The sequence below is a fragment of the Ursus maritimus genome, unplaced genomic scaffold (genome assembly GCF_017311325.1).
Source record: "Ursus maritimus isolate PB19 unplaced genomic scaffold, ASM1731132v1 scaffold_2, whole genome shotgun sequence".
In the NCBI taxonomy this organism is placed as follows: Eukaryota; Metazoa; Chordata; class Mammalia; order Carnivora; family Ursidae; genus Ursus; species Ursus maritimus.
The window spans coordinates 17,199,077-17,308,935 of NW_024424452.1; the positions used below are offsets into that span (position 1 = coordinate 17,199,077).

Sequence of the window (109,859 nt, forward strand, 5' to 3'; positions counted from 1 at the left end):
GGCTTCAAAGATTTTCAGGAGGTTCACTTCATACACAGGCTCCCGGCAGCTCCAGACCTACATCTTAGCAGCAATCTCAACAGCGAGTATGCCAGAGGCCTGAGGTACTCGGATTGGTCAGGTCTACGCCCTGCACCCACCCCTTTAAGGCGAAAAGAATTGGCCCAGGGACTAAGTGGCTGTTTCCAGAAGGGGAGAAGGAAGACGTAAACACCAGCTGTCCCCAAGTCATTTCATTATGTTTCTCACATTTTTCTTAAGGCCAGTTATTCAGACGCTCCTCCCAGCTAGGCATGAAACACAGCTTAAAACAGGATGATGAGGGCCTTGCTGGTCAGGCTGGAGGAGGGGGGGTAGGAGCCACACTCTTTTCTGATAGAGTCTGGTGGCAGACTGGATGGCAGGGTCTGGAAGTGGGGACTTCATTTGGAGAAGCTGGGGGAAATAAAAGGGAACCAGACTGGGTGGGGACAGGGGCCACTCCTCACCTTCCTGGCTCAAAGGACAGGGAGGGAGGGTGGGGCCAGTTTTTTTTTTTTTAATTTTTTTTATTTAAGTAATCTCTACACCCCAAACTCAGGAACCCCAAGATCAAGAGTCACATGCTTCTCCATCTGAGCCAGCCAGGCACCCCAAGTGGGGACCAGTTTTGATGAGGTGATTCAAACTCCTTTATTGAGTCTTAAAAAATAAACCCCTGTAAACGCCTTAAACTGAGAACGTGAGAAATAGGATCCCAACAACTTGTGTCCCTGGGGGGTGCAAAGTCTTCTTGGAAGAAAGCTGCTTCTGCTCTGCAGGCACAGATTGGAATGGGGGCTGTGGGTGCTGTATCTGCTTTCTGCATGTGGAAAGCCGCCTGGGGAAGGGCAGGAGCTCAGTTACTCTCTCCATCACTGCTAATGATGCCACGCATATGTGACCAGTCTGGGGGTGGGGCACGGGGCTGCTCATCCTCTGAGCCCAAAGTCCGGCGGTATAGCTCCCCTGGGGGGTCTGCTTCACCTGAAGGGTTCCAAGCCGTGCGTCTTCGTGGCCGGCCTGGGTTGGGGGGCAGAAAAAGCAGGAGATCAGTTGTCTGAGAAAAATCCAGAGATTTTTGTATCTTGGAGAGTGGGAGGAAACCCCTCACCTGAACCACTGATGATGTTGGTAACGTCCAGGGAGGCCACCTCGGCTGCCTCCTCCCGCTGCTCCTTCAGGGCCCGGCACTTCTCTAAGGAAGGGTTACCTGGGGCAGAAAAGGCTGGTGATCCTCTCTTCCCCAGCAGCCCAGGCCCTCTCCTGCAGCCCCCAGGGCACACCCAGCCTCACCCTTCATGCCCAGGGCTTCCAGTTCTGCCCGGAGGACACTGAGGCGCTCCTTGTGTGAGCGGCAGGGGCCCAGCAGCTTCTTGTAGTTGCGATGGGCACCACAGGCCCGAATGTAACGCTTTAGCCTCATCACAGCTGGGTGGTCCTCACCGCGGCGACCAGAGCCAGCCTGTCCAGGAAAGACAGCAGCTGAAGGCCAAACCTTCTGGACTTGAGTCAGGGTCTCCCTCTTCCCTAAAGGTGGCCTCCCACCCCATTGTCACCCTCACCTTCCTGCCTTTGGGTTCCGGACTGCCATCTGTGGAAGAGGAGGAGGAGCTTCGTGTCCTGCCTTTCCTGGAGCTCTTCTTGAAAGAGTGGTTCTCCCTCTCCCTCTTAGGACTTCCCCCTGCTTCACTGTCGCTCACCTCCCTCTCCGAGTCGCTTGCCTTACCACTGATACTGCCCACTTTGGCGGTCTTTCCAGTGCCTTCAGTAGTTGGTTTCACCTTTTTCCAGCTGTCTTCCTCATCCTCGCTGCTTCCACTCTGCCTTTTCCCACCCTTCTGTGGGGTCCTGTCCTTTCTCTTCCTCTGCACCAGGGGCTCTTCGTCTTCCCCGCTGTTATTCCCACTGCCTGCTCTTGCTTTTTCCTTTTCTTCCTCTCTGTCCCCTGAGTCTCCCAGCAGTCTTGCTGCCCTGCTTTTCTGCTTACAGCGCCTCTCCTCCCAAGCTGACTTTTTCCCTCCATTGCCCCAGGCTCCAGCTTTCCAATTCTCCTCCTCTTCCTCTCTGTTATCTTTCTTTTTGGCTAGGATGTCCTCCTCCTCACTGTCCTTTTCACTTTCCTGGTGGCTTTTAGCTCCTTTCTTTCCCTCCGCCTTCTTTCTTGTCCTCTGGATAGGTTCCTCCTCACTGTCCTCACTCTCCTCACTGGCCTGCTTCCTACTGGCTGAGGTTTTCCCTGGCGCCTCCTTATTCCTTGTCAGAGGTTCCTTCCTAATCCTGCCTTTAGACTCCTCCTCCTCTTCCTCATCTTCCTCACTGCTTTCTTCCTTTGAGACCTTACTTGTTCTGGCAGAGCCCTCTTCCTCTTCCTCACTGCTCTCCTTGGCCTCCACCTTCTCTAATCCAGTCTTTGCAGCCAGGTCCCTCTGCTGTTCTTCCTCATCACTGCTCTCCTCAACTGCTTTCTTTGAGGCTCGCTTTGGACTCTCCTCCTCAGCTGGACTGACTTCCGCTGCCGCCATCCCATTCTTTGCTGGGGGGCCAAAGCAGTCTGGACTGGAGGCTGCAGAGCCGGGCTCTGGAATGTGGAGAGAAAAGAAGGTTGGGATGGGTTCCTTCTGTCCCTTCTTCCAGTTGGGGTTGGTTGCCTCTGACAGATGGAGGGAAGGGCAACAGAAAACAGCTATCAATCAGTCCTCCCATCCCACCCCACCCCCCCGTTCCTGGTTCCCGACTCACTGGCCTTGGGCCCTCATCCAATGCCTTGGGATATAATACACGCACAGTAAATACCTTTTAAATGAACCAACTATGCAGAAGGCACTAACCTGACTCCGAATTGAAACGGAACCTTTTCCTCCCGAGGCCACTGCTGGGGGTGGGAGGCCTCTTTGCCTTCTTGGCAAGATCTAGCGTCTCTTCCCTGGCTTCTGCTTCATCCACCTGCGTGGGTGAGAGGGCAAAACGTGCACAAAGTTTGCGTTCCCTACCCCCTCCCAGGCCCCTCCTCCTCAGCAACAAACCCCGCCTCTGGTGGCCCAGGCTCGCGCCCACACCTGCACCTTCAGCAGCTCCTTCTCCACCAGCCGCTTCAGCGCCTGCTTCTCGTCAGGTTCCAGGTGGTCGCGGCCCGCGTGAGCCAAGAACCTCCGCCGCACGATGGAGTGCGTGAGCGTGCTGCGGAGACATGTGTCAAGACGGAGTCATGTGTCAAGACGGAGTCCCCGCCCCGCCCCTGCCCTTTCCAACCCCAACGACAGCCTCTAGTGCACCTGAGGTCCGGACGGCCTCGGAAGAAGCCACGGATGAACTCCTGCATCTCGTTCTCCCGCGCCATTTTGCTCCACCCAGGATTGGTGGCTCCCGCCTTTTTTTCTCTTCGGCCTCCGTCACTGCGTTTGACAGGAGCTTGCGCACTCGCAGGGTCGTGGCGCCGAGAGGGGAGGGACCGTTGGGGGTCGGTCGCGGGTCGCTTGGACCGAGAGCTTTTCCAGACAAAACTTGCTTGCCGCAGGCAGTTGGAGGGGTTCGCGGCTCCTCCCTTAGGATCAGTCGTTTTTTTTTAAGTTCTCGTTAGAAACCGGCTCGGCGCCGGCAGCTTTCGGGTGTAACGTAATCAACCCGCGACACTGCCTCCGTCCGTGGTCACGGGCACTAGCTAGGCCGCTGTGATTTCGACAGACATATGAAAAAGGATATTCTCGCCTGAAGACTAGGAATCCCTGGGGGAAAGCCTTGTGGCTTGCGATTGCTAAGTACGTCCAGAATCCGTAAAGGTACCTCCGGCGTCCGCCATCTTTATGACATCATTGCGACGCCATCTTCAGCGTAGCCCCTGGAGGCTACGTTCTTTTCCTGGTGTTCATAAGAGGGCAGCCCTTGTGGTTAAGAGTCTTGGGCGCGGGGTACGCTGGGAGTTGTAGTCCCGGCGGACACAGCCTTACGGAGTCTCCGGAAGCGGAGGCGTGAGAGGCCGGGCTGTGCAGGCTCTGGGTAGCGGGACGCCCGAGTACTGCTGGGCACTGCTCCCGGGGCAGGTCATGAACGGGCCGGCGGACGGCGAAGTGGACTACAAGAAGAAATACCGGAACCTGAAGCGGAAGCTCAAGTTCCTCATCTACGTGAGTGCTGGGGTGAGAGGTTGTGGGGGTTGAGGCCTGGCGCTGGTAGGACCTCAGTTTACCCACGTGTAAAGGGAGCGGAGTCAGCTGTCGCCGGGTTCCGGGCCCCTTTACGGATGGCCGTTGGCTCAGCGTCCACCTTGCCTGTGATATAGGAACACGAGTGCTTCCAGGAGGAGCTGAGGAAGGCGCAGAGGAAGTTGCTGAAGGTGTCCCGGGATAAGAGGTGGGACACGGTGGGGGGAAGGGGGAATGTCTGCGGGTGATGTGGCTCTTGTGGATCTACATTCGGACCCCATCCTTGGAATTGGGCCACAAATGCATGGCGCCTGGCTTGGGGCTGTTGCGAGGATCCAGCGGGCCAGCCAGAAGAGACAGGGTCCAGGAGAACATTGCTGAGATGGGAATAAACACTTGTTCTCCCCGCCTCTTCTCTTAGTTTCCTCCTAGACCGACTTCTGCAGTACGAGAACGTGGATGAAGATTCTTCTGGTGAGCAAGGACATGAAAAATTGGCAGAGGATGTGGCTCCTGGCACTTCAGCAATCTTCCTGGGCCCCTCCTTATAGGCTGCGGAGGCTGATAAAACCTCCGGTGGTTCTTAAATCTATTGCTCGCCCTCCGCCTCTATCATTCTTTCACCCAAGCATTTATTGCTTTGCACAGGGGATACAGTGGAATTTGCGTCTAGCTGGAGGTGACAGGAAAGCAAAGAAACTAGGATCTTAGATTTGAAAGGAATAAAATGAGGGTTTTATGGTAGTGATCAGAATAGAGCAGGGGTTGATAAGCTTTTTTTGTAAAGGGCCAGATAAAAAATATTTCAGGCTTTGCAGAATTGTTGCAGCTACCCAGTTGTGCTGTTGTAGTGCAAAAGTAGCCATAGGTGATATGTAAGTAAATGAGCATGGATGTGTTTCAATAAAACTTTATTTATGCATGCTGAAATTTGAATTTCATGTGATTTTCACATGTCATAAGTAGTATTTTTCCTTTGAGCCCACCCCCGCCCCACATTTAAAAACGTAAAAGCCGTTCTTAGTTTGCAGACAACGCAAAAGCAGATGACAGCGTCAATAGCTCCAGAAAAGCCTTTCTTGAGAAGGAATGTTTGAGCTGGGACCTAGGTAAGAAGCGGAAACCAGTCTTGTGAAGATACAAGTGAGAGATTTCCAGGCAGAGGGAATGGCCAGTGCAGATGCCCTGACATGAGATGGGACCAGGTTGTCTGCAGAGCAAAAGGGCTGAAGCATGCAAAGCAATGTTTCCAAACTCCACTCTGAGCACTTCTTATCGTGTCAGCCCAAGGTCCCACGGACATACTTGCTTATGAGACAACAGAATGAGACAACCTGAAGGTCATCGTATGTAATTTGTTCTGATGGTTTTTAGACTGCTTTTTTCTTTACCTTTTTTTTTTTAAAACTTAATTCTGGTTGCAAACCAATAAGTTGACTTCATGACCAATTAATGGGTTGAGACCCACAGTTTGAAAAAGTGCTAAGGTGGGCATTTGTGGTCCTATTCCAGCGTGGGGTCCTCATAACCTATGACATATACGATCACCTGTCCCCATGGTGCCTTTAACACTGGTCTGGAGCCGGGTCAGCAGACAATGGGCAGCCAGGCTACTTGGTTTTGTAAATAACGTTTTATTGGAACACACAATGGCTTAGCTTATGTATGATGGGATGGTAGGTGATGGATGAGGTCAGAGAAATAGGCAGGAGCCAGCTCACGCAGGCCTAGGCAAACCTAGACTAAAAAAAGTTTGGCTTTTAGTCTTGCTTCTCATTGCCTGCCTGTTCTTTCCCTGAGGTCTTCCAAGTAACTTCCTGTTTGAGGGAGACTTCAGGACAGGAGCCATGAGAAAAACAGCATGTTCATGGTCAGAGTGGGAAAAATCTTGAGGAGTGAGAGCCAGAGACGTAAGCCGCCACTCGTATCCTGGAAAAGCCCACCGTCTGGTCAGGGAGACACCCACATATGACACATCTTAGCACAGTGTGAGGAGCGCCCTGACAAGTGAGAGTGGAGAGTTTTGGGGAGAGCCAGCAATTAACTGAGCCTGAGGGATTCTGGAAGACTTCTCAGAGAGGCGGTGTTTAATTTTACTTCTTAAAGGATCTGAGCGGAGAAACTGGGAACAGCCTATATCCCATGTATCGGTTATTTGTTAAGTGAACGATGGGCCTTCTAGGTAGAAGTGCAGAACTGGGAGATAAATTTCTTTTTAGAGGAAATGATGTGAAGGAAGAGCACAGTTCCGTCAGGAGACCAGAAAGGTAGCTTGAGACCAGATTTAAGAAGCACTCCGAATGCTTGCAGGCAGTAGGGGACATCACCAGGGAGGCTGGGATCAGCTTTCCCTATAGATCATTCTGGAGTTGGCATGGACGGTGGGTGGCAGGAGAGGTGAGATTGCTAAGCTGGCGATTTTGATGTTTTGGCCTGAGCTGGTTGTCGTTGGGATGTGGAGCACTGGATAAAGATAGGAGAGATGTGAAGGGTAGCTCTGCAGGACCCTGGACACGGGGTGGAGCAGAGGCAGGAGCTGAAGGCAGCTTAGGAGGCTCATAAAGGAGAGTGGGAGAAGACGGTCAATGAGTCAGAGATGGGGGTTCAAGCCTCGATGACCTCATCTGGAAAGAGGACATGATGCCCTCATCTTCCTTGGATGGTTATGAACATGGAGTGGTGGTGAGCCTTTCAGAGTCTAGCACCCAGTTAAGTGCTTGACAGACATGTTACGAGGTAGAGTCCAGGCAGAAAGTCAGTTGTAAAAGGTTGTTTTAGGAAGCTGTGGGCTTCCCCAGAAGAGCACGTATGTGCCAGCTGGGGGGTCAGATTCCCCGGGGCCCATCCACAGAATTGACATTGCACCTCTGGGGAGTAGGCCGGAGCCCCCCACCCTCCCTCTGACCAGCCCTCCCCACTCACAGACTCAGACGCCACTGCATCTTCAGATAACAGCGAGACAGAGGGAACACCCAAGCTGTCGGACACGCCAGCCCCCAAGAGGTGAGAAGAAGCCATCCTTCTCTGGAAGTGGAGGTGGGCAGGGGCGCCTGGGCCTTGGAGCTGCCTCTGATCCTCTCCTCCCCTGTCCTTTATCCAGGAAGAGAAGCCCTCCGCTGGGGGGTGCCCCCTCCCCCTCCAGCCTCTCCCTGCCTCCTTCAACGGGGTTTCCCCTTCAGGCCTCCACGGCCCCCTCCCCATACCTGAGCTCGGTGAGTTGCAGTCAAGGGTGGGAAGTGGTAACTGAACCGCCTGGGAGTAAGGTGGGCATTGTTGGGCAGACAGGCCTCAGGGGGAGGCCGGCCCAACTCTTGGGACATCTGTCTGGGTGTGGCCAGCAAGCATCCATTGGAGGGGTGTGAGTCGGGGCTGCCCACTTCTCTCTGGTTTAGGAATGGGGGACAGGCACAACTGAGGAGAGCAGAACTCAGGACACAGTCCTGCTGCTGTCCCCTCCCCTTCTGTTCTCAGGAGCCACACTCATCACCACCTCTTGTTTTTCCATTCCTTCTCCTGTTTGCGTTTCTTCCCTCCCCCCCACCCCATCCACTCCATTTCCCATCTCCATCCCCCCACTCCTGCCTGCAGCTGGCTTCCCCCCCCTACCCCCCATTCCCTTCTGACTACCTGGCCCTGCAGCTGCCCGAGCCCAGCCCCCTGAGGCCCAAGCGGGAGAAACGGCCCCGCCTGCCCCGGAAACTCAAGGTACCCTGATGGGGGTTGTTAGGGAGGGGCCAGAACGGCAGGAGGACCGCCATCTGAGGGAGGCTCGAGACAGGGGCTGGGGCCTGTCCAAGAACTTCCAAGGATCAATTTGGGGCTGCCGGGGGCCCAACCTAGGGCTAGGCACCGAGGGGTGGATCAGAGACATCCTGGCCCACAGGCTTGATGTGGAGAAAAAGGAGGGCAGGACCAGGCTTGGGGCACTCAGAACGAAGACTCATGGGGGCCAGGCTCATTGTTTGTGGTCTGTGATGTCAGGCAGCCCCCGAGGACAGGCAGAGTTGTGGGATCGGGAGTCAGGTGAAGACTGCACCCGTTAAAAAACAGCATCACCTTGAGCAGTCCTCTCTGACCCTCTAGGGCTCCTCTTCTGTGTCTGTAAATGAGTGATCAAACCACGTGTACCCAGCAAGTGTTTCCAGAGAACCTGCTGTGTCGCAGGCCCTGTTCTAGGTGCTGCAGACGCACTAGCGCACTAGAGAACAAAACAGACACAAATCCCCGCCCCCATGGAGCTCCCATTCTAGCGAGAGAGGTGGGAGACAGACAAGATAAGCAGGTGCTTGTACCGAGAAACGGGGCCAGGTCCAGCGGGGGCGGGGGGGGGGGCTCCAGAGCAGATAGGGGCCGGTGTCCGTGGGTGGGCGGTCTGGGACGGTGTTCGGTCAGAGGCTTAAGAAATGAGAAGCGGCAGTGTGGCTCTCTGAAAAGGTGTCTCCGGGAGGATGAGCTGTGCAGGGGCCCCCGAGGAGGGCGTGTCCCCCACCTATTTGCGGACCAGGAAGGAGACCATTGCGGTTGGAGGCAGGGGAGGGGATGGAGGGTAGGGTGAGCAGGTTTGAGAAACAACCAAGGGCAAGATGGTGGCACGCCTTCCCGGTGTTGTAGAGACTTTGCTTGTACCGTGAATGCAGTGGGGAGCAATGGGGAGCCGCTGCAGAAGGTCGGGCAGAGGGCAGTCTTCTCTGATTGACGGGACTCACTGCTGTGTGGAGAATGGACCCGGGAGGTGCTGGGTCAGGCTGGAAGGGGGGAGACCTCCGAGCAGGCTCTTGCCGTGAAGCAGGTAGAGTGGCTGGAAAGTGGCTGATGCCTCAATTTCAAGGACGGAGCCACGGGAAGACCGCGTGGGCTATGGGAGAAAGTGAAGCCCAGGGGCGGCTCCAGGGTGTGGGGCCCAGCGACTGAAGAAGTGGGCTGGCCTCCCTCTGAGATGGGGAGGCCTGGGAGGAGCAGCCTTGGGAGGGAAGACGAGGAGTTCGGTTGGACCTGCTGAGATGCTGTCTGGAATGCCGGCGAGACAACAGGAGAACTCGAGCCTGGGGCTTGTGGGGTGCATGTTTTGAAGGCCTCAGCGTGCAGGCGGGTGTGATTGTCGGGGCAGAATGTGGTGGAGAAGGGAAGAGGCCCGCGTGCTGAGCCTCGGGAGAGATGCGGGCACAGAAGGCCCCTTGGCCTTCCAGCTCCGAGTCAAAGTGGAATTGGGACTAGACAGGACAGCTTTCACGTTGGGTTGACTGGAGCCGGAGGCAAAATGGGAGGTCACGTTTGTGGTGGTTAGGAGTGCGGGTTCTGGAGTTCAGATCCCAGCTCTGCCTCTTACCCTCTATATGACCTTGGCCCTTGAGCGTGAAAAGTGGGTAGGTAATGGGTGATGATGCTCTCCGTGCACTCTGCTCAGCAGGGTTTGGCCTCTGGCCTGTAGGGTAGGATGGTGCAGAAGGCCGGAGGCGGCAAAGCCTGGAGCGGCTGGGTAGAGGTGTGGCACAGGTGTGGTGTGACGCTGTGAGGCTTTCTGAGGTGCTGGGTCCTGACGTAGAGGTGATGGGGGGCTGAGTTGTGGCATCGAGGAGAGAAACGGTTGGTTGAGAGAGGCCCGGATCAATTGCTGTGATGGAGGAGGGGGTAAATCAGGGAAGGCCTCAAAGAAGAGGTAACATTTGAGCCCAGGGGAGGTGAGATTTGGAAATTGCAGGCTCAGCAAGAGTGGAAGGAAGACAAGGATGTGGCAGAAGTATTGTTTGGGCTGCGCAGGCATGAGGAGGGGGAAGGACGGCGGAAAGAAACATAGGGTGAGGGGGGATCACAGAGGCCTGGGTGCCCAGAGCCAGGAGGTCCTTGTAAAGTGGTGGGGCGTCACTGAAGTTTCTGGGTGGCTTGGTCTGAGGAGACAAGGGACAGCCGTGAAGACAGGAGCAGGTCAATGAAGGGCCTGGGTCTCAGTCAGGCGGAGAGGGTTTGAGCTTTCCACGCACTCCCCGTGTGACCTTGGGCAAGTCATTTCACCTTTTGAGCTTCAGCTTGCTTCTCTGTTCAGTAGGGTCAGTGTAGAATAGAGTGAGTTAAGGGAGAGAAAACACATAGCCCAGTGCCTGGTCTCTAGTAAGCTGCGGATAAGCAGGAGCTGCTCTGGCTCACACAGAGGCCATTGAGGAAGGCCAGGCCGGGGTGGGACTTAGGGATTAGGGTGAGGGTCCAAAGGTGGCAGCCAGAGGAGGGGGACTGTCCTCATGGAGCTGGGCCTCCTGTCTGTCATCCGTCCTGGCCGAGTCCTGTACCCTGAGGCACTGACCAGGAGGTAAAAGCCCGCTCGGGCCGATCACCCCCCCCCAGGACAGCAGCGGGGCTGGGGGCTCCTGAAGAGGCAGGCGGAAGGCTGTGAGGGCGGAAGGTGTGCAAGCAGTCCCTGTAAAGACACACTTAAGCGCTTCCTGCCACTGCCACCTGGGGCCAGACGGAACCCTGCCCAGTGGGGACCAGCAGGCCTGTGCCTCAAAGTCTCCATTTGCAAGTCTCTGATTCCTCCTCTGGCCCGTGACTTCCCTTCCCTTCCCTCCCCTCCCCTCCCCTTCCAGGGTGGTTGGAACGGACCGTTAATGGCAGCCACTTGGGACGTAGCAGGTGCTCAGTTTGGGCCCACAGGCAAAGCATGAGGCCCACGGAGCTCTCTGTGGAGGGGACTCCTGGTAGGGGCTGGGGGCTGGAGGGTTGGGCAGGAAGAGGCCACTTCCCAGCCTCAGAGGACAAAGCAAGACTTTTGATAAGTAGAAGAGGACACTCCAGGTGGAGGGACTCCTGTTCTCAGGCATACTTTCCCGCCTGTCCCAAGGGCAGTGAGGAGCCTGTCCCTTGAGGGGAGGAATGACACGCTCAGGTTTGTGTTTTAGAGAGCTCACTCTGGCTGCAGTGTGGAGGAGGAACTGGCTCTGGGAGAGGCTGAAGGCAGGGAGTCCAGTTAGGAGGCTGGTACCGTAGCCCAGGTGAGCAGAGAGGAGGGCCTGGCTTCGGCCGTTGGCTGCGGGGATCCCAAGGAGGGGCCCATCCAAGATATAAGAGAAGCCTCACACGGCGGGGGGTGAAGACCTAGGACACCCTCCACCTAACCAGTGAGTCCCGAAGTAGGGAGAGGAGGCCAGTGCTGGCAAGTGGGGTGTGAGGTGTCCAGAGGCGGGCAGGCAGGCACTGCGGGCTGTGACCGGCTCTAAGTGCTTTCACAGGCGCAGCCAAGGTGCCTTCCCGGAGAGGGCGGGGCCTGGCCTTCCCCTCCTGGTTTCCTGTAAGACCCCCCACCACCACCACCACCCTCATCACCGCCTCCATCACCACCCCTCACCTGCAGGCACTCGCTGGGTTGAGACTCAAGGGGCTGAGGTGGGGCAGGCCCCCCACCCCGATTCCAGCATTGGCTGGCCCGGCTGTGTCCACTAGCCCTGGCGTGAGCCTTCACCCCCTTCCCTGTCCCCCAGAACTGCCTCAAGAGGCCCTGGCAGCCTTCTGGAGGTCCAGTACCTCTCTGACCAGCCCTCCCTGTGTTTCTTCCCCTTGCTGCAGATGGCGGTGGGACCCCCTGACTGCCCTGTGGGAGGGCCGCTGACCTTCCCGGGCCGGGGTTCTGGGGCCGGGGTGGGGGCAGCCCTGGCCCCACTGCCCCCACCCAAGATGCCTCCCCCCACGATCCTGAGCGCCGTCCCTCGGCAGATGTTCAGCGACGCAGGCAGCGGGGACGATGCCCTGGACGGGGACGATGACCTGGTGATCGACATCCCGGAGTGACCCCCTCTGTGGCCGAGCCCCTGCCCCGTGCCCGATGCCAGCACACACGAGCCCCCAGCTTCCGCAGAGACGTTTATTGACGCCCAGTTGCCATGCGGCGGCCACTGACACAATCAGAAGAGGCGTAAACATGCACGAATGTCCCCTGGGAGGTGGGTCCCCAGGGGGAGGGCAGAGGCCCTGCCCTCCCATCCCGGCCCCATCCAGGGGACAGTTCTTTAAATGAGTGGCCGGGAGCATCTGCCACCTCTGGGAGAGGCAGAGAGCCTGCGGGGGCCCCCCATTTAAAAGGGCAGCTGTACAGGGCTAGGTTGGTTGGTTGGTTTTTAACGAAGATTCTGTATTAAAGGAGTGGCTCTTTTTTTGTTTTTTTTTTTTTTTTGTCCTTCTCTTGTTTGGAGACATTCTCCTCCTCCGAACCCCCCCGAATCCGACCTCCTCCCTGTGGGCCGAGGGGGACGGGGCAGCCTGGAGAGGCAGGAGAGAGGAGCAGCAGCCCCCTGCGGGCCTGCCCAGGACGGGTGTTTGCATATTTGCGTGGTAGCGAGTCAGGCAGGAGGAAGTTTGCATATGTGAATATAGATCTCCACAGTCCCTCACGAGAAGACAGACCCACAGTCACGCGGACTCTCACAAAACAGGTAGTGGGGGGCGGGGCATCCACCCCGTGTAAACGTGCAACACGCTCGTGCGAAGGTTGGGTACTGGCCCCGGCCCCGCGGGGCCCGCGCTGGGCAGGTGCCGTCCCGCTCAGGCTGAGGGCAGGGCGCTGGCCGCGGGGGGCAGCTCACTGGTCAGGGTGTGCCAGCGTTCCAGGGCTGCGTCCGGCTGCTGCAGACAGTCGCTCCAGTGCTTCCGGGCTTCGCCCCGGGCCCCAGGCCCCAGGGACACACCACCTGGGAGGCAGCGAGAGGCAGGCACAGTCAGGGCCCATCTCTCTGCCAGCCTGCCCCCCCATCAGCCCCAGCCGTTAGGTCCTCCCTCACCGATGAAGTCGTTGGATTTGCCTATGTCATAGTCCCAGACTGTGACTTCCAGAGTCTTGGTGGCCAGAGCAGAGAGCTCCATCTCGTAGAAGAAGTCCTGGGGCAGAGCAAGGCCACATCCTCCGTGAGGCCCTGCCCCAGCCTGACATCCCCCCCCCAGCCCCCTGGTTTCTGGGCCCTGCCCCGCTCACCTCATTGAACTCCGGATTGAGAGTCTTCTTCTTCACACATGTTTTATGCTTGGATTTCTTGTCCACGTCAGGCCTCAGGTACCTGCAGAGGAGGGCGGGGTGGAGGAGCGGGGCGGTCAGGGACAGGGCAGGCCCCAGAGGAAGGCCGCGCAGAGGTCGGGCTCCCTGGGGAAGGGAGGGCAGCCTCACGTCTTGACGTAGGGGTCGGAGTAGCCGTTGACGTCCATGGCAGCCAGGTGGGCGCAGCGCACGATGCCCACCAGCAGCCCCCGGCGCCGAGAGCTGTAGCTGAGGCTCAGCAGGATACGCCCGCGCTCTTCCAGCAGCCCAGGCCCCTGCTCGGCCTGCTCCAGCTGTGGGGCAGACACGGGGGTCAGCCTGCGTCCTCACCACCACCACCCCCGCCCCCGACGTGGTCCCTGTGAGGTACCTCACCTCCTTCAGGTAACAGGAGATGCCCCTCAGTGCCGCCGACATGGAGGAGGGTGAAGCCAGCTGAGGGGACAGAGAGAAGGTTCTGGAAACCTGGCCTCGCTAGGGCCGCCCCCTGCCCAGCACCCCACCAGCCCCACACAGACCGGGACCTGGCGCTCAAGGCAGATGTTAAAATGTTTCTTCTGTGAAGGCTTGAGGCGGCGGAGGGGTACTCGGATCTCCCCGATAAATTCGTTGTGGCTCAGCTTGTCCTCGTCACAGACGGAGATCCTGGCAGGGAACTGCAGGGTCAGGGCCCCCTGGCGTGCCTGAGCCTGCTCCGGTGGGGGAGAAATGTCCTCCAACCGAACCCTGAGCACCTGAAGCCAGTCCTAGCTCTGCCCTAAATTCTCTACGCCTCACCTGTCCCGCAGGCTGTGGGGTGAGCACCCAGCCTGGGGCGGGAGGAGGATACTGTGATTTGCCCCGTTCCTCCATGCCTCCCTCTCCAGCTGCCCAGGCCATCCCCGGCCTATCGGGGCCTCACAAATCCTGAGGACCACCGCCGTCCACTGCCTCCATTCAGAGCCTGGGGACGGGATCCAGCTGAACAGCATGCCCAGGGCCGGCACTGGTGGATGGTGGGTCACGGATTCAGTGTGCAAGGGGCTAGAAGCGCCTAGAGGAGCCTTGGGCTGTCGGACGAGATCCCACACCTCCCCTGGCGCTCCCGGCCTTGTCTGTATGGAGCAGAGAACCAGCCTGGGAGAGTCCCATGAGCCCAGCAATTAAGAAATGACTGTTTTTAGGGATGCCTGAGCGGCTCAGTCAGTTAAGCGTCTGCCTTCAGCTCAGGCCATGATCCCAGGGTCCTGGGGTCGAATCCATGCTCAGCGGGGAGTCTGCTCCTTCCTCTCCCCCTGCTTATGTGCTCACATTCTCTGTCTCTGACAAAATCTTATGATTGCCTTCAGTTCCGTTCGTCCCCTTCTGCAGCTCCGTGCACTTCCTTCTGTCCTGACACTCTTGGGGAGCTCCGTCATGGAGGGGTGTTCCCCACCTCTGCCACCTATTAGCTACCTGTGTGACCTTGGCTGAGTCATTTAACCTCCCTATGCCTCAATTCCCGTCTATGAAAGGGAGATAGTAGTACCCACTTCCTACAGCTGTCGGGATCAAGGGCAATAAGGGTAAAGGTGCACAGCGCAGGGCTGGGCACCAGCCAGCACTCAGCTACTGAGGCCTAGTGTGTGTGCATCTGAAAAATGGGCCAGGCTTCCTGGGGTCAGGCTCCCCCCAGGTCGGCCTCACAGCCAGCAGGGTGATCTCCAAAACCCAAGCCTGACCATGCCCCCGCCCCAATGCCAACCGTCCCCCAGCCTCCCTGTTGCCAAAAACACAGCTCAAGGCCTCACAAGCCTGGGCTGTGCTGCCCTTCAGTCCGGTGTGCTGCCCTTCAGTCCGGTCAGGGACTACAGTCCCCACAGCTCCACCTCCTGGGATGATGGAGTAAGTTTCCTGTCCCTGAAGACTGCACTCCTTAGCACTGTCAGGGGGGCACAGGCAACAGAATGGGCAGACCTCTGCTACATAGGCCTGCCTTGTCGGGGGCTTTGAGGAGGGCTCTTGGCAACCAGGGAAAGCTTCTAGGAGGAGGCACAGCGGGGAGCACTTTCCATGGAAAGGTCAGGAGTCTGGAACCTGACCCGCCCACAGTGGGCACGCATCTGTTGGAGCAGCAGCAGGAGGAGGTATTTGGAGAGCAGGAAAGCCAGGGAAACATTTTGGCCTGCTGCCAAAGGGGCTGGGGAGCCAGTGATTGTTCCTGAGCACCTGAGGGGCTTAATGGGAGGCAGATCAACCAACCAAAGAAGGTGCCAGTGACAGCCCCCAGAGGAGGTGACGAGCTGGAGTCCTCAGTAATGGGGGGGGGGGATGGGGCCCTCACCTGAGCACCTTGTGGGTGATGTCATCATCCGTGATCCCACTGTACGTCAGATCCTCATTCCACACGGGATTCAGCGTGTTCCTCTGAGTCTTAGTTTTTAGCTTATTGGCCTGAGGTGTGGGGACGGGGATTCTCAGTACATGCCCCCCCAGACCCATGGGGGCCAAAGGCAGGGGAAGGTTAGGAGGAGACCCACAAGCCGGATCAGGCTGGTGGAGGGAAGAGGCCATTACCTTGCAGGCCCCAGGCAGCAGGTGTAGCTTGACATAGGGGTCGGCCAGGCCATTGAAATCCATGGGCTTGAGGCCCTGCAAGGCAGGGGAGGGAAGGGAAGAGGGCTGCACGCTTCCAGCCTCCCTCCCTGCCTTCCTCTGCAGCGTGGATCCTCGGGGGGTGTGGAGAGTCAAGAAGAAGGGTGCTGGGGGATAGGGGTCGGGGGAGCAGGAGGGGTCCAACCTGGGGACCTGGAAACAGGCAAACAGGGCCAGGGCTTGGGAGGCAGGGAGCACCCACCTTGGCCCTGAGAATACTACAGTGCAGAGTGCAGGAGGCCTGGTCGTAGAGAAGGTCAAACTCCAACATGCCCAGGGCGGCTGGGAAAGAGGGAAGAGGGAGCCTGCGTCAGGGTGTAAGGACAGGTGTGTGTGCGCGAGACCAGTGGGCAGGCTGGCTGTTGCGGTGCTGGCCAAGGTGTGTGCGTGTCAGTGTCTGTCAGCCTGCAAGTGTGTGCGCGAGCGTCTGGGTCCCTGGCTGGGCCGCAACTGGGGCTGTGTGGGTGGTTGAGTGTCTCAGCAGAAATATTGAATATTGAGCCTTTCTGAAACTGTAATCTCCACGCTGACTGCAGCCGTGGTGGCAGAGCCCGCCTCCCCCAACACGCCCAGCAGGGCCCCAGCCCCTCTTCACGGCCCCCCCGGAAGCCCCCCTCAGCCCCCGGGCCCTCCCAGCCCCCAGACTCACTGGTATCATCCGAGTCGTAGCTGTCCACCTCAGCTCCATCCTCGGGTGTGGTAGCCCCAAGGAGGGCTGCAGGAGGGGCCAGGGCCAGGGGGGCCAGGCGAGCAGGGGCCTCCCTGAAATCCCTGCCCCCGCCTTCAGGTCCTGGTCCCCGGCGGGGGAAGTAGTCAGAGATCTGCCGGATGGGCCGGATGGGCCCGGGGCACACGTTGATGGCCATGTGCTCCTGGATGTTGATGGTCATGCGGTCGCCCCTGCGGCCCCTCATGTGGCACCCTTGGCTGCGGGAGGGAGGTCCAAGAGAGCATGAGCCCCAGGCGGACTCCTCTTACCTGCTGTCTGCTGGCTGAGGGCCAGGCGGCAACCTCCCCAGTTGGTGGGGCCCTCCCTGGCTTCCCTTCCCAGGTGTCCAGGGAGAGGGTGGCCTGGGCCACTGGCGGCCAGGCAGGAGGCCTGGGCCCTCCAGACCCCCGCTTTGCTGCACCGGGGCTGGGCTGCCAGCCCACTCCCCCAGATAGGTCCTGGCTCCACCTTGGCCGTGCCCACATACCTTTGGACAAGTCCCAATGCCATCTTCCCAGCTCTTGCCCCTCATCCTGGGATGCCATCTGCCCCTGGGTCCTGCCTCCCTCCGAAGCAGCCCCGCAGGCCCCCTCCTCTGTCTCTCTGAGGCTCTGTCCATCCCTCTGCACCAGGCGCCAGTCTGGTCCGGGTGTCACCCACCCCTCTAGGCTTTCATGGCCCACTGTCCCTTCATTCAGCCCCAGGATCTGCCTGCCTGCCTGCCTGCCTGCCTGGTCCCCCCCTACCCTGCAGCCCCACGCGGGGACCCCTGCCTCGGATGCCTCCTCCTGAGACTGGCTGTCCAAGAGGAGCCAGAAATTGCAGCCTCCAGGGAGCTAGACACCCCATCCATCGGCACACAGGCTACCACACACGCGCTCCCTCACCCTCACGCCCCCGGCGGCCCAGCCCTCTGCACCTGTGTCTGTGCCTCCAACAGGTGCCCAAGCACTGGGGGGGACGGCAGGTACAGGCTGGGCGGTGGCGGCCGGCGACTCCCGCGGCGGCCAGCGAGAAGAGCGCGGAGTCCGGCGCTGAGAGCCGAGAGGGAGGGAGGGAGAGCAGGAGAAAGTGCGGGGAGGAGGGGGTGAGCGAGGTGGAGGCGAGGAAGCAGCCGGCGCAGGCGGCGGGGGGCGGGGAGGGGCGGCCGGAGGCTGGGGAGGGGGCGGGACTCTCCCGCCCGCGCCCGCGGGGCACAGTCCGGGACGCACGCGAGTGCACACACACACACCCACCCACCCACGGGCACTCCCGCGCACACGCCTGCGCCCACGTGCGCACGCTCGCACACATGCACTAACCCACCCCGGAGAACTTCGCATGCACACACTCGCAGACACAGGGGCTGCCTGCGCCACCGGGAACCAGCGGCGAGAACTGCCCGGTGTTCCCCAACTCTCCGGAGACCTCGGGCCCCCGCCCCTGCCCCCGCGCGGAGCCCGCGGCGCCACCCTCCCCCGCGGTCTCCGTGCTTTCCTCTTGGGTCTGCGGGGCCGGACCACCCGCCTGGTTGCCATGGCGACGCCTGCTCCTCCTCCTCCCCCGCCCCCCGCGCATCCTCACGCCCCTCCCCCACGAAGCGGACGCAGGGGAGGGAGTAGGTTGTCTGGCCCTCTCCTCCCCATATCCATAGGGGCGGGGCTTAGAGATCCGCAGTGACCCAGGGGTGGGCCGGCGGAGGGGATCTGATCGGCCCGTGCTCGCTGGCCTGGGATCTGGGGGTCTCCAAGCCGGCCTGGGGAACCTCACAGTCGGAGGGAGGGGACAGGTCCGAGACCGTGGCTTCCCCCACGCCCCTTCTCTGTAGCTATTCAGGCGTCTCTCCTGTGGCCCAGCTCTGCCCGCAAAGGCCGGGGTCCCCTTCTTAGGGATGGCATCTCCCTTGGGAATCCACCCTCCCTCACCCCACCCCCTGCCATCTCCAGTTCTGTCCATCAGGTGGGGAGGGGCGTGGAGCTTCGTTCTGAATGCTGCGGAGCCTTGCAGATCAGTCCCTCACCAGTCTGCCATTTCCCACCTGAACCCTACCATCTGCCTGTCAAACTCCAGCCTTGGATCTTTGCTCTTTTTTGCCCCAAACTCGCCATCTCCCAAAGACAGAGTGCTCACAGTGGCCTTCAAGGCCCGTCGGCACAAGACCCTGACTTCTCCTATCCGTGGCTGTCCGGCAGGAACATTACTTGCGGTTCCTAGAACGCACCTGGATCCCTAAGGCCTCTGGACCTTTGCTCACGGGACCTACCCAGGCCTGGAAGAGCTTCCCTTCCTTCCAGGGTCATCCTGGGTCACCTCTTCCTAGGAGCCTTCCTGGAGCATCTCCACCCCACCCCCTAGCTTCCAAAGTGCTACCTTAGGCTCAGTTCTTGCGCCTGTTTCTGTCTCCCCCACCACCAGGGAGTGCCATGGAGGCTACCCCAAGCTGGGCCTACCACTAAACTGGTATCCTGAAGTATTGTGATTTAAAAGTAAGAGAGAAGCATAGTTGTACAGTAATGTGAATATACTTAACACTACTGAACCGTATGCTTGCAAACGGTTAAGATAGAAATATTATGTGTATTTTTTTAAAATACACGATTTTTTTTTTTTAAGATTTTATTTATTTATGTGACAGAGAGACAGCCAGCGAGAGAGGGAACACAGCAGGGGGAGTGGGAGAGGAAGAAGCAGGCTCCCAGCGGAGGAGCCCGATGTGGGACTCGATCCCGGATCGCCAGGATCACGCCCTGAGCCGAAGGCAGACGCTTTAACGACTGCGCTACCCAGGCGCCCCAAAATACACGATTTTTTTAAAAAGAGAGAGAAATGCAAAGTCAAACCACACTGAGACAGCACTTATCACCTACCAGATGACAAAACTCAGAGCATCTGTTAACACACAATGCGTGCGACGCTGTGGGAAAATGGGCACCCCCACCCCCACCCCCACCACCCGAGGCCATTCTGACGCTGGATACCAAGATGACAAATACACAGACTTTTTGACCCAGAAATTCTACTTCTGGGATCTTATCCTACAGATATGCTGGCCGATGAGCAAAAGAATCGAAGTTCAGGGTTCTTAAATACAGTATGTTTGCAATGACCAAAGACTGGAAACAACCTAAATGTCCACAAGCAGGGGATCAGTTCAATCAGTTCCGACACAATTTCATACAATGAAAGAGGATGCAGCCACAGCAAAGGAGGAGGCCCGTGGACTTGTATGCATGTACTTGTACGGAGTCATCTTCCCAATCTCGGCTTAACCTAAAAAAGTAAGGTGCGGAACAGTATGAATGGAATGGGGAGAAAAGAGTTTATATGTGTTTAGGTTTTTTGTGCATAACTCATCCCTGGAAGGCTGCCCAAGAAAGTGGTAACTACATTAGGCTCTGAGGAGATTGCTGTGGGGGCAGGGTAGGGCAGGAATAGGAAAGACTTATTTTCTATGCTTTTGTACCTTTTGAAGTTTGTACCAGTCGCCTCTGTTCCCTATTCAAACGAATACATTAAAATAATATCTGTTTAAAGGCAACCATCAGGTTTCCTGTGGGGCTATCCAGGATAAGAGAGGAGGCAGGACCAAGGGAGACCCCGTCCAGGACCGGAGCTGGTGGGTTTGGCAAGAGGCAGACCCGGGCCTGCAGGGAGTGGGGGGAGCAAGCTGGCCAAGAAGGCCTGCCCAGCAGTGCGCCTCCAGAAAGCCCTGTTGAGACAAGATGAGGAGGAAGCAAGAGCTCGAGCCAGTTGCAGGGCAAATGGCAGACAGTGCTGCACCCTCGCTGGTCCACAGGCTGGAAAGGTTTTCATCGCTCCATTCAGCCAATAAATATTTATTGGACACCTACTGTATGCTTTGGTGCAAGTGTATGACCCAGATCAGTGATCTCTAGCTTCACGGCCTTGTAGGGGAAATGGACAAAATACACAGACAACTCCGATGCAGTGAGATGGACGGGAGATAATCCCAAGGCCATGGGAGTTCCTCTCCCTCTCAAAGTGTGGTCTCAGCTGAGACCCGGAAGATAGGAGAAGTTAGCCAGTTCATGTTGGCGGGGGAGGGGGGGCTGTGTCCTAGGCACAGGTGTGTGCCAAGACTGGAGTGTGTGCTGAGCAAGGGCGGATCATGCAGGAGCTGGGCTGGGTGGGTGGATGGGGCTGGGCAGGAGTCTCGCAGGTCAGGGTAAGAAGGTCATAACTCACACAGGCACCACGGGAAGCCATTGAAGGGTTTAAAGTAGTGGATCTGAGTGTTCTAGTTTGTTCTCTCTGAGGGAAGAGTGAACAGAGAGCAGTCCACCAGTCCACGGGCTGTCGAAATACCAGGGGGGGCATGGGGTTGACTTGAAAGAGTGGAAAGCAATGGAGGATGAGGGAGGCGGATGGATTGGAGATTTGTGTTGGAAGTTGAGCCAACAGGTCTTGATGACGGCTCTGTCAGGAGAGAGGGAGGGAGAGGTTGGGATGACTCCTTGGGTGTTTGTGTCGAGCAGAGCGTCTCAAGGAACGGTGAGACCCGTTTGCGGCGATGGGAAGCAGGAGCCCAGTTTGGGATAGGAGAACCAAGAGCTCCATTTGGGATCTATTGAGTTGGAGATGGTTTTGGACATAGGGAGACACGAAGCAGGAAGTTGGGTAGAGGAGTCTGGAGCTCAGAGAGGACTCGGCTGGAAATATACATTTGTGACTCACCAGCATATAGATAGTATTTAAAGCCATGAGACTGAATGAGATCACCTAGGGAGAGAGAATATAGACAGAAAAGAGAAGGTCCAAGGCTGAGCTGGCTGGAGAAGGAGGAACCCTGAAAACGGGGGAGTGTGGCTCCCACGCCAAGAGGCAGGGGCATGCGCGCTCTGCTGGAGACAGACTGGAAGGAACAGAAGTAATCATTAGATTTGGCAAGTTAAGAGGTCATTGGTAGACTTGGCAAAAGTGGCTTCAGTGGAGTGGTGAGGACGAAGCCAGGTCGGGAGGGGTTGAAGAATACATTAAAGGTGAGGGAGCAGAGACAGCAAGTGTAGACAGCCCCATAGGGGTTGTCTGTCTATATTCTAATGATGTGCATCCAAGAGGTGTTTCCCCTGTGATCCCTGAGGGCTGAGACCGTGCCCTGGTGATTTCTATCTAACCCATAAACAGAGCCGGCTCGGAGCAGGAGCTCAATACATTTACTTAATGATCGGATGAATAAATGAATGAGAAATCACTGCCTATGTCAAAAGGGCCTTTTCTGGTGGAGAGGGCAGCTTCATTCTTTTGGGGCTAGTGAGGAAACTGCAAGATCCACGCCAATGGCTAAAGGCTCGGATCCCCTTCTCCCCACTAAAGGGGGGTGGCAGCCTCCCACAGGCCTGGGCTGTCAGGAGCCAGGTGGTTCGACCCCTCACATGCCTGATGTTGGATAAGTCACTTCCTCTTTCTTAGAAGAGAGACGTGCACGGGAAAGAGGCAGGTCCCGTAGATGTGAGTCTGTCTCCTGCTCCCCCATTTTCTCCTCCCTGGGCTTTACTGTTTAGGAAATAGAAGCTGAGCAGGGCAAGGACCTCCGTGGGGCTACTGTTGGGAGACCCAGAGGGTAGCCCCTGAGGGCAAAAAAAGAGGAAGGGTGGGGGACGGGAGGAAGGGGGGACCTCCATCATAGGACAGAGGGCCTCCCAACGCGCCACAGACACATGCCTCGTTTGGGGGAAGTCCCAGAATTGGGACTGACAGAGAACAGGCATCTGTGTAGTCAAACCAAGAAGACCCTGAAGTGTCCTTGGGTTTGGGCGGGGCGGGACACATCTGTGATGGACAGGCCCACCTGCCAATCAGAGGAGAGCTAACTCTTAGAGGCTGAGAGGGGCGCGCAGGCTTGACAGTGGCTGTTGGAAAGTGACAAATAGAGAAAAGCGGGGATTGGAAATGGGAAATGGGAAGGCCCTTGGGGGAGCCCACCCAGAGACAGGAGGCTGCGAGGGCTCCGTGGGTGACCAAGAGACCTGCCTCGAGATAGGCGGGGCCTTTTCTCCGACAACCCCAGTGCCCGCCATTCCCTCAGTAGTACCTTTTCCTGCAGCACCTGCGGGAAGAGGCGGGAGGAGGGCTTGGAGGAGCTGGAGCGGTGCCCTCGCGGGTGGGAGGGAAACGGGCAACCGTGAACACTGCTGCCACCTAGTGGGACAAGCCTGTTATTTCTCCTGGCTCCCAACCCCAGGGTCGTCCTCAGCTGAGTACTAAGTGACTCCTATGCCCTTGAATTTGGGGACCCAAGGCAGGGGGGAGCCTCAGAGAGGACAATGCACAGTTCTGGGAAGTGTGCGTCGCCCACATGATATTTGCCCCTCTATGCCTTGGTTCCCTTTTCCGTATAATGAGGGCAGGCTAGCTGTGGTGGGCAAGGGCGTCCATGGAGAGAGTGGATTCCAGGGGTAATGGGAGGTGTTTAGCCCTGCCCCCACCCCAGGAAAGACTGTGCCTGCTACACGATTGCAGTTCTCCTTAGTCCCAGCTTCCAGCAAGCTTGCCCCAAGTACCTCCTATTTCTAAATGCTGGGGCTGCCCCTGTTACTGTTTTATCATCAGCCTCACCCCAAAGGATGAAGGCCCTGGGGGCGGGGGTCCCAAAATGTCTTCTTCGGATGTGGGGACTTGGGGGGAAGAGTCCCAGCTCCCAGCACTTTCTCTCTCCCCTCACCCCATAGCTTGTGCTCAGAATGGCCCCAGGCTGTGACATCACAGAGCCCCCACCCCTGTCACAGGAGTGGAAGGGTCATGGGGCTGTGGCAGTGGGCATGGGCATGGATGTGGCTGGTTGGACTGGGGACCATAAAAACAGGTGGGAAGCTGTCCTGGGAGCAGTGGGGAGGAGGAAGTCTTGGGGGTGAAGGGTCAATCTGCCTTAGGAGCTGGGAGGCCAAGCAAGGGCCTTCTTCTCCCTCCACATGTCTCTCCCACCCTCCCCATCCAGCATGGGCCTTCGCATGGAGAGCTCAGCCGATCCTTGAGAAGTTCCTGGAACAAAACCAAGCCCCTCCCCAGCACACTAAGGCTGTGTGGCCTGACAGGGTCCTGGGTCGGCTACAGCCTCTTGGGGTGGAGGGCAGGGGCCTGCTTGATTCTTGACGTAGACTTTGCTCCCTAGCACCCAGCCGGGAGAGTGCCAACACCTTGGCCCGGGGAGCAGAGTCTCTGCTCTTCATAGACAGACCTGACTTCTTTGATTACCCAGACTCAGACCAAGCCAGGCTCCTGGCCGTGGCCCAGTTTATTGGAGAGAAACCTGTCATCTTTGTTAACTCAGGTATGAACCCGCCTGAGAAGGGGCTTCCTTCCTTGCCAGGGCCTGGAGAAGAACTGCCCTTGGCCCTTCCATTGGAAAGGAGGCCAGGGTCCCCATGTCCCCCTCCCTGTCTAACAGGATCCAACTCCGAGTTCTTCCATCACATCCTTGTGGGCGCTCTGGTGGTGGCCTTCCTCTTCCTCCTTTACCAGTTCTGCACACACATGTAAGGCCCCCCTTCCCCTGCCACTCCCATTTTTGCTGACCCCTCCCGCCTCAGCCTGCCTTGGGAGAGGCTGAAGGACCCAAAAGCCTAGTGTGGCCTCCCACTTCTGATCTCATATCCCATAGGACCTGGCAGAAAGGGGCCTGAGGAGCCGGACAAGGGCCCTGGACTCTGCCCTGAGTGCCCAAACCCGCTGAATAAAAGTCTGCTTTTCTCTTCCCTGACTGCTCGGTAACCAGGCAGGGGGTCCTGCCCCATCCTGGGGTCATCCGTGCTTTCTACCCCCAGACCCCCCACCCTTCCCTGCACCAAAGAACTGGGTGAAGAGGGCCTTGGTGGCGTTCACGCAGATCAGATCGTCTTTATTAGCGGTCTGGAAAGCACCTCCCAGGGTCCCCTGACCCCAGACTGGAGGAAGCCTTGAGAGGTCTGTAGCACCAGGGACATGCCAGGGCCCGAGGGCAAGATGTGCAGCCTAGTGGGGAAGGGACGGGGTGCCCCCTCACCCGCCCCCGGGGTTGCTCAGCACTAGGAAGGTTGGGGGTAGCAGCCACCTCCCTCCCCCCACCCCCACAGACTAGTATGGATTTGGGCAAATAAATAAAATAAATAAGACTCCTCAGGCTGGCCTCCCCAAGAGAGAGGAGCAGTGGAGGCAGCTAGCCCCAAGCAAGGCCTGCGGGGGGAGGTTAAGGTGTCCCCTCCCTCCCAGATGGTGTGGGAACTGAGAAGAGTCTGCAGCAGGGGGGCTGGCTGGGATGGCCTTGGCAGCAGGGCCTCCCCCACATTCTCTGAGTCCTGGTCCCCTTGAGTCAGTTTCCCCACGGCCCTCTAGCCCTCAGTGGATGGGAAGTGATGTCCCCTTCCTCTGTCCTTTGCTTCCCCAGGGCCCCAGGGTTGGTGATGGGAGAAGGGGTGTGCAGGAAGGGGTTTGCTATCTTCAGCTCAGGCACTGCTGGGAGAAGAGGCTCCCCCTCCCTGCCTTTCACCTGGTCCCTGACCCTCTGCCCCCGGGGGGAGATGTCCCACCCCTTTGCAGTACACCTGTCGGTCCTGGGGCTGTCAGGGCAAGAGGCCTCTGGCTCCCACCCCCAGGCCCGGCAGCCCCAGAGCCCCATCCCCAAGGTATGGGGTGGGGTGGGGTGGGGAGGGTCCCCCAGCCCCACCCTCAGTCCTGGGTCTGACAGGGAGAGGGCGGCGGGGAGCCCCGGGGCCGGAAGAGGCGGCAGGCCCCGCGGCAGATAAGGAAGAACCAGTAGAGCTGGGGGGCCAGGAGCAGCGCGGCGCCCAGGTTGACGTGCGCCGGGATGGCGAGCGGCACGGCGAGCAGCGGCAGGCCAGCGTGCCGCCCGTAGGCCCAGTACAGGTAGGGGAAGAGCAGCACCCGACAGCAGAGGAAGCTGATGAGCATCAGGGCCCCGTTCACCTTGTGCAGCAGAGTGTGCTGCTGCTTGTACTGTGGGGGGGACGGGGGGAGGTCAGAGAGCAGGGGGGAGGGGTGCAGAGCGGGTGCCCCAACGCCAGCACCCTTCCCCTCCTCAGCACCCTGGGCCCCACCGCCCCTGACCCCGGGCCTGGGGCCCCTCCCAGACCTGGCCCGTTCAAGAATCCCTGAAGGTCCCTGAAAGCGCCCTCCCTCCAGGCTCACACACCCTCAGGCACCCTCTCACCTGGATGAGGATCTTGCCAAGGCAGACGAAGGGGGTGCTGACCTCAGCCATCAGCAAGCAGCCTAGAAAGAAATCTCCCTTGCCCTGACGCCACACCTGCGAAGGAGAGGGAGGAACTAGGCGGGCCTCACCCTGGACTCCCTCCCTCTTCTCTGGGGCCACTTTGGCAGATGCTCAACTTGGAAAGTCTGAACACCTGTGTGCATCGGCAAAGCTGCGAGCATGACGTCACCGTATCCCCCCAACCATCCTGCCAGGGAGACTCTATACCTTAAGTTACAGATGAGGAAACTGAGGCGCAGAGACCGGCAACCAGGGCTCCCAGGCATCACGGCTGGGCAGATCCAGCCCGGGCCAGGCTGACCCCAGACCCTGTTGCTATTTGGGGCTGGTCTGGGGCTCAGGAAACCCTCTGTGGGGACTCTCCATCCTGGGTCTGCCCTGCTGCTGGGGGACCCGGCCACAGGGCTTCCCGGGCTCCTGCAGTGCTGGCGCGAGCAGGACAGGGGGCCCTGGCTTTCAGCACCCCAACTCACCACCGACAGCGGGAAGCATACGAGCACCATGACGGCGTGGTGGAGCACCATGAGGAACTCCTTGTGCAGGTAGCCGCGCGCCACGGCCCAGGTGCTGCCCGGGGCTCTGGCCCCCCCTTCGTCCCCTCCGTGCCCCTTGACCTGGTGCTTGTGCCAGTGACAGAGGAACATGGCGTAGATGTCATAGATGAAGTAGGGCACTGCAAATTGCGTGTAGGCAGAGGAAAGCCAGTGTCTGTTGGGCGGAGAGAGAGAGGGGCGGGGATCAGAGAGGAAAGGAGATGGCTAGAGCAGCGACCAGGTGCCCGGGTCAGCGCTGGATGGGCCACCGGGAGTCAGATCGCAAGCGATATTCACAGCAACCCTGAGATGGCGGGACTCTCGAGTTCTGTGATGGAACCCAAGGGTAGAGAGCAAGAGACTGGCCCAAGGTCGGATGGTCACAACGCTGACATGTAGGAGTGCTGTGAATCAAACCCGGGCTCTCTGACCTCAGAACCCACCCATTTTTCATGTTCCTTCATTCATCATTCGTTCATTCATATTCTCTCTCTCTCTCTCTCTGCAATATGGGGAGAGGGGAGGTAGGGAAAAGACCACAAAGGACAGCCACAGACCACAGGGCAGTGACAGAGTGAGAGAGCAAGCTCAGGCAAGATCTGAGAGACAGCTGAGGTTAGGACAAATAACAGCAGAAGAGGCAAAAGCAGTGGAGAGGGGTCGTCTTGGCTGACATCCACTGACACGCGGGCATTGTTCTAATATCCAAAACATTTTACATGCATAAACTTATTCACTCCCCACAAAAACCCGACACAAAGTGGGGATGGTTCCCACCCCCCTTTTACAGATGAGGAAACTGAGAGACTAAGTGATTTGGCCAAGGAATAACCAACCACGGGAAGTCTGGCTCCACTGTCCCTAGAAGATTCAAGACAGGTGTCACAGACAAGCCACACTGGGGACTTGGTGGTGCTGTTAGGCCTGCAAATTCTGCCCGAATGTCGCCCAACCTCTTGTTTTTTTCAGGTACAGCCAAGCGTTAATGGAGAAAATGCTGAGCAAAAGGAGCCAAGAACAGAGAAAGTTCTGTGTACTTTGAGAGTAAACAAAAATGAAAAGTGCCTGAATATGCAATATTGCATTTTTCTTCTTGACTCAGCCCGTTGAGCACTTTCTCTTAAATGCTATAGCCCCGTGGCAGGTCTAAGGTGGGAGTGCAAGGTCAGGGAACTGGCCCAGCTAGGTGGAGGGATGAAAGCAAAGTCAGCCGGAGTGACACAGAAAAGGAGCTGAGACCATATATGAGGAGCTGCCCAAGGGAGAGGAGGAATGAGGGCCCGGGGGGAGGCCAGCGAAGGATCAGGTGAGATGGAGACAGACTGCAAACCCTGGGAAGACCGGTCTGCAAGGAGACAGGCAGTCCACTCCAGCAGGGATGATTTGGGGCAAAGAGAACCCGAGACTCATACTGGAGCATGAAGAAAGGGAGAGAGGTGAGGGAGCAGCAGCCCAGGTTAGCCACACAGGGCAGGAAAGCAGGGACAGCCCTGGTGGAAAGGGGTCCAACTGGCCCAAAGGGAGTTGGAGCAAGAATAGCTGGGAGAGCCACCCCAGGAGCCATGTGGCCTGTGGGGGGACCAGTCTTGGTTTAACTTGAAGAGTTAAACCCGTCCCCACACTCTCAGCAGTTAGGTGCTCAGAAGTAGGAACAGCTGTTGTCCCTGGATTAACCCTGATCTTCCCCACCCACCTGAGGATTACAGGGGAAAGGACAAGAACAGCCCTGGGTGGGGGGAGAGGAAATATAAAAGTGGAAAGGTGACCTCTGACTGAGAAGGCGAGAGCAAGAAAGACCCAGGGGTGGAGCAGAAGGGCGGAGGGGAAGAGGAAGCCCAGTTACCAAATGGGACCTGAAGAAGAGTTAAGCACCCACTGTGCAAGAGCCAGACTGCTTTAGGCATTTGACTCACGCAGCTCAATGCCTCGTCAGGGCAGCCCTTCCAGGAAGGGATGTACCTCCCTCCACAGAAAGGGAACTCATCTGGAGAGAAAGAGGGGCACCGCCAGGTCAGGGTCCTCCAGACAATGTTCCTGCAGCCCCACAGTTGCCAGAGAAGGGGGTCAGGGCCAGAAGTGAAGCATGGGGCTTCTTCAGCACCCCAATGAGCAATCTGCAGCAGCCCGCGGGTCACCTGGAGCCGGCCCGTCAGCACCACGGACAGGGCCCCTCTCCTTCCTCCTACGGCCCCACCTCTCAGGCCTGGGCTTTGTTGGCAAGCACCAGGCACTGCAGCAGCCTACAGTGCCAAAGTCTGGCCTCTTCCCCCTTCCCCCACCCCACCCCCCACGGGCGAACCATTAGTGGCCTTGTCTCTGTCATCTCTCTCCTCTGTCTCCCTCTTGTGCACGGAGCTGGGACTGGACACCTGGATTCTGGGAGGAGCTGAGGGGTGAGCCTGGCATGAGGAGGGAGGCAGCCCAGTTGGGTGCTGGTTAGAAAAGGGGTCTGAGGGATGTAAGGGGGGGAAGAGGTGGGGAGGAAAGGGCACACAGGACCTACTACGATATGAGAGGGCAGGAAGCCTAAGAGCCGCTGACAATCCTTTTTGATCCCCACTCCTTTACCCCCTGGCTCTGACCTTTAAGGACAGGACATGGATAAATTTATCCCTAGGTGTTGAGTTGCAGCTAATGCAGTTAACTTGCTCAGTCCCAAGTGAAGGGCTTGGGGACCACTGAAAGAGTCCCCTAGAAGACCTGGGGTCCTCGGGAGTCACACACGCACATGGGCTGCAGGAACTTGGGCAAAGGTGGTCTTGAGGCACTTACTGGTCATCTATGATGTGTTTGCAGGAGGTGGAAACGATGTAGCCAGCGGTGGAGGCCATGACGGCTTGGACAGAGGACACTAGCCTAGGGAGAAAGAGGGAGCAGAGGTAGAAGAAGGGGATGCAGCCCTCGGTTTCTCCTCTTTACTGTCCAGCTACTGCGCCTCGGGCCACTCTCTGCCTGTCTCTGCCTGAGGCCAGCCTGCCCAGGGCTCACCCCCAACCTCAGGCTCCAGGACCCCCCCACCCCGCTGCTGCTACTCATTACACCCCACACCTCCCTTGGTCAGTCGTGGACACTGAGTGGCCCTCTTCTCAGGAGGACACCAGGGAGGTCATCTTGAGGTGAGACAATGCTGATAACAAGGTCTCTTCCTGGGGAGGGGCAGCACAGGGACAGCCCTGGATGGCAAGGGGGTGCCCCAGGCCTGTTCTCGCAGCACTCAGCCTTCCAGTCACCACGCCATTCCTTGGTGACCCCATATTCCCCCAGCCACTTTCCCGCTCACTCTTTGACTGTCCCCATGCTCCCCTCCCCAACTCTGGTCCTCATTCCAGCTTGTACGGAGTTCTACCTTCACTCCTCTATCTTTTGTACCCCCATACATGTGCCCTGACTAATTCACAGCTCTCTGCCCCTCGCCTTGTTCCCTAATATCTTATAGGAATGTTTTAGTCACATGCTGGTCCTGTTTTGGAGGGTGGGAGGGTGAATGGGGGAGAGGGAAGAAAAGCAGTCTGGATACTAGTAGACCAGATGGCTGGGTTTGGACGAGGTCTCCTGGGACAGGGAGTAAGGCAGTGAAGGGGGCAGGAAGCTTGGAGGTAAAGCCCACCAACCACTTCAGGAACCCCCAGTCCCTAATGGGCCAAGGGTCCAGGGAAGGACTGGGGTCCCTTCCACCCCCATAATGCCTGAGAAGGGGAGAGGGGCCGAGGGGAAGGGATGCAGTTTACCTGGCTGAGACAATGACCGCGTCAGCCTCCTCCCAGCGCAGCTGGGGCAGCCGCTGGAGCGTGTTCTTGGAGAGGAGGAAGAGTCCGGGGAACACCACCCCCCCAGCCACCATTGGGGTCAGCATGGTGGCTCAGGCCTCGGGCAGGGAGGCTGGCGGCCGTGAGGGGACAGGGAGGCCGAGCTGAAGGGAGTTAGAGGTGGAGAAGGGACACCAAGCCAGGGAAGGAGAGAGAAAAAGAAAAAGGGGCACAAAGGGGACAGGGCGGGGATGGGATGGGGCAGGCGAGTCAGCCCAGAGGAAGGGAGAAAGGGAGTTAAATGAGACTGGGGAAATGGGGAGAGACTGGGTAGAGGGAGGATCCGGGAAAGGGAGCGGGAGGAAGCTGGCCAGAGGTCTGGAAGCGAGACAGGAGGAGAGGACTTGATAAGAGGACAGAGAGGGAGAGGGTACCGGAGGAGGAGGATGTGGGTGGGGGAGGGGAGGGAGAGAAGAGGCAGGTGGGGAGGGGGGGCTTACGTGGAGAGGCTGGGAGGACCCGAGAAGGCGGGGTGGGACTGTGGTGCCAGCCCTGAGAAGGAGGGAGAGAGGGAGGGAGAGAAGGGAGGGAGGGAAGGAGACAAGAGGAGCGGCTGGGCAAGTGGTCAGCGGTCAGCACTGCTCTCCCGCCTCTCGCTGCCGCCACGGTCCTTGCCGCCTGGCCGGGAGGCTGCACGGGGCATTATAGCGAGTTCCTGCCCAGCCCCCTGCCCCCTCGGTGGGGAGGGGGAGGGGGAGGGGGGAGTCACCAGCTTGGGGAGGGCGGGGGAGGGGTGGGGAATGATGGCACCGACCAGACACCAAGAAACCGGACCTGCAGCAGCGTCTCCCCATGCAGCTCTGAGCCACAGCAGCGGCTGCGACAGAGATGGGGGGGAGCAAAGAAAGAGGGAGGGGGAGGCCCTTAAAGAGACAGCAGCTGCGGCATAGGGGGCTGCTGGGGACATGGACCAGTGGAGGGTCGGCTCTCCTCTTGGGGAGGAAGGTGGCCCTGGGCACCCTGGCCAGCTGGGAGGGGGCTCTGAGCCCCCAGATGGGGGCTTGACCCTGTTTCCCACCAGCACATGGCAAATGCCTGCCATTTCTTCTCTGCCAGTGCCTCCCAAGTGGCCTGCTGGGGTCCCAGTTTAGGGGTGCCACTCCAGCAGAGAGGAAAAGGATTCCTTGGAGGAGGGAGTGAGACAAAGTGGTGCGTCTTACTGTCTCTGAAGGATGAGTTTAAGCACTGGATGAGAATAAAAACACCTCCAGACAGCCTCCTTCCGGCTCAGAGACCCCCCCCCACATCCTTCACTCCAATGGGAAGGGGGAAAACTATAGGGAGAAGTGAGGTGCCCCTAGAGCCCATCTTCACTGCAAGGCTGTCCGGTGATCTTGTCTAACAATTGTAATAGCCCTGAGGTAACAGCACTTGTCCCGTTCTTGCAAGTCAAGAAATGGTCCTGAAGCCTACGGTGGCCCTCCCCAAGGTGACATATTTAGAAGAGGCCGGAGCCCTCCCATGCTGGGTATTAGAGTGACTACAGGGTTTGCAGAGGGTGAGGAAACCCTGCCTCTCTGAAAACCCACCTGGAATGGGACGATGCTCTTGCCCCTGTCCCTCAGGCTGCCTGGCCTCTCCTGGCCTCCCCTAAGCACTGGTCACTCGCTTTTTCTTCAGGTTTCTTATCTTCCTGACTCCCCTTCCTTGGGGACTTCACAGAACAGCAGTTTCCCAGTGGGAAAGGACCCCAGGGATTAGGTGGTTCAAACCCCTCATTCAACCACAAGGAAACCGAGGCACAGTGACTTGGCCAGGGTCACGCTGCATGTCCGAAGCCCAGCTGGAACCCCGCTGGCCTCTGAGCTGTTTCTCACCCTTTCGTGCTGCTTCCTGGAATTTGGCCTTCCTGTCCTGAACTCCACTGTCCTACGGACTTCTGCATGACCTGGGGCCTTGTACCCAAATCGTACTCTGGTTTCCAGGCCTACCCTAAGGTACACCTCAATAAGCAGCCCCACAATTTGTCTTTGCCTGTCCAAAGACCATTCCATTTCCTCCCCAAAAGAGAGGCTGAGGGCTGGATATGCAATTTTGTGCTGCCCTCTAGTGTCAGTGGAAGGAATAGACTGAGAGGTCTCTGGCCTTTGGCAGAAGGAGTTAGGGACAATTTAGGGGCAATAGTGGATCTAGCTTCTTGACCTCAGGGCTTCCTCTAAGGGGGAAAAGGACCCAACTTGTGTATGTTTACTATGTGCTGACCATGAGGCAATGTGGTTTATGTTCTTATTTAATCTTCCCAGATGGTAATATCTGTTTTATAGACAAGAAACGGGTTCAGAGATTGAAGGGAAAAAAAAAAAAGACAAAAAACTTGCCCAAGATAACACAGCTATGAGAACTGGCAAAACTGGATAGCTCCAAAGCCAAAGAGCAAAGCTGAGTTGGGGGTGTGTGGGCAATGGTAGGGCACCATAACTACTTGATTGAGGACTACAAACCTGGTCAAGTCGTGGCTTCTCTCTGGATGACCTGAACTACAGCCGGCAGAGACACTTTTCTGTCCTCCAGGAATTCACCCAGACACCCAAGTAAATTCTGCCTTCTGTCTGCTCCCTCTCCTACCTAAGTTTCCATGATAGTTCACACGTGTATTAAGCTGTGTCAAACAGGTCATAAATTGGCAGCGGAAGGGCCCGATCTGGCCCACAAACATGCTTTGCTTAGCCAGTCTGGTGTTGCCGGGATAGTATTTTCTTAAATTCTAACTTATTTGTCAGTGTTTGCAAATTAGGTGATTTCACATCGAAGCTCAACTTCTTTTGAGAAAGAACCAGAAAGTCAGACAACATGGAGCCCATATTCTAGCTCCATAATGTTTGGCGGGAGCCAAGCAGCTGCTGCTTCATTCAGTGGGCTGAATGTTGAGTCCTCCAGCTCACCAGTCATCCCCACAGAGCCTACAGCCTTGTTCCTTGCAGGAGTTGGCCACCCCTATTTCACAGACATGAATTCACCTATCCTCGCACAAGGTCTCCATGAAGACTGGAAGGTGGGTGTTCTTAGTAACCCATTTACAAGTGGGGGGGGGCTCTGAAGTTCAGAGAGGTTAAATAACTTGCAAAAGATCCCCTAGCCAGTTTCTTTTGAGTTTTAATCTACCCCTGGCACACGCACTCACACACACACACACACACACACACACACACACACTCTGCTCCTGCTGTCACCACTAACTCTTCCTGAAAGCAGGAGATCAGCTCCACCAGCCCTGGCCCAGGAAGGATGCCCTCACCCTGTCCTCTTACTTGGACGCCACCAAAACAGCCTCGGGTCTCTCCATCTGCAGGGTGGGGTGGTTCTGCAGGCCCCAGCAGAGGGCAGTGAAGCTCAGTGGGAAGAAAATGCAGCCCAGTACAAAGAGCAGGGTCATGCCTGTCTGGGGTAGAGAAGGTGAGAAAAGATGAGCATGAGAACCCACAGCGTCCCTTAGACCCAGAGACTCCCTTCACCCTGATAACTCAGCGGCCCATGGGATCCATTCATCTGTAACCCATGAGGCATTGCTCTTCCCTAATCTCTTTGGGATTTTTTTTTTTTTAAGATTTTATTTATTTGAAAAGGACAGAGAGAGCAGGAGCGGGCGGGGGGGGGTGGAGCAGAGGGAGAGAGAGAAGCAGACTCCCCGCTGAGCAGGAAGCCCAAGGTGGGGCTCAATCCCAGGACCCCAGGACTGGGAGATCATGACCTCAATCCAAGGCAGGTGCGTAAGCGACTGAGCCACCCAGGTGCCCCACTTTGGGATCTTTATTGCACTTTAAATATCCCTCCTCCAGGACAGTTGGGCATCCTAATTTTTTTTTTTAAATCAACCCATTCCAAGCATTTCATTCATTTTCCTGGAGCTGGTCCACACCTCCCAATCCATATCACACCTTAAAATTTCTTCTCTTCATCCTTCAACCCTAAGGATGTGCCTACTCCTTCTTATGATCTCCAACCCATCTCGTTCTCTGCCCGCCCCCAAGCTCTTCCAGTCCCCTCTCCCTTCTCCTAGGTTCTCACCTCTGAGGGGCAAGGTGGAGGCTACAGAGGGAGGCTGGTGATTCTCATCAGCACCCAGAACTCAGAAAAACCAGAGGGTGTTCAAATTGTAAAGATATTTGAAATTGAAAAATAATACTTTTTTAAAAAGAAAAAACCAAGGCATTATCCCAGTAACAGAGAAAAAAACCCAAGAAACAACAGAACCCCTGAAAACATACATATTTACATATATGTTATTTTTGTCTGGAAAAGTCTCCCCTCCCATCCACCACAGGGAGGGGAGGGGTGCATGAGGCCCAGGGAGGGTGCAAGGAGTTGGGGCCCGCCATCCTGCATCTCCTAGGCAGCTTCGAGGGCCCCTTCTTCTAGGACACAAGAAAGGTGTCAAACTGCAAGGGCACGAGGCTGAGGCAGCCGGGCAGTTGAAGAGGGCGGGAACACCACGCTCCCATTGGTGGACGGATGGACGGTTTAGAACACGCTCTCCTCCCATTGGCCCACCTCTTGACACATGTGCCCTATATATGCGTCCTGGCCGAGGGCCCTCCTCTGGCGGGGCGGGACTGTGCCGGGCCTTCTAATGCAGAACTGACCAATTAGAATTCGTCGATGGCTTGACGGACACCTTTGTTTCGGGCAGAGCTGAAAAAGGAGTCAGGAAAAGGAAGGAGGGGGAGAATAAGAACACCCTAAGGAGTCCTGGCTTTAAAAGGCGGCACAATATAGGATAATAGTTAAGATGGCAATTTCTAGGGTGGGACCATCTGGGCTTCAAATTCAGACTGCGGATAATAAAAGAAGCTGACTGTATGGCTCCATTTGGATGAAGTTCAAAACAGGCAGAATGTCTTCCGTGAAGATTCAGAATAGCGCTCAACTTGGGGCGGGGGAGGTATTGACTGAGGGGAGACCCCAGTGAGCCTCTGAGGTGTTGGGAATGCCCCTATTTTTTTTTTAAGATTTTATTTATTTATTGGACAGCGATAGAGACAGCCAGTGAGAGAGGGAACACAAGCAGGGGGAGTGGGAGAGGAAGAAGCAGGCTCATAGCGGAGGAGCCCGATGTGGGGGCTCGATCCCACAACGCCGGGATCACGCCCTGAGCCGAAGGCAGACGCTTAACCGCTGTGCCACCCAGGCGCCCTAAGGAATGCCCCTATTTTGATCACGAGTGTACACATAGGTAAGCGTGCCCAAGGCGTACCCTTAAAATGTGTGCACTTTATTTAAATTAAGCTGGAATTAATTTTTAAAATGCTAAACAAATTTAGGCTCTGAATGATGGTGGGCCAATCTCTGTGGACCTCAATTCTTCATCCGTGAAGCTGGTATAATAATAATTCCAGGTCATTAAATGCCGCTTATGGAGCATTTACTATGGGCCAGACACTGATCTGAGTGCTTAAAAATATCAACTCATTTCCTCATTAACGGAGGAACAGCTTTGCGGGTTGTTTATTATTGTGTCTATTTTACAGAGATGGGAAAACAGAGGCACGGAGAGGTTTGGTACCTTGTCCGAGGTTACACAGGAAGTGAACAAGGTAGGATTTTTAAAATCCTATTTTCTGACTGCATTGGTCTCTATAATGTTAAACAGATATAGAAAACCCATAAACTCATTTTCCTAAAGGAACTGCAAGGTTAAAGACAAAAAAGATATCATTTTAATACAGTGTAGACATCAGTCACAATTTCAGAGCTTATCTCTGTGAATGGCTCTTGCTTGTTTAGTTACTCCATTTTCCCCCTCTGGGTAGGACTCTGAACATCAAATTAAAGGTTGAACCCAAAGCAAGGTAAGATTTTTTTTTTTAAGATTTTATGTATTTATTTGAGAGTGTGAGAGAGCGCATGAGCAGGGGGGAGGGGCAGAGGAAGAGGGAGAAGGAGACGCCCCGCTGAGCAGGGAGCCTGACCTCAGGACCCTGGGATCACGACCTGAGCCCAAGGCAGACGCTTGACTGAGCCACCCAGACACCGCACAAGATAAGACCGTTAAAGATGAAGCCTTTAGGGGCGCCTGGGTGGCACAGTCGTTAAGTGTCTGCCTTGGGCTCAGGGCGTGGTCCCGGTGTTCTGGGATCAAGCCCCACATCAGGCTCCTCTGCTGGGAGCCTGCTTCTTCCTCTGCCACTCCCCCTGCTTGTGTTCCCTCTCTCGCTGGCTGTCTCTCTCTGTCAAATAAATAAATACAATCTTAAAAAAAAAAAAAAGATGAAGCCTTTAGTTGCGTAATGAGTGGCCATTCTCCCCACCATCCTCTCCTCACCATCTGTCTAATCAGGACCCCTTGCACTGACTGCATAACCCACTATGGGTAACAACTCAAGTTGGAAAAATTTGGTTTACAGCACTCAACTTCTTTTTTTTCATGATTCTCCCCTACGCAGCCTTTTTTAGACAATTTGTCTCCTAATCACCACTCATCATGAAATTTTGATAACACAGTTCTACTGTATATCTGTGCTTAGGATACTAAAAAGTTTTTTGGTTTGGTTTTTTTTTTTTTTTTTGCCACCAAGAACCTATTTCTGTCCCCTTGGGGGCGATATTAGCCGCGTCGAAATGCACTGGAGTCACCATACTGCCACTTTTACACATACCGCCTCCACATCCAGCGAAAGTCCCATTCCACAGATGCAGGCAGCGAGAGGTTGCATTAATTACTGAAGATTGAAGTGGCTGGTAAATGGATCAGGGATCCAGAGACCTACAGAGATCCTAGCTCAGTTACTTAATTATCTTCTTCAAAACTGTGCTTTCTGACATGGAAAATGGTGGGACTGGTCCAAAGAGGTTTTCTCTAAACCTCGGGGTTGTGTGTGTCTGTTTGTTTTTACCCCATTTGACTTAACAATAGCAAACATCGATAAAGCGCATACTGGATGTCAGGCACCAATCCGTGCCCTATACATATACTAACTAATGGGTTGTCACAATAACCTAAGGAGGAGATACCATTATTACTTTCCCTTTATAGAGGAGGGAATCGAGGCACAGAGAGGTGGTGTGATTTGCTCAAGGTCACACAGGCAGTTAAGTGGCAGAGCTGGGATTTGAACCTAGTAGTCCGATTGGCAGAGTACCCATTCTTAACCACGTACTTTAAAAGGAAACTATCACTACCGAAAATAGAAAACCAGTATCACTTGCTGTAAATGAAGGTAACAAAAAAATAAATACAATGGAAAAAATAAAGTGTTCTAACCTTGTAGCTAGATACTTTCACCTGCTCTGAATTCTGAGCTGGAGGGCTGCACTCTCTTTGTTATAGATGAGACATGGCAAGATAAGTGTGGATAGAGAGGTGTTAAAGGGCTTCTGGCAGCAAAATGAGACCGGCTCCTGGAATAATCAGAAGTGTTGAAGAGGAACTGGAAAGAGAATAGCTTTCATGCGCGCGCCTGATTTTTTGCAGACGGGTGTAGCGTGTAAAATAAACCCAAGACCGGTCGCATTCCACACACCGTGTCCTAGGGGTGCCTGAACTCCCCAGAGGAGGGAGGGAGACCGTGCCAGTTTTGGGGGGCAGGGGGGTGCAGCCCTCAGGACCGCGCCCGTAGAGAGGGGCGTCATGGGGGGCACTCCCTAGGTGCCCATCCAGGCTCCAGGGACTCCAGCCGCTTTCCCACCCCAGCCTGGCTCCCCAAGGGAGTCTCTCACCCCCACTCGGTGCTCACACACCTGCCACACAATTCACCCGGGGCCTGGAGTTTACCGTTTCCTGCTACTCCAGGCTCCTGTTTCCAAATGGTGTCTCGTGCATCCCCTTTGCCTCGGTGCTGCGCAGCGCCGGCCCTGGGAGGCGTGCAGGTGTGATATCACCGAAGGCTGTGAATAAGTAAAGAATAAGCAGCCAAAAGTGGCCTGTTTCCCGCATGATACCCAGGGAAGGGTCCAATTCCCCCTACCCGTGCTCTGGGGAGAGTCCCGCCCAGTGCGCCAGAACATTTATTATTTAGTACTTTTATTGTACCTGTCCCAGGCTAGGCACTGTTCTAGGCAAGTCCAGTCCCACCCTTTATCTGTGCAGTAGAAAAAGCTGAAGGGCACGACTGGTGAGTGGAGTGAGAAAAGGAAGAGCCTGGCCAGGCCTTTTTTTCTCCCATAGATTGGCTGTGACACCTTGGTCAAGTGTCAGAACCTCTCTGAGCCTCGGGTGTATACACACAAAGTTCCACTTGCCTGGGCTCAAATCCTAGCTCTGTCAATCAACCAGCCAGGAGAACTCATGCAAGTGATTTATCACCTCTTAAAAGGAGGGTGGGGGAGGGGGGAAGCAGTCGTACCTCTCCCTTGGGCTGTAGGATAAGTGAATGAGATGTGTGTAAAGCATGCTTCCTATGTGGCCCCTTGTAAATTCTCACTGTGATATGCATTCCAGGTTGTTCTTATCCTATTTTTTTATGAGCCCTTGTTCTATGCCGGGGACTCTACATACCTTTCCTCCGATCATCACGCATCCTCTCAGATCTTAGGTGACCCCACTTTCCCGATAAGTGAGACTCAAGCTCGGTGAGGTCAGCTGACTTGCCCAGTGGCACGACTAGAATCCATTGCCTGACCTTCTTTTTCAACCGGGTCAGGATTCTTTTCTATCTACAAAATGTAAATAAGGCAGGGTGGGGGAGCACCTGCGTGGCTCGGTCAGTTAACCATCTGCCTTTGGCTCTGGTCATGATCCCGGGGTTCTGGAATCGAGCCCTGTGTTAGGCTCCCTGCTGAGCAGGGAGTCTGCTTCTCCTTCTCCCTTTGCCCCTACCCCCTACCCCCCACTCCTGCTTTCTCTCTCTCTCTCCATTCTCTCTCTCAAATCAATCAATCAAATCAAATAAATAAAAATTAAATTAAAATAAGACGGAAATGATGGTTCATGCCACTTAGGTCTACTGTTAGGATTAAATAAGATGAAGTCTGGGAAGAGGGCTTGATGGATGCTCGCTCTAGTTCTGCTCCCCTCGGCTTATTATTCCCTGGGCATAACTACCTGAGCACAGGCCTTTCATTTTCCTAACAGGACGCTGATAACCTCCTCTTAGTCTCTGGGAGGCAATATAGTCAGATGTCCATTAGGAGGGGCCGAAAGTCTAAGAGCAAATTCAGAGCAGCTGGGTTCCGTTCCCACGCCTGACTGCAGGCCGGGCTGAATTTCTCTCATCTTCTGGGTGTTCGGTGGGTCTCAGATCTCCCACCCACCCCACGAGGACTGAGAGTACATCATCTTTTTTCTCTCCTTCCTGGGGCAGTGCAAGACTCCACATGATCGTATCCGACATCTCCAATTCTGAACTTTAGGGAGAGCGAGGTCTTATGGTTACTTGGCTATCACGAAATCTGTTTCTCCCTGCCTCCAACAAATGGTGTGATGTGGGCGGAAGTGGCCTTGGCAAAGTGGGTGCATACATCGCCCGTCCCATTGGTTTGTCTTGCAGAGAGCAGGCCCGGTGCACTGTCCACCATCCTGCATAATGTATGAGCCCATGGTAGGAACAGAATACCATCAGCAGTGAATCTGTCCACTGCAGGCCATGGACGTGTCCAGAGGCCTTGCCAAGGCTGACGTCTCCCTGTTGGCAGGAACAGAACAGAGCGAGGGAGTCTGTGTCGCCTGAGGCCTTTCCCAGGGCAGGGGTGGGAACTGGCCTCATCTCGGGCCTCGGGATTCTGCAAAGAAGATGGGTTAGACAAGAAGACAGCCCCAAGAAGGCAATCTGACTCTGCCTTAGAATCAGCAATGGTGACATTGGGGACAGCCAGCCTCCTGTCTCCTGGGTCTGAAGCTCCCTCTGGGAGGGTGGGGGGGTGGGAGAGGAGGAGGGTGGGACTCTGTCCGTGTGGTTGAAGGTGAGAAGGAGATTTGGGACCAGGGACACAAACCCTGGCGATTTCTGGGGTTGCCTCATGGTGCCAGAAATCCCCAGGGGCGGTGGTGGAGGCGAAGTACACGGGGGTGGAGGACATAGACAGAAGTAGGTATATGGTGGTACTGCTGATGTGGGAAACAAAGGCCGAAGAATAATTATTTCATTTCTTTACCACCTACAGCCCACTGACAAGTCCTTGAAACAGGCAGAGTGACATTCCTCTAGGGACTCAACTTCCTCGATGTTGACATTTGCTGAGGGCAAAAGACAATCCTAGCCCACCCCACCCCTTACCTCCCAGGGTCTTGTAAGTTTACTTTAATGTATAAAAATTCTTTTGGAAACTTCCTTTATCTCTAAACCCCCCAAGATATGTGTTGGCAATCATCCCCCAAGCATATGGCCCACCAATATACATCTGAAGGGTCTCAAGACTGAAGTTTTATTAGACAGTAATAAATGACCTTTCCCCAACAATAGCTAGCCCCCCCAAGGTCCTGGAAACCTTGCTTCCAAAATTCCTTAAAAACTTCCCCTATCCCTAACCCCCTCCAACTTGAAAGTATATAATGGGCCACTCTGCATGACCCCATGGCAGTTCTTTCTACCCGCGAGTCCTATGCCCGTGCTTTAATAAAATCACCTTTTTGCACCAAAGATGTCTCAAGAATTCTTTCTTGGCCGTTGGCTTAGAACCCTAACGTTCTTTCCTACATCACTGCTTTCAGGGGAACATACCCGGATGCACTAATTGTGGATGAAGTCTGAGGCCCCGTTGTGCTTACGTGAGTGTACGTAGTCCAATCATGTATGTGTAGAACCCCAAAGGGCAGGAATGCAAGTGGGAGGTCCGAGTGGCTTGTGAGCCACGGGACAAGGGCATCTCGATAACAACCCTTTATTGGTGGATGGCTGGATTTGATTCGTTCATAGAATCAGTGAGTACTCGCTAGAGGCCCCCGGGACCACACCAACTGCCAGGGCTTGGGCTATGGGGATGAATCAGACCCAGGCACTTGCCGTCTAACCGTCTAACCAGGGAGCCAGGCACCAAAGGGGAGAATTCAAACACCTTGTCATCACTGCTGGAATACGCATGCAAATAAGGTGCCCAAAGCAGCCCCCTCTGCCTGAGGTTGGCAGGGAGACCTCCCTGAGACAAAATTGAGCAGAGGCTTGAAGGATGAGAGAGTTCTTCCAGGGGAAACAGGAAGGGTGTTCTAGGCAGAGGGAACAGTATCTGCAAATGTGTGGAGCTGTGGAACCCCTTGCACTGGCTCAGGAACCATGAACAGATCCTATGGGGGAAGACTGGAAGAATGATGGAACACAGAACAGTCTTACTTTTTTCTTTACAGATTATCTGACCCTGGTCCCCCAGTGCAACGTGTGTCCCAGGAGGGCAGGAAATTTGTCTGCCTTTTTCTCTGCCGGAAGCCCAGAGCCTAGATGAGATTTGCTGTTGATGAGCAAAGGGAGGATAGGAGGGGCCCAGACTGCATGAGGTTGACAGCGAAGCATTTGGACTTTGCCCTTTGGAGGTTTTAAAATAGAAAAAAGGACAAGATGTAAGGTGAGTGGGAGGAAATCACTTTGACAGTGACCTGAAGGGTGAGGAGACCCACCCAAGTCTTAAACTCGAGCACTGTCAATAAAAAATGAGTGGGGTAAAGTTGGAAGAAAAAAAAAAAAAAGCAGAATGCTATACAACTGACGAGTAGCTTTGATTTTTACAACTTCCCCGTAAGGCAGGAGTTTCCCTGTTTTACAGAGGAGGAAATGGATTCCGCGAGGTTCAGGGACTTGGCCAAAGCCACACAGCACGTTGGTGGTGTAGCCCGGGGGGTCGGTGTCCCCTTTGCAGCGCCGCAGGACCCAGCAAGGGATGAGGACCCGACCAGGGCAGGTGGCAGCGGGAAATCGCCTTTTCCGTTCAGGAATAGCGGGAAAACCCGGCGGGCGGCGACCAAGAGGGGCTGGTGGCCTCCGAGGTTCGAGCCGGGGAAGAGCGGCGGGAGAAGGAATTTGGGTCTCGGCGGCCGCCGTAGGAGCGGCGCTCGGATCTCCATGGCAACGGCCAGAAGCAGCGGGAGCTTCTGGGCGGTGCAGCCGCCGCGGCCGATTGGACGAGCTTGGCGCGGAATCCGCGAACTGCCCGCGGCCCCGAGGGTGCAGGTGATGGGGACCGGTCACTGGAGGGAGCCGGGGTGTGGGGACAGCCAGGGGTGTGGCCAGGGTCAGGCTGGGGCCTGCGAGGGGGACGCCGCCTCGAATCCCCGGACCCCCGATGGACCAGGAACCATCGTTCGGCCTCAGTTTCTCCAAGCGGGAATTGGGTGGGTGGGGGAGTGGGCACCCCAGTCCAATGGCCCCTCTCAGACTCTGAGACCCAGGACTTTTTCTCCTTTGCAGCTCCTGGACTGACTGGCGCTGTCCTGACCCATGGACGTGAGTCCTAGGCCCCTTACCCTTTTCTGGAGCGGCCCCCTCAGGGCCTTAAACTCGCCTTGGAGCCCGAGCCCAGACTGGAGAGGGGGCTGTTTACCCAACATAGACCCTTCGAGCCCAGGACCAGAGCTGTGAGAGAGTGCCCGGAGTAGACTTCACACGGAGAGCACATTCCCGCTCTACCTGGCAAGATGAGAAGCTTGCCAAGTCACCGAGGAGGAAAGGCATCCCAGGCCAAGGGAACAGCTTGGGCAGAGCCTCGCGGGTGGGAGAGAGCACAGGCATTTGGGAAGCTGCTAGGACTTCAGTCTGGCCGGAGTATAGAGGAGGAAAGAGGGAGGAGTAGGCAGGGCTAGACTGGGGCTTTGTCCCTGAGATAAGAGGTTTGGACTGAGTCGGTGGGAGTCATTGATGGATTGTAAGGGAGGGTGCGATACACAACACAGCTGGTGTGGAAAGGGGCAAGATCGCAGATTGGAAGACATTTAGGGGCCAGTAACGTGGCCTGAGGGATGGCGAAGTAGTCCAGAGGACTCAGAGACAATAGATATGTATGGAGAGGCATTCTGAGAGGAAGATCAACAAGTCTTGGAAAATTCTCGAATGACCAACAGGTACTGATGGTCCTGAAATGGGGATGAGAGGGAAAAGTCACGTTTGGGGACCAGGATAGTGTAGTCCTAATGACTCTCTCCCCGCCATCTGGTGGCTGTTCCTTCCCTCATCCCGGCCACCTCCTCCGGGTGTCCTTCCTGGTATTTTTGTGTTCCCACAGCCCCTCCCACCTCCTTGTCACCCCTTCCTCCTGTGCTTGTCCAGGCCTCCTCTAGTCCATGGAATCCAACCCCGGCTCCCGTCAGCAGTCCTTCCCTGCTGCTCCCCATCCCTGCCATCGTGTTCATTGCTGTGGGGACCTATTTGTTGCTGCTCGGCGCGGTGCTGCTGGCTAGGCACTGCCTGCTGGTGAGGGGCCTGGTGGAGGCCGAAGGGTGGGCCCCGGGGAAGAGGAGGTGGTCAGGTAGTGCCCTCATCTGCAGGCCCTGACCCGGAGGCTCCTTTGCCATTTAGTCCCCGCACCTATCCCTACGTGTCGTGTCCCCCCCACTTCCCCCCACCACCTGGCCCAGATCCTGCCCCGTTCCATCGCGTAGGCCCAGGGCTGCTGCACAGACTGCAGCTCCCCCTGCAAGAAGCAAGGCGCCTCCAGGCCCCAGGACTGTTGCTGGACCTGTGCCGAAGCCTGCGACTTCCCTCTGCCTAGCCCAACCCACTGCCTGGATGCCTGCTGCCCCCAGCCCACCGAAGCTGTGAGTTCTCGTCCCAGCCCTGACCCCCTGAGCCCTGACCTGGGCCCTCTCTGGGCATTCTTTCGTTGGTGGTGTGCAACAACATGGGAGGCTGAGCCCCTGCTCTGGGCCCGGCCCCGTTCTGGGGGCTGGGTCAGTGGGAGACAGCCAAAGACGCCATGAACAGCACATCACGTACCTTCTGGTGCTGAAAGCCACTTGCAGAAAAGAAAGCAGGGTGGCAGCTGGGGACAGGTGGGTCACCTGGAGGGCATACTGACTTGCTTTCTAAAAGAAAAAACAACCTGGCACAGAGCTGCTGCTGCTCTCTGAGTGAGTACGACGCCCAGATCCTTTATGGAGGATTTGAGTGCCACTTTATTGACATTATCATTTACTCAACAACCCTGAGAGCTGGGTATTTTTAAAAACCTGGATATATATGGTTCTGAGTACAAAAAGCATTGATTACAAAGTGCGCGTGTAGAAATACGTAGAAAGCACCAGTCGGCGCATAAACCAGCTCTGTAACCAAAGTCGTTATGTTTTGTGTGTGCCCCTCACGTCCTAAGAGACTATCACTGCTGTGTTACCTACCATTATTTGGCCAAGATGGGGTCATGCCACAAATACTCCTGCTACCTACCCTTTTTGATTTGGCATCACGCCTTGACCTCCTCTGTGCCTGTGGATGTAGACAGGTAAGTATTTCTAGCCTCCTTTTGCGGGGGGAGGAGCTGGCTGAGGGAGGTTCGGTCACTTCTACAATGTTACGTGGTAGAGTCTTACACAGCGAATTGCTCCATTGTGTGTCGAAACAGAATCCTCGGGGAGACGCCTGGCTCCCGGAGGACAGGCCATCTTTGCTTTTGTGGGTTGAAAGATGGTAAATGTAATTGACCACCTTCCTATTTTGGGCTCTGATTTAGACAGTGAAGCTCCTGCCCTTGAGGTGGTGACCTTCCCCAGGAGGAAAGAGGGAGGATAAAAGTCCAAGCAAATTCATAACTTGGGCTGACTGTCGTTGGTCAAATTTCCCGGGGGAGATTTTGAGTGTTGAAGGAAATTATGGGGCAAGGGGCTCTCCCCTTACAAAAAAATCTGCTTCTGGTTTCCTAGGGGTAGCTGGGAAAGGGAGCCCAGGACTGAGGCTAAGGGGGCAAAGGGGAAAAAGAAGATGACCCTGGGTCCTAAAAACTCCCTGTTTGATAGGAAATGCTCAGTTATGAAGCGATTTCTGGCCCCCTGCCCGGGGTATGCTGCCCCTTGCCCCTTCTGTCAGTCCAGGCCTCTCCTCGGTCAGGGTGACAGTGGAGTGAGGTGCAGGGAATTTCAGACCTGGAGACCTCAAGACCTGATCTACCTGGCTTCTGCCAGAGCCAGGAAGGAAGGATTCTAGAACGGCACAGGGCAGGGCAGGGTCGTTCTGTCCTTGAGCTGTCTTCGCACAAAGTACAGTAAAGTGTGTGTTCTTCAGTTTCCTTGTCGTAACAGTAACAACCACAAATACGCAAAGCTCTTGGCTACTTTACAGCCTTCAGAAACAGGCTTCCAGAGGCTGGAGTGACTTACCTGAGGCCCAGGCCGGGACACAAACCCAGGTTTCTCTTCCTCTTTGTGGGAGACACCTGCCTGCTCTGCTGCTTTCACCAAGCATGTGGCAAGGTTCTCATTCACTCGTTCACCCCATTCCTCCACCTACGAAAGATCTACGTAGTCATCGTTGAGGCACTGTGCCAGGCCCTAGGGGCTCCGTGAAACAAGCGGGACTGGGTCCCAATCCACACGGGGCTTCCAGGGCAGCGAAGGACGGGGGGAGGAAGTAGGCAGTTATGCTAGAGCAAGAGAAGCGAAGGGGCACATAGCGCGATGGTTGGTCCTCAGCCGTGGGTGTGATCAGAACTGTGGATGAGACAGACACAAAGCCAGGCGTTCGGGCCCCACACCCAGTAGGTCTGGCAGGGGCGGGGGGCGTGCAGAGCTGTGGCAGGACTCGCTGCCTTTTCTTGAGTGCTCACTAGGTACCCGGCATTGTGCCCAGTTCCCTCCACTGGTTCCCCCGCCGGGAGCCTTTGAAGCAGGCATTCTGTTTGTTTCCAAGATGACCAAACGGAGGCTCCAAACACGAGTGAGCCAAACCTGGGCCTGAATTTGACTCAAACCTGGGCCTGCGCTCTAACCGCCAGAGACGGCTGGCCGTCCCAAAGTCACAGGGAAGGAATTGGAGCAGAAGCTGCAGAGCCGAGAGACAGACACAAGGGTTAACAGGCTCGTGGCATTCTTGTGTATGTACTCAAGTAGCAGATTCTTTCCAGAAGCCACATGGCTGCTTGTGAGAGTCGAGAAATCCATTAGACAGTTATTAATGACTAGCTGTAAACCCTTCCAGTGGACAGAGCCCAGAAATGCTTTTAATACCCTCTCCTCTGAGGTGAGGGCGGTGGAGCCTCTCTCAGCCACCAGTGCTGCGCACAGAATGACGCTGTGGTCCTCCAAAAACCCACAGAGCCCACTTCATCCCAAACTAGGACTCCCCAGGGACGCCCCAAACCACCCCTTCGTCAGACACAAGGAAACCGCTTCGCTCTCCCTTCCGCCACGATGCTTCTAGCATCTAGAGACAATTCTGCTGACAGCAGCACCAGCCCAGTTCAGACCCCTGTCCCTGCAGCCAGCAGATCCCCTTCCCTCACTGGAGCCCCTAGTGATATCTGATCTCACCGGTCATCTGCCACCGCACCCCCAAACCTCAGCTGTTTCAAAGGTCATTCCCCTATTCCTGGCTTGGCCGGGTATCTGACTGAGCTGTGCAACTGTGACTGTCAGCTCTGCCCCAGGCCTCAAGGAGCGAATCTCCTGGCACATCCTGGGTGTGTCCCACTCCAGCCACTTGGCCTGACTCCAGTCCATGCGTGAAGCAGTCGCAGATCACCCCTGTCACCAGGCAGGAGAGAAGTAGGCTGAAATAGACCGGTTCTCCCTTCTTGTCACGAAGGACATCCTGTCCTATTCCCCAAGAGACAAACCCTTCCCCCTGCCCCCCCGGAGCTGAAAAGTCCTCTTCTTTCTTCTTTGCCCAAAGCCGGGGGGGGAAATGGTTTGATTCATCCACTCGTTCAACATTCGTTTGTATCACACGTACCTGCCGAGGCCGAGTCCTCATGCTAGCTCAATGGTGACATGTCCCTGTCCCCACAGACCCAGAAAGAAGCTGATATTCCTCACCCTGGGAGGCAGTGGGGTCAAGGGGGATCTCCCTCTCTGAGGCTCTATTTCCTCTTTCGTAAATACAGACGCCCCCTGCGCAAGGTTCTGATAAAAGAGAGGTGACTCTTAAAAACATTAAAAAAAAAATCTGCCAATTACCATTTTCAAAGACAACTGAGGTTTTTCAGAATCATTCATGAATACAGTCTGCCTTTCAGGGAGCAGATGCTCAGAAATGATGAAGGAGGTCCTACAGTTGGGTCTCATGCCAAGGAAGAAATCCACAGAACCAAGGAGATAGTAGAACCAACTTCGAGCTGAACCTTGGGACTTAATGGAACAGGGCTACTTGATGTCTCAGCCTCCTTGCCTATAAAATGGGAAGAAGGAAAGAATGCCCTGAATAGTCTCTTCCAGCTCCTGAACTCAGTTGTTTGGAACACTGCCGCCTTGCTGATTTCTCAACAGTGCAGGGAATTGATTTGTTCCCAGGAATGGTAGATGGTACCCTCTGTTCCACTGGGCAAATGGGGCTTCCCAGGCCTCTCTGTTCCCTTCTCCCCTGAGAGGGAAAGAGCTTAGGGGACTGGTCACCCCTCCTCCTGCCTGCCTCCCTCACCCCTCTCTCCTCTCCCTCAGGATTGGGCCCCTCGCTGCCCCCGCTGCTGCCCACTTTGTGACTGTGCCTGCGCGTGCCAACTTCCTGACTGCCAGAGCCTCAACTGTCTCTGCTTCGAGATCAAGCTCCGATGAGGACCCAGAGTCCTTGCCCCTTGGGGAGTGGCCAGCCCCCAGGGCCCACATGCCTCATTCCCTGACCTGCCTTCAGGCACCTTTCTCCAGGCCACTGGAACCACAAATGGCCTGCCTAGCTCTTCGGCCTCTGAACCAGCCCTGGAGAGCCTGGCTCCCTGCAGAGCAGGACTCAGAGAGCCCTTGGCCATTTGGACTGCAGCCCCTTTGGAGGGCCAGGAGGGAAAGGGGCTAGCGCTCTGGCAGGTGACCCTGCCCGCCTCTCCACATAAACTATTATAATCGAAGGTGTGAGTGGGAGACACTGCTGGCCACGGAGCACCTCATGGGTCAAACCTGAGCCTTGAGTATCAGGATATAGGGGTACCCCAGCCACACCTTGTCTGTGGAATCTTGGTTATCTTCAGGTGAGTGTCATGCCTGCATCTGCTCTCCCTCCAAAGGAACGGTCTCCCCAGAATCACAAGAACCACCATCAGGGCCCGGCGGGGAGGGAGAAGAGAGAAGGAGGCAAGGAGGGCCACAGATTTCAGTCTCCTTTCCTCTTCTCCCTCTCCACAGATTCCTGCGCAAAGACTGATTTCTCTTAACAACCTTTGAGCGCCTCGGGCTGGATTTCCAAGGAAATTTCCTCTGAAGTACCGGTGAGTGGGCAGGGCCCGCCCCTAGCCCCCAACTAGGGCAGGCCCAGGGCTTCCTCCCCCTTCCCTCACTTGAGGCCTCATGCTGGCATGAATGTCAGGGGCTTCAGGTTTCCCTAAATATAGGTCCCTGCCAGGGGATCCGTGGCAAGGAAAGGGCAGGGGTCACCGGAGGAGGTTGGGGACATGGGCTGGGGGGAGGGCAGGAGCTGCCTTATAACCCAGCCCGGGAGCGGCCTGGCTCACTCGCTGCTGACCAGGCTCTGCCCGCTCTTTCTGCCTCCTCGCAGGTGGGCGCCAGCGGGACGCAGCAGGGGTGGAGTGGGGCCTAAGGGGTCCGGATGAGGAGGGGGGGCCTGGCCAGTAGGATGAGGAGCTCGGAATGTATTTAGGGGCTGAGCAGCTAGGGGCAGATTGGACTTGGAGGGGGAAGTCGGCCCAGGGAGACGTTTTCGCAGGGACTCCGGCGCCGCATCCCCAGACTCGCTGGGGCTGGCGGTGGCGGCTGCAGGCCGGTCCGCGTCGGCGGCGGGCGGAGGGGCGGAGAGCGCTTGCGCACGCGCGGCGAGGCTGGCCCTCCGGGCCCCGAACGGGACGGGCGCCACCAGGGCGCCGACACCCGCACGGGCGGGCCGCCCGGAACCTCTGCCCCGCCGTCCTCTCGTGCTCCTCCCGGGGCAGCCGCTCTTCCGCGTGGGCTGGTGGCCCGGGGAGGGGTGGCCCCGCGCCCCCGAGCCGGCAGGTTCGCAGGCCGGCAGACGCCCGACCTCCGGGCCCGCCACGGCGTGACACACGCGGCCGTCAGCGCAGGCCGGAAGCTGGGGCTGCCCCGGGCCGCCGCGCTGGGCCTAGGCGGGGAGGCTGAGCCTCCCTCTTTTCAGGCTCTTGCGCCCGCTTCCCCCCTCCCCATCTCCTCCGGTGCCCCAAATCGGCTGAGTCACGGCGCCCCAGAACGCGCCAACTGGGGGGAAAAGGGAGAGGGAGGGGAGGGCCTCGGCGACCCGCGGGATGTGGCCCGAGTCACGTCCTAGGGGGCCGGGGGAGGGATCGTGTTCTCGCCGCGCTGTCCCCGCCCAAGCGCCGCCTCAGGGCTTCGCCTTTCGGGGGCGGCCTCTCCACCGTTCCTCGCCTGCAATTGGACGCCGGGGCGCCTCCGGCCCCCTTCAAGGGAAAAAACCCGGCGGAGGCTGGCTTGGTGCCTTTATAAAGCCCGGCGCCACCTCCCTGCTGCCCGCCTTCTGCGCCGCCCCCTCAAGAGCTGAATAGGCTGCGTTCCTCCTGGAACGCGCCGCAGAACCAGTGTCCTGGTGACGACTGCCGCGTTCGCTCCCTCAGTCTGCTCGCCGGCCCGCAGCCCTCCACCGCCGCACCCCGCAAACCCGCCCCCTCGCGTGCCAGGTGAGCACCCCTCGCCATGTGCGAAGGTCAGGGACCGTGGAGAAGGATCCCGGGGGCCGTCGGCAGTCGGAGCCCCCCTCCCCCCAACCCCGGTCCCAGCATCTCCCCCGCCCCACTACCACCCATACCTCTGCTCCCAGCCCGGACTCCGCAACTTTATCGAGCCCCCTCGGTTTGCTGCGCAACGCAGCGGCTCCCCGCGCTGAGTCATGGCGGGGGAGGAAGCGGGACGAGATGAAGGGCCATTCTCTCTCTCTGCTTTTCTTGCTGGCACCCCAGATGCAAAGGATTATGGCCCCTTTGCCTCGGCGGGGGTCCTAAGAGGCAGCGAGGGGTGGGGGCCAGCTCATACACTGCCTCAGGGTTCCCGAAAGTGTGGTTGGGCCCTGCCCTGGGATGTGGGCGCACCTGGCGAGGAGGGGAAACCCCTTGGAGGCGCCTGATGCCCAGTTAACACTTAACGTGTCTTTCCTTATTGGGTGACCTTGATTGTGAGCCTGGAACAGCTGCAGCCGTGCGAGCAGACAGGAGCATTTTCATGGGAAGGGGTGGGGCGCTTGCCTCGCTACAGTTCTCTCACCCTGTATGAGCAGTGAGATTGGCAAACCTTACCCCTTTCCGCCACCCCCCCCCACCCCTTTCCTGGGCTTCTGATTACCCTCCTGCCCTTTCTTCTAACACCTTTTTTCCTTTTCCTAACGCCTTCCCCCAACCCTGGGCGGAGAAGCTTGACCTTGGGGTGTCCTTGAGGCTTTAGTGCCTGGGCCAGCCCTGGGATCTTGGGTGGATTGGAAGGCCCTGGCAGTCAGAAGATCTGGGTTCTGATCTCAGCTCTGGCCCTTGTGCTGTGGGACTTGAAGCACAGAACTTTTCCCTTCTCTGGGTCCTTGGGTTGGGCCCTCTGCCTGCGTATCCCCTCTAAATTCTAAAATACTCGGGTTCGGTTCTGCTTCTAGGCAAGGTGACCCCATGGCAGAGCGCAAGCCAGAAGGGTCCAGCTTCTACACGACCCGTCTGTCCATGGCTCTGGCCTATTGCATTGCCCCAGATGTCAATATGCAACCCCACCCACCACAGCTGGGAAACACCCAGCAACAGGCAGAGTTAGGAAAGGTACAGGAGGCAGGCCTAGTATAGGGAAGTTGGGCGTAGGGGAGGGCTGGGGACAGGAAGTGGCCTGAGACCTGCCGGTATGGAGCAGGGGAGGTAGGTCCCGACCTCCAGGCAAGGGGCCCTGCTGGTCGGGAGACCACAGTGAGACCCAGCTAACCAGTCCTCCCCTATCTGCCTCCTTGCCCAGGAACTGACCGGCACCATGCCCTACCAGTACCCAGCGCTGACCCCGGAGCAGAAGAAAGAGCTTTCTGACATCGCTCACCGCATCGTGGCCCCGGGCAAGGGCATCCTGGCTGCAGATGAGTCCACTGGTATGGGCAGGACGCAGGAGGAGGAGAGCCTAGGGCCGAGGGTGACCGGCTGATCCCCTTATTTCCGTATGCTGCCCCCTTCCAGGGAGCATCGCCAAGCGGCTACAGTCCATCGGCACTGAGAACACCGAGGAGAACCGGCGTTTCTACCGCCAGCTGCTGCTCACTGCCGACGACCGCGTGAACCCCTGCATTGGGGGCGTCATCCTCTTCCACGAGACACTCTACCAGAAGACAGATGATGGGCGTCCCTTCCCCCAAGTTATCAAATCCAAGGGCGGTGTTGTGGGCATCAAGGTGAGGGGCGGGGTCTCAGGATGCGAGAGGTGAGATAGATCTCATGGAAAGAAGGCCAGAGTTGTACGCTGGGGGTGGGCATTGGGTTGGGAGTCTGGAGACTTGGGTGGGATCGCCCAGATCACCTCCAAAGCTTATGTGACAAAAGCTAGAAGCTTTTGGGACCTGCATGGCTTTTTTTTTTTTTTAAATCATCTTATTTTTAAGTAATCCCTATATCCAACATGGTGCTTGAACTCAAAACCAACCCCGAGATCAAGAGTCATAGGCTCCACCAACTGAGCCAGCCAGGCACCCCTGCTTGGCACTTTTAATCCTTGTAATTCCCAGAGCGCGGTATTCCCTTCGTCATACAGACAAAAACCCAGAAGCTCAAGGCAGTGAAGCGTGCGGCTCACTGAGTTAGTAAGTGCTAGGAGCCCAGGCTCTGTCCGATCACATCCCCACGTAGTTTCCCTCCTGCCATCAGGTAGTGTAACTGCGTGAAGACATTTGCAAAGCGAGATTACCATTTGAGAGAGTAAGGAAAGTTGAGGGCAGAGTGGAGTACTCGAGGTTGCTTCCCCGTCTTACATTGTTGCCCACCTTCCCGGAACAGGTGGACAAGGGCGTGGTGCCCCTGGCAGGAACAAACGGCGAGACCACCACCCAAGGTGAGAACTGCTCTGCTCCCCGCGCTCCAGACCAACCCATTCCAGGCCGCTACCCGTCTGGGTGCCAGCTGCCCCCTCCTTTGCCGTGCTCTGACTCCTCTGTTCCCCCCCAGGGCTGGATGGGCTGTCTGAGCGCTGCGCCCAGTACAAGAAGGACGGAGCTGACTTCGCCAAGTGGCGCTGTGTGCTGAAGATTGGGGAACACACCCCCTCAGCCCTTGCCATCATGGAAAATGCCAACGTTCTGGCCCGCTACGCCAGCATCTGCCAGCAGGTGGGCCTGCAGGTCCCTAACAGGCCACCTCCCACCTCCTTTGGTTCCAGAGTGTCAGCTAGCCTGCCACCCATCTGTCAGGATACATATCACCCCCTCACCCAAGGCAACAGTTCTGGAGCCGCACCAAGCGTCAGGCTGGGGCCCGTGGAGGATACTTGTGGGTTCTGTGAGCAGAGGAGCAGAATAGGGATTGTGTGGGTGGCTCGGAGGAGATGCGTGTCTCCTGCAGTCCGCTGAGGGGTGTGAAGCCATGAGTCTGTGTCATCATGGAGAGAAGATCTTGGCTGATGGCTGTGGACAGCTGTAGGTGGGCTCCAGGTTAGGAGGCCTCACGGCTGCCCTGTCCCCCACCCCACAGAATGGCATTGTGCCCATCGTGGAGCCTGAGATCCTCCCTGATGGGGACCACGACTTGAAGCGCTGTCAGTATGTAACCGAGAAGGTAAGGTGCCTGCCTGGGGCAAGGGCCTTGGGGCTGACCCCTGTCCCCACCTTGCCCCCAGCTCCACCCCAATCCACTTTGGCCCTGCTCTGCTCTAGGTGCTGGCTGCCGTCTACAAGGCTCTGAGTGACCACCACATCTACCTGGAAGGCACTTTGCTGAAGCCCAACATGGTAACCCCAGGCCACGCCTGCACCCACAAGTACTCTCATGAGGAGATTGCCATGGCAACTGTCACAGCACTGCGACGCACAGTGCCCCCCGCTGTCACTGGTGAGACCCACATCCTCATCTTGACCTCTGGGAGGTAGATGAACTGCACCCACAATCCTTACGCCCATTTGGTCAGATTTTTAGGTTGGTTTCTAGCGGCTTCTACCAGTGCCCAGGTCTTCGCCTACAGCCACTTACCCCACTTTACCCCCTTGTTCTACAGGGATCACCTTCCTGTCTGGAGGCCAGAGTGAGGAGGAGGCATCCATCAACCTCAACGCCATCAACAAGTGTCCCCTGCTGAAGCCGTGGGCCCTGACCTTCTCCTATGGCCGAGCTCTGCAGGCTTCTGCCCTGAAGGCCTGGGGTGGGAAGAAGGAGAACCTGAAGGCTGCCCAGGAGGAGTATGTCAAGCGAGCCCTGGTAAGGATGGGACTGGAGGGAGGTGGGCAGGGTGCCGGGGTGGATGGAATTCTGATGAGACCTCACTCTGGCTCCTCTCCCCTCTTAGGCCAACAGCCTCGCCTGCCAAGGAAAGTACACCCCAAGTGGTCAGGCCGGGGCTGCAGCCAGCGAGTCCCTCTTCATCTCTAACCATGCCTACTAAGCGGAGGTGTTCTAAGGCTGCCCCCTCAACACTCCAGCCCCCGCCCCCTCCCACACTCACTCTTGAAGAGGGGGGGCCTCATAGGGGCTCCAGGCTGCTCTCTCCCATCACTTTTCGCCTCCCACGTGACATTGGTGTGTGGTGTTGTCTGTATATGCTAACTCCATTGCTCTTTCCAGCCCACTGCCAATAAACAACTATTTAAGGGGGAGTCTGCTGTTCGTGTCTGGTGTTCAGGCCAGGGGAGGGCCAGGGGAGGTGGCAGAGGCTGAACAGTCCCTGTTTTCTGTTTTTCCTTGTGAGGCAGGAGAAAATCAAATGGGTTGGGAGAGGACCTTTCTGCTTCGTTTTACGCTTGCCCAGGGCTTCAAGAAGAGGGCTTGTGAAATTTTCTTCCCACCATCGAGGGCTCCTCCCCCTTTTGCCTGCAGCAACCGTTAAGGCTCACAGTTGGGGACTATGTGTATAACCGTTAGCTCAGCCTCACTTTTAGACCCAGAATTTACAGGTGCAGAAGCCCCCTCTGACAAAAACAGTTGCTGACAAAAAGCCAACATTTCCCGAGTGCTATGAGCCTGGTGACACAAGTGATCTGTATGAGTCGGTGCTCACGCTTAAGGCCGTACTGCTTGAGATGGCACTTTCTTGATGAATAAAAGATTGTTAATACGTATGTCCTTCATATACACTGTTGAGCTGCTTTGTTTTCCCATCTTAACAGGAGATAGGATTAGAACTAGCTTCTTAATCTTCTTGGGGCTGGGGAAGCCCTTGACAAAACCTGGAATCCCTTTCTAACAGCGACCTCAGCAACACAAACAACTGGGGCTCGGGTTCCAGGTTAAGCCCTGAGCCAACGTAGCTGCTGTATTCCAGGAAGCCAGAACAAAGGCCCTGCCCTTAACCCCCTGTGCCATGCCCTGAACCCTTCCCCGGTCACCCAGGCTGGGGGGTAGCAGTTAATGCATCAGGTCTTCCGAGCTGACAAATTAGATCCTGGTCATAACCAGGGACCTTGTGACTCTTGCCATTTCCTGAATTTCCCGATATGGGCCCTTTCCTGTCTGACCGTCCCTCTAGAGAAAAAAAATAGCCTTGACTTTTGTGGTCTCTCTGGACTTAACCGAATCCCTATAGGGATGGTCATAGAGCTGACTTACTAGGACCTTCTAGGAGTTTAAGGACTTGGTCCTTTCCTTCAATGCACATTTGCATGTTGCCTACATACAACACCAAACCCACTCTTAGTGCTCCTCTCCCACTCTTAGTACTCCTCTAAACTTTGGCCTCACTTCTGTGCCTGGCCTCACTTCTGTGCCTAGCCTCACTCAATTCCCTGTGAAACCAAGTCAAGTAAAGCAAATAAAAACTTAAGGTCAACGGAAGATAGTAAAAAGGACTTTTCAGAAGGGAGCAGCCTGTGCAAAGCCTCAGACACCATAAAGTATGCTCTCAGACCAGTCCTCTCAAATGTCAATTTGGGGCTTTTGACCTTTTATAATAACAGTGAATTCCAGAGCGTGTAAGTGATAGGTGGAGGAGAAACTAGAAGGGATTCCTTAAAAAAAGGAATGCAACTTGCAGACAATAGGAAGCAACTGAGGGATGTCGGGGATTGTTCTGGAATCAGGGAGGTCATATTGACCGGGGCGAAGGCTAGGTGTGAGCAAGGTGGCTTCCTTTCTGCCTCTCACTTCAGAGGTCCTCTCTGGCAGATTTCTCCGGGGCTGTGGAAGGAGATTTGGACAGGATTCCTCCATCCATTGAACACGTATTTAGGTATGCCTACTCTGCCCGGCCGTGTTCCAAGCACTGGGGCTGCAAGGGCGACCCTCAGGGATTGTAACGCGGGAGGCCGACGCAAACAGAAATCAAAGCGTGCAACGAAGTTACAAGCGGGGCCGCAGCTCACTTTCTTCCCTCACGGAGAGTGCCGCGCAGCGCACTGAGTGTCCATCCGCCCGACTAGCAGCGGCCCCCTCCGCCCGCGGTCACCCCGGCTCGCAAGCTGCCGACATCCGGTTCCTCAGCTCATTTCCATTCTTAGGCTCGAGAGGTGGGGTTAGGGGCGCGGCGCGGGAAGGGGAGGGTGTGTATGACGCCATTTCCGGCGCGCGGCGGAACTAATCCCCCTTTGCTTCCGCGGCGGGGCCGGAAGTAGAAGCGGCGGTGGCGGCGGCCCAAAGCGAAGGGAAGGAGGAAGGCAGGGATCCCGGGAGCGGGAGCCGGAGTCGCGGCGGCGGTAATAGTCCGAGACCCCTCTAGGCCACCGTCCCGAGCGCGGGCCCGCGGGGTTCGACGGGAGTTAGCGGGGAGCGGCCAGGGCCGTGGGACTTTGGGGGTCCGGGGGCCGATGTGAGGGGAGGCGGGGGTGGGGGGGCCGGGCCAGCTCCAGGATCGAGTTGCCTCCCTACCTCCACCCCCGGCGCCCGCTACGGGCAGTCTGATCCACGGGCTCGCCTTCGCCTTTCTCAGGAGACCCCTGTGCGGTGCGGAGGGGGCGGCGGCCCCGGCTCTGACCCGCGCCGGGGGGGTGGGCCATGGCGGAGATCAGCGACCTGGACCGGCAGATCGAGCAACTGCGGCGCTGCGAGCTCATCAAAGAGAGCGAAGTCAAGGCCCTGTGCGCTAAGGCCAGGTGAGCCGGGTGGCCCCGCTGTCCCGGGGTTCCGGCCTGAGGCAGACCCAGCTGAGAACTTGGGGCCTGGTTCATCCTGGAATCTTTCCCAGAGAGGAGCAGAATAGAGCCACTTCCCTCGAGGAGCAAACAGCCTGTTGGGAAAAGACAGACCTGGAGAAAGACACTTAAAGTATTAGGTGATGTGTTTTCAGTGGCGTTAGAGAGTTATAAGAAGTACTTAGGAAGCTCAGGGAGACAGCCCTACTTGTCGGGGGAACAGAGGTGTCTTGGAGGAATTGAACTTTGGCGTAAGGCCTTGAAGAATAAGATGATAAAAGGGAGTGTCCACAAGAACAAAAGTTCAAGGCAGGAAAGCTAAAGACTCTGTGGTTTATAAAAATTTTTTTAATTCTAAGAGCAACCCCTAAAAGCAGGTGGAATTGTCCTCCTTTTGCAGGTGAGGACTCTTACGTTCAGAGTCAACCAGCAAGAAAAGGATGGAGGCTGAAGCCAGCGCTCCCTGTCCTGTCTCTTTTCAGGCCTTAATGCAAGATGGTGGAGTTGGATTACCGCGTGTTCAGGGTGAAGTGGTAGCAAATCAGCCAGAGTAGAATGAAACCTGACATGAAGGGAGGCCCGTGGGAAGCAGGATGATGTGGTTGAGAGCTCCGGCTTTGGAATGTGATGGTTCTAGGTTGGAATGTGAGCGCCGCCACTTACTGGCAGTGTTGGTGATCTTGAGTTCTCCGCACGGTTTCTTCATCTGTCAAGTGGGAATAATGAGTATTTAAGAAGACGGTGGTGAAGAACCAGTAAGTCGGTTCTTGGGACGAGCTTAGCATAGCACCTCGGTACAATGTAAGTGTTCAGCAGCTTTTAGGTGTTACTGTTCCTACCGTGTAGGGAGGGCGTTGCCGATAAGGACTGACATCACCGGGGAAGGCTTCTAAGAGAAGGTGGCCTTGAAAGATGCAACTAATTTGGATAGCGGATGGGAGCAGGGCCAGGGAGGAAGGACATTCCCGGCAGGATGAGAGCACGAGTGGAGGCTCTGAGATGTTTGGGCATCAGTGAGGAGACCACTTACCTGCCTCCCCTGAGGTACCGTTTGGGGCTTGCACCACGCTGGAGATTACCGGGAAGGAGCCAGCAAAATGACCCTACATTTGTGGAACAGCAGGCCCGCTATTGTACAAGAGGCCTTGTACTGACAAGCAACGTCTGCCTTCCCACAGCAATCTTGTGAGGTTGGAACTATTTGCTCCCTTTAACATGACTCCTAGAGGCCTCGTGACTCGACTGAGGTCACCCAGAGAGAAAGTGGCAGAGCTGGGCTCTGAACTGGCGGCTCTCGGCCTCTCGCTTGGCTTTACCTCAGACAGACCCACAGCGGCCAGACCAGGCCTGTTTGACGAACAGGCAAGGCCTCGTTTTAAATGCTTGTCTGTGACTCTCTGTGTTTTGCCATCTAAAGAAAATTTCCCTGACTGGACCAGCCCCAAAGTGTTTGTAGTCATCCCTGTTCCCTCGGTCTTGAGTGGCATTTTTAGGAACTTAAACCAGTTGTTACTTGGCACCGTTCTTTTTCCTGTAAGACTCATCGTGCCCTGAGGGCCTGAATTGATTTGGTGGTGATGGTAGCTAGTGCTTGCATCTAGAAAGCTAGCCTCCGTGCTCTCTCTCTCTTTATGTCAGTATAGTAAGAGAGCAGAGGGGTGGTGGTTGTTTTTTTTTTTTTTTTTAAGTTTTGTTTATTTATTTGAAAGAGTGAGACAGACAGAGAGCATGAGTTGGGGGAGAGGGAGAAGCAGACTCCCCGCTGAGCAAGGAGCCCGATGCAGGGCTCGATCCCAGGACCCTGCGATCATGACCTGAGCCGAAGCAGATGCTTAACGGACTGAGCCCTAGACCGGAGGGTTGGAATCAGGTGGTCTTCAGTATGAATTCCAGCTTTGTCACCTATAAACAATATGACCCTGGCCAAGTCACTATACCTCTCCAAGACTTTGATGTCATTATGGAGCTCCAGTGGGATTCTGCACGTCGGGACAGGGACTGGGGCTTCAGCAGGCGCTTCCTAAAGGTGGCATTTGTTGCGGAAGTAAAGGTGGGCAGGTGTGAGCCCTGAAAGTTTGGATGTTGTGCTGCGAGTGACAGAGCTAGGGTCGGAGGCTGGCCCTTGTCCCCAGACCATGCTGGGCCCTGCCAGCATGGGTCGGGGGGCGTTAGACCTGGAATCTGTGGGTGAGGCTGGCACAGATTCTTAGGACTTTGGGCTCCTGAGTTGCCCTTCTTTCACTCTCCAGCTTCGTGACCTTGATCCTGCCCTTTTTTCCCTCTAAGCTGCAGTTTCTCTGTCAGATGAGGATGAAAAGAACTTTCCTGGGTCAGCTGGGAAGGTCAGCACAAGCAGTTGATGTGGAAGGATGTTGGACATGAGATGCTGTCCCGGTGGGAGGGCCTGGTTGCCGGCTGCGCCCTCAGACCCCTGCCAGGGCCTCCTCGCATTCCCAGAAAGCCAAGCAGGCACATTTCCCTCCAGGCGCCCTTGTCAGAGAGAGTACCCTCAGGGGCATAGGTAAAACCAGGGTTCTCCGAAGCTCCGAGTCTCCTGGGAGGAGGCTGGCAGGAAGAGGTAGGCAAGTGCCCGGGGCCCTCCCACACCGGAGCAGCTTGATAAAGGCTCCAGACCCCGGAGCCGGGCCTCCTGGTTCAAGTCCCCCCTGTGCGACTGTGGCCAGTGTACTCATCTGGGCAGCGGGCGGTGTCACAGTGCCTGCCTTTGGGGTTGGCTCTTCGAGTGTATCATCGATGCAAAGCTCCTCCCGCAGTCCTGGGGCACGGCGTGCCCTGGAATGGTCACTGCTGCTGGCCTCAAGGTCGAAATCCGGAAGCACGGCACCTCTTCCATGGCCTGTCTGTAACTGACCGAGTGGTTTTATGTCACATCCCCTCAAGTAGTAATAGGCTCCACTGCAGGGAGAAGTGAAAGAACAAAGTTGTCACTCCCTCTAAGGAGAAAGCCCCGCGTGTCACTTTGACGGTGTGTCTGAGGACTGGGTGCCTTTGGACAGTCTGGGCAACGCCTCGGTGATGGGCAGGGAGGGACTGTAAGCTCAGCGGGGGGCACAGTCTCAGAGCGCTCCAGGCCGAGGGAGCAGCGTGAGCAGAGGGCTCTGTGTGGAGAGGAGGTCTGTTTTCTGGAATGTGCCCCGGATGTATGAAAGAAGGCAGCAGGGAAGGTCAAGGCTTGGAAAGGCCACTGCATCCTTGGAAGGGCTTTGAATGCAGTAAGAGTCTGGGTTCTGGCCTGTTGGCCTTGGGGAAGCCCGGCCAGCCCGTCCTGGGGGTCGTGCACACCTCACTCCTGCCCCTAGAGGTTCAAGGACTACTTCATGTCCTCCCCTCCAAAAAGCTGAGGAATTGGGCCAGGCTGGCTTGGCTGTGGTGACCCTGGTCTTCTCCTGTCTCCAGAGAGATCTTGGTAGAGGAGAGCAACGTACAGAGAGTGGACTCGCCAGTCACGGTGAGTACCGTCTGTCCTCCCAGAGCCCGGCTCGCTCTCGGAGGCGCATGTGCGTTCCCCTTGATCTCACGGGCTGCCGAGGCCCAGCCCTCATCCCGGAGAGCCCAGACAGCCCCGTGTATCCGCTCGCTCTCCCATCTTCAAGGGAGCCTTGCTGTACGAAGCGGATGTTATGGGAAGGCTCTTTTGATTTGTTGGGGGGACGCTCTTGGCCAGAATAGGAGGCCTCTTGGTATGGTGAGTGATTCTCCTCCACGTGCTCCTGGGTGTTCTCTGTTACTAGGAGCTTGCTTCTGGGTTCTTTGAGGGGAACGGGGAGGAGAGGGCCAGGTCCTCCAGAAGCTACGGGTCTAGCTGGAACAACCTGGCTCTGGCCCTTCCCACAGAATAGTGGGCGCTCCATGTGGGATGGGGTGTGATTCTAGACCCGGCGAAGTCAGGTAGGAGAGTAGATTCTGGGCCCGGGAAAGTAGAGACTCGGCGGGAGGGCTGAGGAGCTCCCGAAGCAGGGCGTGTTTTGAAGGCTGGGCCCTGGGAGCAGAGCTTTCAGACTGTGTGAGTTCCGACCCCCCTGTCCTCACCTCCCAGGTATGCGGCGACATCCATGGGCAATTCTATGACCTCAAGGAGCTGTTCAGAGTAAGTGTGGGGAGACTGTGGGACAGAGAACCTGGGGGCCGACTGGAAGACCCCTCTCACTGAGAGTGGCAGCTTTGAATTTGGTACGTGGAGTGTGGGCGAGAGGCCTGCAGTTAGGTGGGCCCTCTGAAAGAAGGGCCACTGCTTGACTGGCGAACGGGCTGCCACGGTGGGGGACATTTTGGGACCAGGCAGAATCTTCTCCCCCCACCAGGTGGGTGGCGACGTCCCTGAGACCAACTACCTCTTCATGGGAGACTTTGTGGACCGTGGTTTCTACAGCGTCGAAACGTTCCTCCTGCTGCTGGCACTTAAGGTGGGAGCCCGGGCTTCGGGTGCCCAAGCTGGGCCACCTCCAGCCTGACCTGTCTGTGCCCTCGTCCCCTGCCCCATCTGCCCCCAGCTCTGAGCTGTGCTGCTGGGGTCCAGCTTGCCAGGGGGTGGGCAGAGCCGCTCTCCTTGACTCGGGGGCGTCTGATGGGGCCCCTGGAGGGGGAGTCAGAGCGGCGCGTTGGAGGGGAGGGAAGAGAGGCCCCCCCGTGTTCAGAAAAGAGCAGGGCGTTGAGTTCGCCTAGGTATGGTCTCCATTGGTGGGCGAGATGACAAGGCCCCCGGGGGTCCGGGTAAGGACGCGGTGGCGAAAGAGGAGCCACTCAGTTTGTGGCTGATGGAGAGGGGTCAGCCTCGGAGCCCCTGGAGGAGAGACTGGGGCCTACGAGAAGAGTGCGGCAGGACTCAGGCGTGAGAGGACTGGGTGGGGCTGACACGTGAGGAGGTCCGGGGAGGGAGGGTGAGGTGACGAGGGACGGCCAGAGCCCGGAGCCCAGCCCCGTGCGGGTGGCTGCCCGCAGGTTCGCTATCCTGACCGCATCACCCTGATCCGGGGCAACCACGAGAGCCGCCAGATCACCCAGGTCTACGGCTTCTACGACGAGTGTCTGCGCAAGTACGGCTCGGTGACCGTGTGGCGCTACTGCACGGAGATCTTTGACTACCTCAGCCTGTCGGCCATCATCGATGGCAAGGTGGGCCGGCCGCCGGGCCCTGCAGGGGTGGGACGGGTGGGGGAGGCGCTGGGCTCAGCTTGCCCGCGCTCCTGTCTTGTCGCCCCGTAGATCTTCTGTGTGCACGGGGGCCTCTCCCCGTCTATCCAGACCCTGGACCAGATCCGGACGATTGACCGGAAGCAAGAGGTGCCCCACGATGGGCCCATGTGTGACCTGCTCTGGTCCGACCCTGAAGGTGAGGGCGGGGGTGGGGCGGGCAGGGGCAGGCGGGCTCTTCCCTTAGTTTGGCAGGAGACTGAGGGGGTCCTGTGGTGAAAGGGACAGTTTAAAGGGTGGAAGGGACGGTTGGGCCACGCGGTGGGGAAGAGCAGAGCGGGGCTGGTCTTCACGGGCACGCTGCGTGCGGGGGGGGGGGGGGGAGGCACGGGCAGCTGGTGCGTTGAGCTCGGAGAGGGGTTGGGCGTGTGTGTCCTCACTGAGAGGCTTGTTGGGACAAGGTCATCCGTGCCCTCAGTGTGAAGGGGCTTCTGCAGAGGGTAGACTCCCAGAATGCTGGCCCTTGAGGATCCCTCATTTTGTGGGGTCCCCCAGCTCGTCTAGAGCAGAGCCGGGATTGAAAGCTGAGTCTCCCAAATACCAGTCCGGAGCTCCTTCTGTGACGGCACGGCCTCCGCTCCCTCCCTGCCCTGCTCGACTGCCTGGCTGCCACCCGCAAGGTGGCCGGGCCAGCCCTCTTCACACCTGCTGGACCCTCGCGGTCATTATCAGCACCTCCTTTCACTTTCGGGTACACCTGTTTAGCCAGTAAATCACATGGTCACTCTGATGACGGGGCAGCTCCAACTGTCCGAAAGTTCTTTCTCCTTTGGAGCTTCTCTGCTCCGGCATTTGCTGTCATGTCTCCAGGATCCCCCAGAACACACTCCGGCCCTGGGCTCTTGCCCCAGGGGCCTGATTTGGAGAAGGGGATGGGATGTTCTCTTTCGAAGGGCAGTGGGCACCAGAGAAGCCTTGAGGGCGCCGTCTCCCCCCATCCCTACCTTCCTTTGCCTCAGACACAACAGGCTGGGGCGTGAGCCCCCGTGGGGCTGGCTACCTGTTCGGCAGTGACGTGGTGGCCCAGTTCAACGCGGCCAATGACATTGACATGATCTGCCGCGCCCACCAACTGGTGATGGAAGGTTACAAGTGGCACTTCAATGAGACTGTGCTCACTGTGTGGTCGGCACCCAACTATTGCTACCGGTGAGCTGCCCGGGCCGGGAGGTCGAGGTTGGGGTGGGGAGCCGGGCTGACCCACTCTGACGCTGCCGCCTCCCCCTGCCAGCTGTGGGAACGTGGCAGCCATCTTGGAGCTGGATGAGCACCTCCAGAAAGATTTCATCATCTTCGAGGCTGCTCCCCAAGAGACCCGGGGCATCCCCTCCAAGAAGCCCGTGGCCGATTACTTCCTGTGATCCCTCCAGCCCCTGCCCCTCCAGCCTCTCTGGCCCTCGGACCACTGTGACTCTGCCCTCTTCTCCAGACGGAGGCTGGGCATCGGGGGGCTATCTCAGCTCTGCTCTCCCCCCAGAGAGGGCACTTCGAGGGTGAGGACTTTCTCTGGAGAGGCTCGGAGCCTCGGCTCCACGCTCCTCTCCTTTCTTCCCACTTGAACCATGGAGTTTCCAATAATTTTTTGGTTTTCTTTTTTCCTTTTTTTTTTTTTTTGTTTGTTTTTAGATAAAAAATTTTGAGAGAAAAAAAGAAAAATTCTAATAAAAGGAGAAAAATGGTCTTTGGGTTTGTGTCCGACTTGATGGGTAATGACCAGCAACGCCGGCCTGGGACCTGGGGTGCACAGAGGACCTTGACTGCCCCAGAGCCTCCTGGGCTAGATCCAGTGACAGCAGCTGTTCCCCGGAGGCTTGCCACGTGCTAGGTAGAGAGCTGGGTTCTCAGAAGCGGCCTTATTTAATTCTCAAAACAAGGGAGTGTCAGGACATTCAGATTTCCCCATTTCCCTGGAAAGGAAACAGTCCCAGAGCTGCTGATTTACGCGCACGATGGTCAAGCAGCAGGAAACTGGCAAGTCGGAATCGGAGCCAAGGTCTTCCCACAGAACCTTCGCTTGCCCAGCCCCGCCCAGGGCTCAACAGCATTAGCCGACGTTTCTAGAGCACTGAGGCCTTTGGAGTTTTATTAACAAAAATACTCTGGTCCTGAGAACAGACTGGTATGGCTTGCGCTGGGGTGAGGGGGTACAACTTGCGGAGCCCAAGGGTGAGGCCCAGGAGGTGGGAGAGCTGGGCAGCGGCCCCATTTGGCCAGGCAGAGCCTCCCTTCATTCACACCCAGGTGAGAGCCTGGAAGGGGAAGCTGGCCCCAGCTGGACTCCCAGCAGCTTAGCCAGAGCTTTGAAGCCAGGGTGGGTGGGAGTGAAATCAAAGTGTGAAGTGGGGTGGGGGAGGCCCCAGGCAGCCATTTGGTGTGGGGGATGGGGCCAGTGGAAGTGATGGGGCTGCAGGCCTGGGGGAAGGGCAGCGGAGGTCTGTGATGGAAGATAGGGAGGGAGGCAGAGGGGCCCCCAGAGAGCTCAGTACATTGGTTTGGAGCCCACATCCAGGTAAGCCCCAGGGCCGGGGTAGGCAAGGGGGAAGGGACCCCCCTGGAGGAAGTGCGAGGCGAAGGGTGCCGGGGGTGCAGCTGCTGGGTATCCTGAGCCCCCTGGCCCAGGCTGCAGCTCCAGGAACGCAGCTGAGTAGGGGGTTGGACGCCCCGAGTCTGGAGCCTCAGGGAAGCTGGGGTTCCTGAAGTCAAGAGAGGTGTCAGAACAGGGGCAAGGGACCCCAACTTAGAACAGCCCAGCTCCGTGCCCTCGTCCCACTCACCTGGTTGGAAGGTGACTGGGGGCTCCATGAAAAGCCGCGGGGTGCAGAAGGTAGGCTTCGGCACTGGAGCCACCACACGGAGGGGCTGGCGCTGGGGCAGCTTCGCGGGGGGCCGGGGCCTGCTCTGGGTCCGACTCGCGGATGTCCCCACCCAGCGTGGAATCACAGGGACCGCCTGGTGCATCTGGGGAGACAGAGGGGACAGGTTGGGCTAAGGAAGACTGGTGCCTGAGGACTGGCCCCCGTCACTACTGAGACTATGCTCACCTCCACTCCCATAGGCCTCTGCGGCTACCGGCTCTGGGCCCCGCAGTTTCCTCTTCACACGGGCATCTCGCTCCCTGGAGAACAGTGACAATGATGATGATGATGATGATGACGACGATGGTGATGGTGATGGTGATGATGGTGGTAATAATAGCACTTGCCAGGCATTTCACCCTCCCAGGGACCCTGTCGGGTAGGTGCCATTATTATACCCATTCTACAGATGAAGGAACTGAAGGCCAGAGAAGTGACTAGAAAGCGGCGGAACTGGGCTCGATTTTCCCCCTTAAAACTTTCCAATGCTTTCCTATTGCATGTATTGCATTTGCGAAACCGCTCCCAAGCTAGAAGGCCAGGGCATGCTCTGAACCCCGCTCATCCTGCTTGGCTTGCCAAGCCACCATAACTGCCTTGCCGCCCGATTCTGGAATCCTCTTCTGTCTGCCCCTGCTCACCTGTTGAGCTCATCCTTGTCTCAGTTCCCATTCTTGTCTCACTTCCTCAAGGAAGTCCTCCCGAACTCCCACAGCATGACACAACCTCCCTCATGACATCTGTCCACAGTTTACATGTGTTCGGGTGACCCTTTGATTAATGGCTGCCTGACTTACACACCTCGAGGGCAAGCGACAGCTCCGCGGGAGTGGTCCTCCGTACTCAGAATAGAAGCCAGAGTCCTAACTAAACCTTTAGTACCCAACAGAACGCGGCTCCCCTTCGCCTCTGACTTGCCTCTTCCCCTCCACCCACGCCACCGGCGCACCCTCCCTCAGGGCCCTCGCATAGGCTGTTCCTGCTTCTTGGCCCGCCTTTCCTCAGATGCCCACTATATACCCTTTAGGACTTGTCCAGGCCTCTAATCTATTGTATACCTCGCTCCGGTCCTTCCTCTCTTCCTTCATTTCTTTTCTCTTCAGAACTTATCCCTAACATGTAATATTTTACTTATGTCTGTTTGCTTGCCTCCTCTGTCCCCTAGAGTATCAGCCCCATAAGGGCAGGGGCTTTGGTTTTGTTCACGGATGGATCTCCAGCGCCTGGAACTGTGCGTGGCACACAGCAGGTGCTCAATGGGAAACACGAGTGATGAACGTCCTTACTTACTCCTGTGTTCCTGGCACACCGTGGTCAGCTCACGAACATTTGCTGAATGAGCGAGGGAATGAATGAACAATGCCCACCTCTTACAGTTTCTGCCGTTCTCCCGGAAGCCCTTGGCAAAGGGATTGGCTGCGATCTTCAGTTGTGTGATCTGGGGACACACATCCAGGGTCAAAGCTCCCGCGGGCCGGGGCAGGGCCCACCACCCCCCTCAAGCGGGGTCACTTACCCGCGGGTTTTGGTAGGCTGTCACAGAGATGAATGTGGTCTCAGGGAAGCGGAAGGAGGCGACCCCCCCCCAGTGCTGGCTGCAGAGCTGGGCTGCCCGCACCAGGTGTATGCGGGGCTGGTACTTGTGCATGGAGTGCAAGATCAGCTGGGAGAGAAGCACCGAGATCACTCCCTGCCTGGGGCCCCACCCCCACCCCTCAGCCTGTCCTCCCAGCCGCCGGGGCCTCACATGGCCATGGGGGTCCAGGGTGCTGTTGGTGAGCTTGACACGGTGGAAGGACACAGGCTGCCGCATCCAGTGTGCGCCCGTGGCAGGAGAGTCGGGGTGAATGTAGACGCGGTCAGGCAGGCGGGGTTCCGCCTTGCCGCTGGGCTCCCAGCGCCGGCCCTGCCAGCGGTAGCGAGCCCCATCCACTGGAACCACATCCAGAAGAAACAGGTAGCGGGCCTCGGGGTCCAGGCCAGTGACTGATACTCGACAAGCCGGGAACATGCGCCTGGACGGGGGAGGGGATGGGAGAGGCCTGGTGCTACCCACTGGCCGGGAGTGGGCACAGTGGTGGCTGTGCCCCCCGCCAGCTCACCCGGTTTTGTCAGAGACCCGTCAGGGGAGGTGGAATTAGAATTCAGAACGCAGGGTCTTCGAGCATCCCATTTTACACACGGGAAACACGACAGACAGGGGATCTGACCAGGGTCACACAGCGGTTTAGGAGCAGAGCCAGGACTCCTGACTCCTCGCCCCTCCAACTCCATGCGCAGAAGCCGTGGTGACACAGTTCTGTCCCTAAAATCCTTCCAGGAGTCTGCTGCCCCCCACTCTGCTCTCCTCACCTAATCTCCAGCACCAGTCTACACCGCTGGCCAAACCTGCTTCGGGGAAAAAAATGTCCTGTCTGCAGCGAGGCAGAGGACTTAGCATGCTCGGGCCTGAGCTCCCGGCCTAGAAGGACATGGGCCACATGCTGACCGCATCCCTGCCTCCAGGGTGACTCCAGACCTAGTCATATACTGACCCCGATCCTGGCCAGATTTCCCTGAATGCTGGTCACTGGCTGGCCCTTGACCCCAGCCGTCGTCTGAACGCTGGCTCCCGCCGCAGGCTGACCCCTGATCTGGGCCACAAATGCACCTATAACCCAGCCAGACTTTCTGACCCAGGCCCAGGCTGACCTAGGACCCTTGCTATAGGTTGGTCCCTAAACCAGCTACAGATTCCACAGACTGACCCTTCGCCCTTGCCACGAATGACCCCGATCCAACCTTAGAGTGACCCTTGACCCAGGCCACACTCACACCCTGAACTCAAGCAGAGCTCTAGACCCTCTAGCAACCCCCAAACCTAGCCCCATCGCCAGGAACCCTGCCTTTCCCACAGACCCCACCAGGAACACACTGGGCCCTCTGACCCTGGCCCGGCCCTCACCTCCCAGCTTTGGTGATGACCATCTCTGTTCCCACAGAGTTGAACTCTTTCCACAGCTCCCGGTTCTCCAGGCTCAGGCTGACTCCAGGGAGCGAATGAAGGGCCTCTGGGGCTGGGGGGGCCGGCTCAGTGCCCAGGGCGGGGGCCAGCGGGGGCAGGGGTGGGGGAGCGGCCAGGGTGCAGGGAGCAGCCTCAATCCCGGACAGGAAGCAATCCAATTTGGGAGTGTCCAGATCTGGAGACGGGGGCAGAATGAGGAGCCAGCAGAGGGCCACAGCCCCCCACGGTCCCTACACAGGAGCTGGTCCCCATGCTCACCAGGGTAGCGGTAGCCCTCTGCCAGGGCAGGCGGGAAGCTGGAATCTGTCCCCGGCTGGGGGGGCCCAAGGCGGTAGCCTGTCCCCAGGGAGGGGTACAACTCTCGTGGATGGTACATGGAGTAGTCCTGCCTGGCCTCAGGTCACGCTGCCTAGAGTCAGTCCCCCGGTGCTGAGAGATGCCCCCTTTATAGCTCACAGCTCAGCCCCTTCCAGACCCAGGATCACAGCCCCTCCCCTATTTGGGGCCCGGGAGTTGGGCTGGGGTGGAGACCCCTGGGGCCTGGAAGGGGTCCAAGAGGGGGCCGGATTCCTGGGTACCCTCCCCTTCTCTCCCCCCACCCCAGGCTTCATTAGCTCCGACCCCCTGCCCCCTCATTACATAATTAACTCCTCGGCCTGATTGATCCCCGGGGCTCGACAGGGACGCAGTTTGGCGCTTCCGGCCAGCTGGTCCCCGTTCCCACGGGGGGAGCCCCGGCTAGGGATAAGCTACTGAGGGGCGGGGCCTGGACCCTGGGATGGAGCCTAGAGTCCTGGGGTAGACCTTGGCGCCCCAGACTTTTCTAGCAGGTACCCCCACCTCCACCCCCTTCCCTCGGAGGTCAGAGCTTGGAGGGATGAAGCAGGACTGGAGGGAAAGAGCAGGGCTGGAGGGACTGGGCCTGAGCTTATTGTTACGCGGGGCACTGGGGACCTGGAGGAGTCCGCAGCCGAGGCCCGAACCCTGGAGTCCTTCCTTCCTGCTTCCCATTCTGCAAGACTTCCACCCTCCGCAGAGTCTCCGAAGCGCAGAAGCCCGCACAGCTCAACAGTCTCTGAAGGCCTGTGCCGGGGTTTCCCAGAAGGTCCCGCGCTGGGGAACCCTCGGAACTACACTTCCCAGCAGGCCCAGCGCCGACACTCGGTGCACAGCAGACGTTCAGATGCCGCTGGGGCCGCTGGAAATTGTAGTCGCGACGAGAAGGGCGGCGAGACTGGCGGCGCGGTTGCCTCCCAGGAGAGCTTGCCTCTAGGCGGCGGCAAAACGTTAAAGCCGAGAAGGCGCACATCAGCCGAGGTCAAGGCCTAGGCAGGCAGAGTGGGGTCGGGAAGCTCCATGGGCAGAGATGGGTCCTGGGTCTCAGATGGCTGAGCCCCCGGAGCGCAGACTCCTGGCTTTGACCGCAGTGCCTACCCCGTGCCATGTGGGGCCCAGAAAAGAACAGGTCTACAGAGGCAGAAATCAGCATTTGAGTCCCCCTTTCCCGGATTCCACGTGAGCCTGGGGCTGTCTCCACTCCATTGTTTTATTATGTACAAACGCTACAGAACGAGGGGAGCAGACACGCGTGGGGTAAGAGGGGCCCGGTGGGAGGAGTTCACAGGGCAGACGGTGCAATGGGGCCGGGGGAGCAGCACACAGGCCATATCTATAGGGCAGGAGAGGCAGGAAGGGGTTAAAAACGAGATCCAAGCCAGCCAGATCGCAGGGAGGTGCGGGGGTGTCGTCCACCTTCTGATCTCCCCCCAAGGTCACAGTGCATGCAATAAAATATATGTACAGGAGCTGGATCCTTCCTCTGTAGGGGCCCTGAGGGTCCAGAGCTCCCTTCTCCTGGAGGGAAGCCAGTGGCGCCCCCTGGCGTCCAGCCGGGCTCGAGCCACATGGGCAGGAGCAGGGGTCAGTCCCAGCCGTTGTCTTTGATCATGTGGTTGAGTTCAATGATGTACTTCCCCTCTTTGTACTTCTGGCTGCTCTCGAAGGCCTGTTCCTGAAAAGAGGGGAGAAGACATCATCCCCGGAGCAAGGGCTTTACCAAAAGGGATCAGGGTTGGGGAGCAGGTATGACTGGCCCCATTTTACATATAATGAAACTGTCATGCAGAGAAGCCAAACCACCTGGCCATAAGACAGACAGCTGGTAAATGACAGAGCCACATTTCTCACTAATGGGACAGACCCAACTCTCTGAATTACTGGTACTTTTTAAGTACTATTGTTGGCTCCAACAGAGAGGATACGGAAGTTTCTAAAAGATCCAGGGATTACAGACTGGTAGCTAAATGCCAGTTTTGTCCTACACATGTGTTTTGTTTGGCCAGCAGATAGTTCAGTAAAAATAACCTTAAAATACGAAAACACAGGTGGGCCAGGCTCACTCGTTTGGCAGAGACTGTCCCCTCCCTCCCCAGAGCTCTCCTGCCCCTTTTGCAGACCCCCAGTATCTGCTTGGCCCTGCAGCACTTGAATTTTTGACCTCTGGATCAGGCCATCTCTTTATCTGACAGAGGTCCAGAGAGGTTGAGCCACCCATCTGGGGACACAAAGGAAATCTGTGGCAAGGCCAACGGTGAACTCGGGTTAGGGCAGCCCGCCTGGGCCATCCGCCCCCCAAAGAGGCACCACAGCTCCAAGGGATGCCTGAGGAGTCCTGGCCCTTGCCGTTTCCCAAGAGCATCTTCTTTTGCCGCATCTGATCTGATCCCCATAACAATTTTGGGTGCGAGGTGGTGGCTTTCTCCTCCACTGCCAGATAAGGCAATGAGACTCAGGGTAGTGAAATCAGACCCTGGACAGCAGCTATGGCAATGAGGGCAGTGAAAAGGAGGCCGTGGACCCAAGCTCCATGTTGCTGTGGGGTCTTGGGCAACTTCTCTAAACCCCTGAACTTCTCTAACCCCGCAGTGGAAGCTGGCTGTCAAGGACGTGGAGTTAAAAACAAACAAACAGAACACACAACCAGGATTCTGGTCCCTATGCTTTTCCTCACAGTTGTGTGATCTTGCAGAAGTTACCTAACCTCTCTGGGCCTTCTTTCCTTCTGGAAAGTGGAGTTAATAATAGACTCTACCTATAGGACTGTTGTAATGACGGCATGGGCTAATGTGTACCAAGCACACACAACAGTGCGTGGCCCATAAGCACTCAGTAAATGGTCATTCTGCTGATGGCCTCATCTCTAAAAGGGGGGTGCATGTGTCTGTGAGGAGAGGGATGGGCGGAGAGAAAAAGTCTAAAAGCCCTTGCAGGATGTGACAGAAGAGAGCATGGTCAGGGGATGAAAAGACAGTCCGACTGGTGGGAGCTGGGCCTGTGCGCTGAAACATGAGCGCATAACTGCTTGTGAGGAGGAACAGGTGATGTGAGGTTGGGTCAAAGGGTAGCCTGGGGTCACAGGTCACAGACTCACATATTTCCAGCCCAAAGTCGTCTTGCAGTTCTCGCAGTGGATGTCAGCGACAGCATGGAGGCCTGTCAGCAGCACCCGCTCCTCGGCTGGCCCGCAGCCCACGTTAACCCTGCGGGGACATGGGGGCAGTCCCAGGGAGGGTCCCGCCATCACAAAGCCCCCCTCTAGCTCGTATCCAACTGTGTCTGTCCTTAGCATCCAAGAGAAGGGCGATCACATCTTCCAACCTGAATCAGGGCACTCTGGGAGTCTCAGCATGATGCCAGGGGTCACAGGTCACAACAGAGGTCAGGGAAAGAAAGAAGGGGGACCGAATACTCACACAGAGTTGAAGAGGTAGGCACGCCCCTGACTGCCCTGGAAGGACTAAAGGGGGGGGAGGGAGAAAGGAAGGGAGTCAGGGCTATTGGTGGAGAGTTGCCAGGTACCCCTTCTAGCCTCTCGTTCTAGCCCCAACCGGGACCTGGTTACCTTGGAGATGAGGTCGTCGTGGTTGGCCAGGTGAGCGCGGCAGTGGGCACAGCTATACCTCCGGTGACAGTCATCCAAGTAGGCCTGAAACGTCTTGGGCTTTGAAATCCGCACCATGGCGGGGGCCGGGGGCAGTGGCCCCACGCGGGGAGCAGCCCACGGGGAGCAAAGGGAGCCCAGTGCCTGCCGGGGAGGGAGGGAGTGGGCTGTCAGGACCCGGGCCACACACATGCAGGCACACCCAGGGCCGTGGGGACTCTCTGTCACACTTGGCTGCTGTCTCCTCTCCCCAGAGCCACCAGCTTCTCCAGGGGCCAGAGCCGGCTCCGTTTTGACTCACTGAGGAGGCCCCAAGTTGCATCACGGGGAAACTGAGGCTTGGAGGAGCCTGATGTGAGTCACCCATCTACTTCCGGCCTCACCCCTGCTGACCTGGCAACTGAAGCTGGAGGAAGGGGCTTTAGAGTGGATGAGCTGTCAGTTCTGGTTTAGGGGGAAGTATGGAGGGGGTGGGAACTGGATGGTCCTTAGGACCTCACCTGAACTGCCAAGGGCGGGTGGGGGGGGGGAGGGAAGCGGCTCCACTTGAGGAACAGGGAGTTCACCTGCGGAGAGGGTCCCTCACCTGGAGAAGGCAGAGGCCCTCACTGAAGGTGGGGGGTCACCTAGGAGGGGAGGGGCTCTTACCTGGGGGTGGGGCGCCGAGGCCTCGTCTGTGCCGAGGGGCGCTCACCTGCAACGCGGAGCCTTACCTGAGACCCCGGGGCTCACCTGGGGCGCGGGGCTGGGGGGCGGGTGCCGGGGAAAGGGGGCAGTCCTCGCTGGCGGGGCGGGGGCGCGGGGCGCCGCGCAGCCGGGACGATGCGGGCCTCACCTCGCCTGGGCGCGCGGGGGCCCGGTCCGCCGGGGTGGCCTGGCCTGGGAGTGGGGGGCGCTCCTGGTGGGCGCCGTCCCCCCCGGCCCGGGTTCGCAATCGCCGCGACTTGTTTACACCGAGACCAGCTGCTGCCGCCGCTGCGGCGGGAGGGGGAGGGGGCCGGCCTCTGGTCCCGGCGGTCGCCGTGGCCAATCGGCGCGCCGCATGCAAATGAGGGGGCGCGTCACACAGCGGCCAGCGCAGGCCCGGGCTGCCCTTCCCCCTGCTCTCGGCTCTGGCCGGCCCGGAAATGCGGCTGCGGCCCGCAACCCAGCCCGCCGGCCCCGCCGCCCGGTCCGGTGGCGCGTCTGGCCTCCCGCGGTGCTCGAAGGGGCCGGCTCTGCGGTGCCAGACCTGGCGCGGGGTTAGGAGGGGGATGGTGTCTGGACGCACGCCCACGGGGAAATAATAGCCATAATTATCTGCGTTTAACCACCGCCCGTGCCCCAGTCTCTTAATCCCCGCAGCAATCCTATGAGGCAGCTTTTGCTATTGTTCCCATTTTACGCGGGAGCCGAGGTCAAAGAGGTCCAGCAGCTCTGCCGAGGTTATCCGGCTGGGAAGAGGCAAAGCTGGGCTTCACTTCGGTCGGATTCTGTTTGGTAGGCACCAGGGGAAGGCTCTTGGAACAGAAGAGCTAAGGGTGCCCATCTGCGTTAGACCTCTGGGAGCCGGAGCCTCGGAACATGCCAGTTCCTAGTGTTGAGTATCACCTCTTCCAGGCAGCCTCCTTTGATGCCCTTGCCTCTGCAGGCCGCGTTAGTTTACAGATGCTTCTACCTACTAGATGCTTCTACCCTACTAGACTTTTCTTATTCCCGGCAGTGGCCCCAGGATGCAGACTGGCCTAGAGTAGTCAACAAATGTTGGTGAAATGCGACTTGGTCAGTGAATAAGGTACTAGGGCTGGAGAGTGCTGAGGAGTTTGGGGGAGCTTCTGGCTCACATCTGGGAGTGGAAGGTTGGAACGGCTGAGGCAGCAGATGGGCACCGAGGACTCAGCCTAAGGCCATGTCTGCCCTCTGCAGCCTGGCGAGGAGGCCCACAGGGCCAGATGATGTCCCTTGCTGTGTGCCTAGGGCTCTTCACAGCCTCAGGAGAATGGAACCCGAGGCTCTGAAGGGGCAGGAGGCCTTGCTCCTTCCTGCAAGGGACATTCCTGAGGAGAGTGGAGGCCAGGCTGGCACAGGGTGTGGTCTGGAATGTCGTGGAACCAGTGGGTCAGGCTGGTTAGGGCCCCAAACTCTGGCCCTAGGCTGGCCTCTTCTGCCCTCAGTTGCCATCTTTGCAGTGGGCTAGGATCTCCTCCCACCCGTGCCCCCTAAACACCAACACGTGACTCGAAAGAAGATATTTATTGGGGAAGAGGCATAAAGGAGAGGGGGAGAGACTCCAGGCTTTCTAGGAGGCCTGGGCAGCTCTTCCGTGGTTGTCTAGGTAGCGCCTCAGGGCTGTGGGGTAATCGGTTATGACGCCGGTGGCCCCCAGGCCGTAGGCTGCTTCAAAATCCGACTCTTCGTTAAGGCACCAGAAGATCACCTGAGTGGGGACGGAGGGGCTCATAGTTTCACACGGTTTCCCTGGAACTTGCCCTCGCATCTAGATGCTGGGAGCTCTCCTCCTCCGTGGAGACCTCCCAGCGGTGGGATGCTGGGGCGGATTGTTCGATCGTCAGGAATTGTGCAAGCTGCTTATTAAATAGAGCCATTAGGAAATACTCAATTATATAAACTTGGAATTCCATAAATGATCTTAAAAATGAAGGTAATAAACACTCAAACTCTTCCCTTCCTAATGATTTTACTACACGTGACTATTACCTCCGCTCTGGAGGTCAGTCACGTCCGTTGAATGTGTCAGGTGGAGATACCACCCAGACTCTGCTCAGCGACTCCCCATTGGCTGCCGGGAACCGGACGGGGTGAGAGTACGCACACCAGGCAAATGATCTATTGCGCACACCGGAGCCCCTCTTCCTCCCCCGCAGAGCTGCTGCGGCACGTCTGCGAGCAGGCCACTGTCCCCGTGTTCTACACCTGCCCTGTGGCCCGCGTCCTCTTGTGGGCATGGAGGTGGGGAGAGACGGTATCGTGCCCTGGGCAAGTCACCATGACGAAAGGGAATGATGGTCCAACCTCCAGAGTTGCAGTGAAGACCCTCGGAGTTGGGGGCGGGGGGGGGTGCTAATCTGACGGAGGTGTGTCATCCCCGTGCCTCAGTCACCCCCACGGCTGGGCAACGGAGTCCTGGCCTGTCCGCGAACTCCGCCACCGACGCCCGACACCTGGCAGTGACAGCACCTGCCTCCCGAGACTCTGCTTCGCCACACGGTGGCCAGAGTGACCCTTAGTGGAGTCAACCCAACTGGATCAGGCCTCTCCCCTGCTTCCGGCCCTCAAAAGCTTCCCTTCCTCCAGGCTGATGTCCCGGCTCCTTCCTGCCGCTCACAGGCTGCCTGCTTCAGCCTCTGCTGCCTGCCGCAGCTCCCCCTGCGCCACTTCCTCCACACTGCAGCCTGCTGGAACCCCCGTCAGTGCCTCCCACCCGCCTGGCCTCCGGCTCCGCCCGGCCCGCATGCTGAGCCTCCTGCCGGAGATGCTGTCCCTTTCCCCTCCCTGCAAGCCAGCTCCTCACTTCTTCCGGAAGGCCTCCTTGGACCCTACAGACCACAGCGCTGCTTCCCTTCAGTCCCCTTGGTGCCCTGTGATTGTCTGCCTCACTTCCTTCCTCTGCCCGATTCGATGGTCAGCTCCCTGCCACCGCAGTGCCTGCGACGTAGCGTAGCCTTCTCAACAAAGGTCTGCTAATTAAATGACCTGGTCAAAGTGGATGCCCAGGGGAGGGCCGGGGAGTAGGCTGGGCTGCTTTTTCCCTTCTCTGGTCTTTCCCGAGCCCCACTCCCCCTCTCCTCAGGAATCGGGACATCAATTCAATACACCGTCATCACCCACATCGTCATGATAATGGCTAGCACTTCTCAAGCATTAAGAAGTACCAGGTGAATACACCATTGCCCCCACTTTACAGATCAAGAGACTGAGACTCCAGAGGTGACCTGCCAGGTGATCCGGTTGGTGGGTGGCAGAGCTGTGACGGGGATGCTTTGCTAGGCCCACACTGTGAACCACCCACTTGCTGAGGGGGTGGCGGTCAAGGCTCACCTGCACTCCTCGCTGTTCCAGGTGTTGGATGAGACTCTTCCTCATGATTAACCTGGTGGGGAGGGGGTGGCAGAGGCCACAATGAGAGGGGGCTAAACAGGGCAGTGGGAGGTCTCCACGGGGACCCGCCCCCCAGTATTCTTGCCCCCTCACCATTTGGAAACCACAGCTGCCAGCTTGTTCAGCCCAGGGGAGGAAAATGGGAAGTAGGTCCTGCAAAGAGGTGGTGTCACGGTCAGTCCCCTGCGTCTCACTCTATCATGGGGTTGGGGTGATAGTGACCCCTGGCCAGTGTCACCCTGGCTCCTCTAGAAGAACCTTTGCAGTTGCCCAGATGAACAAGTCCCCTGTCGCTCCGTGACAGTCTGCTCCCACATCCATGCCTCCATACACTGAGAGTGTGCCCCCCGCCTCGCCGTTTTACACAAGAGGAAACTCAGTTTTGGAGAGCCGGAGTGACCTGCCCAAGGTGTCACAGCACATCTGTGCTGGGGCCAGGGCCGAGACCAGAACCCCGCTTGATTCCCAAGCTGGATGCACGACCTGAAGGTCCCCTGGTTGGGCCTGACCGGCTTCCTGTGGCCAGACAATGCTCGGCGGGTCTGCTACTTGCCCTGATTGGCCCACTTCAGGGAAGACTCTGGAGGCCCTTTATAATGTCCCAGCGCAGGCTCTGGAGTCAGGCCCAGGCAAACTCGGGCCCTGCGCTTCCAGCTGTGTGGCCTTGAGCAAATTACAGAACCTCTCTGAGCCTCAGATTCTCCATGGGGACCGTGGGGGTCACGAGTCCTGTAACTTCTGGGTTGCTGCAAGGTAAAGCTCTCATCAACTAAAGGATGTGAAGACACTTTGCAAACCCTGTATAAAAAGTTATGTACACGAAGTTCTGTAGCCTAGTGATGTCTTTGTGGCAAAGGATTGTGGGGGCTGGCTGGGAGCCTCCCTCAGGACAACAGAGGGGAGAAGAGAACACTAGAGCTGCCAGAGTTCTCAGAAAGGGGCCAGGCTTAAGAGCTGGCGAAGTATCCAAATTCCTGGTACTTTACCCGGCTGCTACTTTGTTAATCCTGGTCCCCCAGCAGGAGAAAGCTTGCTTTTCCTTTTGAGAATCAGAGAATGATACTATAATTGATAAGTATTTGTCTCCCAGCCACACTGTAAGCTCAAGGGGGCTTTATCACCCCCCCAATCTTATTTACTAGTGTAACTGCACCTGGAACAGAGTAGACATTCAATAAATATTTGTTGGATGAAGGGATGAATAAATGAATACTTTGTCCAAAAACTCCATCCACATCAACATGCATCTGCATAGAGTTTCAAGGGGTTTGAGGTGCCCCCCCCCCTTTAGTATTCATGAATGCTCGCTGAGAACCACTGTCTTCAGAGGACCTTGGGGGTTGTCCTTGAGGATGGTCAGGGAGCTGAGGACCCTGTGTCATGGGGCTTGAAGTGGGGGGGGGGGTATTTATCTGAGGACAGAAGCATCTGGGGGCCTGGGGGAGGATGCAGAAGGGAAACGGGGACCCTGTGGGTACCTATTGATGATGGTGGGCAGGAAGCAGATGAAAAACCTTTCCGGGATGTGGACGAAGGGCAGCAACCCCAGGTAATAGACCAGCACCAACCACAGTCCTCGGCTTATCGTGAAGGCAAACGGCATCTCGGGGTTCTGGGAGGCAAGGGGAAGTGAGAAGGCTGTAGGCCTGCTTCTGGGAAAGCAGAGAGGAGCCTCAGGCTGCCTGGGGAACAGTGCTGGACATTCAGGAAGCTCTACCACCTGCAGGATCAAAGCTGTGATCTTGGCCCAGTGTTCAGGCCTAACTGCACCCCCCAGTTCCCGCCAGCATGCCTTTGCTCACACTTCTCCCAGCACCTCTCCTCTCCAAATCCTCCCCTTTGAGATCCTGCTTGGGGCCAGTTCCTCCACAACCCCCCAGACCTGTCCAGCCTAGGCCCCTGGAGCCCCCAGCTCCCGGGAGGAGGGGCCGCTGGAGTAGGGAAGGCACAGGGACTCACAGCAGCCCGGCACTTCCTCATGACTGAGCTCTTCTCCGAGGCCCAGATGGTGATTTCACTGCGGTCAAAGTGCCTCACCAGGCCCGCTACCTGCGAGGAGGAGGAGGAGAAGGGGATGAAGGGGAGTCAGGCCTCTCTCCAGCCCCGGGCCCCTGGCCACCCCTGCCCGTCGTCCCACCTTGTTAATGAGCTCTTCGTTTACTGCTTTGACCTCCACACTCATGGGCATCCGAGGGAACCTCCGGAACATGTCCTCCAGACTCACCATGCGCCGGTCTGTCCCGTGTGCAAAGTGGCCTGGGTGGGTTGTGCGAGAGGGCTCAGACCGCGATGGGTGGGATGGAGTGGGAATCCAGCAGGAGGGACAGAGTCCCAGAGGGGAAGAGAGGGCAGGAGATTGACGCTATGCCCCCACTGGGTGAGGTCACGCTCCTACCTGGTGAGAAGTAAACCTCCAGCTCCTCCTTGTAGAGGGGCAGCTCCTGGGGAGAACAGGGGGCAAGTCACCAGAAGGCCCGCGTGGAAGCACGGTGGCTCTCTGGGTACGGTGGGGGGCCAGGGCGAGGCCCACCTCAAAGTCCAGGCTGCTCACGTCCCTATTCACGCCTGACTGGCGAGACAGGTTCTCGTCGTGGGACACCACCACCACGCCATCCCGGGTCAGCTGGCAGTCGAGCTCCAGGAAGTCGGATCGCTGTGCCATGGAGCTATGGGAGCGAAGGTCAGTGCGGGGGGCCCAGGGCAGAGGGGAGCTAGGGGAAGAATTCACGGCAGGATGCACAGGCTCTGCGCTGCACACCTCCAGGGGGGCCCGGTCCCTTGAACTAGGGAGTGGCGCCCCCTGGCGTCACGCGGTGCACGACCGCAGCTGGCAGCCTGGGTGGCAGGTGCACGCACTCACTTCTCCATGGCCTCCATGGTGTGCTCCAGTCGCTCTCCCGATCCTGTGCGGGGCAGCTGGGTGGGTCCCAGGCGCCTGGCCTCCCTCCTCTCCCCTCACCCCCTGCCTCTTCTTCCGCCTTCCCCACCCAGCTCTGCCACCCTGCTCTCCTCCTCCCTCGGGCTCTGCCTCTTTCCATCAGCTTGCCGCCCAGCCCTCCCCCGCTGCTGTCCACCCCGGCACCTTGCTTCCCTGCTTCCCTGCTTCCCGACTCCACCCTCTCTAGCCGCCATCACCATCCTCCCTTTCTACCCGCACCCAGCTCACCTGCTCGGTGGGCCCCCAGGCGCGGCAGGAAGGCCGGCGCCCAGGGCGTGTGCAGCAGGCGAGGCCGGCGCAGGAAGAAGACGGAGAGCATGACATAGCTGCCCAGGGCGGGCAGGGCATAGTACAGCACCGGGCTCATGGCCACGCTGCTTCTCGGGGCTCCTGCTGTGTGCACTCTGACGTTCCTGACGGACTGTGCTGCCTCCGCTGACAGCCGGCCGGTGTAGTCTGGCTCCACCGCTGGTCCTGGTCGCTGCCACACCCCTGGGACCTGCTGAGCCTGCTCCTGGCCTGGGGCCAGGCTGCAGGGCTCAGCTGGGGATGGGGGGGAGGTAGGAGGAGAGGCTTCTGGCAGCCAGGACTCTCCCACCTCTAAACCCTTCACAGACCCCAGGACCCAGGCTCCCCTTGGCCACACTGTGGGAAACAAACTCCCCACCACCCCTGGGTCAGCTACAACCTTCCCCCCTCCCACGGGTGCTTGTGGCCAGGGTATCCAACACGCCACACCGAGCCATTTCCAGAGAATCCGGGGGTGTGGAGAATGCCCCTGAGTCACCCCCGAATCACCCCCAGCCAGTTCGACGGGAAGCCATTAGGGATGGGAGAGGACAGTGACTAAGGGGAAAATTGACCCCACTCTGTCTAGGAGTCTGGTGCTCCTCACAATCCCATCTTCAGCCCTGGCCAGCTGGGGAGCCAAAGATCACCAGGATTGTATAAAGGCGCACTGCTGGGAAGTGGCTGGGCAGGGGCATCGGTCCTCAAAGCAAGGGTCAGGGTGGGGGTGTCGGCGGATACAGACAGAGCCAGGGCCATCATATACACATCTCTATATTTATATATTAGATAGAGGCGCAGGGGTGGGCGGGGGCACCAGGCTCTCCTCGGGGCCCCCCCGCTCCACTTCTGTTCACCCACACACGGAGGCAGCAGGGGTGTTAGACGTGGCCACTTTGGGGGAGGGGGTGTAGGCCTGAGCCCTGCTCCTCAGGGGTACTAGCCCTTGAGCCTTAGGAATATTCCTTCAGGGAAAATAGGGTGGGGTTTTAATGGGTCAGGGCTTGCCCCGAGTCCCTACTCAGTAACCCCCATCCCCCCACTGCCCTTCAGTAGGTCCCGGGGCAGCCAGAGCCCTTCCATTCCAGAACTACCAGAGGCTGGGATAGCTGGGGTAGACGAAGGCAAGCAGCAGAGGGCAATTTGCTTTGGGGCCACCCGAGCCCCTCAGGTCCTGGGAGGCGAGGTGGGGCAGAGGGAGCCTTGGCCTGCCTGAAGCAGGAGACCAGAGCGAAGCCGGGGAAGGTGGCCAGGCTTGCCCTCTGCCCTGCCCGGGGGCCTGCCGGGGGTCTGGGCGGGGCACAGTGTCCATTTCCTAACAGTCCGGCAGGGGAGGGGCAGGCAGGAGGCAGGGCCTAAACAAAAAAAAGAGGTGGGAAAGGAACCGTCAGAACCCACCAGAGGACGTGCCAGAGTCCTGACCTCCACCTCCCTCATCTCATCTCACGGCTGCCCTGCCCGGGATGGGCCTGGTCATCCTTAACTGTATGTGGGGGGGCCTCAGTGCCTAGCTCAGGGCACAGCTGGAGGGTGGAACTAGCTAATGCGTATAAACACCCGAGAACAGTGCTTAGGGCTCTGTGCCTGCTGTTGTCCTCAGAGCTCTCCCCAGGAAACTGAGGCACAGAGAGCTGAGGGGTCTTGCACAATGTTGCACGGCTCTTACTAAGTGTCAGGGCTGGAGCTGGAGCGTAGGGGTGTTTGCCTTCCTTCCATCGGGCTGCTGCTGGGCGGGAGGACGGAAAGAGACTCGAGGAAGGAGAGCTGTGTGGGCAGCTGTGAGAACCACTGACCCGGGCATCAGGTGCGAGGGAACTTGGCATCTGGGTCAGGCTGGGTACTGCCGGCTCCTCCCAAAGCAATTACTGCCCGACCTGCCTCTCTGCCCACACCGGGGAGCCAAAACCTGGCTCCCTGTCCACAGATCAGGGAGAGGGGCACTCGGGGACCTCCAGCCATGGAGGCTGGAGGGTGCCGGGGTGCAGGGTATTGCCAGGTGGGAGACCTTCAGGGCTGCGGTCTGTGGCCTGGGCAGGCTCTAGCCTTTCTGTTGCCACCATGCACCTGCCTCGTGGGCGTGAACAAGCCTGTGATTGTATGGAGGTGTGCTGCACACACCGGTATCGGGGTGAATCTGTGCGTGGGCAGTAGGAAGCACTCACCAGGCCCCAAGGAACAGAGGTGTCTGTCCAGATTAGGGGGCCTCCAGCGCCCCAGGCTGGAAGCGGGCTGTCTCCTGGAAGATGAGCTCCTTCAGCCGCTCCTTGGGTAGATCATCCAGCTCCATGTCAAAGGTGAAAGGCTCCTCGGCCACCGGCTGCGGTGGCAAAGAAGTCAGGCTCAGGCCGGGCGCTGAGGGACGCCTACCCATCACCGACCCGGCAGCCCCGCTGCTGGCGGCTGGCCCACCTCATCTGTTGGGTCGTAGTACTGCTCCAAGTAGGGGTGAGCCAGCGCTTCTTCCACTGTGATCCGTTTGTTGGGGTTAAAGGTCAACATCCGGTCTAGCAGGTCAAGGGCTAGGTAAGGGCAGGAGTCAGGGGTCAAAGAGAAGGCTGGAGGAGCTCCCAGAAGCATTGCTTTGCTTCTCGTGCCCAGGGTCCTGTCTACTCAGGCAGCTGCTTGGCTCATGTACCCTCCTCTGCACGGAGTTTCTATCCAGTACCAGCCCCCGAGTCTCTCTTACCTTTGGAGTCCGACTTGGGAAAAAGCTTGGCCCAGGCCACCTTGGTCTTGGAGGGCAGAGACTGCAGGTAGTTTCGGGCCTTCATATTGATGATACAATTCAAGTCCTCCTGGGATGGGGAGCCCAGGATACCTGTGGGTAAGGCAGGTGCCTCAGTGAGAGTTCTCCTCTCCCTTCTCAGAACAGAAGGCACCCAAAACAGGAGTCCCCACCAATGAGCTCCAAGCCGTGACAGTCATCTCCCAGCCAACACTATGGTGATGAAGGGCAAGGGGTCTGGATGGGGGCAGCCACAGGTTCAAATCCTGATAGGAGCACTAAGTGTGGGGCTTAGTGGGCTCCTCCCATCTATTGAATGGGGATCGTGTCTATATCTCACTGAAATACTGTGAGAAGCCGTAGGGGCTCCACATGTGGTGGGATCCTGGCTATAAAGAAACCTCACCTCCCACTCATCTCCCTCCCACTTAGCTGGCCAGGCCCCCCTCACCCAGAATGTGGTTGAGCTGGTCCAGGTAGTGCTTGCCAGGGAAGATGGGCCGGTTGGAGAGCATCTCAGCCAGAATGCAGCCCACAGACCAGATGTCGATGGACTTGGTGTAGCCCTAGGGAGGAGGAGAAAGCAGTGGGCTCCTGGGCCAGCCTCAACAGGGCGCTGCTGTCTGGGCCAAGCCACTATCCAATCTAGACTCAATACCAGCCAGGAAGGAAGAGGGCAGAGGCCTGGAGGACCTAATGCTCAGCCTCCTTCCAGAGCCTAAGAACTGGCATCATGTGACAAGGCCTGGAGGCAGACATCCTGCATCATGGGAGTCATGCCTGGCTCAGAGGTGTCTCCAGCACTTTCTGGGACCTGGCCCCTTCCCTTCAGGGGTGGGTGGCCCCCCTACCTTAGAGTTAAGCATGATTTCTGGAGCCCGGTACCAGCGTGTGGCCACATATTCTGTCAGGAAGCCAGTGTGGTCATGCTCAGGGTCCGCAATCCGGGCCAGGCCAAAATCGCAGATCTGGAAGCCAACCCAGGCTGCTAAGCTCGGCGCTCAAGGCCCAAGGCCCAGGCAGTCCTAGCGCCATGCCTCTGCCCACGTCGCTCCCTTTGCTTGTGATGTTCTACTCGAGGGGGCTACTGGTCACCTGGGAGCCCCAGACCCATGGGAGGAGGGGACAGGCACCCAATCCTCTGACCTTAAGGTCGCAGGTGGTGTTGATGAGCAGGTTAGAGGGCTTTAGATCCCGGTGGAGCACGTTGGCTGAGTGGATGTACTTGAGGCCCCGCAGGATCTGGTAGAGGAAGTAGCAAACATGGTCGTTGCTCAGCTGCTGGCTTTTGAGCAACTTGTACAGGTCTGTCTCCATCAGGTCCTGCACAATGTAGCTGAGGTTGGCACCGGAGACCCCCCAGGTGGGGGCAGTGGGAGGCACTGGGTTAAGGAGAACAGGCTCTGGTGGCTAGGCTTCACCTCCCCTTCCAGCTAGTGCCCCTCAGACTCAGAAGATCTGCCAGCCCATCGCATGAGCTGCACAAGGCTCAGATTCAAGGCTGCAGCTCAGCAGGCGGCCCTGAACAAAAGTACTTCCATTCTGTGGCCTCAGTTTCCCTCTTGGGAAAACAGGGGTCATAAGCTTGCAGGCGGCGAGAGAGCTTCACGGTTAGGAGCGACAGCTCTGGAGTCACTCTGCTGGTGCCTGAAACCCCCCACTCCACTGCTCACTGGCCTTAGGACCTCAACCCGCCTGCACCTCCATTTCCTCATGTGGGAAGTAGGGGAAAGAATGGTTCTTGGGAGGGTAACTATGAAGATTCCGTGACATGACCCGTGTAAACGAGCCAGGCCAGCCCAGAGCTTGGCACGTTGTCAGTGCTCAGCAAACATGAACTAGTGTTGCTATTATAAATGCCACATGGCTGTTGAGAGGGTTAAATGAGATAGTGCGAACACCATCTGGCATGCAATAAATGTTTGCTTAAAAATAAATGCCTGCCTTATGGGAATGGTTTGGGCAAGACGAATGAGGAGAAACTCCCAACAGCACGCTCCTCCTCAAAGCGTGCTTGGCCATACATCAGAAGACAGAGGAGTAAATGTCCTTTTGTATTTTAAGAGAAAACAAAAATTAAACATACGTTAGGTAAATAAGTAAATAAATAAATGCCATTTGGTTGGTCTCTGAAAGAGTAAGTCAGGACTGCCTTTTAGAATCAGCCTCGAAAGGGCCTTCTGGAGACCTCTGGGCCGCTGTTTTAGAGGTGAGGAGGCCCAGCACGATGCAGTGACTTGCTTAAGGTCACACGGCGAGCTGGGGGCAAGTGTGGAGATTTCCTGCCCACAGCTTGTGGTGGGGGCTGCAGACGGTGCAGCACAGATCCCCACGTTTGGGTGGAGAACTGGGACTGGCTGGGGGTGGGTGGGGTGGGGAGAGGTGATGGGTGCTACAAGCCACGAACGACAGGGCCTGGCAGGAAGTGGACGACAAGCTCGGGAAGCAATGTGGGGTGGTGGGGGGAGGGCAATAAAGGCAAGGCTGTCCCTCCCTGGGCAAAGTGCAAGTCCACAGGTGACTGGGGTGAGGCTCTGAGCAGGAGGTGCCAGAGAAAGGACAGTTCTCATCCAGGGGAGGGTTGGAGGAGGCAGCAACAGCAGCACCTGATTTTAGGCTTTCTGAGCCTCAGTTTCCTCATCTTTGAAATGGAGCTGGTGAGACCCATCTCCTATAGCAGCTGGTAGGGAGAATCAGAAATGCCAAAGCACTTGGCATGCACAGCACCTCACTCATAGTAGGCCCTCGGAAATGGGCAGTTTTCTTCCTCTCTGCCGTCCTTCAAGTCTGGGGACCCAGAGAGGAAAGAATCATCGTCTGTTAAACAAGAACTGACTGTGGGCAGAGGCCGGGTCATGTCACAGAACTGCAGATGTCAAAAGACAAAGCTCCCATAGAGCCCAACCCTCCCCACCCTCCCCCCAAATGAGGCCCCGCAGAACAGACTTGCCCAAGGCCACACAGCCTGGCTGCGGCAGGCTAGGATTCACCTCCGGCCTTCCAGCCCTCTTACACCCTGTGGTCTCTTTTCTGCTGGAAAGTTTCATTTACTGGGTTTGTTTTGGAGTGTGGCAGGGAAGAAGGAAACAGAAAGAAAGCCAACATTCTCCCAGCCCAGCTCTGAGGCCGTGCCTGGCCAGCCATCTGGCCAAGGTGAAGGATACACATCTCTCATGGCTTCCAGGGTGGGCGCCCGCAGAATGTCCCGAATGCCAATGACGTTCTCGTGGCGGAAGCGCAGCAAGATCTGGATCTCCCGCAGTGTGCGCTGGCAGTAGGTCTGATGCTCGAAGGGGCTGATTTTCTTGATGGCCACGCGAATCTTGCGCACGTGGTCGTAAGCTGAGCTGAGAGGGCCAGAGAGATGTTGGTGTGGCCTGACATAGGGGGAGTCCAGGCCTGGTGGCCCCACCCAGGCCTGAGCAGGGAGGGGAGGGAGCATGAGAGGACTCTGGCCAAGTCATAAACAATGCTGGTTCCTTCCTGCTGTGAAGGCCTGGGATCTCCAGGGAGAAAGCTGGGGCCCAGCCAGGCAGCCCTTCAGTGACTTCACAAACAGAGGAAGAGACTGACCGCTCACTGACTTCCCCTCTCCTCAACCCTGTCCATTCTAGTTGCCCTGACCTCTCATCCTCCCCTCTCCAGGATGGGCTCCCTCAACCCAAGACAGGTCCAGGGAGTGGGAGGTGAGGGGAGGACATCCAGTGAGGCAGATACATCGAGGGACAGGGAAAGAAGGGATGAGGAGGGCACTGGTGTTAGGGCGAGGCGCCTGGACAGGAGAGCTGTTCCCAGAGGAACAAAGGCCCAGAGCACACACCGGGGAGGAGAGCGCTCACGGACCCCCCCTAAAAGTTGCAAGGACACACTCCTGGACCCCTCATGGCTCACTGGGCCCCTGGCTCCAGGCCCAAAGCCCTGCCCCACCCTGCCCAGCCCTGAGCTCTGCTCTTCTCTCCCGAACTCCTTGGCAGGCCTCACTGGGAGAATCCAAGGCATCCTCTCCCCAGAGCAGGGTCCTTCACTCGGTCCTCACTAAGGATATCACCTCCCTAAGAATACTTAGTGTCTCCGCCTCAACCCGTGTCCCTAGGGTCCCCAAAGTCCCCACAGCTGCCCCGCGTACACTCAGACGTCCCTCCCCTCATTACAGAATGGTCGCTTCTGGGGCCTCCAAGCCCCCTCCCCTTAGAATGTACGCGGCGCCGCTCCCCCAGAAAGCACCCCAAGGCCCCCTCCGTGGGACGCCCCCCAGCCTGGAGAAGCCCCCGCCTCCTCAGGACACTGGGAGTCTCCCCGGCCCAGAAGGCACTCATCATCCCTCCCGGCCCCCCACCTCCTGAGCCCCCTCCTCCCGGAACGCCCCCTCACCTGACCATGCCGTACGCGCCCTCGCCGATGTAATGCAGCTCCGTGTAGCGCGGGCCCACGTCGAACGGCTGCCCCTTCACTACCTCCACCTCCCCCGAGACCCCCGGGCCGACCCCATCAGCTCCCCGGGGCTCCCCGCCCCCGCCCCCCTGAGCCGCCGCCGCCGCCATCTCCACTCCTCCCCTCCCTCCCGCCCGCCTCCCCCCACGGCGGCCCCGCCCGAGGCCCCGCCCCTTCCCGCCCGCCTCGCCACCAGCGGAGCGGTGCGCGCCAGGCCCCGCCCCCGCGCGCCCCCGCGCGCCCCCGCGCCCGCCACGTGACCTGCGCCCGCGCGCTCCCGCTTCCCCCTCCGCTGCTGCCGTGGTCCCCGGCCCCCGCCCGCTCCGTCTGCTCCAGGCAGCCTAGGGGCTCCCGGGGCGACGGGGAGACGGTCCACACCCTCCCGTCGAATGCAGAACAGCCGGCAGGGCCGCCCGGTGACCTTCCCCAGAGCCACCCAGCAAGTGTGTGCGGGAGCTGGGACGAGGACAGAGTCGCCCGCGCCCCCCCCCCAGCTCTGCTGCAGCCCGAGTTGACTTGCGGCCGGGGGCTCGAAATGGAACCCCAAGGGAACCCTCGCCAGCCCTCTGGAGTGTGGCCTCCCTGAGCCAGGCCCGGCCCGATGATAAAGCGGTCCCCTCCGTGTTTCCCAGTAGCGTGGGAGATGGTTTCTTCACAGGTGTGGCCTGCCTTTCACAGATGAGGACACTGAATGAAGCCTGAGCCGGGGCTGGGGACTTAGAGCTGGAGAACCCACAGGTCCAGACTCCCAGCCCAATGGCTTTCTGACAGAGGCCTGCAAGAGTCAGCTAGGGACTTGGCCCCTGCCCCCAGGCGGGCAGTGCCTGAAGTGATGGCAGATAACCTCAGCCCACCCTTCCGTGGAACTGCAGCAGGAAGATTGACTAGGTTGGCAAAAATACACTATCAGGCTTTCCTCAAAAAAACAGCAAACTAGGTAACGTTTTTGTTGTCATTGGACTTGGTAAAACTGGAATCCTGGCAAGATCATCATCTTTTGATTGGGTCCTCGACTTTGTAGTTTACACCATGTTTGGACCAGCTGAGCTGCTTCTGTAGGACAGCCCCATATTATAGGTGTCATCTGATTCTCTTAGCAGGTCGCAGGGGCCACATCGGTCTTGCTCATTACTGTATCCCCTCCTTGTGCCTGACACTCAGATATTCAAAGATTTTTGACTGCATGAATCAAATTTTGCAGACGAGGAATCTGAGTTGGGGAGTTGAGACTCAAAATGATATCTTCTGACACAGAAGCAGAGGCTCTTTTAAATTCCATTCAATCTCCCAGAATCATAGACTGTTAACACCGAGGAAAGGGCCCTCGGGGGCCATCCAGTTCATCCCCCTCACTTCATAGAGAAGATGTGAGCTGGAACATCACGTTGTAAGTAATCACGTTGTGTTTTTTTAATCCCTTAGAAGCTGGGAGTAGATCCTTATATGCATTACAGATCAAGAGACCAAATGGAACAGTAATTATGATTCTGAAATTGCTCATAATTAGATCTACAGCCAGGCACTCTAATTCAGATTAATGAGACCAAGTTGCTGGTTCCCAATAGCCTACAAGTCAGTGAAGGTTTAAAAGATGCTAATTAGACCAATGTTTTGGGTTTTTTTGTTTTGGTATGTTGTTTTGTTTTTAGCTATTCATTTGATAAGCTATTGAGTAGTATTGTGTGCAAAGCTCTGAACTGGGCACTGTGGCTGATGAAAGATTACTATATAGTTGTGAATTAGTGGTTAAGAGCAACAGGTCTCTGGATTTTCTGGGTTAGAATCCAATCTTCACCGCTTACTCACTGTGTTACCCTGGGCAGATTACCCTCTGGTCTCGCCACCTGTGGAGTTTCTAATCTGTTGAAGAGAAAAGTTGCATATACATAAACCAATGTAATACAAGATAGATGGATGTCATATGTGGTGTGTGAGCTCAGGGTTCATGAGATCGCTTTTCTTTCTTTATGTGGGGAGGGGCAGAGGGAGAGAGAGAGAAAATCTCAAGCAGACTCCCCGCTGAGCACGGAGCCCAACATGGTACTCGATCTCACGACCCTGAGATCATGACCTGAGCCGAAATCAAGAGTCAGGCACTTAACCGACGGAGCCACCCAGGTGCCCAAAGACATCACTCTTTCTTAGAGAATCGAGGACGGAGTTAAGGAGGAGATAGCATTTGCATGATGGAAAAAGAAGTAGGGTTTGGGAAGGTTGGCACAGAGGGAAGGCTTCGAAAAGGAGCAGCGTGAGTCCCGGCATAGAGGCCGAGCATGATTTGTCTGGTGTGGCTGCAGTGTAAACGATTAAAGGGAGTTCAGGCTGGAGAGGCAGGTTGGGGCCAGATTGAGGAAGGCCTTTGGTTCGGGCAGGGAGTTTGGATGTTACTCAGTAAGCAGTAAAAGGCTTTGAGGGACTTTTGCCAGATCATTTTGCAACTGTGGGAGAATATAATGACTCAGAGAAAGCACCATGGAGTTCAGCGTGGAGTCAGGCTTCCTGAGCGGACCGCGTTTCCCAGCAGAGGAAAGGCTGGTGCCTGGGGAGTGGTGCCTGCCACATCAAGCTTGCGTCTGTTTCAGAGGAGTGTGGCTCAGATCCCCCTCTAGTGGCTGAGGCTGGTACTTCCTTGGGATTTCGTGGTCTATTTCACAGACCGATACTCCGCTAATAAAGGCTGAACAGCTATTCCGCAGCAGGCACTTTTATGTATTTTGTCTCCCGTCATCCTTACAGCAGCCATATGAACTAAATACTATGAACATTTAACAGAAAAAACCCCAGAAGCTTACCAAACTACTGAGTTGGAAGGAGCTTTTGGAATAATTTTCTCCATCAGACAGTGCATTACGTCACAGCTCACTGCGCTGTTAGAGTTTTCCTAACGGCTGCCGTTGGCTTAGTTCTGTACTCTGGATCTACCCAGACTAAAGCTTAAACTAGCTCTTATCTGTGATGTCAAGGTCACAAGAGAGGCCAGTGGGCAGTTAGCCCAGGGTAACATGTGAAGAGCACAATTTTGCATTCCCATTTCAGCCACCTCAGCTCGTCAGCACAACCCGAGAAAGCAGCAAATGTGCAGCAACAGGGGTCAGAACACATTTAATAATTTATGGGGCGCCTGGATGGCTCATTTGGTTGGGGATCTGCCTTCGGCTCAGGTCATGATCCCGGGGTCCTGGGATCGAGTCCCTCATCGGGCTCCCTGCTGAGTGGGGAGTCTGCTTCTCCCTCTGCCCCTCCCCTCCACTTGTGCTTGCTCTCCCTCTCAAAAATAAATAAATAAAATCTTTTAAAAAATAATTTATAAAGACTTAAGAACTGACCTTTATTTTCTTTAACCCAAAAACTCTCTGAAATAGTTTTTTTGTTTGTTTCTTTTCATCACTTCTCCTATCTTAGAGATGAGCTCTACTCAGACATCTCTCCTCTGGAATAACCATTCTGCAGATGACCCCTTCTCTGAGATCTTTATTTTATTTTATTTGTTTATTTGAGAGAGAGAGAGACCACACATGAGGGAGTAGGGGAGAAGGTGAGGGAGATGGAGAGAATCTCCAGCAAGAGCTTGATGTGGGGCTCGATCTCACGACCCTGAGATCACCACCCTGAGATCATGACCTGAGCCAACACCAAGAGTCAGACACTCAACCGTCTGAGCCATCCGGGCGCCACAGCCCCTTCTCTGAAATCTTTGTGGTCAGCACTGCCTGCCCCACTGGGCTCCTTTCTCTGTGGCATCACCCTTGGTTATGTCATACTCTGGAGGTATCAGCTGTTTCCTTTATGTAAATCTCTGCCCTTAGCTGTTGCCTTTCTCCTTAGTTCCAGTGGCAGAGTTTCAGCATTTGCCGGACAGCTTCACCTGGAGGCTCGTGGATGCTTCCATAGCCAGTGAAATGTGTCCTTTTTACTTTAAGGCTGTTTGTCTTCCAGACTCTCCTTGCTGCACTTCCGCCAGCAGTCTCAGCATTGGACCCTCTCATGTCTCATTTGTCCAGCCAACTCTTTGCCATTTTATTACCACCATAGCTCCTGAGGCCGTCATCGCTACTGCGGCTCAAATCCTAATTGCATATTTTTATTTTGTTCCTTTTTAACTTTTTTTAATAATTTCAGAACTTACCAAAAAGTTGCAAAAACATTTCAAAGTATTCTGTATACCCCTTCATCAACAAACCCTAAATGTTAATTTTATTTTTTTTAAAGATTTTATTGATTTATTTGACGGAGAGAGAGACAACCAGTGAGAGAGGGAACACAAGCAGGGGGAGTGGGAGAGGAAGAAGCAGGCTCATAGCTGAGGAGCCTGATGTGGGGCTCGATCCCAGGACTCTGGGATCACACCCTGAGCCAAAGGCAGACGCTTAACGACTGAGCCACCCAGCTGCCCCAATGTTAACATTTTAAATAAACAGTGCAATTATTAAAATCAAGACATTAACATCAGTATAGTTAACCTATAGATTTTTTTTCCCCTAAATTTTGCCAATTGTCCCACGAATCTCTGTTTTCTGGTTCAGGATCCAATCCAGGAGCACATGTTGTGTTCAGTTGTTAGGACTCCTTTATTCCCTTTAATCTGGAAAAGTTCCTTAGTCTTTTTTTGAGGGGCTGGGTTTTTTCAAGACCTTGACACTTTGGAAGATTAAAGCCAGTTATTTTGTAGCATGTCCCTAGGTTTGGGCTTGTCTTATGTTTCCTTGTGATTCCTCATTTCACTTGCCTTCACCATTGTATTTCCCATGTACCATTGTACTGACTGGTCTCCTTTCTTCAGCCCTTATGAGGTTTGTATTAAGCAGGAATCTTTCAGTAGCAAGAGGTCAAAGACCCAGCTCGAACCGACTTAAACAAGAGAGGAAGTTCATTGACTTACTGAAAAGTTTAGAGGTAGATATTAAGGTGCGGTTGGGTCCAGGGACTCAATATCATTAGGATTTGGGTCCCAACCCTAAGCTCTGCCTTCTTCTGAATTGGTTCCATTCTCAGCTGGTTCCTCTCATGGTGACAGGAGCGCCAGACGTTCCAGATTTAAGTCTGATTTTTCCCCCCAGTAACTCCAGGAGGAGGAAAAGCTTACCTCTGTCTGTCTCTCTGTCTTCTTGTCACTAAAACCCCAGATTTGGGGTGCCTGGGAGGCTCAGTCATTAAGTGTCTGCCTTCAGCTCAGGGCGTGATCCCAGAGTCCTGGGATCGAGCCCCACATCGGGCTCCTCCGCTAGGAGCCTGCTTCTTCCTCTCCCACTCCCCCTGCTTGTGTTCCCTCTTTTGCTGGCTGTCTCTCTCTCTGTCCAATAAGTAAATAAAATCTTTTAAAAATTTTAAATAAATAAACCAATATTAAAAAAAAAACACACCCAGATTTGACTCCCATTGGTTTTTACCAATGCCTAAATCAATCAGTGTGGAATTGGGGATTTAGTCATCTCTACCTGTGTGACATGAACTAGGTGAGGAGAGGGATGGTTTCCCACGGAAAATCGGGGTGCTGGCCCCAGAAAGCGTTAACCAGGCAACACCGCAGTGTCCATTACAATGTTTCTGATTAGACATTTATTTATTTATTTATTTAAAATTTAAATTTAATGTACTATACCTTGGCTAATTGATTAGAAATTCTTAATTCCTCCCATGAACTACCAAAGTCCAAATTCCTTGACCAACTTCCAAGGCTCTACTTAGTTTGATCCGAATCTATCTTTTTGGACTCCTTTTCTAGATGAACCTTTTGCTCTAGCCAAACTGGACTTCTCACTGGCCTGCATAGTACACNCTGCTTTGGCACCTCTGCTTACGCTGTTTCTGCTCTTATGGGTGCTCCCTCCGTGGCATGGGTTTTTCAGTAAAAGGAATCCTTTCCACTTCCAGAATTAGCTCAAATACCACCCTTTCGTGGGGAGGAAACATCCTGGTATTGTCTACCTGCATGTGTTGTATCTATATTTCCTTTTTTTTCTTTTTGAAATTATCTTTTCTTTTTTAAAAAAGATTATTTATTTATTTGACAGAGAGAGAGACAGTGAGAGAGGGAACACAAGCAGGGGGAGTGGGAGAGGAAGAAGCAGGCTTCCCGCTGAGCAGGGAGCCCAATGCGGGGCTCGATCCCAGGACCCCCCGGTTCATGACCTGAGCCGAAGGCAGACGCTTAACGACTGAGCCACCCAGGCTCCCCTGTATCTCTACGTCTTATTTCTTAGAGCAAATGTCAAATTTGTATTATATTTATTTATGTACTCGTCCTGCCCTCCCTACTAAGTCGTAAAACGTCCTGAAGGCCACAGTGCTGGCGTCTTTACTTTTAAACCCTCTCCAGCATCAAGTAGTGTTTTGCTCTCAATAGAGATTTGTTGAATGACGGACCTGAATATTTATGGCCTGGTGTCCATAGCCTTCATCGGCTGGGATAGCGCTTTTCTAGATGAGCTCAGGGTTGACTGTGTTCCTGTTAAAATGCAGCATCCAAAATAGAACGCTGTTTTCTATATGTAGCCTAGCCGGTGGGAGTGCAGTGGGAGTATTGCTTCCCTTGTATTGGGCCAATATTTCATTTTCTTCCACAAAGAGCCTGTCCCTGAACCCCCAGTCTGAAATATCTGCTCTTCATAGGCCTCCCTCGTGGGGTTCTTTTCGCGTGTGGAACTTAGCACAATTTCTCATTGCACATTCATTTGTGAGGGGATGGAGTGCAGCGATGAGCTGGGTGGGGGCTGTAAGAGTCCCTTCTCTTTCTGCTTCTGTCTATTTACTTCCCAGAGCCCTGGAGAGATGAAGTATACTTCTATTACCTGCAGAAGCTTGGATTATATGATATCACCATGCATTTATTGAGCTCCTTTGTGCTGGGGGGGGGGCGATGGCTAAATTGGAGGGGGAAACTGAGTGCTTCCCAAGCGCTAGCTTTTTGGGAAGCACATGATCTTATTTGATTTTCACACTAGCTTTGCGAGGTAGATGTTGGCCTTTTGCTCCAGACCATACATGGGATGAGTGTCAGGCCTGGGACTGGAACCCATGTTCCTCTGGCTCCAGACTGGAGGCTGCAAATGGGTGGCCCAAGGCCATATTCAGCCTGCAGATGAAGAGCACGAGGGGGGTGGGGCAGGGAGGGGCAGAGGGAGAGGGAGAAGCAGCCTCCCCACTGAGCTTGAGATCATAACATGGGTCCAAGGCAGATGCTTAGCCGACTGAGCCACCCAGGCACCCCTCTGTCACTCTAGTTTTGCTTTTTCTAGGATTTCCTATAAATGGAATCATACACTATGGGGTGTTTGACTTCTTACACTTAGTGTAATACCTTTGAGATTCATCTGTGTTCTTCTGTATGTTAATACTTCATTCCTTGAAACCAAGTGTTTTTTTCAGTTATAATATATACATCATAAAATTCAGTATTTGAAAATGTACAATTCAGTAATTTTTAGTGTATTTGCAAGGTTGTGCCGCCATCACTGTTATCTAATTCTAGAACATTCTCATCACCCCAAAAAGAAACCCCGTACCCATTAGCAGTCACTGCCTGCTCCCCCCACTCCCTCCAGCTCCTGCCAACCACTGATCTGCTTTTTGTCTCTACGGACTTGCCTATTCCGGACATTGCCTATAAATGGAATAATGTAATATGTGGCTTTTCCACCTGGCTTGCTTTACTTAGCATGTTTTCAAGATTCGTCCAGATTGGGGTGCCTGGGGGGCTCAGTCGGTTAAGCATCTGCCTTCGGCTCAGGTCATGATCCAGGGTCCTGGGATGGAGCCCCGCATCAGGCTCGCTGCTCAGCAGGGAATCTGCCTCTCCCCTTGCTCCTGCTCTCCCTCTCAAATAAATAAATAAAACCTTAAGAAAAAAAGATTCATCCAGATCGTAGCATACATTAGTGCTTCAATTTTTTTTTAAGATTTTATTTATTTATTTGACAGAGAGAGAGACAGCCAGCGAGAGAGGGAACACAAGCAGGGGGAGTGGGAGAGGAAGAAGCAGGCTCCTAGCGGAGAAGCCTGATGTGGGGCTCGATCCCAGAACGCCGGGATCATGCCCTGAGCCGAAGGCAGACGCTTAACCGCTGTGCCACCCAGGCGCCCCAGTGCTTCAATTTTTATGCTGGAATCATATTTCATTGTATGGAGATACCATTCTTATATATCCATTCATTAGTTGATGGATCTTGGGATGTTTCCATTTTTTTTTTTAAAGTAGACTCTACACTCAACGTGGGGTCCGAATTCACGACCCCAAGATCAAGAGTTGCATGTTCAATCTACTGAGCCAGCCAGGCACCCCTACACTTTTTTTTTTTTTTTTTGAAGATGTACTTATTTATTCTGAGAGAGGTGGGTGGCCGGGCAGAGGGAAAGAACCCTTAAGTAGACGCCTCACCAAGTGCGAAGCCTGACGGGGCTCCATCCCATGACCCGCGAGATCCCCACCAGAGCCGAAACCTGGAGCTCGTCACTTAACTGACCAGGCGGCCCGCCCCTCCACTTTTTGACTGTTACGAATAATGGTGCTATGAACATTTCTTTCTTTCTTTTTATTTTTTTTAAAGATTTTATTTATTTATTTGACAGAGAGAGAGACAGCCAACGAGAGAGGGAACACAGGCAGGGGGAGTGGGAGAGGAAGAAGCAGGCTCATAGCGGAGGAGCCCGATGTGGGGCTCGATCCCAGAACGCCAGGATCACTCCCTGAGCCGAAGGCAGACGCCTAACAACGACAGAGCCACCCAGGCGCCCCCTGCTATGAACATTTCTGTGCAAGTTTTTGTATGACCATGTATCTTCAGGTCTCTTGAGTGTATACTTAGGAGAATTGCTAGATCACATGGTAACTTGATGTTTAACTTTTTGGGGAACGGCCGCAGCATTTTCCGTGGGGGCTGTACCCTTTTATATTATCACCAGCTGTGTATGAGGGCTTCAGTTTCTCTTCTCACCTCTTATTATTTGTCTTTTTTATTATACCCATCCTAGTAGATGTGAAGTGGTGGCTTGTGGTTTTTATTTGCATTTTCCTAATGGCTATGTGCTTGTTGGCCATTTATATATCTTCTTTGGAGAAATGTTTCTTCAAGTCCTTTGCCCATTTTAAAATTGGGATGTTAGGGCACCTGGGTGGCTCAGTCGGTTAAGCGTCTGCCTTTGACTCAGGTCATGATCTCGGGGTCCTGGGATTGAGCCCCGTGATGGGCTCCCTGCTCAGCGGGGAGTCTGCTTCTCCCTCTCCCTCTGCTCCTCCCCCTGCTCGTGCTTGCTCTCTCAGTCTCTCTCTCAAATAAATAAATGGAATCTTAAAAAAAAATTGGGACGTTAGTCTTCTTGTTGTTGAGTTGTTCAAGTTCTTTATATATTCTGTTAGTATTCTATTGGGTACATGATTTTCAAATATTTTCTCCCATTTAATAGATTGTCTTTTTCATTTAATTAAAGTACAAAATGTTTTAATTTTGAGAAGATACAATTTGTTTTTTTCTTCTATTGCTTGTGCTTAGGTTTTGTATCTAAGAAACTGTGGCTTACTCCCAGGTCATGAAGATTTATGTCTGTGTTTTCGTCTAAGAGTTTTGTGGGTTTCGTTCTTATATTTAGGTCTTTGATCCACTTTTAGATATTTTGTATATGGTGTGATGTAGGAGTCCAAGCTTATTCCATGTGGATATCCAGGGATCCCAGCACCATTTGTTGATAAGACTGTTCTTTCCCCATTGAACTGTCTTGGCACCCTTGTTGAAAACCAGCTCACCATAGATATATGGGTTTATCTTTGGTCTTTCGGTTATTTTCCATCAGTCTAATCATTGCTTCTTTCTTTCTGCTTCCTTTGGGTTTGGTTTGTGCTTCTTTTTCCAGTGTCTAAAGGTGGATAATTAGGTCATTGTTTACAGATCTTTCTCTTTTCTAATTTGGGCATTTCTTATATAGGCTCAAATTTATAGCCGCTCCCCTTTAAGCACTCTCAGATGCACACCGTAAGTTTTTATATGTCGTATCTTCATTTTCATTCATCTCAAAGTATTTTCTTCTTTTTGTTATTCAAAGTATTTTCTAACTTCCCTTGTGATTTCTTTTTTGTCTCACTGATAATTTAAATAGCATGTTGTTTGATTCCCACATATTTGTGAATTTCCCCAATTTTTTTTTTTTAAGGTTTTTATTTATTTGACAGAGCACAGGCAGGGGGAGCAGCAGAGGGAGAGGGAGAAGCAGGCTCCATGCTGAGGAGGGAGCCTAATGCAGGGCTCGATCCCAGGACCCTGGGACCATGACCTGAGCCGAAGGCAGAGGCTCAACCAACTGAGCTACCCAGGCACCCCCCCCCCAAAATTTCTTTTTTAAAAAAAGATATACAATAGCAGATTTTCTAAGAGGTTGGGCTTCTATTTATTTTTTTAAAAAGGAATCTCTATGCCTAACGTGGTGTTCAGACTCTCCACGCTGAGATCAAGAGTTGCATACACTACCAACTGAGCCAGCCAGGTGCCCCCCCAAATTTCTTGTTGTTATTAATTTCCCATTTCATTGTGATCAGAGAACATATTTTGTCTGACTTCAATCCTTTTAAATTTATGGAGGCTTGTTCTATGGCCTAGCACATGGTCCATCCTGGAGAATGTTCCACGTGCACTTGAGAAGATATGTACGTGCTGCTGTTCTGTAGGTGGCTGTTAGGTCCGTTCTGTTTGGTACTGCTCAGGTGGTCCTTGTTTCACTATTGTCTAGTTAATTCTGTTCATTAGCAAAGGTGCAGTATTGACATCTCCAGTCATTATTGCTGAATTTATATTTCCCCCCTTAATTTTGTCTGCCTTTGCTTCATATATTTCTTTGTTAGGTCGGCATATGATTGTAAGTGCTACATCTTCCTGATGGGTTGACTTTTAATTATAAAATGTCCCTTTTATCTGTAGTACCATTTTTTTTTTTTTTGGTATTAAAGTCTACTTTGGGGGCACTTGCTTGGCTCAGTCGGTTGAGCCTCCAACTCTTGGTTTAGGCTCAAGTCATGATCTTGGGGTCCTGTGATCGAGCCTCGTGTTGGGCTCCATGCTCAGTGGGGGAGTCTGCTTGAAGATTCTCCCCTCTACTCCTCCCCTTACTCTCTCTCTCTCTAATAAATAAATCTTTACTTATTTTTAAAAAAGATTTTATTTATTTATTTGACAGAGAGAGAGAGAGAGAGAGAGAGAGCACAAGCAGGGGGAGTGGCAGGCAGAGGGGAAGGGAGAAGCAGGCTCCTTGCTGAGCAGAGAGCCCCATGCAGGGCTCAATCCCAGGACCCTGGAATCATGACCTGAGCCAAAGGCAGCTGCTCGACTGAGCCACTCAGGCGCCCTCTAATAAATAAATCTTCTAGAAAGTCTGTTTTGTCTGATATTAGTGTAGCCATTCCAGCTTTCTTAGGGTTGCTTTTTGCATGATATATCTTATTCCATTCAGTTACTTTCAACCTATTTGTATCTTTCAAACTAAATTTCCTTTATTGCTTTCTTTTGCATTGAGTACATGTTTTCATGTGTCATTTTTTTCTGTTAAAATTTTTTACTGTATTTTTTACTTATTTTCTTAATGGTTGCTCTAGGGCTTACCACATACATATTAACTAATCAGAATATACATCAAATTTATGCTACCTTAATTCCATTGAGATATACAATGTTACTCCTATGTCATTCTATTTCCCCTTCCTCTTTTCTGTGCTATTATTGTTATACATGTTACTATATGTTTCAAACCCGACAATACATTGTTATAAGCTTATATGATTTTATGTCACTAAGGAAGCTGAGAAAAGAAAGGAAGGCAAGTGTATATTTAGACTTTATTATATTTATTCAGGTTACCATCTGGTGTAATTTACTTACACCAATACAACTTTGGTCCCACCCACCTTTGAGCTGTTGTTATCAAATATACTAGATTCTTTTTTTTTTTTTAAAGATTTTATTTATTTATTTGACAGAGATAGAGACAGCCAGCGAGAGAGGGAACACAAGCAGGGGGAGTGGGAGAGGAAGAAGCAGGCTCCCAGCAGAGGAGCCTGATGTGGGGCTCGATCCCAGAGCGCCGGGATCACGCCCTGAGCCGAAGGCAGACGCCCAACCGCTGTGCCACCCAGGCGCCCCCAAATATACTAGATTCTTATATGTTATAGATCCAACAATACAGTTCTATGTGTATTGTTTTATACAATTGCTTCCGAAATCATTTAAGAGAAGAAAAGAAGAATATGCATCATACTGACATAATAACTTAATTACCTTGATTGGTACTTTTGTTTTTCTGTGTGTGGATTTGAATTTCCATCTGGGTTTACTTGCATGCAGCTTGGTACATTTCTTAGTATTTCTTGAAAGGCAGGTCTGCTAACAACACATTCTCTCAGTTTTGTTTGAAAATATTTTTATTTTGCCTCCATTTGTGAAAGGTAGTTTTGCTGGATATAAAATTTATTGGTTGATTTTTTTTCTTTCAGGGCAGCTAATCTTTATTATCCACAAATTCTGTATTTGCGAATTTGCTTACTTGCTAAATTTTATTTGTAACCACAGACCGAGTACTCTTGGTGCTTTTGCGGTCATTTGTGGGCATGTGCGGAACAGCAAAAAATTGAGATCAGCAGACGTGCATGTTCCAAGCTGAGGTTGAACAAAGTGGTGCTCTGCCTTCTTTTCTTTCTTAATTTTGTAAAAATTTTATTTTATTTAAATCCAATTAATTAATATATAGTGTATTATTAGTTTCAGAGGTAGAGTTTAGTAATTGATCAGTTGCATGTAACACCCAGTGCTCATTCCATCACGTGCCCTCCTTAATGCCCATCACCCAGTTACCCCATCCCCCCACCCACCTCCCCTCCAGCAACCCTCAGTTTGTTTCCTAGAGTTAAGAGTCTCTGAAGGTTTGTCTCCCTCTCTGATTTTGTCTCGTTTTATTTTTCTCTCCTTCCCCCTGTGATCCTCTGTTTTGTTTCTTAAATTCCACATATGAGTGAAATCGTATAATCGTCTTTCTCTGACTGAGTTATTTTATTTAGTATAATACCCTCTAGTTCCATCCACATCATTGCAAATGGTTAAGGTTTCATTTTTTTTAATGGCCGAGTACTATTCCATTGTGTGTATGAACCACATCTTTTTTTGTCCATTCTTCTGTCGATGGACATCTGGGCTCTTCCCATAGTTCGGCTATTGTGGACGTTGTTGCTATAAACATTGGTGTGTAGGTGCCCCTTCAGATCACTACATTTGTATCTTTGGGTAAATCCCTAGTAGTGCAGTTTCTGGGTCATAGGGTAGCTCTATTTCTAACTTTTTGAGGACCCTCCATACTGTTTCCCAGAGCGGCTGCACCAGCTTGTGTTCCCACCAACAGTGTAAGAGGGTTCCCCTTTCTCTGCATCCTCGCCAACATCTGTCATTTCCTGACTTGTTACTTTTAGCCATTTTTAAAAAAGATTTTATTTGTTTCTTTGCCAGAGCAAGAGAGAGCGAGAGAGAGAGAGAGAGAGAGAGAGCATGCACAAGCAGGGGGAGCAGCAGGCAGAGGGAGAAGCAGGTTCCCCACTGATCTAGGACCCTGATATGGGACTCGATCCCATGGCCCTGGGATCATGACCTTGGCTGAAGGCAGACACTTAACCAACCAACAGCTGAAGGCAGATGCTACCCAGGCACCCCAATTTTAGCCATTCTGACTGGTTTGAGGTGGTATCTCATTGTGGTTTTCATCTGTATTTCCCTGATGCTGAGTGATGTTGAGCATTGTTTCATGTGTCTGTTGGCCATTTGGATGTCTTCTTTGCAGAAATGTCTGCTCCTGTCTTCTGCCCATTTCTTGATTGGATTATTTGTTTTTTGGGTATTGAGTTTGAGTAGTTCTTTATAGATCTTGGATACTAGCCCTTTATCTGATAAGACATTTGCAAATATCTTCTCCTATTCTATAGGCTGTGTTTTGGTTTTGTTGACTGTTTCCTTTGCTGTGCAAAAGCTTTTTATCTTGATGGAGTCCCAATAATTCATTTTTGCTTTTGTTTCCCTTGCCTTTGGAGACACATCTTGCAAGAAGCTGCTGTGGCCGAGGGCCTAGAGCTTACTGCCTGTGTTTTTCTCTAGGATTTTGATGGGTTCCTGTCTCACATTAAGTCTTTCATCCATTTTGAATTATGTTTGTGTATGTTGTAAGAAAATAGTCCAGTTTCATTCTTTTTTTTTTCATTTAAAAAAAATATTTTAAGAGAAAGCTCAAGAGAGCACAGATGGTGGACGGTGGGGAGAAGCAGACTCCCCACTGAGCAGGGAACCTGATGTGGGGCTCGATCTCAGGACCCTGAGATCATGACCTGAGCAGAAAGCAAATGCTTAACGAACCAATTGAGCCACCCGGGCGTCCCCAGTTTCATTCTTCTGCATGTGGCTGTCCAGTTTTCCTAACACCATTTGTTGAAGAGACTGTCTTTTTTTCCATTGGATATTCTTTCCTGCGTTGTCAAAGATTAGTCGAGTATAGAGTTGAGGGTCCATTTCTGGGGTCTCTATTCTGTTCCATCGGTCCATGTGTCTGTTTTTGTGCCAGTCCATACTCTCTTGATGACTACAGCTTTGTAATAAAACTTGAAGTCAGTCATTGTGATGCCCCCAGCATTGGTTTTCTTTTTCAACGTTCCTCTGCCTATTCAGGGTCTTTTCTGGTTCCATACAGATTTTAGGATTATTTGTTCCAGCTCTGTGAAAATAATTGATGAATATTTTGATAGGGTTTGCATTGAAGTGTAGATTGCTCTAGGTAGCATGGACATTTTAATAATATTTGTTCTTCCAATCCATGAGCATGGAACATTTTTCCATTTCTTTGTGTCTTCCTCAATTTCTTCATAAGGGCTCTATAGTTTTCTGAGTACAGATTCTTTGCCTCTTTGGTTTGGTGTATTCCTAGGTATCTTATGGTTTTGGGTGCAACTGTAAATGGGATCGACTCCTTAATTTCTCTTTCTTCGGTCTCCTTGTTAGTTTATAGAAATGCAACTGATTTCTGTGCATTGATTTTATATCCTGTCAGGTTGCTGAATTCCTGTATGAGTTCTAGCAATTTTGGGGTGGAGTCTTTTGGGTTTTCCACATAGAGTATCATGTCACCTGCAAAGAGTGAGAATTTGACTTCTTTGCTGATTTGGATGCCTTTTATTTCTTTTTGTTGTCTGATTGCTGAGGCTACAACTTCTAGAACTATGTTGGACAGCAGTGGTGATAGTGGACATGCCTGCCATGTTCCTGACTAGGGGAAAAGCTCTCAGTTTTTCCCCAGTCCTTTTAATGTACTGTTGGATCCTATTGGCTAGTCTCTTGGTGAGTATTTTGGCATTCATATTCATCAGGGATATTGGTCTGTAATTCTCCTTTTTGATGGGGTCTTTGTCTGGTTTTGGGATCAAGGAAGTGCTGGCTTCATAGAAAGAGTTTGGAAGTTTTTCTTCCATTTCTATTTTTTGAAACAGCTTCAGAAGAATAGGTATTAATTCTCCTTTAAATGTTTGGTAGAATTCCCCTGGGAAGCCATCTGGTCTTGGACTCTTGTGTTTTGGGAGATTTTTGATTACTGCTTCAGTTTCTTTGCTGGTTATGGGTCTGTTCAGATTTTCTATTTCTTCCTGTTTCAGTTTTGGTAGTTTTTGTGTTTCTAGGAATGCATCCATTTCTTCCAGATTGCCTAACTTGTTGGCATATAGTTGCTAATAATATGTTCCTATAATTGTTTGTATTTCTTCAGTGTTGGTTGTGATATTTCCTCTTTCATTTATGATTTTATTTATTTGGGTCCTTTGTCCTTTCTTTTTGATAAGTCTGGCAGGGGGGTTTATTGATCTTACTAATTTTTTTTGAAGAATCAGCTCCTAGTTTCGTTGATCTGTTCTACTGTTCTTTTGGTTTCTATTTCATTGATTTCTGCTCTAATCTTTATTCTTTCTCTTCTCCTGCTGGATTTAGGCTTTATTTCCTGTTCCTTTTCTAGCTCCTTTAGGCGTAAGGTTAGATTGTATATTTGAGACTTTTCTTGTTTCTTGAGAAAGGCTTATATTGCTGTGTACTTCCCTGGTAGGACCGCCTTTGCTGCATCCCAAAGATTTTGAACAGTTGTGTTTTCATTTTCATTTGCTTCCATGGATTTTAAAAATTCTTCTTTAATTTCCTGGCTGACCCATTCATTCTTTAGTAGGATGCTCTTTAACCTCCATGTATTTGTGTTCCTTCCAAATGTTCTCTTGTGATTGAGTTCAAGTTTTAAAGCATTGTGGTCTGAGAATATGCAGGGAATGATCCCAATCTTTTGGTGCAGTTGAGACCTGATTTGTGGCCCAATATATGATCTGTTCTGGAGAATGTTCCATGTGAACTAGAGAAGAATGTGTATTCTGTTGCTTCAGGATGGAATGCTTTGAATATATCTGTAAAGGCCATCTGGTCCAGCATGTCATTCAAAGCCCTTGTTTCCTCGTTGATCTTCTCCTTAGATGATCTGTCCATTGCAGTGAGTGGGGTGTTAAAGTCCCCTACGATTATTGTATTATTATCAGTGTGTTTCTTTAGATGCTCCGCCTTCTTATTTCAGCTCTTATACTATAAATAAGTGTCCTTGTCATGGTCTGTTTAGTGCCATGAGCTTGCATTTTTGTGCATTTTGGTGGTGTGTTTGCTGTTTAAATAGCAATTTAAAATTCTGAAATGCTGTCTAGTGTTCCTAAGTGCAAGAATGCCATGATATGCCTTAGGAGAAAAATACATGTGCTAGAGAAGGTTCATTCAGGCATTAATTATAGTGCCGATGGCCATGAGTTCAATGTTAGTGAATCAATAATATATATTAAATAAGGTGTCTTTAAGCAGAAACACATAAAACAGGATTATAGAAACTTTGAACAACACGGGTTTGAATGGCATGTGTCCATTTTTAAATTTAATTTAATTTTTTAAATATTTATTTGAGAGAACATGTGAGAGAGAGCACGCACACAAGAGAGAGCATGGGTCGGGGGGTGGGGTGGGGAAAGGCAGAGGGAGAGCGAGAAGCGGACTGCCCACTGAGCAGGGAGTCTAATGTGGGACTCGATCCCAGGACCCTGGGATCATGACCTGAGCCTAAAGCAGATGCTTTATTGACTAAACCACCCAAGCGCTCTATGAGTCCCTTATACATGGATTTTTTTCAATAAATACATTAGAAAATTTTTTGGAGATTGCAATTTACAATTTAAAAAACTCACAGACAAACCATGTACCTTGAAATACCAAAAAAATTTTAAAAAGTTAGATATTATTGTAAGAATACCATATGTAATACATATAGTGTATAAAATATGTGTTGCTTATGTTATTGGTAAGGCTTCTGGTCAATAGCAGGCTGTCAGTAGTTAAGTTTTGGGGGAGTCAAAAGTTATAGATGAATTTTTGACTATGTGGGGTGTTGGCATCCTAACTCCCGTGTTGTTCAGGGGTCAACCTTATATTGATCAGCTCTCAAAAATAAGTGACCAGAGCCTGGCAGGACTTAACCCAGTATTTCCTCATAGGAGCAAGGGTTCAGTATTTGCTAATTCAGTGTCCACAATGACTTTATAGGATATAACTACCATGAACAATGAGACTCAACTGTGCCTTGAGTATGTCATCCCACTGCCTTCTGGCCCCCATTGTTTTGGACAAGAAGTCAGGTGTTAATCTCATAGTAGCTGCTTTGCATATGATGACTCCTTTTTTCTGTTAATGCTTTCAAGACTTTGTCTTTCAATACTTTTACTGTAATGTTTCTGGGTGTGGATCTCTTTGTACTTATCCTACTTAGAGTTCATATTTTAGCAAATCTTAGCAAATTTGGAAAGTGTGTAGCCAAGTTTTCTTCAACTTTTTTTTCCTGTTCCTTTCTCCTGTCTTTTTTTTTTTTTTAAGATTTTATTTATTTATTTGACAGAGAGAGAGACAGCCAGTGAGAGAGGGAACACAAGCAGGGGAAGTGGGAGAGGAAGAAGCAGGCTCCCAGTGGAGGAGGGAGCCCGAGGAGGGGCTCGATCCCATAACGCGGGGATCACGCCCTGAGCCGAAGGCAGACTCTTAATGACTAAGCCACCCAGGAGCCCCTGTCCTCTGGTATTCTTACTACATGTATGTTGGTACTCTTAAAGGTATCCCACATTTCTCTGAGGCTCTGTTCATTTTTCTTTTCCTTTTTTAAAAGATTTTCTTTATTTATTTGTCAGAGAGAGAGAGAGCGAGTACAAGCAGTGGGAGCGGCAGGCAGAGGGAGAAGCAGGCTCCTTGCTGAGCAAGGAGCCCAATGCGGGACTTGATCCCAGGACCTTGGGATCATGACCTGAGCTGAAGGCAGACGCTTAACCTACTGAGCCACCCAGGCGTCCCTGATTAGTATACTTTTCAACTCCAAAATTTTTATTAATTAAAAAAATAATTTCTACCTATTTATTGATATTCTCTATTTGATGAGACATTATCACCATACCTTCCTTTGTTTCTTTAAGCATGGCTTTCTTGAGTTCTTTGAACATTTTTATAAGGGCTACATTGAAGTCTGTTAAATCTGACATCCAGGGGCACCTGCGTGGCTCAGTCGGTTAAGCAGCCAACTCTTGATTTTGGCTCAGGTCATGTTCTCGGGGTCCTGGGATCAAGCCCTGTGTTAGGCTCCTTGCTCAGTGGGGAGTCTGCTCGAGGATTTTCTCTCCCTCTGACCCTCCCCCTGCTTGTGCTCTCTGTCTCCATCTCCCTTTCTCTCTAAAATAAATAAATCTTAAAAAAAAATCTAACATCCAGTTCCTCTCACAGGGGGTTTCTGTTACCTGATCTTTTGCTTGTGTGTGGGTCACACTTTTCTCTTTCTTTGCATGTCTCATAATTTTTGTTGAAAACTGGACATTTTAGGTAATATAGCAACTCTGGATACAGATTCCCTTCCCCCTCCCTGGGGGTTTGTTTATTTATTTTCTGACTTGACTAGGCTATTTTAGTTAAGCCTATTTCCCCTCAGCCTGAAACCTTTGGTGTCGCTCTTCAGAGGACACCGCCTTGGGCACGTGCACAGTCACTTTGGGATGACAATGGTTGTAGCAGGTTCTCTTTGATTCTCTCTTTCCCTGACTTCTCTGTTAAGCTGTCTGCTTCCTCTGGTATTACACACTCCTTGTTATCCACTAATTACTGACGGATTGCTCTACTGTTTGTGCCCTGGGGGATATATTGCTCAGCACTCTGATCCAAGTAAATTTGGCGGGGGGTAAGTTGTGATGCTGGGCTTTGAGGTTCATTCTGACCTTAGGAGGGCTTTTCTTAGCTGTCTCTTTCCCAGATTCTCTGAATTGAATGGCCTATGGTTTAGCTTTTTATTCTTTAAATATGTGGCTCTTTTTATTTTTTACTATTTTATTTGTTTATTTGAGAGAGAGAGAGGAAGAGAGCATGATGGGGAGGGACAGAGGGAGAAGCAGACTCCTTGCTGAGTGGGGATCCCGGTGTGGGGCTTGATCCCAGGACCCCAAGTTCATGATCTGAGCCAAAGGCAGAGGCTTAACTGACTGAGCCACCCAGGGACCCCAAGCCTTATGATTCTTAATTAAGGGGAGCTGTTGGTTTTTTTGTTTTGTTTTATTTTAGAGAGTGTCCTTAGGCTTGACATTTCACACATTGTGTCTTGAATAAAGTTAGTTCCTTTGGAGAGAGACTCAAATCTTTTTTTCTTTTCTTTTTTTTCCAAGTATCTTTTCTTATGAACTCCCTCTCCCCTGGGCAACATCTCGAGGCACTACTCTGGACACTGGATAGGGCAGTAGCCTCTGGTCTTCTTGGCTTGCCACTCCCAGCATGGGATCCCTGCTCTTCGAGCAAGCAGCGATGAGGGCAAGCAGAACCCGGTATTCTTGGGCTGTCACACCTGGGACAGAGCCTCCATCCTATCAATAGGGTCTGGGAGGGAGAAGGAAGCCCTCTACCTCTCTGCCACACTCACCAGAAGTTTCACCTCTTCAAGTTGGAGTTGGAGGGGATGAGAAATGCTGGCAGCTTGCTCCTTCTGGTGAGATATGGTAAGGTTTGACTGGGAGCTGAGGGGAGAGGGAACCCTGTCTTTTCTTTTTTAAGATTTTATTTTTAAGTAATCTCTACACCCAATGGGGGACTTGAACTTACAACCCCAAGATGAAGAGTTGCGTGTTCCACCAACTAAGCTGGCCAGGCATCCTGGGATCCCTGTCTTTTTTTATCATACCTGCTCAGAATGGAATTTCCCTGAAGCTGAGTTGAGGGGAGAGAGAGTAAGAGGGAGGAGGGAATTGGTTGTGGCTCACATGCTGCAGACTCTCCCTATTCTTACCAAGTAGTAGTAGGTTTTCTTAAATAAATGTGTCTTTGTTGGCTAAATGTCATTAGGACAGTTTCCGAAGACTTTGTTTCTTTTTAAAAAATAATTTTCACCAGCTTCATTTTTGGAGGGATTGGGTATACAGAGCTCCTCACATTGTCATCTCAGAGCTTTGATCTCCCCCAGCTTTTCTTTTAAAGCTTTTTGGTTAGTCTGTTGTTTGCTCTACCAGTTGTCCACTGCCTCCAGGACCTGCAAAGTTAAAACACTTGTCTGTAACTGTTTTCAGCAAATTCCTCCTGGGGAGAAGCTTTTTCACTCTGGGCAAGCTTCAGCTGAAGCCAAATACAGACAGCCTTGTAAGTGTGGTTCTTCTACAGAACCATAAGACAGTGCCAATAATGACAATTCTTTGGGAGTAAGAATTGGAAAGAGCTCCATCTCTGTGCTGTTTCCTTCATTGGCTGCCAGGTTGCACTAGGGATGTGGGCTGTTTTTCAAGGTTGCAACAGAGCTGGAGAGTGGGGGACAGGACTAGGGCAAGTTAAAATATCACAAAGTTCACTGTTCTTACCAAGATTCAGCCATGTTTCTTGAATGAGCATTCTTCAAGTTGTTATAAGCCTTTGGTTACTTTCCAGAGTTTTGAAAAAAGTTGATCCTGGCCATTTTTGTGGGAGTTTTCATTGCTTTTATGTAAGAGTTAATTTGCATAGGTCCTTTCTTTGCTATTTTTGAGGACATCACCAAAATCAATATTTCATTAATACTAATGTTCAAACTACTAGAGATCCATTAAATTCCTGTACCTGTGCTCAGGTTTCTTTATAAGATCTACGACGATGTCCTAAAAGACTGTGTTTCTTCCTTGAAATAAAGGCAGAAAGCAAGTGAAGTCGTGCAGGTTCCCCTGTCTAACAGTGTTGTAACCCTATCGTAACACTGTGAAAAAGGGAAACGAGGTTTATTTAGCATGAATAGTTCTCACTGCTCCTGCCACTTGGTGCTCACAAATGATCTGAAGAATATAGTATCTAGAACCTTGCCAGGGCAACTAATACCAAAGTCACTGGGGAATGGTTTTATGAATTACTTTTTAAAATTTCTTGAAAGTCAGGATATTTGCCTATCCCCAGTCCTTTTCTTATTTTCTAAAATTTCTCAGAGTTTGTCTGCAGTATTTCCAAAACCGTATCTTTCAGGATCTTGGGGGATGGACTGCGTCCAAATCTGAGGTCTTGAACATTTCAATTGAGTCAGTATTCTCCTATCATTCTTCACTTCTTGGGGATGTCACTTTCCTCCTAACTCCAACCTTCGGCAATTTTAATCTTGAGCCTCATTCTTCTTATAGAAGACAAACCAAATGAAAGTTGAGAGGTTCTGCTTTCTCTTGGTCATCTGTTAATATTACACCATCAACCCTAAGCAATGGGCTCATTTCTTCCTTTTTCTTGCTCCAAATATAGCTATAAAAACCCTTTTTGTTGTCTATAGTATGTTTCACAACCTCAGCTCATTCCGAGTTAGAGCCATCCTGACACCGGATCCTATAGGTTTATACCAGTCTTTTGTGTTATCCCTGAGTTTGTGGCTCTTCTTCTAGCCTCTGTCATAGTCTCCTATGCAGCCACTCTTGTTCCTTTAAATGTTCCCCCATTGCTTCTTCATCAAGGTCTAGAAGGGATGAAGGAGATGGGGGAAATGGATATTCTTGAAATGGTCATTAAAATCACGCATATTGGGGCGCCTGGGTGGCTCAGTCAGTTAAGCATCCAAGTCTTGATTTTGGCTCAGATCTTGATCTCAGGGTCATGGGATGGAGCCCCATGTTGGGCTCCATGCTTAGTGGGGAGTCTGCTTGAGATTCTCTGTCTCCCTCGTCCTCTGCCCCCCCGTGCTCTGTCTCTCTCAAATAAATAAATAAGTCTTAAAAAAAAAACCCTCACATATTAATTTAGTATTGGAACATAAAGAAAGAGATTTAGTACACATAATGAGATAATTGTTCATTAATTTAGCATTCAGTGTCTAATTTATGCATCATCTGTTTAGCATCCAGTGATTAACTTAGCATTGGAATAGTCATAGGCATTGTCTTATTCATGCTGAGTACATCAATACATAATTACATGCTGCTTTTTCCCTTACCCCCCTTTTTTAAAAGTAGGCTCCGTGCCCAACGTGGGGCTCAAACTCACCGCCCTGAGATTAAGAGTCACATGTTCTACTGGCTGAGCCAGCCAGGCACCCCTTCCCTTAGGTTTTGTTGCATCTATCTATTACTATGTAACGAACCAGCACAATATTTAGTGGCATAACATGACCTTTTTATTATTATTATTATTACTTATTGATTCTGTGGGTCAGGAATTTGGAAAAGGCATATCAGGGAAAGCTATACTTTGTTCTACGATGTCCAGCCTCAGCTTGGATGACTTGAACAGCTGGGGGTGACTTTTCCAGCCAGGGTTGGAAGAGCTGTGGCTGGAGGACCCACTTCCAAGATGGCTTCTTCACTCAGATGAGTCATCTGGACTGAGATGGCTGGGGACAGGCTCAAATGGGACTGTCAGCCATAGTGCCAATGGCTGTCCTAACTCGCATGGTTATGGCAAGCTGTGGTTGGACTTCTTGCCTGGGAGTTCCATCCTTGGAGGTCACATACCATCCCTTCCACCATGCTGTTTATTGAAGCAGCCACAGCCTGCCCAGATGAAGGAGAAGCACCTAGACCACACCTGTGACGGGTGACGTGTCAAAGAATTTATGGCTCAGAAGAACTGCTCAGCCAACCCACAGAATTGTAAGCTCCATAAAATAGTTATTGCTTAAGGCCATTAAAAAAAAAAGAATTTATAGCCATATTTTAAAAGTGCCTCGCTTTACAAATAATTATTTTTAAAGGTGAAGTATAGGTCTCTGGCTGGACGGTTGCCAAGCCAGTAACTGGGAATATTTATTTTCTTTCTTCCTTTTTTTTTTTTTTTAAAGATTTTATTTATTTATTTATTTTTTGTCAGAGGGGGAGAGAGAGAGAGAGAGAGCATGCATGAATGGGGGGAGGGGCAGAGGAAGAGGGAGAAGCACACTCCCCACTGAGGAGGGAGCCCAATGCAGGACTTGATTCCCAGACCCTGGGATCATGACCTGAGCCAAAGACAGACGCCCCATTGACTGAGCCACCCAGGTGTCCCTGGAAATATTTATTTTTAACAAATTTCTTCTTTTGATCTTTTGTATAGAGAATAAATCTATGCTTCTTATAAAAATGCAGACATACGGTGAGTGAGACAATTCTTCTCCATCTTAACTGAGTTTTTTACTTCTTTATTTTCCGAAGTTACATATATGCATGTTTAGGAATTCTATGTGGCTTATTATGAAAAACCAGGGTCCTCCATCACTTGTTTCCTGTTCCCCAGAAGCACTATATTCATCCTCGTTAGCGGATTCCTTTCTAGTCTCCATATATCTAAATAGCACGCTCAGGGCACCCGGGTGGCTCAGTCGGTTAAGCGTCGGCCTTCCTCTCAGGTCATGATCCCAGGGTCCTGGGATGGAGCCCCACCCTCGGGCTCTCCGCTCAGCGGGGAGCCTGCTTCTCCCTCCCCCTCTGCCCCTCCCTCTGCTCTTTCTCTGTCTCTCAAATAAATAAATAAAATCTTTAAAAAAAAAATAGCATGCCCATATTGCTGCTTCTTGATTTTTCGGTTTTAGGCATTATCTGTGATATCTTGGAAGCTAAGCCTTTAACATTTTCATCCTTCCTACACTTCCTGTCTTCACAGCCCCCCC

The 109,859-nt window shown here is 54.4% G+C and overlaps 12 protein-coding genes across 24 annotated transcripts; 5 read left to right on the forward strand and 7 right to left on the reverse strand.

Moving 5' to 3' along the window:
• Nucleotides 1-653: 653 nt before the first annotated feature.
• HIRIP3 (HIRA interacting protein 3) lies at nucleotides 654-3,430 on the reverse strand. Of its 2 annotated transcripts, none has more exons than XM_008685254.2 (7): nucleotides 3,294-3,430; nucleotides 3,084-3,198; nucleotides 2,850-2,964; nucleotides 1,584-2,599; nucleotides 1,315-1,483; nucleotides 1,133-1,231; nucleotides 654-1,041 (listed from the first exon to the last, which is right to left on the reverse strand). In XM_008685254.2, the coding sequence occupies exons 1-7, from the start codon at nucleotides 3,356-3,358 to the stop codon at nucleotides 878-880; spliced, it is 1,743 nt and encodes a 580-aa protein (XP_008683476.1). In that variant the 5' UTR covers nucleotides 3,359-3,430; the 3' UTR covers nucleotides 654-877. The 2 variants fall into 2 exon arrangements, with proteins under 2 accessions (XP_008683476.1, XP_008683474.1); XM_008685252.2 differs by having other exon boundaries at nucleotides 3,078-3,198.
• A 575-nt stretch (nucleotides 3,431-4,005) lies between these two features.
• Nucleotides 4,006-12,297, forward strand: INO80E (INO80 complex subunit E). Of its 5 annotated transcripts, none has more exons than XM_040635115.1 (8): nucleotides 4,006-4,142; nucleotides 4,298-4,368; nucleotides 4,582-4,634; nucleotides 7,085-7,163; nucleotides 7,261-7,372; nucleotides 7,632-7,865; nucleotides 11,051-11,143; nucleotides 11,715-11,851. In XM_040635115.1, the coding sequence occupies exons 1-7, from the start codon at nucleotides 4,062-4,064 to the stop codon at nucleotides 11,120-11,122; spliced, it is 702 nt and encodes a 233-aa protein (XP_040491049.1). In that variant the 5' UTR covers nucleotides 4,006-4,061; the 3' UTR covers nucleotides 11,123-11,143; nucleotides 11,715-11,851. The 5 variants fall into 5 exon arrangements, with proteins under 5 accessions (XP_040491049.1, XP_040491050.1, XP_040491048.1 ...); XM_040635116.1 differs by having other exon boundaries at nucleotides 7,749-7,865; XM_040635114.1 differs by lacking the exon at nucleotides 11,051-11,143 and having other exon boundaries at nucleotides 11,715-12,297.
• A 128-nt stretch (nucleotides 12,298-12,425) lies between these two features.
• On the reverse strand, nucleotides 12,426-16,700 carry DOC2A (double C2 domain alpha). Its single transcript, XM_040635113.1, has 10 exons — nucleotides 16,436-16,700; nucleotides 15,989-16,068; nucleotides 15,709-15,783; nucleotides 15,476-15,585; nucleotides 13,692-13,818; nucleotides 13,549-13,608; nucleotides 13,303-13,466; nucleotides 13,114-13,195; nucleotides 12,923-13,019; nucleotides 12,426-12,832 (listed from the first exon to the last, which is right to left on the reverse strand). Exons 1-10 carry the CDS (start codon nucleotides 16,698-16,700, stop codon nucleotides 12,687-12,689), a joined length of 1,206 nt encoding a protein of 401 aa, XP_040491047.1. The 3' UTR covers nucleotides 12,426-12,686.
• A 6,475-nt stretch (nucleotides 16,701-23,175) lies between these two features.
• CUNH16orf92 (chromosome unknown C16orf92 homolog) lies at nucleotides 23,176-23,971 on the forward strand. The gene is made up of 3 exons (XM_040636558.1): nucleotides 23,176-23,272; nucleotides 23,604-23,762; nucleotides 23,880-23,971. The coding sequence occupies exons 1-3, from the start codon at nucleotides 23,176-23,178 to the stop codon at nucleotides 23,969-23,971; spliced, it is 348 nt and encodes a 115-aa protein (XP_040492492.1).
• Nucleotides 23,972-25,135: 1,164 nt separating this feature from the next.
• On the reverse strand, nucleotides 25,136-30,361 carry TLCD3B (TLC domain containing 3B). The gene is made up of 5 exons (XM_040634536.1): nucleotides 29,962-30,361; nucleotides 29,006-29,089; nucleotides 26,174-26,408; nucleotides 25,638-25,733; nucleotides 25,136-25,423 (listed from the first exon to the last, which is right to left on the reverse strand). The coding sequence occupies exons 1-5, from the start codon at nucleotides 30,084-30,086 to the stop codon at nucleotides 25,136-25,138; spliced, it is 828 nt and encodes a 275-aa protein (XP_040490470.1). The 5' UTR covers nucleotides 30,087-30,361.
• Nucleotides 30,362-42,001: 11,640 nt separating this feature from the next.
• On the forward strand, nucleotides 42,002-48,235 carry LOC103657832 (keratin-associated protein 10-10). Its single transcript, XM_008685250.2, has 6 exons — nucleotides 42,002-42,068; nucleotides 42,306-42,341; nucleotides 43,161-43,304; nucleotides 43,493-43,648; nucleotides 47,474-47,994; nucleotides 48,149-48,235. The coding sequence occupies exons 2-5, from the start codon at nucleotides 42,336-42,338 to the stop codon at nucleotides 47,585-47,587; spliced, it is 420 nt and encodes a 139-aa protein (XP_008683472.1). The 5' UTR covers nucleotides 42,002-42,068; nucleotides 42,306-42,335; the 3' UTR covers nucleotides 47,588-47,994; nucleotides 48,149-48,235.
• A 1,204-nt stretch (nucleotides 48,236-49,439) lies between these two features.
• Nucleotides 49,440-53,753, forward strand: ALDOA (aldolase, fructose-bisphosphate A). Of its 2 annotated transcripts, none has more exons than XM_040635118.1 (9): nucleotides 49,440-49,626; nucleotides 50,927-51,053; nucleotides 51,139-51,350; nucleotides 51,949-52,003; nucleotides 52,117-52,277; nucleotides 52,639-52,722; nucleotides 52,821-52,995; nucleotides 53,159-53,358; nucleotides 53,447-53,753. In XM_040635118.1, the coding sequence occupies exons 2-9, from the start codon at nucleotides 50,942-50,944 to the stop codon at nucleotides 53,540-53,542; spliced, it is 1,095 nt and encodes a 364-aa protein (XP_040491052.1). In that variant the 5' UTR covers nucleotides 49,440-49,626; nucleotides 50,927-50,941; the 3' UTR covers nucleotides 53,543-53,753. The 2 variants fall into 2 exon arrangements, with proteins under 2 accessions (XP_040491052.1, XP_008683470.1); XM_008685248.2 differs by lacking the exon at nucleotides 49,440-49,626 and adding an exon at nucleotides 50,581-50,739.
• A 1,905-nt stretch (nucleotides 53,754-55,658) lies between these two features.
• Nucleotides 55,659-62,923, forward strand: PPP4C (protein phosphatase 4 catalytic subunit). Of its 2 annotated transcripts, none has more exons than XM_040635120.1 (9): nucleotides 55,659-55,784; nucleotides 56,018-56,180; nucleotides 59,637-59,688; nucleotides 60,277-60,327; nucleotides 60,542-60,643; nucleotides 61,179-61,352; nucleotides 61,443-61,569; nucleotides 62,390-62,579; nucleotides 62,662-62,923. In XM_040635120.1, exons 2-9 carry the CDS (start codon nucleotides 56,083-56,085, stop codon nucleotides 62,789-62,791), a joined length of 924 nt encoding a protein of 307 aa, XP_040491054.1. In that variant the 5' UTR covers nucleotides 55,659-55,784; nucleotides 56,018-56,082; the 3' UTR covers nucleotides 62,792-62,923. The 2 variants fall into 2 exon arrangements, with proteins under 2 accessions (XP_040491054.1, XP_008683469.1); XM_008685247.2 differs by lacking the exon at nucleotides 55,659-55,784 and adding an exon at nucleotides 58,506-58,561 and having other exon boundaries at nucleotides 56,068-56,180.
• Nucleotides 62,924-63,496: 573 nt separating this feature from the next.
• Nucleotides 63,497-68,728, reverse strand: TBX6 (T-box transcription factor 6). Its single transcript, XM_040635119.1, has 8 exons — nucleotides 67,548-68,728; nucleotides 67,230-67,464; nucleotides 66,033-66,300; nucleotides 65,802-65,948; nucleotides 65,653-65,723; nucleotides 64,472-64,545; nucleotides 64,205-64,388; nucleotides 63,497-64,123 (listed from the first exon to the last, which is right to left on the reverse strand). Exons 1-8 carry the CDS (start codon nucleotides 67,663-67,665, stop codon nucleotides 63,910-63,912), a joined length of 1,311 nt encoding a protein of 436 aa, XP_040491053.1. The 5' UTR covers nucleotides 67,666-68,728; the 3' UTR covers nucleotides 63,497-63,909.
• Nucleotides 68,729-68,817: 89 nt separating this feature from the next.
• On the reverse strand, nucleotides 68,818-71,923 carry YPEL3 (yippee like 3). 2 transcript variants are annotated; one of them, XM_040635121.1, is made up of 5 exons: nucleotides 71,878-71,923; nucleotides 71,191-71,373; nucleotides 71,042-71,085; nucleotides 70,720-70,828; nucleotides 68,818-69,300 (listed from the first exon to the last, which is right to left on the reverse strand). In XM_040635121.1, the coding sequence occupies exons 2-5, from the start codon at nucleotides 71,305-71,307 to the stop codon at nucleotides 69,211-69,213; spliced, it is 360 nt and encodes a 119-aa protein (XP_040491055.1). In that variant the 5' UTR covers nucleotides 71,308-71,373; nucleotides 71,878-71,923; the 3' UTR covers nucleotides 68,818-69,210. The 2 variants fall into 2 exon arrangements, with proteins under 2 accessions (XP_040491055.1, XP_008683466.1); XM_008685244.2 differs by lacking the exon at nucleotides 71,878-71,923 and having other exon boundaries at nucleotides 71,191-71,723.
• Nucleotides 71,924-73,446: 1,523 nt separating this feature from the next.
• GDPD3 (glycerophosphodiester phosphodiesterase domain containing 3) lies at nucleotides 73,447-79,159 on the reverse strand. Of its 4 annotated transcripts, none has more exons than XM_008685243.2 (10): nucleotides 78,494-79,159; nucleotides 78,188-78,230; nucleotides 77,858-77,993; nucleotides 77,723-77,768; nucleotides 77,465-77,583; nucleotides 77,287-77,376; nucleotides 76,806-76,939; nucleotides 75,421-75,480; nucleotides 75,268-75,319; nucleotides 73,447-73,645 (listed from the first exon to the last, which is right to left on the reverse strand). In XM_008685243.2, exons 1-10 carry the CDS (start codon nucleotides 78,630-78,632, stop codon nucleotides 73,508-73,510), a joined length of 957 nt encoding a protein of 318 aa, XP_008683465.1. In that variant the 5' UTR covers nucleotides 78,633-79,159; the 3' UTR covers nucleotides 73,447-73,507. The 4 variants fall into 4 exon arrangements, 2 of the variants coding, with proteins under 2 accessions (XP_008683465.1, XP_008683464.1); XM_008685242.2 differs by having other exon boundaries at nucleotides 77,858-78,038; XR_566975.2 differs by having other exon boundaries at nucleotides 73,608-73,645; nucleotides 75,421-76,073; nucleotides 77,858-78,038.
• A 150-nt stretch (nucleotides 79,160-79,309) lies between these two features.
• Nucleotides 79,310-85,833, reverse strand: MAPK3 (mitogen-activated protein kinase 3). 2 transcript variants are annotated; one of them, XM_040635122.1, is made up of 9 exons: nucleotides 85,650-85,833; nucleotides 84,443-84,625; nucleotides 82,425-82,614; nucleotides 82,130-82,246; nucleotides 81,730-81,844; nucleotides 81,240-81,371; nucleotides 80,963-81,072; nucleotides 80,716-80,870; nucleotides 79,310-79,908 (listed from the first exon to the last, which is right to left on the reverse strand). In XM_040635122.1, the coding sequence occupies exons 1-8, from the start codon at nucleotides 85,817-85,819 to the stop codon at nucleotides 80,748-80,750; spliced, it is 1,140 nt and encodes a 379-aa protein (XP_040491056.1). In that variant the 5' UTR covers nucleotides 85,820-85,833; the 3' UTR covers nucleotides 79,310-79,908; nucleotides 80,716-80,747. The 2 variants fall into 2 exon arrangements, with proteins under 2 accessions (XP_040491056.1, XP_040491058.1); XM_040635124.1 differs by lacking the exon at nucleotides 82,130-82,246.
• Nucleotides 85,834-109,859: the final 24,026 nt, after the last annotated feature.

Coding starts and splice junctions, on each gene's coding strand:
- TBX6 (XM_040635119.1), bottom strand. CDS start 67,665: ATGTACCATCCACGAGAGTTGTACCCCTCCCTGGGGACAGGCTACCGC. Junction 65,949..66,032: donor CCCTGGACCCCCATGGCCAT/GTGAGGCCCCGG, acceptor CTTCTCTCCCAG/CTGATCTTGCACTCCATGCA. Junction 64,389..64,471: donor AGAGGCCTATGGGAGTGGAG/GTGAGCATAGTC, acceptor CTGTCTCCCCAG/ATGCACCAGGCGGTCCCTGT.
- MAPK3 (XM_040635122.1), bottom strand. CDS start 85,819: ATGGCGGCGGCGGCGGCTCAGGGGGGCGGGGGCGGGGAGCCCCGGGGA. Junction 81,845..82,129: donor AAATCATGCTTAACTCTAAG/GTAGGGGGGCCA, acceptor CCTCCTCCCTAG/GGCTACACCAAGTCCATCGA. Junction 80,871..80,962: donor ACTACGACCCAACAGATGAG/GTGGGCCAGCCG, acceptor TTGCCACCGCAG/CCGGTGGCCGAGGAGCCTTT.
- CUNH16orf92 (XM_040636558.1), top strand. CDS start 23,176: ATGGCCCCAGGCTGTGACATCACAGAGCCCCCACCCCTGTCACAGGAG. Junction 23,273..23,603: donor CATGGGCATGGATGTGGCTG/GTTGGACTGGGG, acceptor TTTGCTCCCTAG/CACCCAGCCGGGAGAGTGCC. Junction 23,763..23,879: donor TGTCATCTTTGTTAACTCAG/GTATGAACCCGC, acceptor CCTGTCTAACAG/GATCCAACTCCGAGTTCTTC.
- HIRIP3 (XM_008685252.2), bottom strand. CDS start 3,358: ATGGCGCGGGAGAACGAGATGCAGGAGTTCATCCGTGGCTTCTTCCGA. Junction 2,600..2,849: donor CCGTTTCAATTCGGAGTCAG/GTTAGTGCCTTC, acceptor TCCACATTCCAG/AGCCCGGCTCTGCAGCCTCC. Junction 1,484..1,583: donor CGGAACCCAAAGGCAGGAAG/GTGAGGGTGACA, acceptor TTTCCTGGACAG/GCTGGCTCTGGTCGCCGCGG.
- GDPD3 (XM_008685242.2), bottom strand. CDS start 78,632: ATGAGCCCGGTGCTGTACTATGCCCTGCCCGCCCTGGGCAGCTATGTC. Junction 78,231..78,493: donor CCTGGGGGCCCACCGAGCAG/GTGAGCTGGGTG, acceptor TGCCCCGCACAG/GATCGGGAGAGCGACTGGAG. Junction 77,377..77,464: donor ACGAAGAGCTCATTAACAAG/GTGGGACGACGG, acceptor TCCTCCTCGCAG/GTAGCGGGCCTGGTGAGGCA.
- LOC103657832 (XM_008685250.2), top strand. Junction 43,305..43,492: donor TGGCTAGGCACTGCCTGCTG/GTGAGGGGCCTG, acceptor TCCATCGCGTAG/GCCCAGGGCTGCTGCACAGA. Junction 43,649..47,473: donor GCCCCCAGCCCACCGAAGCT/GTGAGTTCTCGT, acceptor CCTCTCCCTCAG/GATTGGGCCCCTCGCTGCCC.
- YPEL3 (XM_008685244.2), bottom strand. CDS start 71,421: ATGTGTGTGGCCCGGGTCCTGACAGCCCACTCCCTCCCTCCCCGGCAG. Junction 71,086..71,190: donor ACGACGACCTCATCTCCAAG/GTAACCAGGTCC, acceptor CCCCCCCTTTAG/TCCTTCCAGGGCAGTCAGGG. Junction 69,301..70,719: donor CGACTTTGGGCTGGAAATAT/GTGAGTCTGTGA, acceptor CCCTCTTTTCAG/GAACAGGCCTTCGAGAGCAG.
- DOC2A (XM_040635113.1), bottom strand. CDS start 16,700: ATGAGGGGCCGCAGGGGCGACCGCATGACCATCAACATCCAGGAGCAC. Junction 13,609..13,691: donor GCCTTGAGCGCCAGGTCCCG/GTCTGTGTGGGG, acceptor CTGTCCCCTCAG/CTGGCTTCACCCTCCTCCAT. Junction 13,020..13,113: donor TCAATCCGGAGTTCAATGAG/GTGAGCGGGGCA, acceptor GCTCTGCCCCAG/GACTTCTTCTACGAGATGGA.
- PPP4C (XM_040635120.1), top strand. CDS start 56,083: ATGGCGGAGATCAGCGACCTGGACCGGCAGATCGAGCAACTGCGGCGC. Junction 56,181..59,636: donor GCCCTGTGCGCTAAGGCCAG/GTGAGCCGGGTG, acceptor TCCTGTCTCCAG/AGAGATCTTGGTAGAGGAGA. Junction 62,580..62,661: donor GCACCCAACTATTGCTACCG/GTGAGCTGCCCG, acceptor TCCCCCTGCCAG/CTGTGGGAACGTGGCAGCCA.
- INO80E (XM_040635114.1), top strand. CDS start 4,062: ATGAACGGGCCGGCGGACGGCGAAGTGGACTACAAGAAGAAATACCGG. Junction 4,635..7,084: donor CGTGGATGAAGATTCTTCTG/GTGAGCAAGGAC, acceptor CCCCACTCACAG/ACTCAGACGCCACTGCATCT. Junction 7,866..11,714: donor GCCTGCCCCGGAAACTCAAG/GTACCCTGATGG, acceptor CCCTTGCTGCAG/ATGGCGGTGGGACCCCCTGA.
- ALDOA (XM_008685248.2), top strand. CDS start 50,596: ATGGCAGAGCGCAAGCCAGAAGGGTCCAGCTTCTACACGACCCGTCTG. Junction 52,278..52,638: donor ACGCCAGCATCTGCCAGCAG/GTGGGCCTGCAG, acceptor CCCACCCCACAG/AATGGCATTGTGCCCATCGT. Junction 53,359..53,446: donor AGTATGTCAAGCGAGCCCTG/GTAAGGATGGGA, acceptor CTCCCCTCTTAG/GCCAACAGCCTCGCCTGCCA.
- TLCD3B (XM_040634536.1), bottom strand. CDS start 30,086: ATGCTGACCCCAATGGTGGCTGGGGGGGTGGTGTTCCCCGGACTCTTC. Junction 25,734..26,173: donor TATGCTTCCCGCTGTCGGTG/GTGAGTTGGGGT, acceptor TCTCCTTCGCAG/GTGTGGCGTCAGGGCAAGGG. Junction 25,424..25,637: donor TTGGCAAGATCCTCATCCAG/GTGAGAGGGTGC, acceptor TCCCCCCCACAG/TACAAGCAGCAGCACACTCT.